A 142682-nucleotide genomic window follows, 5' to 3' on the forward strand; every position below is an offset into this window, starting at 1 on the left:
TGGCTACTTGTTACAAGAGAAGCTCTCTTCTTATGGAAATGGAGAAATGGCAAAGCTTTTTACAGCTGAGGAGCTGCAAAGAGCAACAGATAACTACAATAGGAGCAGGTTTCTTGGTCAAGGTGGTTATGGCACAGTGTACAAAGGAATGTTACTAGATGGAACCATTGTTGCAGTTAAAAAGTCAAAAGAGATTGAAAGGAACCAGATACAGACTTTTGTCAATGAAGTAGTCGTATTATCTCAGATCAACCACAGGAACATTGTAAAACTATTAGGTTGTTGTCTTGAGACAGAAACTCCAATACTAGTCTATGAATTCATTCCCAATGGAACACTGTCCCATCACATACATAGGAGAGACAATGAACCCTCCCCTTCATGGATTAGTCGCCTTAGAATTGCATGTGAGGTTGCTGGAGCAGTGGCATACATGCATTTTGCAGCATCTATTTCCATTTTCCATAGAGACATCAAACCCACCAACATACTTTTAGACAGTAACTACAGTGCCAAAGTGTCTGATTTTGGAACATCAAGATCAGTTCCACTAGATAAGACTCATTTAACCACAGCTGTTGGAGGAACTTTTGGATACATAGACCCTGAATATTTTCAGTCTAGTCAATTTTCAGATAAGAGTGATGTGTATAGTTTTGGAGTTGTGCTTGTAGAGCTCATAACTGGGAGAAAGCCAATTTCATTCTTATATGAAGATGAGGGTCAGAATTTGATTGCACAATTCATTTCTTTGATGAAGGAGAACCAAGTTTTTGAAATTTTAGATGCCAGTTTGCTTAAGGAAGCAAGGAAAGATGACATTCTTGCCATTGCAAATCTTGCAATGAGATGCTTGAGGCTGAATGGGAAGAAAAGACCAACAATGAAAGAGGTTTCAACAGAATTGGAAGCATTGAGAAAGGCACAAAGTTCATTACAGATGAACCATGATCATGAGCACACAACTAGTGACATAGTTCAAGAATGCACAGAGGAAAGCATGTCACTGCCCTTACATCTAGAGTTTACATCCTTTTAGGAAGCCATATATATTTTTTTTCAATAAGCTTTTAGGAAGTCAGATTGATGTCCGATTCTTTCATTAACTATGCTTTAGTGCTTCATTTTTACTTTTCAGCACATGTATGAAAGCGTACCCCCTTAGATAAACGACAATATTAATATTTCTCCACAAATTATCAAGCATAGTAGAGCATTGAAAATTCCTCATCAATACTTGTCTACTTCATTTTTACTTTTTTTTTTAAAAAGAAAAAATTGACCTCTCTATATAGAAGAATTTCAATTTAGTTTGTTCATACAGTTATTTTCAACTACAACCTTATATGAAATTTCAATTTAAATTACTCATAAAGGAAAGCTTCGAGCATGGGTTTGGCAAATATGTATTCCCTCCCACCAAGCATGTGGTAGCTTTGTAGATTTCCAGATTAGGCATCTGTCAAATGAAATCTGTATAGTATGTTTAATATTGTACACCACCTGTATATAGGTAGTATAAAAATGAAATTTCAAAACTGAGAAATGAGTTAGGAATTCTTAATTTTGTAAGGAAATGTCAATAAAAACTTTTGCAAAATGTCTTAACTTTGAAGTCTTCAATTTTAATATAGGTATAAATGTATTTTCCATTCCTAATAAATATCTGATTTTTGCATTTGTTCCATAATAAATTTTTGTTGTAAGTTAAGTACTTAATAAAATAATAATTTTATTTTTTATTTTAGATACTTATTTTTAATTTATGATAAATTAGCTAATTTTTTATTTATTTGTTGATAAAAAAAATTATTTATTATTAATTGAGACTAAAACAAAATTCATTAATTTATTATAGAACAATCACAAAATTCACCAATTTATAAAGGATTAAAACAAAATATTAAGGACCAAAAATAAAAATATTGTTTCATTAGAAAATCAACATAAAAATCAAATATTTATTAAGGATAAAAATATATTTAAGTCTTTAATATATATATATATAAAAGAGCAACAGTGAAAAACAATCACAAAAATCAAATATTTATTATAGATTAAAAAAATATCAAAGGTTTAATATATATACGAAGAGTAGCAGCTAACAAGGGATCAAGGCATAGTTTGAACTTTCATTTTTGGACAACTGCCTTAAGCTAAATTCAATAGCAGCTAACAAGGGATCAAGGCATAGTTTGAACTTTCATTTTTGGACAACTGCCTTAAGCTAAATTCAATCTTAATTTCATGTTGAGATGAAATAAGTGTTGGTTGCGAAGAGTCCAAAACAAGTGGACAATCAGCATCCAATGAACTAATTATTAAGAAACAATTTAAGGAGCCTTACATGATAAATCAAACTTTTAAAACCTTACGTTATATTTATATTAAAAAAAAGCCTTAGGTTATATTGGTCTTTTTCTTTATATATATATATATATATACTCTTTAATTACTTTGTCAACTCCCTTTTAATAAGGAAATTTTTTTCCTATGTCTAACTCACTTTTTACCTTTGGAAGCAAAAACGAACTCACTCTTGAATCCTAACAATACGATATTTTGATTACATGGTACTCATCTAGTTGTATCTTCTGATTAGGTATGCAGAATATGATATTCAGTCAAAGGAGCTTATTAAACTCTCAGATGATTTTTCAAATGGATGACCAAGGCAAGTATTCCAATTGAAATGCAAGGTGTTCAGGATCAACAAAACTTTGCTACTCAAAGTGTCTGACTACTTCCTTTAGAGGGATCAATACACGATGCTCAATTCAAATAGTTTAATCGTATTTCCACCGTTAAAAAACTAATAACAAAGTCTTTCATAAAATAAAAGAAAAAAAACGGTGTACAGAATGCATTAGATCATAAACCTCACCACCAAATTCAATTGCGACTCATCTATTCATTCTATTGTTTTGTCTTCTCTAGAGACAGGTTCATGGAGTTCCACTACCTTTACATTCTCTGCACAATCCTGTTCTTACATATGTTTCCTCAATCACTTAACTGACAACAAGTATACCTCAACAGCACTGTCTATGACTGCTCTGAGAACCCTTCTGCACCAAAAGGATACCTTTGCAATGGCCTTCAAAAGTCATGCACTTCATTCCTAGTTTTCAGGTTCAAATCTCCCCATGACAACCCTGTAAGCCTTGCCTACCTTCTTGGCTCTGAAGCATCTACCATAGCCTCAATCAACAAGATCTCAAGAGATGACAAGATTCCTTCCAATAAGTCAATCATTGTTCCTGTATTCTGTTCATGTTCAGGAAACATCTACCAGCATAACACACCTTACTCTGCCACCAAGAATGACACCTACTTCAAGTTGGTCACAGAAACTTACCTAGGCCTCACCACATGTCAGGCACTGATGGGTCAGAATTACTATGCCTCTGATGGCATTAGAGTTGGTTCTGAGCTCACAGTTCCAGTAGTATGTGCTTGTCCCACTGAAAATCAGACAGAAAGAGGGATCACTTCCTTGCTGGTTTACTCAGTGAAAAATGGTGACACTATTAAGTCCATTGGAGAGGTTTATGGTGTTGATGAACAAAGTATGCTAGAGGCCAATGGGTTGCCAGTGCCAACAAGCACAGAGAACAGCATAATCATCTATGCCCTAACTCCTATCTTAGTTCCTCTCAGAGGCAAGAGTTGCAAAGAGGACCCGGATAGTTTCTATTGTACTTGTTCCCAGGGAATGCTTGCGGTTGTGGATTTAACCTTCACGGGATTCCACTGTAATGAATCTGAGGGTAATAATTTTCCTGCCAAATTGGTTGCTTCTTTAGGTATTTTTATCTGAACCCTATATAGAATCAAATATAGTTTTGTTGCAATTTTGGTGTTTATCATGGCCGTAGCTGATGCCACCTAATAAGATAATAAGGCAGTGTTTTTGTTGCGTCACCTTAGTTAAGTTTATACATAATGTAATAGACTAGACAACAAGATAAGTGATGACACATTGCCAAGAAATTTTTTCACTTTGATAGAGCAAATATACAGATGTTTCTGGCTAGTTACTGCATCCAACTGAATTTGAAAAATTTGTCCTTGTTTGTATATTTGCAGGTGTTGGCATAGGTGCAGGCTTTCTGTGTTTGTTTCTTTTGGGGTACAAGTTATATCAATACATACAGAAGAAGAGAAAAAGCAACCGTAAGGAAAAGCTATTCAGGCAAAATGATGGCTACTTGTTACAAGAGAAGCTCTCATTTTATGGAAATAGAGAAATGGCCAAGCTTTTCACAGCTGAGGAGCTGCAAAGAGCAACAGATAACTACAACAGGAGTAGGTTTCTTGGTCAGGGTGGTCAGGGCACAGTGTACAAAGGAATGTTACTAGATGGAACCATAGTTGCAGTGAAAAGGTCAAAAAAGATTGAAAGGAACCAAATAGAGACTTTTGTCAATGAAGTGGTGATTCTATCCCAGATCAACCACAGGAACATTGTCAAATTATTAGGTTGTTGTCTTGAGACAGAAGCTCCAATAATAATCTATGAATTCATTCCCAATAGAACATTTTCTCACCATATCCATGGGAGACAAAATGAGCCCTCCCTTCTATGGGACAGTCGCCTTAGAATCGCTTGAGGTTTCTGGAGCAGTGGCATATATGCATTTTGCAGCTTCTATTCCCATTTTCCATAGAGACATCAAACCCACCAACATACTTTTAGACAGTAACTACAGTGCTAAAGTGTCTGATTTTGGAACATCAAGATCAGTTCCACTAGATAAGACTCATTTAACCACAGATGTTGGAGGAACTTTTGGGTACATAGACCCTGAATATTTTCAGTCTGGTCAATTTTCAGATAAAAGTGATGTGTATAGTTTTGGAGTTGTGCTTGTAGAGCTCATAACTGGTAGAAAGCCTATTTCATTCTTATATAAACATGAGGGTCAGAATCTGATTGCAGAGTTTATCTCTTCCGTGAGGCAGAACCAAGTTTATGAAATTTTAGATGCCAGGGTACTTAAGGAAGGAAGGAAAGATGACATTCTTGCCGCTGCAAATCTTGCAATGAGATGCTTGAGACTTAATGGGAAGAAAAGACCAACAGTGAAAGAGGTTTCAGCATAATTAGAAGCATTGAGAAAGCCACAAAGTTCATTACAGATGAACCATGATCATGAGCACACAACTAGTGACATAGTTCAAGAGTGCACAGAGGAAAGCATGTCACTGTCCCTACATCTAGAGTCCACATCCTTTTAGGAAGCCATGTATATATATATATATATAGCGTTTTAGGAAGCCAGATTGAGACCCGATTCTTTTTTAACTAAGCTTTAGTGTTTCATTTTTACTTGTCAGCACATGTATGAAAGTGTATCCCCTTAGATAGATGACAATATTTATACTTCTCCACAAGAATATTAGTTTAAACTTTGAAATACTCAAGCTTACTTGAGAATTGAAAAATTGGTAATCATATATGTCAACTTTGTTGTTGGCTCGTTGAAGTGGCCTCTTGGAATGGGTTAAGTTTTATTTTTGTCCCTCTTTTTAACAGTATTTTATTTTTTAATTTGATCTTCTGTGTAGAAGAATTTCAATTTTATTCTTGCTCATACGATAGAAAAATACAGTAATGAAATCTTAATATTAAAAATATATGCTTATAAAAATTCAAACTTAGTGTCAATTTATCACTTGTTTCCTTTTATACACATATATGTATGTGTTTGCCCAGAAAACAGAAAACCGGAATAGGAGAGAAGTCATTAAAAGGAGTCTAATTCAGTTAGTTAAATCAATTCTTATGGATTAAAACAAATCAGCAATCAATTCTTTTTTTGGTTAAATCAAGAGATTAGCAACTTAATTACTCTAGTACGACTAAAACAAAGTATATTAAAAAAAATGTCAATTCCTTCATTCACGTGCTCCCATGCTGGTGCTGCCCTGTGTATAACTAGTATTGGTTATAAAAATGGCATCCGGACCCAGTATTCCAGGTGGATTAGAAGATTAGTTATATTTCTTTATTAGAACAACTAACATAGACAAATAGAACTGGAAATTGTGACACCTTCTAATGCGATATACATATTTATATAATAAAATATATGAAAATATAGAATTACTTAAAATAATTTTATTTAATAAATGTAAAGGAGTTCACATAAGTAAAAGATTTACATTCGCATTAATCATCAAATTAAAAACTTATCAATTAAGGGTATAAAACATTTCTGGCTCAAAACAAAGTCGTTCATGAAAAAACTCAAGTTAAATAACAAAATAAAATAAAGTAAAATGACATGGTTGAAATATCGTGCAATTAAAACAGAAATTCATACTCCAATGTCACACCCTATTAGAACATTGCATCCTGACGTCCTCCAGCACGAGGTTCCTTAAAGCAATTCACCTAATTATCTACTCCCACAAACACAAAGATTGAGATCATCACAGAATCCAAACACACAACATATAGGGAGTGAGCTATCACATTCCTAAACAGGTAGAGATAAACGAAGACACATATATAGAATATAAGTATAACAAGCTCAACTTAACATAATTCATATCATTTTACTACTCATTGCGTAACATCACTTGTCCCAAGGATTTAATCACCAAATCACATTTCACACCTTCACATTAATTATGTGTTCAGAATATCAAATCTCAAGTACAACACAATATCTCACACTCATACAATTCATTACCCATTATCACGTAGCAAGTCGCAATGATCATTACACATGTGTTATGCAAGAGATATACTAAGACTCAATCCTATATGCAATGTAGTATCATATCAATGAAAAACTCGTTAGGCGCCTAGGAGTACATGACAAGATAGATCATACACTGGTAAGTCAGGTCACTCTCACTAGGTAAAATCATAAGAATATCAGTTAGGGTCACGTTGTTTTGTGAGAATGCTCTAACCATGTGGGATTGACACAGACTTAAAGGAATACACAAATCGGATGTATTTATCCCTAAGTTGTCATTGAAAAACAAATCTACTGGTCTCAATTATATAAAAACAAATTATCATACGTAAATATTTATATAGTAACTAAAGGTGTCATTGAAAATACCTTTCCAAACTAACATATAATATGATATTATTAACATGAGTTCATCTCAAATATTTTTAAAAAACATATATATGTATATATAAATGAAAAATAAATGTACATGAATTCATATATATTATCTAAGCATACACCACAAAATCTACTAGTCCGACAGCGATAATAGCGTCTCTAATGATTTTCTCAGATTCCTCAAGTTTTTCTTCAGGTTGTTCGGCTAGAGTTTCCAAGTATTAGAGAGAATGAGAAAGGATTTGAGCCTTCATTTTACTATCTGTGAGTGATGTGCATTTATCTCTCTACAACAATTATTTTATAAATCCCAACAGTGAGAATAAGCAAAAATGAGCCACAAGGGTGGTGTCCAAACCTTACGACGATCCAATGGTTAAAGAATCCAAGATCGTAGTTTTAATGGGACGGATTTGGATGTATGAGAAAAAAAAAGGATTTTGGGAGAGAAATAAGGAAAAACAAATTTGAGATGAAGAAAGAGCGTAGAGACATATTGTAAAATGTAACAACGGACCTAATATGTCTCCATTTGGAGTTAGGAAACTCTTACATTGTTATTTATTATATTTTTTATTTTATAAAAAATGAACTCTATTTTATTGTTTATCAAATGAATAAATAAAACATTTTTTTTAATTTTCTAAAAACACGTATTTATTTTATTTACCTTAAAAATATTATTTTAATTAATAAAATTATTTTTCCTTATTTATTTAATTACAAAAAATTCATTATTTTTCTTAAATTCTATTTATTTTAAAATAAAATAAATTTTTAATTTATTTTACGAGAACTGAGGTGCTACAATTGAGACACTGGGTTGCTTAGTCACTGGTCGAATCAGTGAGTCAATAGTTGAACCACACAAATCAATATAAGTATATGTATTATTTGTATTATAAGTTTAATAATTAATCATAAAATTTGATAGTAAGTTGATTGATAAGCCAAAGGCTATAGTCACTGGTCGAATCAGTGAGTCAATAATTGAACCACACAAATCAATATAAGTATATGTATTAATTATATTATAAGTTTAATAATTAATCACAAAATTTGATAGTAAGTTGATTGATAAGCCAGAAGCTATGAGCAAGTTAGGAAATCAGTTAGAAGAATAAGATGTTGGTAGGTTAGTAGTGAGTAACATCCACTTATAGGAGAATATCTTGTCAACAATAGTGTTTTCTGTTATTTGTTGTCTGGACCTTTGTCATTTTGCACCTAGAGTATACTATATATGTAACCTTCGAGTATGATGAATGATATCAAATATGAATTTCAAAGCAATATCAGTAGCTTAGTATAGGAGTTCACCTTGTTCTCAAATACAAGGCCCTCACCTACCTTTGGTCCGTAACATTGATCCATTAAATAAATTTTAGGTCCTTAGTTCAATTTTTTAGTGCATCACGTTTTTTTGTATTTTTACTAAACTTTGCCTTTTGTAAGAAAAAAATTAATATTGGTCTAATCGGTTCACTAATTCAACCAAAACCATTGAATCGAAGTGTTACACCGGGATTAAATCAGGACAACTACATGACCGGCCGATTTGATGATCAACCCAACTCGACTAGACCTTTGATTCATGATCAAACTGGTTGGATCAGTCCAAATTTTAAAACATAACTTATATGAATTTCAATTCCTAGAGTAATCTATAACTCTTTCCTATTCACTTATCACTAAAAAAATAAAACCACAATGGTTATGCTCGGGAAGACATTTCAACTAGCTTTTAGTTTTGTTTTACTAGTTGAAATATTTGTTTGATTGTTCAATAACCAAGTTTTTTCTAGTAGATTTTTGATAACTTATAATGTTTTTTAAAATGTTATTTGAAGTGGTGTTTTTTAAAACATTAGTTTGTATCTTTTTATATTTTCTTCCAACTTTATCCTTAATATATATTTATCGAATTTCCTAATTATCCTTTTTAAATAAATCATGATTTTATTATTTTTTTTATGATTTTATAGTTTTCAGTTAATTTAAAAACTAATTATATCAAATATTTATAATTTAATAAATTATTTTTTTTTACTTTTAACTACTAACTAACTTTTCAACTAATTTTAGCCTCACATAACCAATATCTCATAGTTCATCTAACATTCCTAATGAATCTTAATTCCATACCATTCAACAATGCCAATATCATTATTCATTACACTATGAAAATGTTAGTATCATTAAAAATGTAACTTATTGTCAAGACTCAAAAATGGAATAAGTACACCGATCAAAATTTAAATGTTGTAAAAGACTTCTTATTTATAATATCAAAAGTCATCTTACAAAAAAAAAAAAGAAGCCAATCTCACAGTAATGTTTACATGATTAGTATAATAAAAAATTTACAAATAATAAATTACACTTCAAAATAAAAAAGAGAGGGTGACATTTATTATAAGAACCTCAAGGCAACAATACTTAAGGCTAACTTGAATAATTTTCCTCATAAATACTACTAAGAAAATATAATAAGAAATAAAATTATGCATAAGTTAATCTTTAATAATTTTTTCATATTAATTTATTTAAAAATTAATTTTTAACTTATACATAAATTAATTTTAGTTTATGAAAAAACTTATTTTATTTTATTCTCTTATAATTTTTTATAGAATTGTTTATCCAAAAAATCTCTTATTAGATATCAATTTCACTCGAATATTCTTACTCTCTTTCTTAATTTTAATAAATTATCATTAAATAATATTTTAAATCACAATATTTATTAGGGGAAAAGATTAAAATAAATGTTTCAATATTCCATTAAAAACCAAAAATATCAATTAATATGAATTTATTTTAATAATAAAATATCGTCAATCAAATTAGAAACAAAAAATAATGCTTCCTCTGTTTCTTTATAATTATTATCTGATTGAAGAAATTTTGTTCTTATTTATCTGTCTTTTACAAAGTTTAACATCACATTAATTATTCATTAACAATTATATCCTTATTTATCTCTTTATCTTTAGTTAATTTACACATGTATTTATTGTAAAATGAAGAAAAAAAATAGAAAACTTCACACATATTTCATTAGAATCAAGAAAAATTATTATATTTATTGATTTCTACATAATAAAATTAAAAAAATAAAAAGAAAAGGTAATAATTATTTAAAAGCTATATTTATAATTTTTTTTGGTTCATATATAATACAAATATATGATTTTTTTTATAATAACCGTATATAAATATTATTAAGCTCTTAAAAAAAACAGGAAAATGAATCAAACAACACTAGAAAAAAACGGATGTTGTATTGATAAAAATCTAAAAATCTTTTCTTCTCGTTAGAGAAAAAAAAAAAAAAAAGAGTTTTTGAAGCAAAGACGCAAGGTAGTTAGTTTGGTCGACACATGCATGCATGCCGGCGACAAGTGACAAGCATCCGAAGCGGTTTTGTGGAGCAGTTATCATCATAATAATTCACACACAAACAAAGAAGAACTAATAAAACGACGTGCCTTATTACCGTTTCCCTCCACCACCTTCCACGTGTCACCACCTTCATCTTTTCTGACGCCTTCTCCTTTCCCTTTCCCCAAAAAATTCAAAATCAAAATAAAAGAAAAAAAGGCAAAAGCATCTGAAAAACTATATACCTTCCTTCCGCAGCATCGCCATCAACCAAACTATTTTTTTTCTTTTTCCATATCCTTCCAAACAAACAAACCCTTACACACATCATTCGTTCTCCGATGGCCAAAGCGAACACTCACCTCCGCCGCGCTTCCTCTTCCTCCAGTGACATCTCAGTCTACTTGGACGCCGACAACACTTCCGTTCCCGCCGCTTCTTCCGGTAACCCCTTCCTCCTTCGTTCATTTCATTCATTTCTCCAGATCGCGTGTTATTACATGATGCAATTGAAAATGTGGAATGATGATGATAGTGTAGAATAAGAATGAGAAAATAAATAAAAATAATTCATGTGGTTATGTGGATTGGTTTCGTGTTTGGATTGTTCTTACGCAGGGCCTATTGACAGGAATCCATCCTCCTCTATGTTGTCGTTGTCGCCGTCGCGGAATGCCGAGGCTGCGCCGGTTGCTCAACCGGCCGATCAGGTTAACGGTAAGAATGCTGCTGTTGCTAAAGTTGATAGGAGCAAGGGAAGCAGTGCATTGGCGCTTGCCAAGTTCCTTGACGAGAAAGTTCCCTTCAAGAAAAAGGTTTCGCCAAAATCTTTGACTTGTAAATTAAAAATTCTTCGCGCAATTGAAAACTCGCACTAAGAATGTTGTTGTTGGAAAGTTAGATTTATGCATCTATTAAGTTGTACAGTGGTATGCTGAAGTGTAATTTTATGTGGGGGGGGGGGGGGGGGGTTGTTTTTAGTCCTTGTAAGAAATTTCTTTGAGCTTTTTATTCTTGCAATGTTTGCAGTCACTTATTTTGGTTACCAGCACAACTTGTCATTAAAAGTTTGCGTTATACTGTCATCCTGAGGACCAGACTATGTGATGATGAATTTTGTTGTATTCTTAAAAATTTACGTGATTTGAATGAATGTTCCTTGATGAGAAAGTTACCTTCAAGAAAAAGGTTTGACTAGATCACTGTGTTGCATTCTTAAAATTTACGTGATTTTTTTTTTCAGTTGAAATTTTGTTGTTGGGAAGTTAGCTTCATGCATCAATTTAATTGGAGGGTCTTAACAGTTGCATGCTGGAGTGTAGTTTCGTGTTAAATGAGGTCTCAATTGTACATATCCGTATTCATGCATTCATACATCCATTAATAGGTTGCTGAGTAAGCCAACAATTATTCTGCATGCCTTGCATCTCCTGATGCTACTTCGAATGATTGACTTTAAAATATTTAATTTAATGTTCCTAAATTCTCTGCATGCGTTTTTTTTAATCCTCGGAAACTGTTTGCAAATGTGGTAGATGCGATGGATAAAACGGGCTTCCATACTTAAGGATGATGGTACAGTTGAAATTAAAGTATCAGGAGAAGGAAGTAATATTGAGCATGATGTTAAATGCGATGAATCTCATGATGAATTTTGCGATGCAATACACAGTCAGGATATTCAGCCTATTGAACCACTTCAAATCGTAATGCTTATAGTTGGCACACGGGGAGATGTCCAACCATTTGTTGCCATGGGGAAGCGTCTTCAGGTTTTTTGCATTCCTGGTTTCTGTAGTATTAGTTATACACAATGTTATAGGAGTAGTATATAATAGAATATGAAAATACTTGGTGTATAGTTTTATTGTAGACTCTCTATCGAGGATAGAAGAATGTGTTGCATATCATTACTTTTTTTGAGCTTTTGGAAATAATTAGGGTTTGAAATGTTTAATTTTACACTGGCAACATTTCAGAATAATAGAAATTAGGTTATTAGTTCTTTGTGCTGAGGTTATATATTCAAGATTTTAAATTGTGGGTAGGCTTGCAGTGGTGCAGAGTGATACAGAGTGATGCAGTCTGCAATTTTAAACCTAGCTTAGATTAATGGCAGGTGCTTTTCAGAAACCTTTAAAACCATGATATTTTGGACACCTTTTATCAGTCTTGATCAATCCCTGGACTAAAATTTGGGATAAATAAGAATTTGAGAACTGTTGGATGAACCCCTTATTATTATTTGTTTACAAAATAGTTTTGCACCAAAAAAATATTTTTGTAATTTTCTACTTGTAATGCTGAGACCCTGCTTTGTCTTGCTTAATTGCTTTCAAAAGCCTGGGAACATCACTGATATCCTCTAAGAAGGTGTAGTTCAGGTTTTGTGTAGCAATTGAGCTTACAGTAGATTTACAGTTTACCTCAGATAGATATGCATGTGATATCCTTACCTCTCTCTCTTAAGTTATCCAAGTTGAAACTATTGTAGTCTGTTGTAGTTCAAAAGGAAATGGCAGTTTTGTGCCATTGAGAGACACTTGAATAGGATGAAATTTTTATAGTTTCACAACTTGTACACAGAACATATGATATTCCAAATGTATTGACAATAACCCTTTCATATGGCTTCCCGTGTATCCACCCCACAGGAATCATAGCTGATCTTAGAGCTACATTCATTTATTTTGGCTATGATTGAAACTGTCAGCCCCTTCTATGTTTCATTGTGGATCACAAACTCTGTTTCTAATTAGCTTAGTGCTTTATCAAACTTTTACTTTCTAAAATCTTGATATTTCTTTATTTTTTTAATCATTTTCATTCTCTCCTCCTTTATAAGCATAGTTTTTTCAACTTAACTGCTTAAAGTCAATTTTAATCCTATGTAATGCAACCTAATTGAAGCTGGTATCTTTTGTAGGAAGATGGCCACAGGGTTAGGCTAGCTACTCATAAGAACTTTGAAGATTTTGTCATGAATGCAGGCTTGGAGTTTTACCCTTTGGGTGGAGATCCCAAAGTTCTCGCTGGTTGTAAGTGTTTCTTGTCTTATCCAAAATATGATCTTTCTAGATCCAAGTTGTTTTAATGGTTTAGAGGTGTTAAGTAATGACATCACCTTGTAATGACCAGTGACCACTGAAACTATCTTTTCTTAGTAGCTTGACCCAACAGTCTAACTTGAGCTGCAGATAGTAGGACTCGATTTGTAGTTTTCTTTATAATTCAACACAAACATAATTAATTAGATGAAATATACAGTCCACCTTAGCCAGTGAGCTAGGTCTCATGACACCCCATCCCTCCTTAAAAAGAATGTCATTTATGCTGTAGATATTTGTAAAAGAGGCATTCCCAAAAACTTTATTTAAAAAAAAATTAAGATATCTATAGCTTGAATAGAAGGTAAATGGAAGAATTAATATAGAATCAAGAAATGAGATTTACTCTTCGGAATGAATGATACAGTTTTGCACATATGCAGGTGAGGGGATGTTTGTGCCAGTTTTCAAATATAAATATTTGTAGTCTTTTGATGAATAGTGTTTCTTCTCTGTTCATGCTTTCAAATTATTTATATACATGATTTCATCAGATATGGTCAAGAATAAAGGCTTCTTGCCATCAGGACCTTCAGAAATACATACACAAAGAAATCAAATCAAGGATATTATTAATACTTTGCTCAAGGCATGCAATAGTCGTTACCCAGAGTCTAATGCCCCATTTAAAGCAGAAGCAATAATTGCCAATCCTCCAGCATATGGTTAGATTTTACTTAAATTTAGTTTTCCTTTAAATTTCATCATGTTATGCCTCATAATAACTATAAATAACATTGAAAGAGAAGTCTTTTTTCATTGTAATGAGAATTTAATTCAAATATTTTATCAAGTAATAAGAGATTGCATAGTAACAAAAAGTTCAACATCAAACTTGATGTCCCATAAAATTTTAGGATTTGTATCCTCTGAAGTGCTTGGTAAGTACAGAATAGTAATATCACAATTCATTATAATTGTGCCTGTATTTTATCTGTTAATCCTCCAATAGCTACTAATTCAACATTTCATAGACTAAAAGTACACCATGCACTTTAGAGGATCACAATCTAAAGTTTAAATTATGTTTGTCATTAGAAATCAAGAATCAATGAGAAAGAGAAAATAAGAGAAAGCTTAAGAGAAAATTGGAAAACTTTTTTTTTTTCTGAAACTATCAACTGAAGGAACTAACTAAATCATACAGGTTCTGTTACATTTACTCTGACTGCTTAACAGATAAGGACAATTAAGACTGACAGATAAGCATATTGGAACTATTACCCTAACATTTTCTAATTGTAGTCTGGGTAGACCCTAGGAAAAAATAAATATAGAAGCATATCTGGAAATTTTCTTTTCCTTTTCTAGTGTGGTTTGGCAGCTTGTGATACTGATGAACATCTTACAAGGAAACCTCTCTAGAGTGACTTTTTAGTTGGTGTTAGTTTCCCACATTAGGGTCTTGTGAGACCATAAAGAGCAAGGTTTCTGGAGCTCTATGTTGATTGAGTTTGAAAGTATTAAATTTAAAGAGTGGACCAAGTCAAAGGCATAGGGTGCAAGAGTGTATTGGCAGCAGCAATTTCCAGGATTTATTGATTTGTTATTGTAGGGAACTGTGATGGCTAAACAGCTAGATTAGCTATGGTTTTGAGGATTACATCATTTCATTATGATACTGAAAAGGGTATACTAGTTCAGCAAAGAAATGGGAAATAAACTTATGGGACACTTTATAGTGGCTGTGAAAAGTAACTCATGTCAGAGAGGGGAAGAACAATATCCTAGTTTTCTCAAGCTGACATGCATGATGAAACACATTTTAGACTGAACAAGAATTTCCTCCTTTAAGTTACTAAGTCCCAAACATGGAAACTACTAATAGAAAATAGAAATAAAGTTAGCTGAAGAGGAATAGAAATGACGAGTCTAGCAAACTATCTGAGAGATTATTTGCAGCTATTATGTATTACTAAGAAATATTTTTTATGTTCTTTTAACCTACATAAACTTATGCAGGGCATACTCATGTTGCAGAATATCTAAAGGTTCCACTTCACATATTCTTCACAATGCCATGGACGTAAGTCTTGTTTCATGACATGGGCTAATCCTGCCCTTAATTATCTATATTTCTGTTGAGTTTTGTCCTATGGGTATCAAGCCTTGACTTGGGAATTAGTATAGTTCTCAGTATTGCATAAAGAACAGATAAGTAGATAAGTTATAGGATTTTTTTATACTTCGATTTTGCATGATGATGTTTTACTATATTTGCAGGCCTACTAGTGAATTTCCTCATCCTCTTTCCCGTGTTAAGCAACCAATTGGCTACAGAGTGAGTTCTACGGTCTCTGTTAATCTGAAATTAGCCAATCTGTTAAGGGGAATGCTAGCGACACTCTCTATGATTGGCTGAAATTAATTGGAAATCACCAATTTTGGTGGGTTCCACTACTAAATCAAGAGAGAGAGAGAGTCATTAAATGCGAAATATGACCCACCAAAATTCATGATTTCCAATTAAGAGTGTTAGAAAGAGTGTAGCTAGCATTTCTCATCTATTAATTTCCCTTAAGATGCCTAAGTTTCGTTTTGCTTTGTGTTTTGAGTCTTTCAGCTCTCATATCAAATAGTTGATGCTTTAATCTGGCTTGGAATACGAGACTTGATAAATGAGTTTAGGAAGAAAGAGCTGAAGCTAAAGCCTATTACTTATCTAAGTGGATCTTACACTCACCCTTTTGATGTGCCCCATGGTTATATATGGAGCCCTCACTTAGTCCCTAAACCAAAAGGTTAGATGTGTATTTATAGTGTGCTCTCACATTGTAGTCCTCTCTTTTCTATTATTGATATACCTCTATAGTTGTATGCAATTGTTGTTACAGTATGTAGTTTTGATGCATACTCTTACATAATCATTATCGTCTCTCATCAGCATCTCTTTCCTTTCCAGTTTTTGCTCTCTCTTTCTGACCTGGGTTTTCCTGGACTTGAGCTGTTTCTTGAAGGATATTGTGACAATCTAATTGTGTTTTACTTGATCTGCAGACTGGGGACCTAAGATTGATGTGGTTGGATTTTGTTTCCTTGACCTTGCTTCAAATTATGTACCACCAAAATCGCTAGTAGATTGGCTTGAAGAGGGAGAAAAACCTATTTATGTTGGATTTGGTAGCCTTGTGAGTTTCTGCATTCATGTGTTTAGCTCATCTGATTACCCTTTGATGAATCTGCCGAATACACTATCTAAATATAACTTTTCAAGTAGCATTTGCTAGTAGTGTGTGTGTATATATGTTTGTGTGTGTGTGTGACTCAGTGGTTTGTTCCACACTTGGGCATTGAATCAAATGTGCCTTACCTTTTGATATTTAGTTCTGTTTTGAAAGTTGTCAATGAGAAGGGAAGTTAAGAGATCATATTTTTTTAGTTGTTCCAGGGAGTGCCCATAACTTCATATTAGTTGTTCCAAACTAAGTCCACTTAAGAAGAAAGACATTTTGAATGACAAGATTGTATACATTGAAAAACAAAAATAGAAAAGGCATGCTCTAGAAGTGAAAATAAAGGCTCTTCCATTTCCTGTATATGCCAAAGCAGAGAAATGAAACTGTGAAGAAACAAACCTCTATTTTTACTGAGCTATAATTCTGCATTTGATTGTATTAATAATCAAAATAGATGTATGCCATTATTAAACACTGCAACCTCTATTCTAATGTAATTTTTTGGTTGGAGTTTTGAACAGCCTTTACAACAACCAGAGAAAATGACGCAAATTATAATTCACGCTCTGGAAGAAACAGGGCAGAGAGGTGTCATCAACAAAGGCTGGGGTGGTCTTGGGTCTTGTGAGTCATAATTTCTACTTCAAACATGCCATTGGTATGCTATTTTTGCTGCTTTGATTTTGAAACATGTAGTAACTTCTGTTTCTCAGTGGCAGAACAAAATAAATCTGTGTATTTATTGGACAACTGTCCGCATGATTGGCTGTTTCCCCGATGCACTGCAGTGGTACCTTCTAAATTTTTCTCAGTAGAAGTACTATTTTTTTTTATTTAAATTGAATTCTGCTTGAAAGTTGCAAATCTCAGGTACATCACGGGGGTGCTGGAACAACTGCCGCTGGTCTTAGAGCTGAAGTAATGTATCGTGTAATATGAAATTTTGAAACTTCATTGTTATATGCATCTCACAATAAGATCATCTCTATTCTGCATTTTTGTAGTGCCCTACAACTATTGTACCTTTCTTTGGGGACCAGCCATTTTGGGGAGATCGGGTACGTGCTAGAGGAGTAGGTCCTGCACCCATCCCGGTGGATGAGTTTTCATTTGATAGGCTGGTTGATGCCATACACTTTATGCTGAAACCAGAGGTAATATTTAACTGTGACTACTGATCAGAGCAGTTAGTATTACGATTTATGAATGTAGCATATAAAATGTGTTCCGTTTATACATTTTAAAAAAATCTAATACCATCATTAAATGATAATATGCACATCATTATACGTTTTACTTGGCGATTGTTAATAGTTTATGCTTATCAAACATTTGTTTATTTACTGGTTTGATATACCGATTTATATATTGCTATGCGAAGTGACATATTTTGGAGACAGCCAAGTAAAAAACCAATTAATCTTTGCCCCCTGAAATACAGTATGGAGTCTGTGACTATTGACTGAAAGTGGTCTTTTTCACAACTTCGGTTTCCGTTTGTTTTTTGTTATCATGGTAATAGGTGATGTGCATTCATTGTCAACGTTTTTTCATTGCCCTCCAGGAAGTCTATTCGTTTGTTTTGTACTCTTGCTGATTGGAAGTCTTTTCTTTTGTCTTGTACTCTTGTTGATACATCGTTTCGGGCTTTTATATGCAGGTGAAAAAGCGTGCAGTTGAACTTGCTAATGCCATGAAAAATGAAAATGGGGTGCTAGGAGCGGTTAAAGCCTTCTATAAACATTATCCGGCCGAGTTCAAGCGATTAGCCTCCACAGCCGAACCCAAATCAGTTCATAAATATTTCTCTATACGAGGATGCTTTGGTTGCTCTAAATCTTCTGGATATAAATAGCTTTTTTCATGCATCGACCATAACAAAATGCATACAAAAAACCTGTCTTCATACAGCATACTCGTCCATGTAACCATGTCCGTTCTTCAATCTAATTCTGATGTATCAGCAATTGTGAAAAGTAAATTGCCCCGGTGATTTTGTTGAGTTTGAGCTTCACCAGAAGCATTTATGAAGGTTCCGGTATAGTCCAATTTACTGTCAAGATCTTGCTACTTTACTTTTTTCTTTTAGTGTAAGGTTTGCATGATATACCCCTCAACATTAACGAGTGTTTTTTAGAATATAACTAATCATTTTCTCTGCAATATTTCATGGACAAGAAGTTTGCAAACTTGTTGGATTATTTGTGTACTGGCCTTTTTCAAGTATTATATTCAAACTACTGTGAAATATCCAAACTCTTATCACCTGTTGCAAAAGTTAACATCAAAATATTATCCTTTGATGAACAAGAAACCGTTTTACTAATAATTTCAAGAAAATAGCACAATTAATGCTACCCCTATTTGTAGATAATAATTTTTTTTTTAACTAGATAAAAAGTTATTTATGATGAAAATGATTTATAATTGTTACTTTGTTCATAGTAACGTGGTCTAATTAGAATTTACATAAATGCAATTATATTAACGTGGTCTAATTAGAATCTACATAAATGCAATTATATTAATGTTTAATTATTTATATAAATTTTTAAAATAATCGTATCGTTGTATTAGATACATATCGGATACACATAGTATCTGTGGATATTCAAATAATGACTCCCCCCGAATCCAAATGTTTTACTAAACTAACGTGCATACTACAATTTTTTAGTAGCTATTTCATTAAAAGTGGGCAGAAAATCAATTTTTTTTTGTTCAACCTCTTGTCAAATTTATTTTAGGTTGTATTTATAAATTTATAATTTGTGTATTCCACCCTTTTTAATAAGAATTGTAAAGGCGTGAAGGATTTGAAGTTTTGCCCTCTTCCTTGCAAAGGAGCTGGGTTTGGGGGATTGTTGGGGATATCAAGCCTCACCATACTACAAATTTCACTCAAGCAGCTAAAAGAATATAAAGAATACTACTTTTTCCCCCCTTGCACTCATTGTATGGTTTATGATTTGTTATACAGCAGCAATTAGGACTGAGCCTGAGCCTGGTAAACTTCGCCTTTCTGACTTACTTCATCTTGATCAGAAAGGCTTATGGATGGATCCACTTCCAAAGTTGACATCTGTAATGAGGGCACAATAGGAGGTTTTATTCTGTGAGTTACAGTCATCTTCAACCCTTGTGTTGTATGAATTGTAGCTCCAGTAGTCATCTCAACCTATGAGAAACAATGATTCAGTCATATCCTAGAAACATCATGGCAAGCCAAGGGCCAACCGATAAATGGGGATGTGTAGTTCATTCTAGAATCATGCTTGATCACCGTTAACCTAAAACTTTATGAAGAAATGTTCAAGCAATCTTTAAGAACATCGTTCTGCAACTTCAAGGTTTTGCCAAAAAATTTAAAATATCCTCGGACTTCATCAAAGCTTGAAAATATAACGACAAAGTACCAAACTTACCGGTGGAGCTCCAACTGCTATTTGAAAGTTGAATCGTCTAACAAGCATTGCGAGTGCTACCACAGTCTTTACAATAAGCATCATATATAGAAGCATACAAACATAAATAATCATTAGTATGAGCAATAGCATTTGCTCACTTAAGTCTCGAGAAAACTGAATCCACTAATGATTTTAAGATTCTCCAACTAGATCCTTGGCAAATAGCATATAACCAAAAAACTTAACAACATAGCAATGAGCATTACCTCGTAGGAAGCAAACAAATCACCTACACATTTCCGTGGTCCGCCACCAAACGGAAGATATCTGAAAGAAAGAATAACAGTATTACTTGCTTGTAAATTACATTATAGCAAAGATAAACTCTTGCCTAATGTAAGACATCATCCTCCTTAACATCAGAGGATAGAAATCATACAAATAGATTAATTCTAAATAACATACTTGAAGTTTTGATTTGTCTCATTAGGACTTGGTCCATCTAATGCCCATCTTTCAGGTTCGAATTTATCAGCATCATCCCACAGTTTTGGACTGCGATGTAGGTTCCAGACAGATATAAAGATATCTTCATTTCTGCAAATAATTAATGATACAAAAATCACCATGGATCAGAAAGGAAGATGTATTGAGAGGAAACAATTATATTATATCTCTTAAGGTTTCCCTAAATTACACTGACATCTTCATCAGAAAAGTTTGTCTTTGGTTTTTCACCTGTAGAGAATCCTGTGTAGCTTAATACTTATGTGGCTTAATTTTAAAAGAGTTTAGCTATAAAGATTCAAAATAGGGAGGTCTGTTTTTCCTCAAGTGATTTAATCAAACCTTTAGGAGGTTAGTGTAATTACTCTATAACCAGGAGCTATGAGTTCACAGTTATGGTTAGTGCTAAAAGAAACTTGAAGATGAAACAAAAAAGAATAAGACTTTTTAAAAAAGACAAAAATTGGCAAAACTATTAACCAGCTAATCAAGACCAAATATTTATTGTAATTACCTCTTTATAGGGTACTCTCCAAGAACATCATCCTCAAGAGAGCGGCGAATTAACACAGGTGGTTGTGGGTAAAGCCTCAATGACTAACAATTGAATATATTTATAAAAGTCAATTACTAGCTACAGAATAACGAGATGAAACATCATGAGAAGTGTGCCATCATTATACCTCATTGATCACTCGGGTTGTATATTTGAGTTTCTTCATGTCTTCTATAGTTGGATATTGATCTCCAAGTACAGAGTCAACCTATGAAAATCATGTATTATTAATATGATAATTGATACTAGGTTGAAAGTTAAGGGGCTGTTAGGTTTGAAAAAATGTTTGTGTTTGCACTTTTAATTACAAAAATGCACCCTATTTTCAGTTTGTTTTCTGTTTCCAAAGATTGAATAGGAATCAGTAAAACAATTTTTTATTGTTATTACTGTTTTCTACACAAATCTTTGAAAACAAACAACACAGTGAAAACAAGTGATATTACCATAATTAAAAGTGAAAATAGAAATCACTTTCTCAAATGAAACGATCCCTAAAAATCTCATGAAACCTCTTCTTGGAGCTTGGACATGACTCTTGGCTCCTGCAGGGAACAAAAAGGAGAAGAAAAATATTCTTGTATTAGTCATTACTGCATTATAAATTAATTCTTCACTTAACTGACTACAAACAAATCATTTTTAAGTGTATACATCTCAATCCGGGGTTGATGAGAAGAAATAACTGCAATGTTCTATCGAACCTGCATTATTTACCAAATTTTTCCCACTTGGTTGAGTAAAACTTTTGCAATGAAAAAAAAAAGGATAATATATTGCGATTCCATATAAAGCAACAGTCAGCCCAACAAGGGATGAGGTGAACAGCTTATTTATTGGGAAAAATCCAAGTCCCACATCAGATATAGATAGTGTCAAGATAAAGTATATAAGTGAAAGGCAACCTTCATCCCATGAGCTAGCTTTTAGGGTTGAGTTAGGCTAAACCCACATTCTAAGATGGTATCAGAACCTATCTTAGATTCATTAAACGAGGTCACCCATCATGAACCTTAAGCACGAATTATTACCTTGGATAGAAGATAAAAGGTCCAAGTTAAAACAGCAGCTGATGTTTCATGTCCAGCAATGAGCATGGTCATTAAGTCATCACGAAGTTGCTTACTTGACACCTACAAAGAGTCATTATTTCATATTTTGCTCTCACATCCAGTTTTTTTTTATCAAGTAAAATAATTTGAGACACAGTTAACATACATCATCTCCTGACGCCAACAAGAAGTGTAGAATACTTGGATCTTGCTCATTCATGTACTCCTCATGAAACTGTAACTCTTCTTCATCCACCATTCTCTGAAAATGATAATGGAAAAATATAAGAAACAAAGACTTATGAATCACAGAACTGTATTTTGATGTAAGACTGGCAATGGCAGCTGAAAATTTATCATATTATAAAATTGGTATTTATTTAACTAACATGGATATCAAAGCATGAATCTTATATTTCCAATGTTTAAAAGAAAATCACCAAAAAACTACTGTATGGCTACATACATAAGAGATACAATCTTTGCTGTGCAGAAGTATGTACATATTCTGGGTAAACTACCAAAGATTCCAATCCATGCTCTAAATATCTAACCATAGAAGTTTTCCTAATCTAACTCGTGAACAGAAATGGAAGCAAGAATACTCAGATGTCAAGTGCTTCAATTTGGATGAAACTTAAATGATGAAAATGGAAGAACAAGCATGTGATTCATTTGTAATGATGGTCATCTTAATCACCAAGTGGTTCCTTGGAATTTGACTTGTGCTAACAGTTTAGGAATCAGGCTCTAGTACCAAAGTTTAGAATAGAAGATAGTGCCAAAGATCGTGAAAAAGATTTCATATTCATGATGAACATAAATTATAATCATAAGAGGTGCAAGAATGTAGACAGCATATCAATATTTACAAGTGCCTTTCTGCAGTGGCATCACATATTGCATACCATCTTATGTGAACCTATTTTGAGAATGCAAGCTTGTGTAACACTAATGACAACATTACCTTGCATATTGCTATCAGATCATCAAGCGTATCATTGATTAATTTGAGAGCTGCATTAACCTTCCTTAGACGTGGTGATACGTCTTTCCATATTGGGATCTCCCAGACTGGAATTGGAGCAACACTTCGATCTTCTGCTTCTCTCAGTACAGTATAAACAGCCTGATATAATTAAATTAAGTGCAACAATATGAAGCTTGTATACACATAACTTCCTTGGCATGAGCAAATTGTAAACTGGAACCGTGAACATAGTACAATACAGAAGGATAAGGGAATATTCCAAAAGCTATACCTCAACTATACCAGTGTCATTTGATAAACTATCAAAATCATAATTGAATACTGCCTTGCCAATGATGTCCAAGGTCAATCGAGAGAAAAGTGATTCCATCTCAACATCTTCTCCATCAGATGCAGCAGCATCTAGCTTCTGGCAGAGCCGATCTGCAGCTTGTCCAAAAAGGCCAATCATAGCTGCTACATACTACAATCACAATCAGGAAATGAAATTAAAATCAAGATAGAGAAGTTATAGCAACCATTTAAGAAAAAGTGAGAATGATGTAAGCAGTAACAAACATCTCTCAACACCATAAAATGAATATATATATATATATATATATATATATATATATATATATATATGATGCTCTATGCATATCATGTCATACATGACATTCTGATGGAGATGAATATTGATTATGGGATCTATGTTTTCTCATTAAATAGCAACACTAACTAGCTTCTAAAATTTCCAAGCAACTATCAAATAACGCAATTGTGCCTAGTTTAATAAGTATTTCCTGGTGGAGATTCCCATTCTCACCTACATATTTTAGCAATTGTTTCTCCAACTTAAGAAGGGAACCCTTTAAATAATGACCTTAGCAGCCAAGAAATCTATCTAGGATATTATTCAAAGTGACTATAAATAAGTCAGTCCAAGAACACTAGAATACCTTCTGGTGCAATGCTGGGACTATAGCACGACGTCTAACTCGCCATATTTCACCATCAGCTGGGATAAGCCCTTTCCCCATTACAAAGTCTAGGATCTCAGCCAAGATACCCTGCACATAAAGTACTAAGAATAACATGCAGGTATGTATGAAAGAAGGGAGAGAACAGAAAAGCAATTGTACAGCAGCAGTCATTGCTGATTGTTGAGTTGATTACCTTTGAATAAGCCTTTGAATTCTCTCTCAATATGTGTTTTGCAATAGAGGGATCTGATACTATTAGAAAGGACTGTAAGACAACCAAGAGAAAAACTCAGTTATCCCCTATACAGTGCCCTTTTGTTCATTGATAAAGTTCAGATTTAAGGGAATTTCTCCCTTTTCCAATGCCATGGCAAACCATAATGGGATTACAAATCACCTACCATTGGGGAACTCCTGAAAACTTAAACCCAAGTCATGCAAATATCATAAAAGTAAGGTCAAGCAAGTATGTCAAACCCCATTGGTATCCCACAAGGTTTTGAAAAAGGGTCCACGACTGCAATTTCGACCTCAACATCAAGGTTCATGGGGTCTCCGAAACCACAAAGTGACTGCAATTGTGGTCACATCGACCCCATTTGTCTGCAATTTCCCTCAATATCAAGGAACATGATAAAATGACGCCCGCAATTTAAAACCTTGTTATCCCACATAAAGCATTGTTTGCAAAGAGAAATAAACTACATTTCAGCTAAAAGAAAAAAGAAAAACAGAACTAACCTTTGGTCCAAAGGTCAACCTAAAAATCCCACCATATGTGAGGTAAAGTTCATACAAGGGAATGAAGAAGGCCACACTTCGAACAGCTTTGATTGACCCTTTTGCCTCAGGAATTTTCGGGTGCTCGCCACCCCCTTCAAACCAACCAAACAAAAATTCCAGAACTTCATTGGGCACCCCCACCTTTGCCAAGCCCTCCATTATTGAAAGTAAACTAGATCAAACCCAACAGAAAAAGAGAACATATAAATAAACAAAAACCACTCTTTGACTAAACCCAATTTAAATTATACACCGCACTATAGTTAGACCGAAATTGAAGACGCATGGGGATGTTAACAACTACCCCATTATTGTATTAACACAAAAAAAAAAGGAAAATTCCGATGGAAAAATGAAAATTTTGAAACTTTAAAGGTTTTTTTTATGCATACCCAGATTTCTGCTTCACGGTGAATTCCCCAGAGGCAATCTTAGCAGACAATGCAGCTCGTCGTTTCTCTTCGAGAATGCGCTCCACTTGTTTTACATCTTCCTCATCCACCGAATTTGGGTCTCTGCCATTTGAAGATGAACATGTAATCACAGAGGAACAAGACCCTCTTTGTGTTGTTATGGAACATGGAAAACAAGAAGAAGAAGAAGAAGAAGAAGAAGTGTTGGTGAGTTTGAGTCCGTTTATGCAAATCTGTTTGGCATGGAAGCGTTGAGTGGAGATTGAAAGAGGAGGAGGGACACGAAGAAGAGCAACGTGGGAAGCCATGGATGGCACAAAAAAAAAGTGTTGCTGTTGTTGTCGCTGAATGAAAAAGTGGGAAACGGATAAGTGTAGCCGTGTAAGCGGTTAATGCACACAGCACAATACTTGGTACTGTGTAGTGTGTAGTGTGTACCGTGTGTAAGCTTCTCAGTGGAATCTTGAGTAACCAACGGTGAACAAGTTGGTTAGATGCTGTTTCTGGACTATTGTTTTGTTCTTTATCCCTTTTTTTTTTCCCGTCTATAACTATGGTTTTGTTCGTATTAGAGTAAGCCACGTTCTTTCTGTTTGGGGGTGTACAATCCACGTTTTTTTGGGTCGAAATGAGTAACGTTTGTATGGTCCAACAAATCTACTTGTATATAGTCAATTTTATATTATAAATTATAGAATATACTTTTTTTCCCTCTACAATATATGCCGAATATGAATCATTCACAATGGATTTGTGCTAATGCTAAGTTGATAACCGAAATAATGTATTGTATCATTCAAGTATAGTGTTGGATGAGCTAGAGTCATTGTATCAATACCTAGATATATTGTTGAATAAGCAAAGGTCTTTACATTTTTTTGGATGAATATAGGTAAAAAAAAAAAAGCTAGCTCCTAAGTGAAAATTTGGATTCCAGTTGAAATAGTAGAGTTTAGTTAAACTCAACTTTATAAACTTAATTTTAATTAAAAATAAGTTTAATATAACTTAATTTATGTTTGAAACTTTCTATGTTCAACAAAAAAGTAAGGAATAACTTCAAACTCAACCTTCATTTTGATGATATTCATGTTTAACTTAAATGCAAAAATGATTTGTCAAACTTATATGCACAACTTTCTATGAAGAGTGAATTTTAATTTAGTTTTCAAACATTAAATCAAACACACTTTAAGTGTTGGATCAAATTTATTATTTGAAATATTGGTAAGTTGACAAGTTAGTCAATGAAAGTAGTGGATATTATATTCCTACAAGAGACTAATGAGTTGGATAGACAGTTAAGGAGATAGATATGAGAGGTTCTAACCTTTGGTATAAAAGGAAAAGTTAGAAGAAAAATGGTTTGTAATTTTATGGACAAGGATCATAATTAAAGTGATGGATGTAAAATTTTCAAATAATCAATTTGTTTTTATGTCAGAGAAGATCTACAAATACATTTTATCTTTTACAAAGGTTGATAGAAAAAACAAAACGACTTACATATAATTTTTATTGACTTAGAAAAAATTTATGATCAGGTGCTAAAAGAAATATTGTTAAAAAACTTTAGAAAAAAAAAAGCTGTTTGCGTGACTTATATATAGGTTATATTATGGTCTTTTTCTATAAATTTCATGCGTCTATTGAGCTACACTCACTGCATATGAAAATACTATAATTTTGAATTAATAACAAGAAATCAATAATATATAATTATAAATAATTCAGTTTAGGAATTTCTCACCCTTTAATAAGAGAAATCATCAACTTGATAGAATATGAAAGAGAAGACAAAGAATAAAAAGTTAAGAAAATTACATTTTTGTCAATAGTGGTGAAAATAACATTTTTGTCATTAAAATAGAAAATAAAGAAGGAAAAAGAACAAATCTTTGCAAATAAAATAACATCTTTCCAATTAAAAATGAAAATAAAATTAATATTTTCTCTAACCATATAATTTCTTAATGTTTTTTTAAATACTAATTATAAAAATTTAGCATCCCTATTTAAATATTTTCCTAAAAACTTCAAAACATTATCTATCAAGCATTGCCTGAAAGGGCTTTGCAGAGTATATGGATTAAAATTGAATCTTATTATGACTTAAATATGTTTTATTCCCTTAAATTTAGATAATTATTTTGTCTTTAAAAAATAATATTTTTATAGTTCCTCAAATTTTTTAAAAAGCTACTTTTAGTCTTTTTTTCAATGTGTTTATAGTTTACACAATTTTTAACTGCCAAAATTTATTTTCTAATTCTTTTTAAAATGATTTTTGAAAATTTAAACCGTCAAAATATTTTACTCGTATGATATAGTGGCCATTTTTTACATATTTTGTTGGTTTTAAATAAGAAAAAAAATAGATGTAGAATTATCACTATTTTAAATTTTAACAAATCATTTTTAAGGAATTTTATTTTTAAAAAAAATATTTTTGATGGTGACAAATTGTGATATCATTAATAAAAAAAAATGAGAAGGACAAAAAACATCTTTTCAAAAATTTAAAAGATTAATAAAAATAAATTCTTTTTTAAAAGACTTAAAAAACAATTACCAGAATTTAAAAGAATAAAAATATATTTAAATTTTTTATTAACAATAAAGTGGATGTACACTATATTCCTCCCCGTTCTCATGACTCTAATGGATTGCCTTAAGAGGGATTAGTCCCTGTGAAGGTGACATGATCGATTATTGATTCTTGATCCCTATTGCTTTTCATTTTTGGATTCTTCCCTTTGATGGCGTGTAGTATTGGTAATTTGGTATATAGTTTTTCTTGGGGCCCTTTACCCTCTCATATGCACCAAAATGAAACATAATCCATTATTTTTATGACATTAATTTCTTTTTATGTATTATCAGTGTTAAATTTTTATACTAGACTAAAAATTATATGATAAATATGACTTTGACAGTATTTCATTAAGTTGCAGTAATTATTGTTATTTAACAAATTTATTATATATAACGATTTGTGATCGATGATAATATTAAAATTATTTATAGTGCAAGTCTATATTTACTTAATATTCCACTGTCGTTATAGCTTGTTCATTTTTAAAGATTTTCTGTATTTTTCCATGGTCTTTACCGCATTACCATTGAGTTATCATCACTTTCAGTTTCACTGACATATCATGACTATGATATCATAAATATTAATTCAGCTATTTGAGAGTTTTTATTAGTATTTTTTAAAAATGTGAGTTTTTATTATGATAATTAATTAATGTGAGTTTTTATTGTCATAATTAATTTAACTTCTCTTTTTATCTATCAATTAATCTACCATTCACTCGAAAATAGAATCTATTAAAGATTCAATTTTTTCAACAACACGACCGTCGTATAACGTTGAGATGTTGTGATGTTTCCAGATTCGACAACGTATATACTTTCACGAGGTGTCTCACTCTTAAAAAGGAAAAATAAAAACAAAATGAAAGAAGACAACGATTGTTTTGGTAGTTTTCTGCATAAAACACGTAAGTTTTAAATTTCTTTACCACACGTTTTTTTCTTTAATTTCCATTTTTTTATATGGTAGAAAGTTTGATTGGTTCAAACGAACTTCTTAATTAAAAAAAAATTGTTGAGAAGTCAGTTTTTGGAAAAATCGACTATTCAAAGTTATATTTTTATTTTATTTTATTTTTCATGCATAATTAAGACTGTGTGTTCATATATGTATAAGCATTCACGAATTATAGCTAATCCAACCTAGCTAGCCTAAATGCTTTGGTTTGAAACTTTGAGTTGTTTTGGTATAACCCAAACCAATCAAATCAAATTTGTTAATATGACAATTTTTATTTTAATTTATTATATATGTTTCTTATATAACATTTTAAAATAAAGCTGGTTGATTCGGTCGATTGCAGAATTTATTGTATTTTATTTATTGGCTTTATGTGCTACGTTGATATCAAGAAGCATTTTTTTTAAACAATAAGCATAGTCCAAATAGTCGAAGTATATTATTCAAGTGTACAATGTTTATTTGTCCATCCAAAGAACAAATATCAAAATGCATATTCTAATAAAAAAATGAGTTAAAAAAAAGAAAAAAAAGAAGTCTTATACAATTATTTGAGTTTATGGAGAACCTTGATTATTATGGTTATATTCAGGGAGTAACATTTTTTCCAATTTTATCCCCACAAAAATTTATTAAAATGGTAAGGAAAAATCACAATTTTTTTAAAAAAATTTAAAACTTTGTTTCCAGAGACCTAACCCAACTTGTTATTGATCAAGCTGGTTCGATTTGAATTTAATAGAAAAATTAAATAAAATTAACTCAATTCAATCCAAATTATTTTGATTAGTTCAGATAATAAATTTTAATTTTATTAAATTCAACTCAAGTTGGGTTGTGAATACTAAATACCCATAAGACTAACAACTTATTTCATTTTTTTCTTTATCAATTGATTGGGTTTTAGCAAATAAAGAAATTATACATTGATTTAACAAGTTAGGTCTATACAAAGTTTGATTAAAAACAATTAATTCAATTACATTTTAGTCAAAAATATATTTAAAAAAAAATTGGATCTAAAAATTCACAATCATCCTAAATAATCCTTAAGATTTTTGAATTTTTTATCTACAAGTTATACACTATCTATACTATTTTTAGTGATAAAGTAGTAATAGTAATCAACTCATTCAAACAAATGCATGTTTAGCAGTGAAAAAAATAATTAATATTACATTAACAAGTTAAAATGACAAATATTTTTAAATTTATTTTTTTCTTACATAATAATTATCATAAGATAGAGGGAGTAAAAGATAGAGCAAAGTTAGCAGATAATTTTTTATATGAAAAAAATAATTTAAACACCTAAAAGAATAAACCAAATTGAACAAATTAAAAGTTTGGATAAATATTAACATGAAAATAAATTAGAGAATAAAGCAAATTAAAAAAGTTAGAGTAGTAAATTACATGAACCCAAGGATTTTTTTTACTTGTTACATTTTGTATATTTCGTTTTGTAACTCTAGAAAAAAAAATTCCCTAATTTGTTGTTTCATATAACATCGAGCACCCTTCTCATTCTCACGCAATTTATCTTTTCTGCAGATTCTTTCAATTTATCATTTTCAACATCTTTGATTCTAACTTAAATTTTACTTTTAAAATAGAAATTATCAATAAATAAAAATAATAATGTATCACAATATAAATTATTTATTATAAATCTAAAATATAATTTATTTTTTGAAAAATTATTTATTTATATTATAGATTTAATAAATCCTATGATCTAGCATATATGCTTATAGGGCAATATTGTTATATTATTTTATAATATAATATTTTATATTTTAATTAAAAATGATTTTAAATTTATACGTTATTAGAGGTAATAAACTTTCATATGTCAAAACCAAATATTATTAAATTTAATTAATTAATTATTGAAATTTCACTTTTAAGATTAAGAAATAGCTTAAAATAAAGTAATTTTTTAAGAACAAATATTGTTACTCTAATTTACTTTAACGAATAGACATTTTTCAACAGAGACAACAAGAGAATGAAAGGCTTAAATATTTATTGATAATTGAAACAAAATGAGTTTTTGTTTCAAACTAATCAATGGCACATGGGAAGAGACATATCGATCGATCCTCTCCATATTTGATGCCATGCATAACAAAATGAAATTAGTATAAAAAGAAAAAAGAAAAAAAAAGTGCTTAAATGGTAACCATGAAATATGATGGAGACATTAAATCAGTTCTTTGAGTTCATGTTCTTCTTCACTGCCTCTGCATTATCTTTGACGTATTCAGCTGATTCTTTAGTCTTTCCTACCACATTATCTTTGGCGTGTTCAGCTGATTCTTTAGTCTTTCCTACCACGGTATTGGCTTTGTTCTTACTGAATTCCCATGCCTCTTGCATTGTCTGCTTTGCTTTACCAGCCATATTTTGAGCACTTGCTGACATCTGACCAGCCACCTCATTTGTCTTGTTAGCCACCTGTTTGAATGTTAAAGATCAATTAGGGTTTAAAAAAAATAGTGTATATATATGAATTAATTTTTTAGTATAAGTGTGAAATATTTAACAAATTAAGTTTTAATATTATAGTGTATTCTTTCTTTCAATTTGGCTTTATTTATTTCAACAATGTCATTAGTGTGAAATATTCACCAAACTTTTTTATCTAGATCACAAATATCTCCCACTTAAGGTAATCACATGTTTAAGCTAGATAAAACTATTATGATCCACAAAATTTTTTCCTTCAAGTATTTAATACAACTAGATACTCAAAACTCAATCGTGAGACTTATGATTAAGTTAAAATAATTAAATGTCAGACAACCTACATATTTGGTGATAGTATTTATCAATTTTATCAAGAGTAATATTTGTTAAAATATCTTACTGATGATTTTTATTGAGATTTATCTTTTTAATTATTTTTTTTCATACACAATTAAACTTGTGACCTTAAAATATTTGAGTCCAATTTCAGTCTAATCAATAACTGATTGGTTAGACATTGGTTGATTTTATGAGTTGGCTACCCTCATGCATTGATACTGTCACTAGCTAGTAATATTACATGTTCCGCTGTGGTGTAAGCCTTGTCTTGCGCTTCGTTCAAACTGTTATTGACTGTTTCACTAGCTCCTTGTGTGGTGCCTTCAGCGGTTGCTGGTCCTTCTCTTGGAACCTACAAATGAAGATAGTAGAATTGGTAAAGCAAAAGATTTTGGAAAGAATATTAATATATAAACTGGAAAATATAATAATTAGACTATAAGCCATATTCAACTTTCTTTTTCCATTTTCCTCAAATTATAATTAATCACACACACATATTATTACATATATATAAACACAAATTTGAATTATTTACTTGGATAGTTCTAGGTGTAGCAGCTGCGAAAACCCTAGGATTCCAGACACGAGTCCTAGCAATTGCTGCTCCAGCATGGCCAAACTTTGGGAGGGATGTGACTAGGGTGAAGCTTGCCATTGTCTTAATGTGTCTTGAAATTAGTTTCTAATTTCTTTTCTCTGTTAGGGAATCGTATGAGGTGTTGTTGTATTGTAAATCATTATGAATATGTATATATAGTGCTCCTCAGCGGTTTGTTCGGGTGACAAGAGTAATTCATGCCCACTAGTGGTAGAAAAAAGATACTCATGATCAATGGTCTTATAAAGACCCAGTCTTATAGGACAGTTAATTAGCTACTTGTAAGGAAAATGCATACCAAAAAGGCAAACTTTTTTCTTCTACTTCTTGTCTTGAAAATAAAAATAATTAAAATCAATGAGTACGCATATATTTTTGTATGGTGTGACCGATATAATATAATCATGGTTATCAAATTAAGTTAACTTCTTAATTCTTACGATTTTATGAGTTTATTACTTATTCCTGTGAGTTGACTTCTATGTTAACTCTCTTTTTAGTATATTTTGGATAGACTAAATAAATTTTAAGTAAATTCGATAAACTCTTGAATTTATTACTACTGAGTTAAGAAGTCAATAAGTTAAGAAAATTATACCAAAATGTTTGAGTTATTTAGTGTGTTGGTTCGGAATCAAAAAACTCTCACATCCAATAGCATCAAACTTTTTTCTCTAATAACATCAAATTCTCCTTGATGGAAATGCTCTACTACTACCATAATATCTGCAAGTTATTATTTAATAGTGATGCATTATTAGACTTAGTTATTTAAGTATTGTAAAATTTATTATTAACTATTTTGTTTTATTATTGAAATGTTTAATTAGTATAGTATTTATAAATATTGTTATTATTTTTATATGTAGTGAACTCTTATAAGTCTACGAATTTAATCTGAGTCAAATTTATGAAACTCTTTTGAATTTACGTAAACTCTCGAATTTGATAAACTTAAATATAATAATTAGTGGCGCCCAATAAAAATTTTCAAAGACATTAATTCAGCATATATATAATTCAGCATAAACGAAAACCTCAAAAGTTTGGAGCACTCTCAAACACAAATCTCTACAATAACCAAAGAGGTGAAGAAGGCTTGTACAATTTTCTCAATTGCACAGATACTTTATAAAAGTAGGGGAAGAAGAGAAATTAAGCTTTTATCAACATCAACATGGCACATGTATTTAAAAATACTTATCATGCAGATAGCAAATACATATCTATACCTAATCAAAGGATATTCTAAAAAAGATACAAATATTTAAATTTGACAAAAAAGACTTTTGCGACTCCAAATAAGTTTTCTAAGGAATTGAAAGAAAAATCTTAAAATTTAGAGAGGTTGTGACAATTCTTGCACATTTCCAGAATGCATCAGAGACTGCAATATTGTGGACATACTACCAACATAAAAGCTGAGTTCTTAGCTATCTGAAATGGGGTATTCATCACGCTTGGAACAAATTAAAGGCTTTCACAATGAGAGACTCTCTAATTCTTTTCACCCATTTGCTGCTAGCATTGCATCTATATATTTAAGTCCTTGCTTTCTAGCTACCAGTGGGATGCCCTTATATTCACACTCTCAGGGAAGCGAATTTTTGTGCCCAAAAACTATCCAAGATGCATGGTTGCATCTTCTGTCCTACTGAGGTTGTTTTTTTGTTTAGAAGCAGATGCCATTGGCACTGTCTTCCAGAGGTTGCAATTTGCTTCTTTTTATTTTCATCAATGATAAAAAGAAAAAAGAAAAAAAGAATGCAAATGCAAGAAATGAGTGAAGAAGTAAAGCAAGTTTCAACTTTTGTAACCTAATAGTTAATTTATGAGGAAGAGAGAGATATATTCCTTCTTCTTGGCATTGTACCGGTGCTAGAGAAAAAGAAGATCAAACAGAAATTACACTTTTCTTTTTCACTGTATTGATTTCAGATATGTACATCTTATTAAATACTAGTACTTTTTAAGTATGATTAGACATTAATATTTTGCTTCCTATATTTTTATTTTTTTGCAACAATATGAATAAAGTATTATACAAACTTAATAAATACAATTTATTTTGCATTTAACAAATGTTGCAACATTTTTTTTTCTGCCTTTGAAACAATACATGACCAACTTTTATTTTTCACATAATTATTGTTTTATAATGATTGTACTTTGGTTTAATTTCTATTATGAGAAGATATATGCATTATATATAAAATAATGGGTCAAAATTAAAATTTTCTTCCTCTATGTTTAATTTAGATTTAAATGTTTTTTTTATACTTTTTCTTCCATTCAATTTAGTCCTTTGCATTATTATTATCATTACAACATTTTAATTTTGAATTAGAATTTTCTTTCTCCATACTTTCCCCGCTTTACCATCAAACTATTATTCAAAATTCTGAAATTGACCAGCTCGAAACCTCTGTAGCCAGTTGTAATACGCGCTTGTTGTAATATGCTCCTTTGCAGCCAACTCATCCGTAACTTTATTATTCATTTTAGACACCTAATAATTATAGTAAAGACATCATTACCTACCATTTTTTTTTTTGGATACTTACCAGTTAATTCTCTTAATAACTTCATTCTCCCACCATCAATCATCATTATCTTGAACTCGTATCCACGTCATCTAAATTAACAAAAGTTAAAAGATAGAGCAAAGTTAGCAGATAATGTTTGATATGAAAAAAAATAATTTGACTAAACTACAATAATTTTGGTCTCTTTTGTTTTTTATCTGTAATTTTTGTCTTCATAATTTTTTCATATTTTATTTTCCACATTTTAAAAAATATGTAATTTTAATTCAATCATCAATTATATATACATATATTTATTTTTTTATATTTTAATTGATTTAAAATTATTTTTTAATGATACCTTAAATAATTTATTAGATCTAGGATACAATTTAAAAAATAAACATATACAAATTTAATGGTTGAACCAAATGGATTTTTTAAATTGTGAGATTAAAGTTGGGAACAAAATCACGATAAAAAATTAAAAGGGACTAAAATTGTTATTTAACCAAAAAGTTAGACACGTACAGAATTAAATTGAATTGAAAAAAATTTAGGAAAAATATTGACATGAAGAATCAAAGTGGAAACGAAATAGACTTAGAAGATTCAAATTGTAATTTTATCTGATGAAATGTTTTGTATCCTTTTTATGTATTATAAGGTTATTTTCTAATTGATAATTAAAGAGTGATCTTTCAAAGTGTAAAGACTAAGAAAAATATTATCTCATCCAATATTTTTTTTACTTAATTACACATTTTACATCTTTAATTTCACAATTTTATGCATTTTACTTGTAAGGGATTTTTTTTTTCTTGTGTACACCCTTGGGGTTATTACCACAACTTGTGCCTAGAATGTCCTCTTGAATTTCCAACTTTCCATTACCAATTAACCTCTTCACCACGCTTCACAGTCTTCAACAGAATGCTGGAGAACATCCACATGTGATCATTGGCAAGTCATATTAGGGTTGTCCAGGGAAGTCCATGAGTTGCTAACTATATTAGACGGATTTCAAGAACGACGAAAGATCCAAAGAGCAACCCATATTAGGTCATTGTTGTTGCTTGATTAGGCGATTTTGTGACGATTAGGAAGAGTAGTAATTATAGTTTGAACATGTGTAGGTGCATAAGTCTTTGGTACTTGAATATTGTTCTCTTGGGGAGATCTTTTAGCTTTGTAGATAGCTTACTTCTCATACCTTTTTCTTAGGTAGATACTTTTCTTAAAGCCATCATATACATTATTTACTGATAATTTTTCTGTTTTCATTGTGGCCCCTTAATCCTTTCTCTTGTAATCAAATCGATGAAGTCTCCATATGAGGCATCAACCTAACACAAGGAGTCTCCAATGTACCTAAGAAGTACGAACATAGTTTGGATAAGTTTAAATTATGGTGTGATTCGACTTAATTGCGTCACCAGTACACTCCACCTTCTGCGAATTTTCCTATTAAAGCTTCCACATTTCTTTTCTGCATTAAATTAATTCTTTAAGTGTTCCCAAATTGGAGCCACATCTATGTTGAACCAATATTTACCCATGTCTATTAGGGCATTCTAACATTAATTCTCAGAATGATCAAAGTGAATGCACCGTTTCAGAGCAAGTCCTATCAATCTCTCCTCAAAGAGGTTGATAAGGAAGGTAATACTAAGAGGCATGAGACACTCAAATAAAGCAAATAGATACTAAAATGAGAGAAATTCACACATTATGTATGTATAAGACTACATTAATGAAATGATTAGCATTACACGTAACAAAAAGATGTATTTTCTTTTATGTATCACAACATTAGAATTTCAAAGTTAAAGTTAAATATATTTGACTTGAGGAAGTTTTGGAAGGAGTAATCTCTTTCGAAGTTTTCTAATTAAGTAGTGAGTGAGGAAAAAATGCATTGAGAAGACTTTTTTTTTTCTTTGAAAGGCTAAACTGTGATTTTTATAAACAACTTTCTTTTCACACAAGATGTGTCAAAGGAACACATTAATTTGTGGAGAACATCGTCAATCCTAAGAACGAACCAATGTTACAATGAACCTCTAATTTTTTTACCATATCGCCTTCTATACACAGTAGGTCTTCAAATGCTGGAGCAGATTCATGATCCCATCAAACCTATTAAAGTTCGGGACCTTAAAATACTTAAGAGAATATAGTTGCCCCAATGGGGAACAACTCTTCCATTTTGATGAGTGATCCATAAACACTCATGATATACTTTGCATGGCCTTTAATCTTATCTTGTTATTAGCCATATATATAATAAGCTATATATTATGCATGCACTTTAATGTAATTATCACGATTTTGAGTGATCCATTGTAAGCATCCACACGTTAATATATATATATATATATATATATATATATATATATATATATATATATATATAACATGTCCATTTGGTCATAACCATCTGCAGTAAAGAATTGTCGAGGCAATGCAAATTATATATATGCTGAATTTCTTGGAATCCAGATGAGAATGATCATTGAAGAGCCTCAGTCAGGTAGCTCGCTTTATCCAACTGGTCAAGTCAATAGAAACCCTTCCATCCAACTGGTCAAGTCAATAGAAACCCTTCCCAAACCATGGTAAGTGGAATTTCGATCTCAATTGGAACTTGAATGTGGACACATTTCGACATTTTCATATATATATATATATATATATATATATATATATATATATATATATATATGTGTGTGTGTGTGTTTTGTTTATATATATATTTATTTTTTATTATAAGTATAATATCTTAAAATACACACTGATGTAATTTGCTAATACACTTGTATTAAAAAATAAGACTGTGTCCCTTAACAAATGTTTGTAAAATTTATTAACTTATTATATATATATATATATATATATATATATATATATATATATATATATATATACGATTTTGTACAAAATGAATATATCATTAATGTAAGCCAATAAGAAATTTAGGATACATCATATGCAATGTAAAAATTACTTTTGGACCCTCATTTGAGGTTGTTCCTTAGGCATTGTAACCAATCATGGTAAGTTTTTTATTCTTTTATCTGACATATATATATGCTTGAGAATTTTGTTGTGTATTATATTGTCAGAATGTGGACTATGAGTGCAAGGCAATAATTGCTTGATTTGTGTGCTTATATGTATTTATTAATGTCACCAGGTAATGGCGAGAAGTTGGGTTCAGATTGATCACATACAATGACTTCACCTCGGCAGGGAAGTTCTATTCATATATATTTTAAGTCATGAAAAATTAGACAATTATGAGAAATTTCCAAGAATTCATAAGCTTTTCAAATTACACTTAGTAGTTAATAATTTTGGACTTCGTACTCTAATGTGTGTTCAACGATTACCTTCGGTTTTAAAATTTGTAGACCGATTTCATGGCTAGCTTTGCTTTGATTATTGAATCTATTGGGAACCCTGGGCATCATTTGATTAAATTGATTAATCAAGCTGATTAATCAAGCACTTTTTCCATAATTTTTTTATTGAATGAAAGTTTATTCGTAAACATGATTGTGCATCATATGAAATAAGATAGAAGAGGTTTTTTCCGTCTATGATTATAAATATCTATTATGGAAAATATTCTAATTTTATTTGGAAATATTTATAACTCAAGCATTAGTTATTAAATGCATAGTGAAATAAGTTATCATATTTCCATTATCCTAATGATAATAGTTAAATAATCAACAATGAAAAAGTTTTAATTGAAATCATGATGGATGTAAATTTGATTTCTAAAATTAAATGATACATTTTCTAAAAAAATCTGTTAATTTTTTATTTCTTAACTATTGCATTAAGGGACAACGATTAGAAGAAAAAAAAATACAGTTGTAAGGTTATGATTGACTCAATTTTTTTTACTTAAAAATTACTTTGAAGTTTAAAATAAAAGCTTTAATAATAAAGTAGAACCTATTTGAAGTTAAATGTCCTTTTGTTGATATAGATATGCACCGTGGCCTCATGTAAATAAAAAAAACCCATTGACCTGATTGATCTAAGTCAAGTCTCTTAATTATGAATGACAAATATTACACGGAGATATGTACGGATACACATGCCCCCCTTCACCCTACTTTTTTTTTATGAAATTGATTTTGGTAGAAGTAGAAATTATTCCTCCTTGCTTCAACTCTATCATGATTTTTATGCATCATAATTCTACCATGATTTTGAAAATAATTCAAACATACAAAAATGAATTGAAATCAAAATTGACTCACATCACCATGATTTTGGAAACTATTCAAACACACACTCAAACATCTCATACCTCGTCTTCAAACATCTCACTTTCTTTACTACAAGCATTGCATTGTTCTTCCTTGTCCTCCATGGTCTTCTCCATGTGAATTTTCATGCCATCATTATTTCTTCGATAACAACATTTTTTTTTTACATGTCACAAATTTAACGAAAATAAATTTTTGTTATATATCTTGTCAATTGTTAACAAGATTGTTGTGTAACCAAGGGAATAAATACCAAGAAGATCTACACCAACGGATCATGAGCAATCACATATGTGAACTTGACACCACAATTTAACCTAAAACCTTAAGACTCAAGATTATGGATTTTCTCTTCATTTATATGACGCTAAACTTTTTTATTTCTACTCGATATGAGATTTCACCTCACACTTATACTTCAATAATCTCCCCTCAAGTGTCAGTCTCTTCCACATAGTAGTCTTTTTCTCGAGCTAAATTCATTTTATTCCACAAGTATCCAATAATGGCTCTTAGAGCTTAATTGTGCCTACCTCAGCTCGTCTAGCATTGTCGCTAACATATTCTAGTATCTTGTACCATCGCAACACCTACGAGACCCGCTGCTTGGCCTCCATGTATGGATCACCCATCAAGGAGACTTTCAATACAAGGGATCTTCATACCCATGGATTCGTTGTCACCACCATCTTACTCATTTAAGCCATCATCAAGGCTTCTAACATAAACACAACAGTCATACTCACATCGCATGTAACCAATCCGAAGAATGTAGGAATCAAACCATTTATACCATTCTTTGGAGACTATTTCAATCCATACAAAAACTTCTTCAACTTACAAACCAACCAACTCAGTCCACCTTTACTGAACCCCTCTAGCTGCTTCATGTAAATTTCTTCCTGTAGATCACCATGAAGAAAGATTATCTTCACATTCATCTGCTCCAAGTGCATGTCACGACAGGCTACCAAGGCTAACATCGTCTTGATAAAGGTGTCTCACGACTAGGGAGAAAACCTCATCATAATCAATCTCCTTCTATTGTCCATATCCCTTTGCTACTAAGCGAGCCTTGAACTTTTCCCTTCCTTTTTAATAATACTGGAGGTTTCCTCTTGTAAACCCATTTGCATCCTACGACTCTCTTGCACATAGAAAGCTCAACTAGCTCCCATGTCTAATTTTTCTAAAGACTTCATCTCCTCCACCATAACACCCATCCATTTGTCTTTCTTCAAGCTATTCATAGCCTCTTGAAAGGTATAAAGATCTACAACACTAGTCAAAAGTGCAAAAGCTGTCAATTTAGTCAATTCTTCAAACCAATATCAGACAACGGGTTTAATGGTGTGATGATCTCTATCATTGACAAGATTGTACTTCTGATGTTGTCCACCTAGACCCAGATCTAGGCTCAGGTCTGGGTGTCGCCTCAGGTCTTGGACTGCATGCTTTTACGCTCTCAAGAATCACCAACAGGTGCTCTAGGTCCACCTAAATCCCCATGGAGTTAGGGGAAGCTCCATCAGATATTGGCATAGTTGTATCAACTATCTTTGGCAACATGGATTGTTCATCAAACACTGCATCCTTGTTGATCACAATCTTCTTAGAAACCGGATACCAAAACTTGAACCCTTTCACACCTTTGGAATAACCTACGAAAATACACTTGTTTGACTTTGGGTCGAGTTTAGATCTCATCACTAGAAATATGCACAAAAGCATAACACCCAAATATTTTCAAATCATAAAAATCAACAGGGTTACCTGTCCAAACTTCCCCTACAACTTTCTCATCTAATGATGCTCGTGGTGATTGATTGAGTAGGTAGCATGCCATATTCACTGCTGAGAATGTTTCCTACAGTCTATTGTGCTTTCATCACAGTCAACGCCCCTTTACACACTCTGAGGGTATCCTTATCTCCATTACTTCTGCAACTAAAACCATTAGCATGTAAGGTACCAAGTGAGATCAAATTTTTCCTTAATTTAGGGATATGTCAAACATCACACGACGTTCTCACTCCACCATCATCCATAGCAATATGTAATTGTCTCATTACCAGACGTTTTGTTGTTACCCATACAGTCACTGTCAAAATTGTCGGACCTGTATGTAGTGAACCACTCCCTGTTGGGAGTCATATGGTAATAATATCTAGAATCAAGAATCCATGCATCTGTCAACTGACTACATGAACCAGAGAGAACATCTCTCTCATTGTAGTAGACATCTCCTTTAGTGTAGTAGTCTAAATCATCAGTCTCTGCCACATTTGCTAAGCGAGACGTTCTTTAACCAGATTTCTTCAACTCTAGGCAATCCTTTTTGAAATGCCCCTTCTAGTTGCATTTGTAGCACTCCATTGTTTTCTTGTGTTCTTTGGACTTGGACTTCTTCCTCTGTTTATCACCAAAACTCTTGTCTTGTGTCCTTTCACATTCATGCTTCCCCTTCACATACAAACCATCGCCTTGCAAACTCTCCACTGCATTTTGTCTCCGTTTAGAGTGAGACATAAGTGCAGCCTATATTAACTTCAGACTGATTGAGTCTTTCTCGTATGTTAAGGTTGTCACCAAATGTTCATAAGAAGAAAGCAAAGAACACAACAGAATACATGTTTTATCCTCATCCTCAAACTTTACATCCGGCCTTGCTAGTCATTGTTAATCTGATTGAAGGCATTCACATGTTGTTGGAGATCTGAACCCTTTTGCATCTTCAACTAATTTACGTTTCAAATACAATTTGTTCGTCAATGATTTCGACATATATTGACTCTCCAATTTCTTCTATACCTCCCCCGGAGACATCAACTTCATCACGTGATAGAGAACTTCATCTGCCAAACATAAGCGTATGGTTGTTGTAGCCTTCTTTTGCAACTCCTCCAAATTCAAAGCCTCCATATTATTAGGCTTTGATTTGTGCAACGCCTTTAGAAGACCTTGTTGAGCCTAATCCTTAACTCGCTTTTACCACAATCCAAAATTTCCAGTTTCATCGAACTTTCCCACTTCGAATTTGGCCTTAGAGTTAAGCGCCATCTGATACCAATTGTTAGCAATAGCAACCAGAATTCTAAAAGGTATAAGAGAAATCACACATATACACAAATACAAGAGATTTAACGAGGTTTGAGAAGTATGCCTATGTCCTCGGGAGCAAAGCAACTATTTCTATTTCTTATTCATAAACAATAAGATTACATCACAATATATAATATTACACATTGTGGACTTTACCCACACCCCAACCCACTTTATAACCCAACAACGGGTGGCCTTTATGCTTTACTCTATCATTTTGTTCAGCCCATAAAATATGAGTCATGTACAACAATCTCCACCTTGGCGAATATTTAGTCTCGTGGAAGATAAATAATAAATCCACCTTGGTCTCCTAGGTTGGAGGTCCTGTCATGTCTAGCACTTGGCAACATTCAACAAATCCAAGCAATGCTTGAACTTGTCAGTTGTGATCGCCTTGGTTAACATATCAGCTGCATTATCTAAAGTGTGAACCTTCCTGAACAAAATCTGACCAGATGTCATCAACTCCTTGATCTTGTGGAACCTCACATCAATATGCTTAGTTTTAGCATAATACACCTGATTTTTTGTCAAGTCAAAAGCACTCTGGCTATCACAATGCAACTGAACTCCACCTTGCTTGATGCCCAACTCCTTCACTAGCCCTACTAACCACAGCTTCCTTGCTAGCCTCTGCTACCGCCATATGCTCTGTTTCAATTGCTGACATTGCCACACAAGATTAAATAATGGATTTCCAACAAATAGACCCACTTACAAGAGACTGTCATCCAGATCACCAGCATGGTCAAAATCCACATATCCTACAACTGAAAGATCACCTTGCTGACTACCAAATATAATATCATGACCTGTTCCCTTTAGTACCTCAAGATCCAGACTTCACTTACAGCATGTGTCAAATCCGGTCTAGTATGCATCATAACATACATCAAGCAATCAACAGCATTAGCATAGGGAACCTTTGACATGTACTCCAACTCAACATCTATCTTCAAACATTGATCTATAGAAAGCTTAAAATGTTTTGCCAATGGAGTACTCACAGGCTTCGCATTGTTCATGTTGAACTTGTCTAGCACCTTCTCAACATAACCTTGTTGTGAGAGCCATAACCGTTTGGATTTCTTTTTCAAGTGAATCTCCATCCCTTGAATTTTCTTGGGGACCCAAGTCCTTCATGTCAAACTCTTTGTTCAACAATGATTTCAACTCATTCACATCACACAAATGGTTACCAACAATCAATATATCATCAACATATAGTAACGAAAAAATAAAAGGTTGAGCACCAGGCAAGACCCATAAACTAGAGTCTTAAAGTTTTGGATTAAAATGTGATATCATTTCACTTCTATAGTTGTTCATGACCCATTGATGTAAATCTCTCAAATATTTATCCCCCTCAATTTCTCAAAAATTGGTATGAAAGTCGATACTTCGACTTGGTGACCGACTCAGACGAGTAAAATGGTAGTGAAAGATCCATGGACATGAAAAGTCTTCCTCATGAGTGAGCTCATGCATGAAGACCAAGCAACAAATCTTGCAAGTGTTGTGGCGGTGCAAAGTACCAAAGTATGTTGGCAGCAATGGTCAAATGAATCAGGATAGCCACGATTAAATTCTAAAGGTCATCATTGGATACTCGCTCAAGGAAGAGACTATCATGTGGAAGAGACTCACACTTGAATGAGATATTATTAAGGTACAAGTGTGACACAAAGTCCTACATCAGAGCACTATATAAGTGAAAAGAAAACTCATAAACTTGAGCTTTAAGATTTTAGGTTAAGATATGGTGTCAAATGCACTTATATGGTTGTTCATGACTCATTGGTCTAAATCCCCCCGATATTTACCCCCTCAATTTTCCAACATTGATATCAGAGTCGATAGTTCGACTTGGTGACTGACTCAGACAAATAAGATGGTGGCAGTAGATCCTTGGCCAGGGAATTCTTTGTATCGGAAGTTTTCCTAACGGTGGATCCAAACAACTTGTTCTGTGAGTGGAGCGGTGATGCAAGTATCTAGAGCATGTGGATAATGGCCACCATGAAAATACTCATGAATAAAAATGATTTCTGCTTGAGGAAGAGGCTACCATGTAAAAAAGACTCACACTTGTGAGGAAGATTGTTGGAGTGCAAGTGTGAAGTAAAATCTCATATCGTGTAAGAATGAGAAGGTTGAGAATCATATAAGTAAGAACAAGACCCATAAACCTAAACCTTAAGGTTTTGAATTAAAGGGTAGTGTCATATTCACTTATATGATTGCTCATGATTCATAGGTGTAAATATCTCCGATTTATCCTCCTCGGTTACACAACAAAGATACACGGTAAAAAAATGAAGGTGGAAAGATCAAACAAGAGTGTGAATATCATATCACCTAAAAAAAATTTAAGAGTTAGACCGAAACTATAGCAACCCAATTATATATTGTGTCATGTTAAGCACCCAGTCAATTATAACTTATATTGCATGAAATGTAACTTAACCTAAAGCCATTCATGGTTTTTACGCATGGCCTATTATTATCCACAATTACTTAGAACATCGAGACAAATTATTGTTGGGTTGCTATAGTTTCTTTTGCATGGCCTAAATCCAAATTCTAAAATGGTATAACTCAAACCTTATCTGACCACTAGTTATCAGGTGGTTATTGATGTTCAGTTTTGCAACTTACACTCAAAAATTCCTATGCTTGACATGAGGGAAAAGGATTAGAGATCTCACATGGACTAGTGATATAGTCAAGATAATATATATAAATAGAAGACAATCCTCATCCTATGAACTAACTTTTGGATTGAGTTAGAATCGAACCCAAATTCTATGATGACAATAGAGAATAAATGAAAATCAAGTTACTGGTCTCCAAATATGATATTGGTTTGCAGAAGCAATTCCAATCATGTTCTAAAAATTGTTTCCTTGTCATTTGTGATTGAATCTGTTTGTAAACATCAAAGCATGTGTTCTCTCTTTTTAGAGAAGTTATAAAGAAACAAAGATAAATAGCAGAGTCGGACTTCTGTTCAAAGACCAATTATTGACAAAGCAAGACAAAGCATTTATTCAATTGTCACAAAGCCAATAAGTACTCATTTTATTCAGCCTTTAGTCTAACTGTGTCAGGTAAAATGTAAGCTTAGTTCACTACAAACTGAAAAAAAAGGCAGATATAAATTAGTTAAATAAAATAAAGAAATATAGAAGCCAATAAGGCAATAACCTCCACTCCTACGAGAGTCCTCAAGTTCGGGAGCTTCAAACAGATCTAACTGACTTCCAGAGCTTGACCCACTCTTCCATGGCTTCAGCAGCCGCCGAAAACATAGGATCAACCTTCCCCAGTTGCTCCTTCACTGTTTTGGCCATCTCGACCACGCAATCCTCTGCTGTAGTTGCTGATTGAGGTAACCTTAATGACTGAAAGAAAGGAACAACATCCTCCATCAATTTCACCCCTTCCCATTCTTTCTTCAAGCTTTGTATCGCATCACCCCTTTCTGTTCTCCAAACATAAGGTAACCCACTTTTCACACCAAGACCTAGGTGATCACATATAACTTTCACACACATTCCACACCATATATCTTCCATAGTTTCCCACCTCAATTTCCCTTCCCCTGCAAGCCTCAAAGCTGGGACTAATGCTGGACCAACAACTTCACGGTTAAAGGCAATGTTGATTCCACTCACAGGCACCATGGCTCTCGAAGGAACAGTCACAACTGCATCAACATATCGCAAATTCCTCTGTCCAGGCTTGAGAGCTTGTGTTGGAGCATCAAGGTCGGCCAGATTGAGCCATAACCCACATGACAGAGCACAATCAACCCCACTTCGCAGGCTGAATGGGTACCCGCGAACAAAATCTGCACCCTTACAGAATGGATCATACAGAGTATTAAAGAAGAAAGGGGTGGCAGGAGTCTGAAGGTTCACAATATGCTGAGCCACAGCATCCACCAGTATCCCTAAATTATCTTTTGCAGGAACACAATCATCATCAATGCAGACAACATACTTTTTCCGTGAAATTAGGAAGCCAAAATATCTACAAGAGTAGCCAGAGAAGCGAACAGAAGTGGAAGAACCCACCACTCGCTCAATCTCAGACTTTGTATACACATCCACACTGAACCCTTCAGGAATTCGGAGTTCCTCCTTGAGATCAGGATCTTTTATTATTATCAGGTGAAAACGGGAGAAAATTGGCTTCCATTCATTCATAAAAGTTGTAAGATCAGAGTGCAGTGCACCAATCACAATGTCCACTTCATTTTCGTTGATAACTGCTTGAGACATCTTGCAAGGTACAGAATACAGACTATCCCACAAACTAATAGTCTGGTTTTGCCTCAGAACACCCTGCACATAGATATTCAAAGGTCAGAAAACAAACCTTTGCCACTACAGGAACAGCTACTGTAAGGTATTAGATAAAATCTTAAAATAACTCACTGGTAGGAAGCACAGGGGTCAAAATATGTTGGATATTGAGTGCCTGAACAAATGAGAGGACTTCATCCTTACCAGTTGCTATAAAAAGTCTCAGAACTTTCTCAGTCAGCTTCCCAGCCTTCAATATTCTCTGTCCATGAAAATTAAGTAATGCAATGAGGATGCTGAACGATAGTGAGAATAAAATAAAACTTCAGGGTAGAACGCAAGAACCATCACTCATAATAATATATAGACGACAAAAGGATTGAAACCAGATCCATAATATTTGACATTCCCATCCCCAATTAATTATGAAACACGTGTCTCAAATTCCACAAAAAAACTTGTGAAAAAGCCTCACTCGTTTGATGCAGTTAAGAAGTAAGAACCAAATCAACATTTACAGCAACAGGGATAAACAATTTTCAAGATTCGATATCCCAAACAAGAAAGCAGAAAGTAAAAGAAAATCTGATTCTAGGAAATCCTCAACCAACCCTCCTCCCCAAAAAAGACCAAACAACATAACTATATCAATTCAATCTTGTACCAGTGAGAATTGAGATTTGTTTCATAATTTTGCTTAGCATGAGTCCTCGGGATTTTCAAGAAGTACAAAACTTATATGCAATTCCTTATGTACTTTCGGTATTGTTCTCTAATCAGAATTGGAATCTCACCTCAACAATTCATGTAGCAATGCTTTCTATAAACCAACAGCATAGGGCGATAAAATGAAACTAAGATTTTGATAGGAGAACATTGCTTAAAGAACTACATCTAAGTTTCTTTTTTTTTCTTTCCTTTCAAAAAATGATAAGAAAACAAAGGCAAAAGAGTTTGCAGCTGCAGAACCTTTCAATGATACGAGTGCAACAACATAAATTTACGAGCAAGCCTTGATTTTTAAGGGAGATCTAGAGAAGAGATGTTAATAAAAGCAAAAGGGCATGTCGCAATCAATCAGAAGAATCAAGAAGAAAAAGAAGGTATGCAAGTACAACCTTAGTTAACTACTAAGTACAAGAGAGAAAAAAAAAAAAGAGAAGTAGTGGTACTCGTACCAAAAAGAGGTCGAGGAGGATGTGATCAGGGATATGGGAGAGATCGGAGATGTCGGGGAGATTAAGGACGGCAGAGTCAATGGTGAGAGACAAGAGCGATGGCGGAGTTTTTGTTCTCATTCATTCACCTCACTCATCCCTAAACAATAATAATAAAGAAGCTAAAGGCTACTATTGCGCCCCCTCTCTCTCGCTGATTAAAGAATTGGTCCCAACAACACAACACAAGGGGAAGGAAGAAGGGGCACCAGATCCTTGAATCTCTCTCTTGTAACAAGAAGAAGAGAGAAAACACGAAACTGATAATAACAAAAAGAAAAAGAAAAAAGTTACGCCTGCTTCGGCTTTTCTCTTCACACGCTTCTCTCTCACGTGCCATGTGCCGTATGCCAATAATACCACACTCCGGCTTGGGCCTGCTTTTCAAACTCGGACTCTAGACAAGGAGCCATTTTTATTTATTTACGGAGTTGTTGTGATTTGAGAAATTCATACGTACTTCAATTTCTGGCTTAATACTCAATTTACTTGTCAAGTTTCATTAAAATGCTCAGATGGATCCTTATATTTTTAAAAACTTTAATTAGGTCCTCAAGTTTTTAAAGTTGCATCAATATTACCCTTTTTGCCAATTTTGACGGACGTCATTAACAATTTCTCTATCTCCATCAACCTCTCATTCTCCAGCGAGATTTCAAACGTAGCACCACCCAAACGTCTTCACCAAAATAGTGCACCTCAATCCTTCACCATTGTCATTGACCTGATGCTCCTGCGTGCAAGAGTCGCTTCTTATTGAAATTGGGTCATGTTGACCTGCGGAGGAGATTCAACGATATGTCCATTTTGCGACCACGAGAAGATAAAGTTATGGGTGTGTTTTGTTTGTCTAGTGATGGGGAGCAAAATCCCTCGATTAATTTTTGAATACGTTGAGTAAAGAGGGAGAAATCAAAAGAAAATCAAAGAGGATATGTTACATTTGGCACGACAAGTGCCCCTAATTGAAACTTTAAAAAATATGAGAACTCAATTAAATACCTTAATAAAATTTAAGAGTCAAATTGAATACTAAGCCTTCACTAGTCAATATTATTGTATCTGTCGATTGATGATTAGTTATTAGTTTCTATTAAAAAATTTGACTGACAACTTTTAGTGAAAATTTTTCTTTTAATTATATTTTTTCATTCATAAATTCCAAAAAATAAAATAAAGTTATATAGTTAATATAATGATGACTAAGTAAATAAATGAACAACAATATCTAGCCAAAATATAAATTAAATAATGTACCTCAAGAAGTAGAGGCCATTAGATTCAAGAGTGATATAGAATAGATATAGAAAGTATAAAAAGAAATTTAGAAAAATTAAGTTTAGATAAATCATCTATTAACAATTTGGAAAAAAAATAATTCTTAAGTAAATAAAATAATACTTCTAATAATTTTTCTCTTTATTAATTTACTTTACTTTTCCTTGACATGTAAATTCATATGAACTAACCAAAAGATTGACGTAGTTGTGTAAATCTTATTATGTTCACATGTGGAGAACGATTTATTAGGAGAATTCGATTTCAATTGTAGGTAAAATTTTCTTGAACCAACGATAGTTATGCACCTAGCGAGATTAATCTTTGATCCAATGAATTAGAGACAAGGGTGAACCCAAACTTGGATGACAAGGGGGCTAATCATAAAAAATAAAATTTATCTAACAAATATATATAATTGATTTGTACACAAAATATTCATAAATTGATATTTCAAAATGTTAATTACATTAATAATCTATCAAAACACGAAACATTTATCTTGCATGTCATAAAAATCATCTATAATTGAATTCAGAGATGGATCAAAGGTGAGTAATATAAAAAAAATTAAAATATTAATAAAGGAAAATATATAAGAAAAATAAGTTAATCCTTGTTGTCACTATTCCAACCTCACCACCACTATTATCACCCTCACTGTCATCACCATCATTTCATCGACACCACCACTCTTATCTCACTACCTCTACCATTATTCCATAGTAAAGGGAGATAAGATAAAAAACAATTGATTTATTTTATGTATATTTAATTTGTAGCATCTTTTTAAAAACTAAAAATAAAGAATAAATTGAAACTCAAAACTGAAATTGATTTTTATTTTTAAAAATTTTGAAATTCAAAACGAGAAACCACCCCGAGCAGGACCTAAAATTTTATCAAATATTTGGAACGGTTTTATGCACCACAATAGTTTAGTTATTCAATAAATATTCATTTCAATCCTTGAAAGTGTCAAGCATTATCACTTCAGTTCCTAAAAGATAGAAAAATAATTTTTCGCCTTTCAATGTGTAAAAAGTGTGATAAAATGATCTTACCATTAACTCTCACGGGTTCTCCTAAGTGGCATTTTTGGTCTAAATTGTCATGAGAAATGTACATGTGTGTTTCTTAGTGAGTGGAATGAGTAAGATGGACTTATTTGTTAGCCAAAAGTCAATGAACTATTTTGTCACCTATGGAGATTTCTTCTATTTTTTCCTTCCCCCATTTTTTTACCATTGCAATCCTAGCTTCCCTCCCAATTTGTTTTTGAACACAATTCATGTTCTTCGCCTAGATGCTAGAAAATGATTTTCGTTGACCTGTAGATTGACCCACATGCTACAACCATTTTTTGCGACTAGATGGAGAACGAATGAAGGGGAAAACCCATAACCAAATTTGCCAAAGGTTTGATTAAAAAAAAGGAAAATAAAATGTAAAGGACAAACTACATTTGCACAACAATATGCTAGATCACTTTTTTTGGCAAATTCTCTTTCATTTTTGAACGAAAATCAAGTTCTAGTGTTGGACTTGCTTGAAATTGGTTTATCTTCAAAAACCCTCTATTGGTTTCAAAATCGTTGACCAATGAGCGAGCAATCAGGAGAAAATAAAAAAGGAACATGTTTGGTTTACACAACAATTTTGCGAAAGATTGTTTTTGCAATTACTCAAGTTTAAGCATGGGTTTTGCTCGAAATTGATTGATCTACAAGAGCACTCAATCAATTTTGCGAAAAAAGAATTCAATGGAGCAAAATCAAACGTAAAAGGAGAAAAATCCTTTTTAACCTTGTATGTTGAGAGTACTAAGTCAGTGTGTCAAAGGTACAATGGGCAAGTCACTTATTGATATGGTTGACCCAATATATATATAGAAAAAATTAAAATATATAATACACCTAACAAAATATGATCAATTCATATTTTTACTCTAAAATTAATTTCATTGTCACGATCAAACTATAAATATTATATAATCATTTATTACTATAAATAATTTTGTAGGTATTATTATTAAATAACTACAAAAATTTTTATTTTCCAAGACTGAATACAAAAGTTATTAGATGATCATAAATAAGTTTAGTGAAAATATATAAAACACATAAATATTACATCATATCATGATCAACATGGTAATAATTAGTTATTATATATTGTTATCAAAATAAAATAAATAATATTAAAAGAGCATATTATATGTCATGTAATAATTAGCTATTAACAATTTAACATATTATAGAAACTGAAAAATAACTTCTTGATCAAGCCAATTTGGTCCGGATGATCGGGTTTCATCAAACCTAATCAAATCGAACTGGATCACTTGCATTTCCTATATTGCATCTTAATCGAACTACCCTAAACATCAGGTTCGATCCAATTGGTCGGACTAGTCCAATTTTAATAACTATGGTCACAAGCTTTCATGACCTCTTTGACATCACATTGTACCTTGTGAACCATCCAAATGGAGGCATGTGATTTGCTACATAGATTTACTCATTCCTATTTGTCCATAACGCAATAAGTGCAACTCCAAATATAAGACACAATTCAGGCTCTAGAGGCTTAGGACTGGCTTAAGGCCCAAGCAGCCCAAACAAGGGCTTTAGGCCCCCATAAAAAAAGGCCCCAAATTTTTTTTAGTACTAATATATTTCAAAAAAAATATCGTAAAATTATATTTGAAAATAAATTTTAATTAAAATATTATAAGTAACTGTTAATCTTTTTATTGGTACCGTAAGTAATGAACAACAACTCTTCACCAATATCATAACTTTGTTTAGAAAAAAGAGATTAAATAGTTAATAGCTAAAGAAATCCAAAAAATTAATTTTAAATAAAACAATGATAATTTTAATAAACTATTTTATGAGTAAATAAAAGACTTCATTCTTAAATTTGTTTTCGGTCTCTCAAGTCCTAGAGACCTCATCCCTGTAGAGGCTCATTTGCTTGCAAATTATTAGTGAGTTGTTAATGCAAATTTTCATTAAAGAAATATTGGTGGATTTCGTTCTCCACCAAAGTGTACCAAATCTCTTTGGAATTCATTCTATTAGGGAACCTAAGAGGTTGGATCACTCGAGTGTCATGTTTATTACTTATTTGCACTTACTAATTTGTAAATAAGCAATTATAGGCCGGATTCAAAGAAAAAATGTTGTACCTATCAAAACTTTTTAAGCAATTATATGTATTCGTATATATCTACACACATTTTCAAGCTAAAGACTTTTGATAGACAAATCTTGTTGGGAAATCAACTCCTTGATACCACTGTTGGGTAATCAACGCTTCCACAAATAAAATTACTCACACCCTGAAACCAATTCAAAAAGTATTTTACTATCACAAAAATGATTACAAGATTGTAACTCACCCCAAATAGTGTATTACTCTACAAACCTGAATACCCCACTCAATAGTTACAAGAAATGATAACACTCTTACACAAAAATACTTTTCTCCCAACAAAGTCACTTTATTTCACAATCTATTTTCACACACACACTCTCTTTATGTGTTGTGTTTCTCCACTAATTCTCTATTCTATTTATAGTGAAAATTGTCACTCACTATAATAAACAAGTTCTCTAGGAAGTTGAAACAAAAACAACTTCCAATGTATCCATTCAATTAAATTTCATCTAGTAAAATACAATCTTCCACTTTGCATTTAAGTCACCTAAATTTTAGTGATAAAAATTCAATTCCCAATGTACATGCATCTTATCTTTTAGCTTAAACTTTACAAATGTCTAGACATGTCATTATTTGTATTCTTCGCTTATTAGTAAGATCTATCTAAACAAAATATTTGCAATATTTATCGAATTTCTCACATATGTTCCTAGCCTCCTAGGTAACCACATAGAGTGCACAAAATAGCTAAAAAGGGCTTGAATATTTGCTCTGGAAAGGAGGAGATAACCTGCCATAGAAAGGTGTCATGCTTAACCACTACTAATAATATTTTTGGATCAGATTCAATTTTTCCATAATCAATTCCAAAAAAAATTGAAAGTCAAAACAATAAAATAGTTATTTTCACTTTTTCAATTTTTCACCATCATTTTAGTTCCAGAATCAATTCTGATAGTTATCCAACTATATTATAAGTCTTTTGGAAGTCTTTTCAATGTTGCTACTAAAAGTGTTTCATTCTACTGTCTTGTTGAATTAAAATAACTCCAACAAGATGATTGCAAACATTCCACTTAACATTTTTAGAAAAACAAGACTTTGGTTTTTAAGGGATCAACTTAGTGGCCAAAACTCAAGCAAGACAAATTTAGACATGTTTTAATTATCTCCACTTGTTGCATGTTAGCTTCGACAAAAAGAATACAAACGAGGATGACAAATTTTGGGGCTACCTTTAGACAAGCTAAGTCTTCATCTTCCATACGCTTAACTGCCAATTGAATAACTTGTACTATTAAGGTTATATATCTTTGACAACTTATTTGATTGACAAAGGTTAGAAGCTAAGTAGTAAAATTCTTAAATTTTGGCACATGCCTCTACCCCCATTGGATTGGAGTTCAAGAACATACTTGTTTTTTTTTTTTTTTTACTGATTGGGGAGTAACGAAGAATGTTTTTCTTATCATTTTAGACAATTCATCCATTCATTATGCAAGAACATTTGAAAAATCAACTAACATTACAAAATCGGTTTATTTCATAATCTTTTTTTATTTCTTTTTGTGCTTCTTAATAATATATTATGAATGATAGTTTTTGAAAATTCAGAAAAAGATAGTTTTTGAAATATTAATAAATAAGTAAATCAAATTAATTAATTTTTAATATTCAAAGTTTAATATTTTTAGTTATTTTAATAAAAATGTCTATAACTTATTAGTAAAATATAATCCTGCTACATTTTTTAAAATGATTTTTTTGAATTAAATATATTTTCAGTCTTTGTAAATTTAAAAATATTCACTTTTTATTTTTTACAAATAGATTAAGTTCTTTTGTTTTCTCATTTTTAGAAATGTTTTAGGTGTAATTTTTATTTCACAAAAAGTCACCTTCTTTTGGTTTCTTATTTATGAAAATATGGACAAACATGACATAGTTTTGTAAGAGAAACACCAATAATACACTTTCAATATATTCTTTTGAATTCAATTGTTGTTATTTACTAAAATTTATCAGAATTTACAAAAATTGTGACTTTTGATTTCTTATTTAATGAGTTTCATTAATAATTTAATAGTTTTTAAAATAAATTTTAACTAATAAAAAATTTAAAATAACCGTAATAAAAATATACATTGTTAACACTTCTCACTTTATTATGATTTTTTTTTTAAGACTAAAAATAAACAATACCTCATTTGTATGACTAAAAACATGCTTAATTTATTTTAATATTTTTCTGAAGTGTATATATTTTAAAAAAGAACAAATATAGAAAGGGAAAAAATAATACAGTGAAAAAATTAAATATTATCTTAAGAATTAAAATTTTAAAAACATTGATAATTCAATTAAACTGTTAACATTTTTTCCGTACTTTCTCCGAATTCAATTTTCAAGCAAGCCAAGCTACACTTCGGCCCTCGTACGGTGCTTCCTTCCGTTTCCGCCGCCGATGGCGACTGCGGCGGCGCTCTTTTCTCGCCTCCGCCGCGCGCGGCCGTCCTCCTCCCTCTCCCTCCTCTCTCCTCCACGTGTCCTCTCCTCTCCTCTCCCTCCTCCGCTTCCCGCTCCCGCATCACCTCACTCTCCAACCCTCGCCTTTCTCGACGCGTTCCGCTCACGCGCTTTCTCCTCTCACATTTCCGACAATCGAGAACCGGAGCTGAACTCGTTCGGTGTCGACTCACCGCTTAACTCGGAGCTTCTGAAAGTGATTGCTGATACTAGTGGCGGCGGCGAAGACGACGCCGTTTTTCCCGTTCGCGCCGCGATTTCGATGCTCGAGTCGTTTCACGATCTTTCTGGATTTCCGTGGTAAGCTAATAGGTCTACTCTTAGGTCTACTCTTTCTTGCTGCTAATGCTACTAATTACTATAACGCTTGTTTATCAGTTCAATTTTTCGATTCCGAACCGAACGTTCGTGTTAATCCAGTAATTGAATTTCAGGTGGTTAACTATAATTTCATCTACTTTGGCTCTCAGAATTGTTGTTCTTTGTCCTCTGATTTTATCACTTCACAAGCTTAAAACCATTGGAGAGTTTTTTCCTAAATGTGAGTATCATGTGCTTTACTCGATTTAGTTCATAGCATCTCTTTCGGTAGTATGTTTTATTTGGATTGTGTTACTAATATTCAATTTTAATTGGAAGCAAAATTTAATAACTTAATGAATTGGTTCCGCTAGGTTGATTCATTTGAATCTGGTTTGCAAGTTATGATGCAGCTGCTGCTGATTATTATCGCTTTTTAAATATATTTTTTTCTTGTATAATGCTGTTTGTGTTTCAAATGTTTATTTAGGATTAGGTTATGAGTACTTTGTTAGTGCTGATTATTCTCATTGAATTGTTGTTCACTTGTTAGCTTGGTATAAGTTACAGTCATGTAACATTATTTTCCAATCTGGCTTAGGTTGCTGTTATTTAATTGTGTTTTTTCCTCACTTCTGTTGCATTGGATCGTGTTTCAACCTAGCTTTCAGTACCACTGTGTGCAAATGTTGTGTAATAGAAATATAGATTAGATTGTGTTTTTGAGCATGCATGCACACAAGCCTCTTTGTTTCGGCATCATTTCGTTTTTTGTGTATATGACTATTCTTTATCTTTAAAGCGTTTTTTGTTCCTTTTTTTGTGATTAGAAAATGGGACTGGATACTTCCTTTTCACCTTACCCCATACAAGAAATCTTTTTTCTTTTGTTCCATTTCTAGTTCATCTACTTAAATTGTTATTGATATTTTTCAATTCTTAAAGTGCCTCCTCCATTCCCACCGCCTTTCTCAGGAAAGAGTTATATTCGTCAGTTTCTATTCTTCCAGAAGAAGAGAAAAGCAATTGGATGTCCCTCTTATGTGTGGCCGCTGGTACCATTCATTGTACAGGTGAGATATCTAGTTCTTCATGGGAAACATTGCTGATGAATCCTACGGCAATGTATTTTCCTTCTTCTTCTTCCCAAATTATCTTTACTAATAACATCACAGCCAAAAGCAACCTCCAAGCTAAGCTGTTGTTGTGATGAGGATGAAAGAAATTTCCAGGTTATGTGATGTAGTGTCAGTAGAAATGCAATGTTTGCTAATTAAAGAATGTCTAAAATCTGAAAAAGAAAAGACAACAGCAACTCCTCCTGAACAGAATATATAGTAAAACTTCGTACCCCATTCCCCGGAGGCTCTTCGCTATGCGAAGGTATGGGGGAGGGATATTGTACGCAGCCTTACCCTTGCATATGCAAAGAGGTTGTTTCCGGATTCGAACCCATGACCAACAAGTCACCAAGGCACAACTTTACCGCTGCACCAGGGCTCGCCCTCAAAATATGGGGGAGGGATGTTGTACACAGCCTTACCCTTGCATATGCAAAGAGGCTGTTTCCGGATTCGAACCCATGACCAACAAGTCACCAAGGCACAACTTTACCGCTGCACCAGGGCTCGCCCTCTCAATTGAAATTTTTTTTGTTGATGACTTACGACAGAGATTATGTTGCTGCATTGCCATTTTAAAAAAGTTATGGAATATGGAGTGATATGGCCATTAGGGTGCTGCTAGTTATTGCTTACTATTTCTAAAGACTGTGCAATACCTTATGATGTACCTTTACAACTTAAACCAAAGAAAATTAGTAACTGAATTCAAGCATTCCAACAAAACTTTTGATGGTTCTTTTGTTATATTTGAGCCTGTCTTCACCTTCCTAAATATTAGAGGGAGCATCCATGAGCTGGTTGGAAGCTGAAACCTCTGTCAAAGAGGTTCATTTGATCTGAAAGAAATTATGTTTCGTAATTAGAGGAGTGCTAGAAACACACTCTCCAACACATTCTTTCAAACACACTCCCTCTAGTTGGGTAAAATTTATTGTAAACAATAAAATCAGGAGAGAATCATTAAATATAATGTGGGACCCCGGCCCACAATTTTGTCATTTTCAATAAATTTCAACCAATAAGAGTGTGTTCCTAACATTTCTCTTCATAATTAATGTCTTGACTGAATTGCTTATCTATTAGCTTTTATTTTGTGGTAAGTAAATAAAAAATCTTAGGTGGAGGGGATAAAGTTGCCCCATTCCATGGTCATGCCATGCCAAACTTGAGCAGAAGCTTACAGATGACCTACCAATAAACTACCACTAGGAGCCCCGGACCATTACTGGGATGCATTTTTATCTTACTTGTTGAGCCTACTCTCATTGGCAACTGTTAATTGACTATTGTATCCAAGGAAATTATTTTCCTTTCATTTCACTCAATTAGGGTTTATTACGATGGAACAGAGAACAAAAAGGGTACGGGAACAGATGGAAAGAGAAAAACTCATAGATAAGGTAGCAGCAGGGGTGGTCAACCACTTCAAGTCTGAAATGGAAACATTGTGGGGCTGACCATCAAAGTGGAGTATGAAAACATAATATTGTCAAAAAGATTCAATGGTGAAGAGACAATCTTAAAACTGTCTTCTGCTCCAGCCTAGTGCACCAAATAATTGCATAAACTTCACACTGTTACTAAATTTTGGCCTCCTTTCTGTTAGTGTTAACGGAGTTCAGAACATTATAGCAAGGGTGAGAACACAGCAGAAGCAATGACAGACACAGGGGAGAACACACTAAGCAAGAAGGCAACAACAACAGGGGTGCAATTAGAAAGCAGGAACAAAAGAGCAATTACAAGGCCCACATACCTTAAAGATTTCGTGTGATGCAAGCTGGGGCACCAAATCGGATAGAGTGATGCTGGTAGTATAGCAGGGAGACAAGCACAACAAATTCCTGATATTCTCTGTACACAAAAGGACAAATTCTGTTAGTGAGAAAATCAGTATAAATAATACTATGTAATAATTCAGCATCATCAATGAAATATCAGCTTTTCTCTCTACTTACCTTTTCCCTTGGAGGTCCCTGGTTCCTCGAAAAACAGTGCTCACAATTCTTCTATCAATTTGTCATTTGGAATGTTGATGTTGTAAAGAAAGTTGTAGAAACTAATTTGATTTTTGATAATCAGGAATCAGGATAAGCCAGATAAGGAAGAAAAAAGTAATATGGTCATAATGCTGCTTCACAAAAGTTTCATCATAATTTTGACTTTTGGTCTATTATTTTTCTCCAGGTTCCGTGCTTTTTCTTGTGGATGATTAGCATAAGGAAGATGTCACTGGATGGTCACCCTGGTTTTGATTGTGTAATGCACTAACTTAATAAAATGCTGTTTGGACATTGTGTATGTGCTTTATGTATCTTCATATTTTGTGAGCATAATTTTCATAATTACGTTTTAATATCAATTCAATGTTTTCAATATGCCTAAAACCTCATAATTTCAACAGTAGTCTTGAGTGTTGACAGGTACAAGCGTCATATGCATACAGACACTCACTGTTGCTGAAGATTTAAACTTGTTAAATATGTCGCAGGGCGGTGCTTTATGGTTCCAGAATTTAACAGAACTCTCTCATGGTTATTCAGGGTTCATCTTCCCTTTTCTGATTGCTGGTTTGCACTACGTCACTGTTCAGGTAATGGAGTACTGAATCATATACATGAGGGATATAACCTTAAAAATATAGTGCTACTTATCTTTTGTTGTCTTACCCCCATATTCATGTTCACGTGCATTAAAGTCATTCTTATGAAGGCGATTTTTTTTTTTAAATGAATCGGAGTCTGTCATTCTGTTGTGGCAGCAACCCTCTTCATAAGGGTTGGATGTAGTTGAGCCAAGCCAAGTGTTTAACAAGATATTTTAGCCTAGTTGATATAATAAAGGTAGAATTGCCAAAACCAAAATAGCTGGCAAAGTTGATGGATCCAAAAGCAATTGGTTAACGGCAAGTGATTAATCAAGTCGTAATCTGATATCTATTATTGGTCTACTGGCTCTATTATTCTGCCTATAATAAGGAATCAAACTTCGTATTAGTTTTTATCTCATACATTAAACAAGCTACATTGCTTGGCTTAATGGTGCTATCAATACATAATGTTTTCTATTTTCACTTTTAATTACAAAAAAGGCTACCATGTTTTCATTTTATTGTTTATCTCATACATTAAACAAGCTACATTGCTTGGTTTAATGGTGCTATCAATACATAATGTTTTCTATTTTCACTTTTAATTACAAAAAAGGCCACCATGTTTTCATTTTATTGTCTTCACTGTTTTCTGTAAAACTTTTGTAAAATGAAAACAAGGTGACAACTTTGTAATTAAAAGTGAAACGGATAATGGAAACAGAAAACATTTTTTAAAACTAAACAGTTCTTAATATTTCATGTGCTATAAATGGCCAGATCATAGTTTGATGTATAGTTGGATGGATTTCCTGCTTTTGTTTGGGATTTGTTTAGCTTATGCTATTGTACCTTAATTCTCTTTTTCATTTTGCAAGGGGCAAGGACTAGCCAGTCATAGAATGTGTACTAATTCGTATTTATTGATTTATCAGATATCCTTTAGGAAACCTTTGGTTGCAGAAACACGGGATATTTTTGACTTATTAGCCAAAGTGAGTATAACTTCTTCAGTACTTCTAATCTATTACTATTGTATTGCTCTTGGGCAAAACTGGAGTTTATGCTTGATTTTGTAGTTATACATTTTCTGTGATATGAATCTACTAATTTCATTTTACTGTTTCAGAATGTTGTTTATATGTTGTGATATAAGGGAATTTATTCTATTCATCAATTTAGAATACAGTAGTTCTACCATTAAGTGAGAGATGCCTTTGTTGCTGCAGTTTTATAAGCAATACTTGGACTTTCTAACGATACCTATAGCTATCACGGGTTTTTGCATTCCTCAGGTAACTTTAGTCCTTACATGTTTTGTGTTGTTAGTATGTTAATGTTGGATAACATTTTTTTCCTCTTACTATGGCATTTTTATACTGGTTGAAACTTGAGATTTTGGTCAAAGTGCACTTTCTCTTTAAACTCTCTTTTCAGTTGATAGGTGACATCTTTTATGATGTATTCTGACAATTTACAATTCTAGACCATACAAAAGAGATGGTTATTCATGGATTCAAAGACTTCGGTTCTAATAAAAAAAATAGGAGTCACTACATATTTTTATGAATAAAATTGCACTTTGGAACTATCTTCTTTCTAAATGACCTGACATGCTGACACGCAAGAAATCTGTAGACACTGAGGTGTGGTTGAAGAAGATTAAGGAGACCTAGGGCTTTATTTTTTTAATATAAGCTACAATTTCTTTACAATCTATCAGATACTATTGCCATTTCTTCTAGTTAATCTGAATATCTGATTAGCGAAACAACTTGAATCAGCTCAACTATATTAGTAAATAGAGTTAACTTTCAGCAACATTTAAGTCTAGTGGTGCATTATCATATTTTGAAACCAAAGGTGCAGGTTGTGGTCACAGTTTCTGAACTCACATTTGTAGGTTAATTTCCCTGGTCAAAGAAAAGGGGGAACTTTCAGTTATAATTTTTTCTAATAATGTTCTACAAGATTAGTATATTGTCACTTCACTACTACATTCCCTATTGCATGTCCCATTATTCAATCCAACTGTATTTTATGGTAAACATATTCCATCTCTTCTTGTCATGAAGGTTGTAGTAATATTATACTCTAATATACTCTTTCAGGGCAGCCAGCTCTATTGGGTTACCAATAGTTCATTAACCCTCATTCAGGTAAGTAGGAAAACCTTGTGCATTTTTAGGTTATTTTAGTTTGGACCATATTGTACTATAACTCTTAAAGTTGATCCAACAAACAATAAACTTTGCAGCAAATAACCCTTAGACATCCTGCTGTCCTTGCAAAGTTGGGGTTACTAGACAATAGTCAAAAGGGAGCTTCTGAGCAAATTGCTGCTTCTAAAACAGCTCCTTCACCAGGGTTACAAGATAATATTCCAACAGCAGCTACCAAGGAAACTGTTTCGCCTGAAAAAAATCCTCTGGATTCACCTGAAAAGTGGCATAGAATACCTATAGAGGAGATGTCCCCTAAAGAACTGGTTACTGTGAGTGAATAAGAACATTAGAATATATGACGTGTGATATATCATTAAAATCAAATTGGCTCTTAGAATGTGATTAATTAATGGTTTGATTGTTTACAGCTTGCAGTCCCATTTTTAAACAGTGATGATAAAGAAAGTGCAATTCCTTTACTAAAGTAAGTTGTCCTTTTTAGTTTGTTCAGAGTGAGGGAGAAAAATTGGAAAGGAGACGCTTTGCTATATTTTTAAGCTTTATCTCTGGTTGATGGTACATTACATTTAATTCCATCTACAGACTAGCCCTTGATAAGGACCCTGACTATGTACGAGCTTTAGTTTTGATGGGACGGGTTCTATTGCTGAAACATGTAAATGATGAAGCTAATGAGTACTTTGAGCGTGCAATATCAAAAGTATGAATCATACTTGCAAAAATGTTGTTTTTGATTTGTTTTGCTGGTTTATCTATGTCAAGTATTTGCAGTTGTCTGTGAATTATGATCTGTTGCATTGCTCTTTTTCATTTGTTTCTATCAGAAAATTCTTGTCTTATTTCACTTGGTTTGTGCTGTCAACCCCTAATTATTTTCTGATTTTTTCATTAGCTTTCTCTTGCTGGACATTCAGCTGATGCGGAAGAAGTTGATCTTTTGATTCTTTCATCCCAGTGGGCTGGAATTGCCTGCGAACGGCAGGTGAAACACATTGTTCTCTGAGAAAACTTTTGTCAACAGGTTTTTGGATATATGGTTAAAGAAGGCTTGAATATGCATTTGACAGAGGGAATCTTTAGATACCTTGTGAGTCGAATGCATGTCTTGCATGGCCAAACCTGATACATTATCTTGTTACCTGAAAGATAATTGCACCTCTTTTCCTAACGGCAGGCAATATGAATGACAATTTTAGAAGTTGTAGATGTTCAATAGGATTTGCTATGATTTTCATTTTCTTCAATTTGCCGTATGGCAGGGAAAGAGGGCCGAAGGACGGGCACACTTTGAAAGAGTAGCAAATATGCAGGAGCCAGAAGATCCTACTAGCAAAGGCTATTATTTTGATGGGTTACTGTTGCTTGCCAGGTACAATTTATTAGCTAAATTTAGGGACTGCCTGAATAAGCTTCTTTAAAAGTACTTCTAAGAGAAGAAAGTAAGAAGAAAATAATGATATGAGTTTTTTATAAGTCAAAATGAACTCTCCATTAGCTAATTTGTAGAAGTTTTCTCATATAACTTCTTTAAAAGATGAGAAGACATATACAAATTAGTTAATGGTTAACAAATGGAAAGCTCATTTTAGTTTATGGAAAAACTTGTTTCATTATTTTTTTCTTATTTTTTTCTCCTTGAAGAGCTTCTAGAGAAACTTATCCAAACAGGTTCTTAGTGTTGAAATTCCCCCTTCAAACACAGCTATTTCTATCTTGCTCATTGGATTGGATTGGTTGGATATGCAGCACTCTATTTGATGCAGGTCAAAAGGCCGAAGCTGCGAAGTACCTACGTCTTGTTGTTGCTTATAAACCTGGTTATAAAAAATTCTTGGAACAGTGTGAAAAAGATGATGATTTTACAAGTGATCTTGCCCGTAGTAGGAGAGACCTCTAATTTCAAATTTTACTTCGGATGTGTGTATTTATTAAATGTCAAAACAATAAAGTTTTGCCTATAATTTGGCATGTTTGGTTTACAATTTTGAATTAATGTTTTGATTACTCTTCAGCTCAGATTTCAGCAATATTTTATAGAAGATTGTTTCATTATTGAAAGAACAATACATCATTAGTCCTAATCCTTATAATTTTATAATTTTAGTCCTTGAATTTAAACATTAGCGTGTTGACTAAATAAAACAGTAAATACTCTTATAACTTCATCAAATATAATACTACTAGATTTGCTAAGTTCATCAATTTGATAGAACATGTTTAAATTTAAGGCATTAATTTTAATCCAATGTGTTATATACAACCAACAAATTAGATAATGATTTTTAAAGTGATTGTTTACGATTTTTAATAATATAATAACATAATGAGAAGTATTAACAACATTCTTCCTAAAACACTCCTAATAACTTTTTATTCTTGATTAAAATTTGTTGGTAGACGTTATAATTTTATGAGTAGAATAAAACTGTGATTTTTAATAAATTTTAATTAAGTGTGCTAGAGAGTTTATTACTAATTTATGGTATGGTTGATCGACAATATAAATATCTTACACTACTAATTTATGGTATGATTGAGCAAATAAAAAAAAATATATATATTCAAAAGAGGAAAAATGAAAAATAAAATAAAATAATTGACATATCTAATAAAATTGAGGAAGAAGGAATGCATGGAGCACGATATTGAGATTGAAAGAGCCAGGAAGGAAACTCTTTATTAAGATTTTGTTTCATTGTGAAAGAAAGAATAAGTGGTTAGAAAAGAGCAAGCAAAGATGACAAAAATTAGTTGGATTAGTTGGGTTGGCTCAAACTCACCCGTTAAAATGTAGGGTTTAAATTTAAAATTTTGAGCTTGAATTAAATGTGAGTATTTTTAGTCCATTCAGTTATAGCTCAGTGCAGACTTAGCCTTGCAAAATCTTGTAAACATTGGGATTCATTTTAGAGTGTTGTTAGGTGCACTCAACATTAAACATTGAGATTCATTTTAGAGTGTTGTTAGGTGCACTCAACATTATTGTTGATGCACACAACACTAACCACGAAAAGACAGAAATATCCCTTACGGATCAAATTGATCCGTAAGTTAATTTTTAAGACTTACGGATCAACTTGATCCGTAAGTCTTTTACGGATCAACTTGATCCATAAGGAGAGAAATTAGTAGGGGCAGTTTTGTCATTTTCAAAGAATGCTGGGTGCATCTAGCAACACTTTTCATTTTAGAGTTTTGAATTGAATTTAGACTTTTTTTGGCCCGCTTGCTATAGCTCGCAATCCCCATTAGTCTAACTCAATATGTGAGGTAACTCGTTTTCCACTAGTAAGAACAAGTGAGATTGACTTTTTATATATGTGTCGTTAAGTGATAAATGAGAAATTCATGAAAAATTAGAATCATTATCATGTAATAATACACTTTAAATGATCCCTCTAGAAGAATCGTATTATAATAATCTATATTTTTCTAGTTACTTCTTTCTCTCATACAAATCTATTTACGAATCCTTCAAGCTAAAGCCAATAATGCTCTTCATTACTAAAGTGCAGCAATAATTTATGACTTTCGTTCATCACTAATTAGTGAATATGTATAATGTTTGATTGTAGTAAAAGTTAGTTTTATTAGATAACGTGTTAGAGGAGTTTATTTTTGTGTTCCTTTCAAAAGGAATATCTGAGCAAAATAAACAACAAAAAAATTAAGTTAAGTCACAACTAAAAAATAGAAGATAAAATTGATAAAATTAGTCAATATTTATGTGAATAGTAATAAAAAATGGATTTTTAAATTTGATAGTTTCAAAATGAAATTTGCAAATAGACAATTACTATTTTTTTAAAAGATTATATTAGCACCCTATAACTTAAAGATAAATAAAGTTGTATCTTCTATACATGTGCTTCCTAAAAAATAAGCTATAATTTTCATGATTGCTTATATATTCTTACGTATTTTTTAAAACTTAGATAAGGTGTATTAACCGCTATAACTTTGATTTTTTTTAAATACATTCAAATATATAATTTTTTAATATATTCTTTCTTAAAACAAGTGTGTATTAAATTAACAAGCCTCTTTTAAAATATATAGACTACAAAACTTATACATATCAATTTAAATTTCGTTTTATCTTGCAAAATGAAAATTAAAATTTTTATGCATAATATAAATCTTTATCATAATATATATTATATTTTTATTATATATTTTAATATATATATTCTGCTTTGTATTGAATTCTTGTATTGTTATTGTATTTTATTAGAATACAATGATATATTTATTATTATTATTTTTTGACAGAATAATATCTTTTTATTATTATTATTATCATTAGTATTACAATAATAATACGTGTCACTTTCCTATAATTTATAAATCGTGGTAAGCGGCGGCTAATAAACACATAGAGCATGATATTCCCATTGCATATACCAAAAACTAGTGGAGAGGAGACATGTGTTCCGGAACAAACAATGATTGCTTTGAAGAAAAATACAAAAATAAGAAGAATTTATAAATATTTTTAAAATTAAGTGTTAATTTTTTTATATTATCAATTAATTAAAAATGATAGTAACCAATATAATTTTTATAATAATTATAATAAAATGAATAAATTTATTATATACTAATATTTTTAGACTGTACATTGCACTAAATAAATATTTATTTTATATAATATCATTCAATTAAAACTAATTCTCGATTATAGCTTTACAAAGCTTTAAAGAATTTAAATTAAAGATTAACATAAAATTCTGAGGCAAAATTCTAATTCAAACGTGAGAATAACATTAAAAGTTGTCGAAAAGTTACATCAAACTTTTATAAAACAAAAAGGAATTAATGGTATGTGGATATTGATATTAATATTAAAATTTTATATGATCATAATACATAAAAATATTATTTTATGTTTTTTAACTTTTATTTTGATCTTTTGACTTTTTTATACCTACAACAAAAATAGGTCTTGGTTTTGAGATTAATCATGAGCAAAACAATTGAGTATTTGTTTATTTTAATTATAAACAATTCTTAATAAATATTTTCATACAAAATTTTATTAAGTGGTTGGACATAAGTTATTAACATGCTTATGTTAATATTGAATGTTCGGATATACAAAAATAATTTATTTATTACATTTTACTTTTCAGTCGTACTTTTGAATTAATCAAGAATCTATTTTTTTTTATGAATCAGAATGTTAAAAAAATATAAAATTCAATATATTTATAATGTTACTTTGAACTAAAAAAAAATCATTATTCAACGGGAAAGTTCTTCTTCTTCTTCCCTACCAAACGTAGCAAAATTTTTTTGGGGTACATAGCATTAATGTAATCGCGTCCCTCTTATTTCCTTTTCAGAAAGATAGATACTACAAAAATACAAAATTTTAACTCATCCTTAAAATTAAAACCACAAACGAATACAAAGCACACATGATTACCACAGCAAGAACAACAAAACCACGTTACAAAACAAAACCCAGCTAAAAAGCATCCAACTCAATCATCAAAATAATCAATTCTTTTCTTCTCTCTTCAGTTCTCTCTTCCCTCAGCACAAACATCCCATAGCCACTGCTTAACCACGAAGAAACCAAGACAACAAAACACACTTTCCCCCCTGTTCTGCTCTGTTCTGTCCTGTTCTTTCCACGCTGTTCTTCACCGTTTCAACAAAAACATGATCCACCCCATTTCATGTTTCCTCTTCCTACCCTCAAATTCTCCATAAAGTTCATCTCTTTTCAATCCATTCTCAACTGGGTCACTCACAATTCCAAAGGGTGTCACATCGTTAGATCTCAAATTCTTCAGCTCCAATGGCGTCGTGCCCCGCGAATTCCTTCAACTTCAACACCACCCTCTGCGCGTGCACCCCCGGTCACGTGCTACAGCACGTGAGGAACACGTGCGTGCTCTACGAGGGGAATTCCACAATCCTCACCGATTCTGGCGTTGACTACTACGCGCTGAGCTTCCCCGAGACGCTCTTCGCGTTCGACACCATCAAGAAGTTCACGCAGTCGCAGGCGGTGTTCTTGGAAGTCACGCTCGTGATGCTTCTCTCGTGGCTTCTGTTCTGCGTGTTTCTGAGGTGCACGAAGCTGGGTGATGGGAGGAATGTTTGGTTCAAGATCAGGTGGTGGATCAGTAGGTTGGATATTTGCTTTGCCACAAGGCACTGGCTGGTTAGTTTTTTTGGCTTTTTTATATATATATACGGAGTATCCACTAGCTTTGCCGTGACTAATCTTCATAGTAGCCACCTTTAGTGGGGTTCTTCCCTCACAATAAGGTTTTTCAATCCGCAAGGCTTGAATCAGATGCCTTACTTAAGAAGAAGTCCAATACCACTCGGGCCAATGACTTATGTTTTGTTTAGTTGTGTTTTTTTTGGTTTCGTGAATTGTGGTGAAGGTTTAGCTTCACAAATCAATTTCATCTCTGAGTTTGTCTTTTTATTCAAGGATAAAATTTAAATGTAGTTGTTTAGATATTTTTGGTGTTGTTTTCTAATATACCGGCATTTAATGCAATTCTTAATTAAAATTGGGTCCTCGATTTCTTAGGCATCCAAAATTTAACGAAATTTGCTCTCACTTAATTGTTGTTGTGTAACTAATATGGAAAACATTTCACATATTAGAATATTCTTAAAAAACAATATAGAATTCTAATATATTGAAACACGTAAATACTAATATGGATTTTATTAGAATTTTGCAGTATTTATGTGTAATGTTTTTCATGTCATTGATCAGTTTATTTGTCAACCTGTCAATTAAAGAGATGATTGATGTCAGTAAATTCTGTTAAATTTTAGATGTCAAACTAATGGTGGATCCAATTTTAACATCTGGTAAAAGTTAGGGACTAAAATCCTTAGTTAGAAGTATGGGACCGAAATTTCACAAATGTAAAATGAGACCAAAATTGTATTTCAGCCTAAAGTATGCCAAATTTAAATGTGGATTAGTGAGGTGAATCTCTAATGCTGATTGAATGACAACCTCAAAATCACATATGTTTTAGCCATTTTTAAATATCATTTATTGTGTATAAAGAAGGTCTGTTATGTTATGGTTAAGTATAACCTTGATTGGTGTCATGATGAACAGAACAGATAAAGAAAATTGAGTCCTTTGCCTTGCCTGATATTTTTCTTAATTATGCATGTTTGTTATGGTTGAAAACTTGAAATTTGGTTGGATTTACGTTTTCTTCTAAGTTGCCTGCATGGCAAAAATGCTTTGGTTTGATTCATGTGTAGGACTAACAATGTTTGGTTCAACACTCAACAGTTATGATTGCTTGTGGCTGTTCCTGAAGAATCAGCATTGCAACATAGGCATGCTCTCACAGTCATCTGATTGTTATCTGTTGTTTTAGTGCCATAAGCTATTATCCTTCTCATGCCATTTTGTTCTACTCATCAGAGACACTTAAAACAATTGGCATATACTTATTGACTTATGAAAAATGCTTGATTGGTTCCATTTTTTTTCCCTTGTAGGATGATCAGAAAGTGGTCACTAAACGCAAAACAGAACTTGGTGGAGCTTTCTCCATGGCAAGTTGGATACTATTTATTGGTTTATTTGCCGTGTAAGTCTCCTTTGCCTTATGTCGCCTTATTGTTAGGATATTTAATGAAGATCTTTTATTTTTGTCTTATTTCCCCGTTTCTCTGTGTCATGTATCTTTGGTTTGACTCAACCTTTCACCAGGTTGCTGTACCAGATCATATCAAAGAGATCAATTGAGGTGCACAATGTCAGAGCAACAAATGGACCGGAGTTAGCCTCTTTTATCAATGACATGGAGTTCAATATAACAACTGTATCTAGTATGAGCTGTGCAAATCTACGTAATCTGGGTAATATAGTTACGGGGAATCCTGGCTTCATTGACCAAAGAGTTGTTCCTCTCTCGACTTTAGCAAACTACTCTTGTTACAACTCAAGCATGGGACCAACTATAGCACTCAAGTGTAAAAACTGCAAGGTCATCTATGATCACATGTACATTTCATGGCAGTTTGTTGATCTCCCCAATAGTCCTGCCATTGCTGTTGGTTTTGAGTTTAGACTCACTTCAATGGATATTGCTAAGAAACATGTGAGTTTCGTTAGTGGAACACTAAAGAATGGGAGTGATTTTGATGATAGCCCGGTTACATTCAGAGGGAATCAATCGAATATTGTGAAATTCAATTTGTTCCCTCGAATATATCATAATTTACATGAGCTAAAGCTCATACAGCCTTTATTTCACGAGTTCATCCCAGGTTCAGTTTTGCGTGATACTAATGAGCTTCGAGCATCCCTTGAAAGTTCTACTGATGGACTAGTCAACACTACATTGTTTATCAATTTTCTCTCTGATTATGTTGTGGAAATTGATAAACAGAATATTTTGGGTCCTGGTAAGTATTTTTTGTGCATGTTGTATATACAAGCTATCTGTATACAATTATTGTAGAAAGTTATATTTAGTTAGTTCTAGACTTTCTTTCTCTTCCTCTTTGCAGTACTCAAGTTGCCTTTTTGTCATGTAATATTGTTGTTTTCTTCATAACTTCATTGTGAGCTACCTTCTTCCATTCCTTAGTGTCATAGTGTCATTTGTTGTCCTTCTAACTTCATCCATTCACAAACTAGACACTATCAGCCAGCTTCTTCACCGTCAAGTTTAACCATTGGATCCTTAAATATCTAATTCCTTTCATTCTATATCTCAATTTCTAAAATGAGAATAACCTATATCTACAATCTGAATTGTTAAATTATCAATTTGTTAAACTAATAAGTTCTATGATTTGTACAGGTCTAGGCCTAATCAATAATCATATCTTTGCTAACCCATTTATGGCAACATCTGTTGTTGCTTCATACTATTTGTAATTCCATCCTTTTTTGTTTTCATTTGCAGTGAGCTTCCTTGCGGACCTTGGTGGCTTGTATTGTATTAGCATAGGCATCTTTTTCTACCTGTTGATACAGGTATACTTCCTTCATACAGACTGTATGCTGTACAGTGGTTTAGGTTAGGAGTCTAGTAGGACTTGATCTTTTTATGTAGTAGAGCTAGGCTGTGACCCAGGATTATATATTCAAGTATTCAACAACATAACGTCAGTATTGGAAACTACCAGTTCTTGATATACATTAGTGCTTGTAATTTTTAATTCATTGGTATGTATGGTTGTTAGAATTGCACATTTCTGTGCAATTCAGCAATACTGTGATTTGAATCATGTGATGACTTGCAAACAACTTTGAACCATGTAGTCATGCATGAATTAGTGTGATTCTGTACCACCGATATGAGTCATATTTTTTTTTGTCTGATTTTCTTTCACCAATTCTCATAAAAAATAAATTGAAAAGTCAAATAAACTTAAATTGTTGGATGAAAAAGGAACTGGAGTTCTACAAAGTGTATTCTATTTGATTATTCCATTTCTTTGTTTCATTCTTCTGAAACAGTGACTTCACACAGCTAATTACTCACTCTATGCTTCCTATTTGGTTCTTTTGTCGCTTTGTTTTCATTCTCCTAAAAAAAAGCTTCACATGGTCAACTCACTTTATGTACACCTTATTTGACTGTATCATTGCTTTGTGTTTGCTCTGACTTATGACATATAGCTTAAATTTTGTACCGAGACTTCATGCTTAAGTTGTTCTGATTCTTAGTTTAAAATTATTACATTGAGAACATAGTTATTTTGTGCCTGCCTATTTGCTAGAAGAAGAGATGCAATGCATATTCTAATTAGAGAGCATAGTTATTTTCTTCTTATGTGAATTTTTTTTTGTAGGAGTTTACTTTTTGCAATTCACATTATTTTCTTGTAAGACTGCACATTCTATATATATATTTCTAGCAATGAATCATTGATATTTGATCGTTATGGATTCTAATTGCCTGTAGCCTGATTAAATCATAGCTTCTTCATAGTTATATTCCATATTGTCCTAACCTATTGAATTACAGTGCGAGTATAGGATAAAGAAGCTCAGAAATGAAGATAGCATTATGCGCAGAATTAGAAATCGGCGTAAAGCTCAAGAACATTGGGACAAAGTAATTTATTTGCCAACTTATTCAAACATCTTTTATATTTCACATTAATTTCCTTTAGCTCAATTTTATCTTTCTTCACCGTTGAGTTGTATTACTGATATTTCCTCTTTTAATCAGCTGAGGAAATATGTAATGTACACCTACGGCTGTCCTACAATAGACAACAACTACAATAGCACTGGAAAGGAAACAGATTGTGGTGGATGTATGTTGCATTCAGTTCGTGGTAGTGGTTCATCACGTAAACGAAGGCTGAAAAGCAGAAAAGATTCTATAAGTTTGTACCAGAAACCTAGCTTACCTGATAACAAGGTAAAGCTTTTCATTATTGATCTCGCCTGCATTTGGGAAGTTTAACACCATTGTTATTGGTGAGTGTCTAAAAGTCCACTTTCCAGAAGTGATCAAGTGAACCTGGATTGTGTTTTTCCCGTTTCCTCTCTTATTTCTATTTAGAATAAATGACCAGTTGCTGCACTTTTGACTCTACATTTGGCAAACCAATACAATCTTCCTACCATTTAAGACATGTTGGCTAATTGAAAGATTTTACCTGCCAAAAATATTATATCTTGGCCTCTTTGTGGCTGCCAAAGTAATTAGTTGCCATAAATAACTGCTTGCAATATGTCCACGGTAAAGTCTAGGAACCATCTAGGTCCATGAATGGCTTGAAGGTAGCACATTTCTTGATATCTTATAAATATTTAGTTGTTTTACCTTTTGTTTTGTCCTTTTGTTGGGTTGCACTAAGATTATGGGGTATCCCTCTCTTCCTTGTTTCTTTTTGCTGTTACTCCCAAGCCCTAAGGACTATAGTGGCTAGAGTACTATACTAGTTGCTTTATGTAATATATTTATGTAGGGAATGTAACATATGTAAGGATTGCTTACCATGAGATGAGAGGAGTTAATCTTTCTCGTTGCCCTTGGATTTTAGTAATCAAGATTGGACCTTTTAAAAAGTCACATTGCTGTTTAAAATGTCATAAATTATGGTTTAGATTCAGACTAATGTACTGTTTTCACTAGTATCCAATTGTCAAATTATGTTCCTCTTATCTCATCTCATGACAAGACTCCTCTCATTTCACGTGTCATCTATGTATGTAGTTAACATTATTGTCTTGTAGCTAGTTTTTCTATTAAAAAAATGGTTGGACCTAAGCATTTTTAAATATCTTTCATTGTTTTGTATTCCAGTCAGCGAGCTGCAGGCCGCTTGGATCCACAAATGATTCCAAATTGAATTCTGAGAATATGGCAAAGCAGCAGAATGCTGTTTCATGCTTGGATTCCCCTCAGTCTCAGCCTCAAGAATCTTCTATTATTGATGATAAATTCATTCCTCCTCCACCTTCACTAGGTACAAATTAATTTGAGTTCATACCAGCTTACTGATTAATAATTATTAGTATACTTTTACATGATATATTGACCACCATACTTATTAGATGATACATGATACCCTTAAAAGGTCTACTTGTTAGTTGTTAGCGAATACATGACAACATGACATACTTAACGGAACATCGTTTTTTTTTTGTTACTTTGCTAAGCTTCAAAAATTGAAACCAAGTCTTAGATCCACTTTCTCACCATCATAAATGTCTTCCATGGCTATGCGCGGCTAAGTGCTGCATCCGTTGTTTATGAAGCTCGTTTCTACATTGTTTGAATAACTGCTACTTAATGATTTAGCATAACTTCTTGATTTTCTAAGTTGTGAAAATTGTTTGTTAGTGCTTTTGCTACTTCTCATATGCATTAACTTGTATGCAAATGCAATGCAGAAATTAAGGGTGGCTCTGAAATGGACTTGTCCGATATTCAGAAGAATCTAAAAAATTTGTACGAGTATAATGTCATGCTAAGGGACAAATTATTAGCTGCACAATCACTGCTCAATTCTTCCTCAACTAGGCACACTTCTTCAGTAAACTCTTCAGTAAATAACAAGGAAACTTAGGTATCTTTGCAAACAGGAGCCTTTATCAGTGCACCTTACTCAGATTGTTCCATGGTTTTTACAAGCATGGATGTTCCACAATGGAAGTTGATTCTTGATTGAAAACTGACCAAACGGAACAAAAGATTGGGAAATCTTTGCAAAATACAAATTCAAGAATGTGCTGGATGGACCTCTCTACTACTCCTGGCCAGATATTCCTTCCTACATTTAAAGCTGCTAAGTGTGGACTAAGCATTGTGATCCACATTTGTGTGAGAAAAGGGATTTTGGTTCTTTCATGTTGATTTTCGGTGACAATATTCATTTCACATAACCTTGTACAGCCATTGATTTGTTTTGTGCACACTGCACAGTAGAGTAGCATCCAACGTGTTCTTACAGGCATTACTGTTGTGAATGAATAGTCCTTCAGAACGTAATCTCTCTCTCTCTCTCTCTCTCTCTCTAGAGATGACAAAAAAATTCATACACATGGATACTTATAGGTAAAACTCGTTAGGGTTAGACTTGGATATCTTAATAGGAACTTGTGAGTAAAAATTATTTTCATATTAATGGAGTGGGGTCGGGTAATAAGGTACCTGTGCTCATACTTAAATGCTTCTAATTATATATAAAATAAAGTTTGAAATTAAAATACAAAAACTAAAACATGTTTCAAAATTTGTTTTGAAAATTGAGGCATCAGAGATTATTTAAGTATAAATATGTTTTAAAATTATTTATGTATTACTTGTTTTTGAAATTTTTATAGTTTAACAAATATTTCATATAATTTGTAGATACTCGATGAATATTCATGTGAGTATCATGATGAGTATGAAATGGATTTTCATCCCATGAAGTGATTGGAGATATTACTCACTCATTCTATACTATTGCCATCCCTAGATACAACCTGTGGCATCCAAAAAGAATGTTCCCTTTACTGGTTTGGAATAGACAGATAGTCACAGCTGTTTGTAGGGTCATCAAAGATTCAAAATGACATTGAGATTTGAGTGATAATAACGTTTATTTCAATGACATAGGGGCTTGGGTGGGTATATTTTAATTCCTATGTTGTCAGCATTAGCTTCTAAATTGGGCATGACTCTTCCTCCTTGGTTATTAGTGGAAGCATTTTGCTTCACTTGTGTTTGTACTTTCCCCCTTATATTTTACAAGTAAATGATGAAATCATAGAAGCATCTCTGCATTTAGTCCTTGGTGTTTTGTCAAGAGTGACGCTGCATCCTTGGTTCATAAGTTTGGAAAATAACGTCTTGACTGTAGTGATTTTGAGCATAAGTAATGTTATGTCAGCCCTTTCAATGATCGTGACACTTGTACCCTTTCTACTTGACTACACTTAACCTACACCTAACCTACCAACCATAATTCAGGTTAAGAATTTTAAAATCAATGAATAAAAACACCCGATCTGACCATATATGATCCAGTTGACATGAGCAAGCTCATTTATAAGAAGAAAAAAAGATGATTTATCAACCAATTAGTATGGACATGACCTAAAACCAGAATAAATATTAATATTTGAAGAAAACGAATACATTTAAAAAAAATGAAAGGCAATTTTTCAATGAAAAATACTAACAAAAACACTCTTTCCTTTGGATAAAATTCATCTAGATCCAACTAAATATATGACTTTTTTTTCCAAGATCATGAGTGTTCTACATGGGAGATATTCCATTTCGAGCTAGATAAGATTATTATAAGCGGCAAAACTCTCCTTCTAAGTATTTAACACAACTGCATATTCAAGCCTCGAACTTGAGACATTTGGTCAAGATGTAACAAACTCACATTAGTTGATTCCCATGCTTGGTGGTAAATATGACTTTTATTTCCAAATTAGCGCATAAATTTTGTTAGAGAATGCTCAACTAACATTGCGCACTCATAAAGGGTATAATTGTGACTTATCTGTTTTGTACTCAAATACCGGGATATTTGTATTGCAGTAATCATAATAGGCAATTGTGGACACAAAATGCATCATACAATTTATTTGGTCCATTGTCACTGAGCCACAGTATAACTTTAGGGGGAAGATTACAAAGTACAAACTTGGGAAGTCCTCTCATTCCTTCCATAGCTTCAGGACAACATTGCCTTCTCCAACAGCTCCTGCAATTCCCCCTTCTGATATGCATCTGTAGCCACACAAAAAGTGAGAGGAGGGCAAGTATTTTCAAGAAATCTAGTGATGGCAATGATATGGTATTACGATCTAATGTAAAAAAGATAAACCTGATAACTGATTCTGATGCAGTCAATTATAACAGCAATGTAAACAGATGAAAGATGGGGTACCTATTTGAAAGGAACATTTTTTCCCAGCTATTACAAATTGATTGCTAGGAAGGAATTAAGGTACATATATGTAAAAATAATCTAATAAATAAAGATTAATGTGCAGTGTACTCTAGCATTTTGTAGGTATCATTTTGGCAATAGCTGTTTATAAAATAGTGTCTCTGTTATCGAATAATACAATCTTTCATCATGTTACATTTAAATCAATCAGGTCAGCTCTGGCATTTTTATTTTTTATTTAAATAAACCAATCAAAATGACTCTTTCTTTTTAGGTTCAAGCTAGTGAACTTTCAATCTCCAAAGAATGAGAAGGAAGTTGTAGTGTAGGCTAATCCAAAAAAAAAATATTGGACAAAACTTAGATGCAATTTATCATGTGTTTTTGGACTTGTTCTCCTATCAGAATTTAGTTTTATCTTTGTAACCTATGTTAACCTTTAATGTAAACCTGAATTACGCAGATTTTTTAGGTGAAACTCCAACTTTGAGTGGAGAACAACACCAAAAACACCTAAGGAACTGCATCTAAGCTTTGTCCAATAATGTTTCCATAAGTTTTAAGATGTTAATTACTAGTAGCAACTTGGTCTTCATATTTCCTAGGTCAAATGTAAAATGCAAAGCTTTAACTTGTCTATATTGGTTCTCTTATTTATAACTACTAATTTAGTATCCCTGCTGGTCATTATTAGAGATATAAAATAAACTATTGACATGTCTTCATCTAACAGTTTAAACTTTTGCAAATTGCATAAGCTGGTTCATGACAATCATGTTTAAATGATTCAATTATTAAGGCAAATAAAATTATAAGCATCAGAAAAACAAGGTAATGACGAAGGCAAAATTAACTAAGTATAGAAATCAAAAGCCTAAGACACATATTACATACCAACAGTGATATCACAGCCACCAAAAAACTCTCCTTCTATGTAGACTTGAGGAAAGGTAGGCCAACTGGAGTACTCTTTCAGCCCTTGGCGCAACAAGTCATTTTCAAGCACATTTATGGTTTCAAAAGGCACATTTAGAGACTTCAATATTTGCACCACTGTGTTTGAGAATCCACACTGTGGAAAGTCTTTAGTTCCCTTCATAAACACAACTACTTTATTTGAAGCAATAACTTGATCCAAGGTAGACTTCAATTGAGGAGTCAACGCTGAAACAAACCAAAACCCGAAGTTATAATTTTTGCTTCTGAAATCTTAAGAGTCTCTTTTATTCCCTTTTCACCTTTTGATTTTAAAAATCGTTTTTTTTAAACAATTTAACATTACTCAGCGTCAGCACTCTATTTTTCATCCTAATGTGAGAAGGCTCCTCGCTATGCGAATGTATGGGGGAACCCATAACCAACTAGTCAGCAAGGCGCAACCTCACCACTGCACTAGGACTTGCCCTCCAAAATCTATTTAGTTAGAAAATTGTTTCCAAAACCAGTGTTTTAAAAACAAAAAAAACAGAAACAGCTGAAAGTTGTTTCCTCATTTTCTTATTCTGGTTTCATCTTGTTTAACCTCTCCCTCAATTCCACACTATCATCTGTGTCTTGCACCACCCTCCCCCAGCTATCTGAACAACCTACTTGCATATTAAAAACTAAAAACAGTTTTTGAAAATAGAAATCAAACACATGCAAAGTGTTTTTGTTGTTGTTTTCGGATCAGGATTGGAGTTTCACCTCATTGCCAATTAGTGCAAACTTTTAGTAAGCAAATTAATCAGATAAAACTTCAATTCTGTTTGAAAAACAGATATAGTAAAAAATAGTGAAGTAACTGCATCTTGTAAAAAAAATTGATACCGGGAACATAATCTATTATCATTATTATTTTGATAATAAAGGGGGTACTTAATTGATTAAATTGAAGGTATTCCCCAAAAGGGGTGGGGCTGAATTGTGAAAAGTTGAAGCATGCAATTCATATGGGAACCATAAAGATTAAAACTTTAGCGTGTTTAAATGAAAACCCATGAAAGAAAAAAGAGGGGTAGCAGTAGTACCAGAGGAGCAGCGAATGGTTGTGGAAGCGCGTTTGAGTTTGGGTTGGAAGTGGAGGTTGTGGGTCAGAACAAGAGGAGAAGAGGGTCGAAGAGACAGTGTTGAGAATGTTACTGTTACTCCTCCAACGTGGGAATGGAACGATGATGCTGCTCTTGATTGCAACGGCAACTGCAAAGTCATAGGCTTAGCGCAGTAACACCACGACATGTTTGTTTCCGCTGCTTCGAAACAGAGAACAACACACTTTGCTCCAGATATCTTAAACTCCTTCACTTCCACTGATCCCTTTTTGTCTCAATAACATACCGTCTCAATAAATAATTATAATAAGTTTACGACAAAAAGGGTAATGAACTTAATTTTATACTTTGTTTCAATCATAAATCTCTTTTTATGATAACGATTATTTTCTTTTTATCATACTAATTATAATTTGAAATCAAATAACAATATAAAATTTTATCCTGTTAATCCATCATTATTTTACTCTAAATTTATGTGTATTATAAGTTTTTTATTCAGATAATAATTTATTTTGAGTAAAAAAATAATTATTTTAAATTTTATATTATTATATTTTTTTATTAATTGTGTAAAATTTTGTATATGGACAGTATATAAAAACTAATTTCCAATAAAGCTGTGTTATAAATAAGGTCATGAAATTATTGCACATTTATTTTTTACCAAGATATGTTACTTTATCACAAAAAAAGTTGGCTTCTAAAACTTGTGTTTTTTTTAAGTTAAAAAAACTCCACTGCAATACCACCGAAATTGTTATTACAGAAAAGTATGCTGGGGTATTTTAAAATTTAAGTATAAATGTAACATAAAAATTAGTATAAATTAACCCATTAGGGTTGGTATATTGATATGGTAAAAAAAGAAGGTCGATATATTGATAGAGATTTTGATAAGGACTTAATTAACGATTTTTAATCGTGAATTCAGAAAAGAAAGAATAAAATAAGATATTCATCTTATTCACCAAGGTGAAAAGTTAATCTTGTTACATGAGGATCGATTAAATAGGGTGTAGGAAGTAGGAACCACATCATTTTATGCGTCTTACATGACTTTCACCAAATAATAGAAGTGGATTTAGAAAGTATGTCAAAGTGTATTGTTAATATTCCTCATGATATATATTCAGTATTGCCTTGGTCCAAAGGGGTGCACCATGTCTCTAAAGTTATGAGTATACTCACCTAGTTCATTTTCACTCCTATAAGCACAGCTAAGAAGATAAATATGTATTGTTGTGAGGGTAAAAAATAAGAAGTCACTTCTACAAGTTCAATAGCTTGGCATGAATGGAATGTAAAATTATGAGTTTGTTATTTCCCCTTTCTACCAATAAAAATAAATTGGTTTAGTTAAGAAACAGAATCAAATAAAATAAGCTATCTATCTTCATTTGTTGAGATGTCAATCCCCATCAATGGCAGTTTTTCACACAGTGAATTGACATTCTGGAAATGTACCCCTCTGATGCCAACTTCAATTGCTGCCTCCACATTTTTTTGCCTGGGACATTAACCAATTCAAATAAATCCCAACTCTTTAATCCACCACACATTTTATTTACATAAATTATTTATTTTGTGATTTTGTCACACAAACACTGAAAGAGCGTCACTTCTTTCTTAAGAATCATTAAAAGAAAAGATTTAAATACATTTTTCGATCCTATAAATGTGATTTCATTTAGTTTTGATGTTCTTAAAAAAAATTTATTATTGTTAGTTCTCATGTATTTTTTTTATTTTTAAAAATGATCCTTATCATCACCTAGAGGTGACATGACATGCATCTAACCATGTCACGATAAACATTATTTTGAGATGACATGTGATGTTGCATGATTAGGTTATAATTGTATCACACCATGGCTACATGGTGATAGAGACCATTTAAAAATATTTTAAAATTTATGAGGGCCAAAACCAAAAAAAATAATTTAGAAGACTAAAACCACATAGAATCACATTAAAAACATATTTTATCCTCCGAAAAATCATTGTCACAAAAGATTAAAATCAAAAAATTAGATTGTGAGAGGGAGGAAAAAGAAATAATCTGCCGGGATCACAAATGTCTGCTTCTTGAGAGAGAGAAATTGATATTGGATGTCAAGATGCTAGAACATAAAACACATACACATGCATATAGACCTATATATGAATGTAGCACAGATAAATGATATGATACTGTGGTTTCATCCTGATAATTGACCTAGTGTATAATGAGAGTAGGAACCTGTCATCTACGAAAATACAATTTGTTGGATCAACTTTAAGATGCCTGACAACTTCCTTATAGAATTCAGTATCAGGCTTCCTCTTACCTGAAACACATTGTAAATGAGTCTATATTATATAAGTTTAGCATAGCTGGATAGGTTGAATGCATGGTTTAGCCCTCACTAACAAACAATAAAGGATAAAAAGGAAAAAGTAGAGAATCGTGAATTTGTTTTGTCCCACTAATCTAGACATTATCAAATGAAAAAGATGATCAATACAAGAGGCATAAAAATAGAGAAAGGGAGAGAGATTATGTATTATACCAAAAGCCCACGAACAAAACGTCCACGACAAATATTTTGATAGTTTTAACTTGTCTTCAATCAACTGGTACCTACAATACAAAACATTCAGTAGGATGCCATGAAAAGAAAAACACAAATCACAATAGAAAAATAACTGTCTTACCATATAGGATAATTTGTAAAAGCATGCATCTCATAGTTATTTAGCTTTAAGGAAAGAAGCAACTGTTCGATGCCTTCTATGTATGAATATCCACTTCTCATACAAGTTTTAAGGCCTGTCCGTAAATTGGAAACACACATGCAAATCAGTAGCTTTATCAAAATCAACGGGGGCTTGGAGCACAAGAATGATAGGTTTGGCCTACTTTAGGAGTGTTCTTATTGAATTTCAACAACTGTTACAACTTCCAGGATAAACATTAACTGTTACAACTTCCAGAAGGACCAGAACATTTTTTATAGCAAAAGTAACAAAAAAGCTAACACGTTCTGGAGTGTATATAATGCTCTAGACGTCAAAGAAGAACCGTTGCCGATTTTCAGCTCATCTGAATCAGATTGATCTTTAACTAAAATCTCAAAATATGCAAGTTCTAATTGAAGAAAAGAGAGAAAGAGATAGATTTTTAATGTATTAAAATTAAACGAAAATATACATTTATGATAAAGTTATGTCTGTTTAATTCAACACAAACTTGATCAACCTCTACTAGCAACAAAATCTTAGACCAACCAACCTTCTAAATCAAAATCCCTTCCATCCTTAAAAAATTTTCTTGCTAGCTCCATCTGGAAGAAAATGAGACAGATATTAATAAGAAAACAGTTGTTGAAAGCAGAGACTGTCAAACCATTCTATGATTCTAAGAGATTAGAAAGTATGAATAAAGTCCAGAGCAATACAAGCAATGTGGTTGGTTGGATGAAAATGGGGGATTTTTTTATTTTTAATTTTAATTTTAGAGCAAAGTGACCTTTGTCTCCCTTTCTCTTGAACCAAACCAACACAAGTGAAACCTCTCCTTCCCTCATCTCCGCTCCTCTCCATTAAAACCCCTCACCTCCTTTGAATCATACACAATACTAATAGAAAATTCAAAATGACCCTTTACCCAAATATGGCTGCATAACATGTTGAGTAGAAGATATGCATATAAGACATATGACAGAAAGCTTGGTAAATCTCTCAAACACCCCATGTGCAATTCAATTTCTGCAAAAAGCTTTGACCTTTACACATACCAAGAAAGAGGGTCCATACATTGCAGCAGTGAATTATCAAAGTTGTTTTTTTTACCTCATCAATGAGACCCTTTTCAAACTCAATCCAAGCAGTGGGGTGCTTGCAATCTATGAGCTCCTTCAGAGACATTCCGAAGAAGGCAGGGACATCTTGGTAAAAAGGGTCACGAACAAGGGTGTCCATGATATCAAACAGCAGAATTGGAAGCTTCCTTTCGTTGGTGGTGGTGTTGTTGGTCAATGCCATGCTAGTGATTGAATATGAAAGTGAATGTTTCAATCTGAATTTGAGACACAAATGTCTGGTGGGTCTTGTTTGGAACAAAAAACAGATTGAGATTGAGGGTACTCCAACTCCTCCCATTAACACCATTTTCGTATCTCACTGTAACTCATTGCATCATGTTGCTTTCACTTCCTTTGTTCTCTTCAATATTCCCTCTGGTTTTCTAGGCCATAATAAACCATTTAGTTGTGTTTTAATATTTTATTAATAAATTTCGTTTATTTTAATAATTGTTTTCTTGTTTGTTTGTTTCGTTAAGTTGTCATGTGCACGATGGATGGTGGTCGTTCAATAATGGACGGACCATACCATCATTGGGCATATTTGAATTTTCTATTAGTTTTTTTAATGACTCATGAAATTTTATTTGTAGTCCTTTTTTTATTTTCGCATCTCTTCCATTTTTTTTTTACAAAATACTTTTCTTTAAACTAATTTTGTATTTAATTCCCGTTTTTGGAATGTATTTAATGTATTCCTAAATTAATTTCTGGAATATTAAACAGATTTCAAAAATAATTTCGAAAAAATTACAAATTTCTAAAACTATTTTGCAAAAATACAATTGACTGGTTTACAACAACACAATTGCAGTTAAAGAAATGCAACTGCTGGAACAGCAAGCTGATGGCCTGATAGTTCTTACCAAATGTAAGGTGAATGTTTATAAAACTGATTTTGAAATGAAATAATGTATATTTAAATATTTTTATTTTATAAACAAGCTTCTAAAAAAACTTAGTCTCAACACATTTAAGTTAATTTTTAGTTTTTTTATTACCGAAAAACATATTTAAATGATCGGTATCTAGACTTTTTTAATAGCTTTTAACGTTTTTTGAAACCCTAACTGCTCATTTCTAATTTTTTATATTTTCTTTTATTTTTATTCTTAATATATTTATTCAATTTTTTAGTTACATCTTTTAAATAAATCATGATTTTTTTTTATTTTACATTTTTAATTATTTCAGCAACTTAATTTTATCAAATACTTATAATTTAATAAATTAATTTTTCAGCTTTTAACTAACTTTCTAACAAACTTTTTAATTAATTTTATCAAACATAATAATTTTTTATTTAATACAAAAGTTACTTAATTACTTCAATTCAAAATTAACTCTAAACTTAAAAAGTTAAAATCAATTCTTTAATATAAAATCAAATATTTACTTAAAATCACATTAGTCCATAGTATTTCAATATAATTTTAAATAATCCAATGTGAATCCAAATATGCACTTACTATGTTTCGTTTTTAATCTATTTCCGACTCGCATGAAATTTGGCGCTTGTCGTCTTGTCACATTGAAAAAAGAGACATGACATTTGCAAGGCATGCATGCAAGTGCACAAAATTTGAACCGTAAATAGTAAGTTTAAGTAGATCCAGTCCTAAAAAACTTCCCTGCATATGATCAAACTAATTATATTACATCTAATTGTTAATTGTTCGTCAAATAAGAAGGTTAAAACACCCAAAAATATAGCAGATATACCACAGCCTTGTTGCCTTACAACAATTCAGAAGATGCTGCCCCAAAGATTTCCCTTCAAGTAAAATTCTTGACATACAAAAGAATAGTATTACAAATCAATTTTGTCAACAAAATCACAAATGTAATTCATATATCATAGAGACGGGTCTTGTATTTTAACATGATCACTGCCACCATAAGAAAAGGGCAACTAGCACTAAGATTAACTCTTTCACTGTTCCTTTGGTTCCTTGGAAATTTGGATTACATGCCTTATGATGTCCGGTTTATCCGCTGAGCACCTAATTTTGGAGCAGCAGGTTTGGCTCCCCTACCTCTGCCAGTCGATAAGGGTTTGGCCTTGGTCGTGGGTGCTGGAGCAGCAATGGCAGCCCAAGGATCATCATCATCAGTTTGAGCTGATTTCAAATTTAAAGGTCTTGCAGTTTTTGGAGCAGGAGCAGCTATAGATCCCCACAAATCATCATCCTCATCCTTGTTCAATTTTGGTGTACTTTTTGATAGCAAATTCGAGGCTAAAAATAATAATAATTAAAAAAAGTAATTAATGCAATTCATGTATTTAGGCAAATGAATATACATAAGAATTTTCCTGGAAATTGCAAAACTTTCATGTACAGATCACAAGCTGCAGAAAATAGCAGTAACATCTCTTAAACACTCTGTATTTTCTTCAGTAATACTATCTACACAAATGACAAAAGATCACATTGCATTTCTTAGTGAGATCAGTAATTTAACAAAAATGCCAACCCAACATTTAGTCTGCAAACCTGAATTAGGAATTCATACATTCACATCAATCCCTTTGTGGATCTTGTCCTTATTTATAGGCATAAAACATGCAACAGTTTTTCCACTTCTGGTACTTGTCATTATTTATCAGGCATAAAACAAGCAAAAACAAATTTTCAAGGCATTCTGTTCAGGTTTGGCATAACCATAGATGTAACTTTCAATAAGACACTGAAAATTATTAATACTGATAGTACTAGTAACTTGCAGTAATCGAAATTCATACCAAAATACTAACAGACAAATAAAACATACCTTGTTTTGTATGTGAAATAGGTTGAGAAACAGGCCGCCTTTGAGCTGCTTGAATGTTTGCAAGAGCTGGCTTTGACTCTTCAAGTGGTTCCAGATCATCCCACCCATCCCTGTCACTTCCATGCTCCTCATCAATTCCATTCTCAAGTTCCCCCCAGCCATCCGTTGATGTAGGAGACGTAGGCACAGGGTGTTCAGCCAAATCTGAGGTAGAGTTTACACGGGCTGGTGCTGTTGATGGCGTCTCTATACCTAATTACCGCCAAAAATTAAATGAAATAAACATGGGTAATTGTTGAAAACACACTCATGAAAATAAATAAGGCATCTTCAACATATCAGATATAGAAGCAGAGTTCTAGAAAAAAAAGGATATGAAGATTATGGGCGATATAATATCGTTAGTTGTATCTTCCCCCATGTTTTTCCATTTTTGTTCCTTTCTTTCTCTTCATTCAATAGTTAAAATAAAATTACATTAATACAAAATCATATCTGCTGAATCCTTAAAGAAAAACGTGACATCAACTTAGTCACTCAAACATGAAAAGTGACAGGACTGTAAAAACACTGTTTATTCATCCATTGATGGAGGGACTGATTGATGTCACTTTCCTAAGAAAAGGAACTAATTCATGTTACTCTCAATAATTTAGGGACTAAATTAATGTCAACTTTCTTTGGAGGACCAAATAAAAACTTCACTTTCTACGCTTGATAGAACAAATTAAACTAAATTTTCTTGGAAAGAGCAAAATTATGTCACTTGTATCATAAAGGGTTTACTTTTTCTACAAGCTCTTTGTTAATGAAACTAGAGAAATTGACAGATACACCACACTGTCAATTTCATTGTTTCCTATGTTCTGTTATAGTTTCACAGTTAGGATTAGGCATACCTGCGGTGCCATTAGAAGATGTTGAAGTAATTGCAGTTGAACTTGCAGAAGCAACTGGAGCATGATCAGAAGGTTTACCCTTCAAGGTCAAAGAACTCATAGCCCACCTGAATGGTGACAAGGGTTAAATCAGTACCAATTTCTTGATGAAAATGCATATATTGTGAGAGGGTAATTGATGAGAACCAATAATAACTATCATGAGCAATCATGTATTATTAGATGCAAGTGTAATAATAATGTCATGTTAGCAGTTATGGGAATAAGTTAGAAACAGTAATGTATTGTTAGAAAATGTGATAGATAATAACTTTTCCTGCATTAACAGTTCGGTATTAGAATTAGAAACTATCTTGATGAAAGTTATCATAGAAATGACTGATGACAGTTATGCACAAGGGTATATTTGATAGTAGGGTACAGCAAGTGTATCGCTGCATTGGGTGTGATTTCTGTCACTTTTTTTCTGGTGCTATCAGTAATATGCCTCATGAAATTGGTAGATCTACATCTACTAATATTGGGTCTCTACAAATTCAACTAGTTTTTATATCATGAATTTGCAATCAATTCATATGCTTTCCAGAATATAGACAATCTCTAGTGTTTTAACTTTTAATATCATTGTTGAATTATGAAGTTCTAGATACTGAGGAAAGGAATTGAGAGAAGATAGACTTCAAATAATATTTTCTTCATATAGTGATGTGCTACAGTTAGATGATAAACATGAAACATTAACACTTATTTATACTAATACTAGACCTTAATTTTACAAAACAACCAACTTCCTAAAGATAAGATAAAATCCCTAAGGATCCTCGAAAGATAAGATGAACTAAGATGTGCTGTGATAACATATTCTAAGATAAAATCAAGATACTCTTGGATATTTTTCATATATATTCTAACAATCATATCATAAATATTTGTATACAAATATGAATGTACACATGCATGTGTATACCATCAGTAAGAAGTTAAATGCAAGCTTTTAACCACCATCCGTGATCCTCCCCATTTATCATATTATATGTGGCCACTAAATTAAGAGTTTAAAAATAGATTATAAAAAAACATATTAATTAAACTCTTTATAGTAAAAATATAAACAAGAATCAGCTATTATTATGTATGTGCATTTTCAACTGGCACTGATATTAAAGAAAGAGGGTTAACATACATGTGTGTTTGGGTTAAGTTACTTTGGCTTTCAATTTATTGATGCAAAATACTTGAGAGGTTTTTTACATAAAAGCTATTTTCGAATGAAAAATAAGCTACTCTAGACATACTAACACAGTGCAATCTAACATCAGAAGTTCATCTTAACTCTCTCTCCATTGCTTAACATTTGAATTTTCAATCACACACAGTTTGGACTGACTTACCCAAGCAAACTAGCATTTCCGGGAACAGATGAGCTTCCCACACCTGCAACACCAGTGGTATCTGCTGCATTTGTCTTCAACAGAAAATAGAAGAACACCAGCATCACATTAGATGATCATCTTCAAAATACACTATTGGTCTAGATAATGATTTTTTCTCAACATGAGAGTTTCCTTCTAATAGAAGATTGATAGAGTTCTGAACCAAGATGTGGGCCTGGACCATGATGTGGGCTTGGATTCAAAGTCCAAAGGTTGGAAGGTGTATGTCCGTAAGAAAAAGGCAATTAGAAATGGTGAGGAATAAGGGGATGCTGAGCTGTCAAGTTGGTTAGTAGTGGCAGGAAGGGACATAGGGAAAGAAGGGAATGATGGGGGGGAGATATTTTGGGTTTGTTGTTAGAGAAAATACTATTTTCTCTTAGGAGCTTACACTCTGGACCTCGTAAGGAGCTTAGGCTTTTTTTTCCTTGGTTCCTAAATTCTAATACAGTATTTCTTCATTATTCATTCATTGATATCTATCAAAGACATTTTTAATTAAAAATTTAACAAAGGATATCAGTAGTGGGGGATAAACGTATTATCAGAGGTGAAGTGTAAGCGATAGACATGAATTGATTAAAAAAGTTAGAAGTAACACGAGCACACACATATAAATTCAGCCTGCACACCTAATTTCTTCTAAAAGATATACATTACACACTGGATGATTTAGGAATCATGATAACTATAAGAATAATAGCCAAAAACAATTTCAGGATACCTTTTCATAATGTTGCTTTGCTATCTGCAAAAACTGATCAACAGCTTGAAATGCCTTAGTTCTAACATCACTGTTTAAACCATGACAAGAACAACATGCAATCATTGTCTCAATAAATGACCAAATAACCAACAGTACAATATAAAAATGATCTCTATTTGGAATATAAAGGCAAGAAACAACAAAGCATCACATAGCACAAGCATAAGTATAAGTATAAGTATAAATATAAATATACATACAAAAGAAGATCCACCACGTGCATATCAATATATAATAGGGGGAAAAGGTAATAAAGCAGCAGTGACTTTACAATACAAAAAAGATGAATCAATCCCCTAAAAATACTAATTAATGGGGTAAATTAAGTCGCTGAAATATTCCTCATCTTCACATGGTAAAGGAATTACAAGGAATACAAGCTCATAGTGAGATATAACCTGTCAGGATCAATTGTGAGCACAACAACATTAGGAAGAATCCGGGTTGCAACTTCAGTGATGTCATAGTAGGAACTGGTGGCGCATAAAGCCATAATGCCTGAAAGATAAAAATTCAAAATTATGTGAAAAGAATGTTGGAAGAAAAGTGTAACAATGAAGAAGAGTTATAGATACATGTGTATGATTCTGATACCTGCTCCTCTAGCAGGTGGAAAAGTATCACGTAATGCACGGACTGTAAATGCATTAATCAAAACTCTTTTTCTTGTCTGCAAAATAGCTTCCACGTTAATTCACCAAAGAAAAATATCCTAACATTATTAAATAAAACACAGCACACGGTTTGAATTTCAGAGCACATTTGGAACATACTCCTTCGTTTAAGTAACTTCCAATATTGCCTAATAATATGGTAGTATTTGTTCTAATTGCTGGCTCTTCATCAACCTACAAAAAAATACAAATGGTATACATTTTATATATGGAAAACCATGAAGGCATGAACATAAAGAAGCAAATAATAGAAATAAAAATGCAGATTTTTTTCCTAAATAAAATGCTTGCATACCAATCAAAGTTGGCAGTCAGGTTATCAGTAAATTTTGAGAGATAAGAGATGTGAAGCACATATGCTTCAAAAAAGGAGCTGTGTCCTAATCAATACATTACAAAATTTTAATAGGACACTTCAAAATTTTCTGTGTCACTATATTGGTCTCTCACGTCCAAGATTCTTAGAAACAGTCTAAAACATTTTTTTTAAAAAAAGGGTTTACAAAAGAATTGGTTGAGGCAGTACCTGCAACTTTGACAGATACTTCAATAATGACCCTGACATTGTCCTTTGAGACAACTGCAATTATGAAACAAACCACATTTTAACAAACAATTGTGCAGTGAAGTTTCACCAAATAAATAGACTATAAAATTTGGGAAAGGAGAGTGGAAAAAAACAAAGAAAAGGAACAGTTCAGGAAGCAAGCTCTAAAAAGTACATGATACTTTAAGAGTCAATTAGAATTTGATGACCATTTAGTATTACAAATACCAATCTAATGTAAACTATGCATCTCATTGAAGTGCATTAAACATCCTTTATGTAAACCCAATCTTACAATTAGCATAATTGAGCATCTTAGAAAACATTATTAAAAATGCATATTGAAAGAGGTGGTAAGATAAACCAAAGAGCAATAAAAGATCTGTGCTATTTCCCCAGCTCTGAAAAAACTTAGACCTCTGTCTTATTAAAGACAATAACTTACTGAACACAGATAATGTTACAAGTGCCATCCCTTGCCTCAAACAAATATTTCTTCTATGTAAGTTTCCCAATAATCAGGTCAAACATGCTATACAAACACAATTAGCTATAAATGTTATATGTATCTGACATTCCAATAACACCAGTAACACTTTTAAATTTTAAAAAGAAACCAGGGCAAAAGCAAAATCCATTTATATCAATATATAACAGACATACCTTTGGAGCCAGAATTAACATAGACTTAAGAGTCAGTTCCCTGAGAAAAGCAGATGTATCGGAGAACCCAGTAGCAACATGAGGGTAAACCTAAGAATTTCAAAGTATCCACATTGTCAACATGAATGTTTGTATATATTGTACAAAAAGGAATTGTCAAGAACAAAAAAAAAAGTAGAGAAATTGAATGCATACTTGTTCATCAACAGCTTGCGCTGATAAAGACTCTCCATATTGATCAATATGTTGAAGAAGGGCAACTCGTATAGCTCGATCATTGGAGGCAAAGAGTTTTACAATTGTTGGAAGTACCTAGATATGAATATTGAAATCCAATAAAAGAATGGGACTGAATCCTAATTAAAAAGAGTAAAATGGCAATAAAAGTATGCACTGTATGAAAGGGAAAAGAAAATCATTGGCATGAAAGTATGAAATTATAACTTACCTTGACATTAAACTCCTCAGCTGAAAGCCAGGAACCCATTTTCAACAATGCAGTCAAAGCTGAGGCAGCAGCTGAACCAAATTCAAGGGCAGAAGCTAATAAAGGAAGTAACTGTGAAAATAAAAAAACATAAGAATCGTAAAAAAATTGGATAACAAAGGTTGATCCATTTATAGTTTATAATTAGAAATTCAACAGAAATATACCTTCTTCAACACTATCTGGCGAGGAAGTTGCTCAGCTAAATTTGGAAGCTTGCGGAAGAAGGTGTCTCTCTCTACACTATCTTTCAAACTGAGAATTTCCATGAAATGTATCGTGTCTACCAACTTATTTTGAAAATATTCTGCATATCCATTATCGAAAAACTCAAACTATAAAAAGGATATGATTGCAGAAAATTATATCAAAAGCACAAACTATGAAAATCATCAAAACAAGAAAAGCAAATGTTTAGATAAAATGAGTTACATAGAATACTAAAGCAAATTTTCTTTCTTGTTTACTGGTGATCATGAAGCAGAAAAATCCCCATCTATATTATATCAAGGAGCACTCACCGCTGTTTTCTATAAGCTTTGATGTATTTAATCTACGAGAGGGCATGGAACTCAATAGTCGTTGGTAATCTGGAAGCAGAGACTGTGACAAAAAAAAAAGTAACATATAAAGATGAAAAATGATTTTTTCAAAAGAATAAAACATAAAAGCAATCAGCAAACTAAAATGTCGTTAATTTCTATCTATGAAGTCATAAAATAAAATAAATAGAAAAGAAAAGTTGCTGACCTTCGGAATGGAACCAATGTTGCGTAACTCCTCTGTTTTGCCCAACCTCAATCCAGAGAATACCTCATAGATTAGGCAACCTATAAAATTATGATTTTTAAATATGTTAGAGAGGTATACATAGAAAGGAAAAGACAAAAAATATTCAGTAAACCTACAACATCTGTCCAAGTTGACATAATTTAAACTAAAACTACTCACTGTCCCAGAGAAAAGGTAGCCAAGTTCTTCTAACACACGAAGAAATTCTTAGAGAAGTTTCATGAGAAAGAAAAGTTTACATTAGTAAATATAGCATTGGGGAACACATCCAAATTTTCAGGTTCGCATGAACGAGATTATCAGCAAGACAACAACAATTATGCAAATGTAGATGTAAAATATTTCTATTTCTTTCCTTGATTACTGAATTGGCATTATGATCCCTTCTCAACAAAATGTGCAAGTAGAAACACCCCCAAGCCTGGGCCAAGGAGGAATTCTACTAATTGCATCTGCACTACGCAAACAACAAAACCAGGGAGTGATCGGCAAATTTATAAAACCAGATATATACTATAAAGACAGAGTGGGGCCTGGTTTTAGTCATAGATTGTTTGGTTATTAAATAAATGCTGAAAAAACAGTTTTTATCTGAGCTAAATATTAGATAAAACTGGTCTGATCCAACACTCTTTGTTTCCCTATTTCTAGTCCATATTTTCCAAATTATCTCTTCTCCATTTCATATTCCCTTTCTCTATCCTTCAGCAGGATTTAAGGATGGTTATCGGGTAAGATATAGTTATAGGTACCAACAATTCTCCAATGCCTGATTATTGGTCCCTATAACTTTTTCCAGATAAACATGCTTACTTTAATGACTTTAGAGAATCACAAACTTTGACATTTATATAAATAAATTTAATATTAAAATTAGTTTTGAAGTAGTTTGAACCACATTATGCCTGATCAAGAACTGGATTATTTTCACATGACCTTGTATAACCAGTACCATCTTGTCCCATTTTAAACGAGTTTTAAAAAATGCAAAACACCCCCTAGTTTAATTTCACAAACTAGAAAACAAATTTATTTAATATTCTCAGTGGAACTACCCAATTCTAAATGAAAACAAATTTTAAAATATATGTTGTGGTCATGTGACTAAATTTGCAAGAGGAGCTGAAATTTTAACATAAGCTAGAAAAAAGACACAAAAATAACAGATTGTTCCTGTGTTCTATTGCACCATATAAACCTAATTTGCTATCACTGTGAACTATCATCAAAAGGAACAGAAAACAACATACCCATGCCCCAAGAATCTATGGCCCATGGAGGAGACTTCTTAATTGCATCCCAGTCTGATTTTGCCAACTCCATTGGTTTGTATTGTGATCCAACAAGCCATGCATATTGCTGAACAGGAAGCATGAAAACTTGTGAGGACAATTTTGGTTTTCCTATTCCATATCCTTTATTTTAAAATTAACTTAGCCCAGATCAAATCATTACAAGGGAGCGTCTATAATAACAAATTTTTCATAAATCTAATTAAAGTCTTATTACGTTAGAGATGGCCAAAATTTGAGAACAAGTTTTAGTTGACAGACTCGAGTCGGTCAAAGTTAGCATGCCATGGCCTTTTAATCTCACACCAAGAAACTTCCACCCTCTAAAGTAAAGTAATTATTTCACTTACTGTAAATTCGAATAGCAATGCCAAAACAAACAAGACAATATTTTGCAAACAAACACATAAATTTACCAGCATTTGGCCAGAAGACATTTCACTGCTCCCATCAAACTCTGATAGAACATCAAAAGCATGAAGCTTCCAGTCCAAAGTTGGTGTCACAACGACACTAGCCATGCAAACGTTGCCATGAACCTGCAACAGATAAAACTTGTCAAGATATATTTAAAAAATAATAATAATACAAAATAAAAACAATAAAAAAGCTCATAAATACTCACAAGTTTACAATCATTATTCAAGAAGCTCACAGCTTTAGCTATTTGATGAAGACCCAAAGCATAATATTCATCCCTACATAGCCCAAACAAACAAGTGACTACCACTGATTACTCAACTCATGGGCCAATTGATACTTCAAAGTCACTCATACAAGGAAACATAAAAGGATGTCATGTGCAATTTTAGAACCTTATGCATGATATTAACAACTCAATTGATACATGAAAGTCACTAATATGAGGGGGAAAAGAAAGACACAAGTAAATAGTGATAATGTAAATAGTTTACATTGTCATCCAATCACAATTGTAATGTATAATAAGTTTGTTGACTTTTACAATAGCTAACTTTTTTTTTAAATGTACAATAACTAACTTAAAGTCACATCTACCTTATATTCTGATTGGTTGCTAGTGTAAAAAAATTTACATCGACGGTGGATAGTAATTGAACTCAAAAGACACTACATGTTTAGAACTCCATGCATAACACTACACGTTTAAATCACCAATAATGCAATTGATACCTTTGTGTACCTTCAAGCCCTAACTCCTTGATCTTCTCAGATAGTGGCATCACAGGCTCGGTCACAATATATATTGTAACCTTAGGAGAACCTGCATCATACGTCTCAATCTCAGTGCTGTGAAGAAACGACAAGATATTCGGATGCCTGACCTGAAAAAACAGTAACACCACAGCACAATCAATACAACACAATCCACAAAATACAAATCCAAACCAAAATAAATAGATAATCTGAAAATCAAGAATAGGAAAGTAACACACAGTTCGAAGACGCTTGACACCATTGCGTGCAGCAGCTAAGTGACCATCCTGAGCATTGGAGCCGGAGAGTGAGAACACCGAGACAGGAGAACCGTCATCCTGAGACAGTGACGTGGCAGTGTTATATATATAGGAATAATGACATATGTACACCTAATTGACACTCTTCATTTTTTTTTTATGACAGGCAGAAAGTCCAAAAACCCTACAGGGGAACAGAGCGCAAGAACGAAACACCCCTAGCCTCTTTGGCTATAATCCTCCGAAGCAAGGGAAGACCAGACTGAAGCCAAGTCAAAACAAAAGTTCCTTGATGACCAAGGTTAGCTAAAAAATGCACACTGCGATTGGCTTCCTTCCCTATACACATGAGAAAGAGAAGGATTCCAGTCTATTAACAGTCTAAAAGTTCCTTGATTGACACCTCTTCATTTCACTGTGCTTCTCTTGTTGTCACATCATATTACCTATTAATTCCATACTTATCTCTTTCTTTCTAAAGGTGTAGATTAGATTTACACAGTGTATACACCTAATTCACACTCTCCGTCAAACTCACATCATATTGCTTATCACATAGTTACTTGTATCTCTTTCTCTATCCAGGTGTTGATGAATCAATTATGAATATAGAGTGGGGAATTGTGGTGGAGTGAGAGTACCTTGGAGGTGCCGCGAGAATGAGTCCAAGAGCCCCAAGCAGAAGGGTAAGATTCAGCGATGGTGTAAGGGAGATCCTTGACGCCGGTGCCAGATCCGCCAACGACCTCTTTCAGGAATTTGAACATGCTGAATCGGAATCGTAATCGGAGAGTGAGTGCGGTGGTGGTGGTGGCGGTGGTGGTGGAGGTGGAGAGGAGAGGGCGTTAACTACCGACGCTGGATGAATCTGATCCGGTGTTTCGCGGTCTAGTGGTGGTGCACAGGCGACACACACACACCTCTTTTGTATTGTCAACCAGACTTCAAAATAAAATGGCACGTGATAACAAGTGTCCTAAGAGATGTTTAATTTTTTTAAAAAAAATAGGACGTAGCATTAATATTTTTGTAATCTTTGTGTACTTATGGTTGTATGAACAAAGTCGATTTTTTATGCTTAAAATTGTATTTGACAACATGTTATAATGGATTATGAGGTGTTGTAATATGTTAAATTATTTTTGGTTATGTTTTAAGATCTGTGAAATAGGATAATTGGTTATTATTAAGGTATTGGATTTTAAGATTCATAGAATATTTTTTAGAAAAAATAACTTGGCTCTAAAATAATCTAGTATTGGTAGAATTAATCTATTATAAGTTCATAGCCTATTTTTTTTTATTCTAATTACTTTTTTAATATATATTGTGATAATATATAAATTTGTAAAAAAAAATTCTTGAATGCCTTAATTGCTTTAATTTATGACATACACATAAATTTCTTCAATTACTTAAATATAATTATGAATTTTGATTTTTCAAATGAAATATGAATATTATCACAAACTTTAACTCAAATTACTTATTGGACTAATTTATGATACATGTCATACTTAAAGTTTTTTTATCTCTTAATATATTATGTAGGATTAAATTCAAATTCTTTCTCACAAACTTAATTACTTTGTTGTTATCAATTAAGTTAAACTCATTACATTGTTGATTACCTTTTTTTTTTATATATATATATAAAACAATTAAGACTTATCATATTATTTAAATTCATTTTTCGGACAAAACAATCAAGTTATCACAATAGTTGATAGAATGCCTGAATTTTGTTGTAATTTTTTATTATCTTTGTTTGATTCATATGGATTAAAAAAATAATTAACTTATGGTTAATATGTTACATATGTACCAATAAAATATATTAGATATGTAAAAAAAAATGTAATGCAATAATGCGTGTGGAAGTTGGGAGTGAGAGCGACAAACCTTGATGATAGCTTCCCAATCCAAATCCAAATCCAAATCCAGGGCAAGCCTTAACTCCGATTGATAATTGGCTACAATTAAGAGAGAAAGCAACAGAATAAGGTCTCCCCCAACACCAACCTTCCACGAAACTCACTCTTTTTCTTCTTCTCAAAATCACCGGCCATTACCATTTGACCATTATCATCATCATCATCATTACACCTTTGAAACTCTATAAACCCCATATGAATCACATGCTTTCCACCTCATAACATAAAATAACCCCACTTATATAATTCATTCTTCTCCCTTGTTTTTTCTTTCTTCATTCCCCATTACCATGGTTTCCCTTTCCACCACCCCTTTTCTTCCCTTCACTGCAAAAAATGCTTCTACTAGAATCCCTCCTCCCACATCATTCTCTTACAGCAAGCAACGTAGTAACAGGGATCCCAGGAAGGTTGTCTGCGCCTGCATCGCTCCTCCTCAAAACTTCAAGAGCCAGGACTCTTCCGCCATTCATTTCAATGTAAATGTCTTTAATTTGATTCATTCCTGTTGTTGCATTGCAAGTTCCTTCTTTTTTGCTTCAATGATCACGTGTTGTGTCCTTTTCTGTTGTTGGGGTTGGTGTTAAGTGAGTTCGGATTCCTGGGTAATCAGAAAGTTTTGTTTTTGTTTTTCTTCTTCTGGGTGGCTGACATCAAGGTTGTTGCTAGGGTTCGTCCAAATCAGAGCAATTGAGCACTGCGCGGGATCATGAGGATGATTCTGATGTTCTTATTGAGTGTAGAGACGTGTACAAGTCTTTTGGGGAAAAGAAAATCTTAAATGGTGTCAGCTTCAAGGTAAGGATTATGTACTTGACTATGACTCTCTTTTGGATAAACCTCTCAATAAGAATTGAGCTTCTCTCATAACTTAAAACCAATTTATACACTTAACTCTTATAGAAGCTCTTTCATCTAACTTATACAAAAGCTGAAAGTGCATAAGTTGATTCTAACTTATGAGAAAAGCCAAATTCATTTTACCCTTTTTCTTTTTCTTTGGCGTTTTGGTTTGCCCTTTTCATTGTTTTTTGTGGAGTGTGTTATCTAGCATGAAATGATGAAGTAATGAATGCTTACAACAAACAACCAAGCCTGGTCCATCGTGGTGAGGTTTGCCCAATGAAACAAACAACTTTGTTGAGCTCTATTAGAAACCTTTTTTTTTTTTTTACAAATTCATTTAGGCAAAAAGGTGTGTTAAATGTAAACTAGTTGTAAGTGGGGGGAGGTCTTGCAGATTCAGAACTTGCTAAATCTTTTTGCTGTTTTTTCTTTCTTCTTTTTGACATAATGAATAGATCAAGCATGGTGAAGCTGTTGGAATAATTGGTCCCTCTGGGACTGGCAAATCTACAGTTTTGAAGATTATTGCAGGACTTCTTGCTCCGGACAAGGTAAACATATGAGGGCATGTTTGGATTTCTGTTGGGATGGTTTCAAAAGTATGCTTGAGAGTAAAATCAGTTTGGGTTATGTTTGGTTACCCCCTAAAAGTATGTTTGAGAGTAAAAAAAGCTTCTGGAAACTGAGTTTTGGAGAAGCAAGACTAGGGATACTTTTGGAAACTAGTTTGCAAAGTTAAGTTTAACTCAAACTTAAGTTTGCAAACTTTAATCCAAACATGCACTGATTTGGGATTTTGGGTATGTGATTTTAATTTCGAACAACTGAGTTCACTTCTTGAATGTTGTTGTTGTCAAATTGACAGGGGGAAGTTTATATTCGAGGTAAAAAGAGAGTTGGTTTAGTAAGCGATGATGACATATCTGGTCTTCGGATTGGATTGGTAAGTTTCAGAGTAATATGCAATATGCTAATTCTTAGGTTACGTTTTAATTGTAATTTTATTTTATTTTTATCTGTAAACAGGTTTTCCAAAGTGCTGCACTCTTTGATTCTTTGACTGTTCGTGAAAATGTTGGTTTTCTCTTGTAAGATGCAAGCTTAACTTTGCCTTTGAAACTTAAGTTCCTTTTTGACATTGTTGTTTAAAGGGTGATTTAATTGATTTGATTAAATTGATTTTATTCTTCTAAGATTCTTTTATTTTTTTGTTTCTGACCTGGTTAATTGTTTAGGTATGAACACTCAAGCATGTCTGAGGATCAGATATCAGAGCTTGTCACGGAAACCTTGGCTGCAGTTGGATTGAAGGTATGCACATGATTCAAAACCATTAACATTAGGCAGCAGATACTGCATTAAAGGGTAGCAGTAATAGTATACATTTTCTTTCTGCAATTTAGAAAATTGCTTCATACCCGTACTGCTATTCACACTCTGCTTCCTTCCATTCTAGTTGCATAGCCATTATGTTTTCCACACAGACTAACTCCTCACCCCCCCCCCCCCCTCTCCCCCCTTTTTTCAGGGAGTTGAGGATCGGTTGCCTTCTGAGTTATCAGGTGGGATGAAAAAGCGAGTTGCTTTAGCTCGATCTATTATTTGTGACACTACAAAGGAATCAATAGAGCCAGAGGTGTGTTAAGCTTCCAACCCTCCCTCTGATTAACAGCTACTCAATGCCGTTTCTAAGTAGCTATTAATTAATGTTTGAAATTCTTACTACCAGATACTCAGATAGGAGTGTCTTAGAACTTGAATTTTGACTATTTTGTTGGGTCTGTATGCTTCAAGCATAAGTGGGTCATTAGTTTCAACTTTCAAGCTGTGATGCCCAGGAGGGGGGCGGGTATCACTAGGCACTCCTAGTCTCCTAGGCTAGACCACATGGGAAATGAGTAAAGTGGAGAAGAGGGATTTGGATTGTGACAACCTTGCCTACATAGCAAGGAGGATAGGAAAGGGAAATGATTAGAAGTAGAGTAAAGGGAGAGAAAGGCAGGGCCAAGAACATCCAGTCATTCAGTAGTTTGGGGACCTTTGAGCCAGGGTGTGCAGACCCTTGAAGTTATGCAATTCTCTATCTTGTTTTATTATTTTGTGGCTGATTCTGATTGGTCATATTGCACCTAGATCTTCCTCTTCGACATCTCTAAATGCTGACACCTTGGTTCTGTATGTTGTCAGTATGCTAGGCATGGATCCCCTTCCTGACTCTTTTTTTCCTCTACAAACTAAATTCCCTCAACCACTTGTAGTTAGTTTTGGCCAGGAGACAATCTTTTGCATCTATTGCACTTGATACTATTTCCTAATCTTGTATGTTCAAAATTTTAGTATTAGTTCATCTGTGCCAATCATTACATCAAAGGAGAAACCAAGATAAATAGTGATAACCTTACACTGAGTTTCATATGAAGACTTTCCACTTTGTGTTAGTTACTAAAAAAATATTATCGTGGATGGCTTAAGTTATATGTACTGTAACACAAAACTTTCCAACTATGAAGATGCTTTTTGAAATCTCATGATATAACTTTTACTGTTATTCAATCAAAACCCTCCCCTTATCTCTTTTCTGTTTATAAAATAAACATTTTGTACTTCTGTATAGGTGCTCTTGTATGACGAACCAACTGCTGGACTTGATCCCATTGCATCTACTGTTGTTGAAGATCTGATTCGCTCTGTGCACATAAAAGGACAAGATGCACGTGGAAAACCTGGGAATATTTCATCTTATGTGGTTGTTACTCACCAACATAGTACCATTAAAAGAGCCATTGATAGGTAAGAATATTTTCATAATGATTGCATGTCTTCCTGTCCCCTGAAGCCTCTTAATTTGCCCAGAATTCATGTGTCCTGATATGCAAAGTTACTTCATAAATACAGATTGTTGTTTCTACACAAGGGAAAGATTGTTTGGGAAGGAATGACTCATGAATTTACAACTTCAACTAATCCAATTGTCCAGCAGGTTAGTTGTTTTGCTTTGTAAGGGTTAACAATGAGCTGTTTCTGAATTCTTTAATTGTGGGACCTCAATTTCCTTATGGATGATATTTAAATATACCATTTAGAGAGAGGCTCATAAAAGAAAAGACTACTTTTCTCCTCTTCAAACTTCAGATCTATTGTCCATGAGAGAAAGGTCCCTGGTTCACATTTTTTCAGGATCTTGTTTCTTACATAAGTCTTGCCTTGATTGGCTTTGTTGCCTCCTTTTCTTTTATTTTTATATTTGTGAGGGAGGCTAGTATTTTTCAGTTGAAGATCCTTTCTTTCCATGTTGTCCAAAGTTTTCAATCACTTTTCAGGAGTCACCAATCTTATTTATATGATCTTACATTAATAGAAGTGTGAGCACAATCTGAAACGGAAAATGAGAAATCCTTTCTGGTCATACAGACAGAAACTATAGAATATGCAAATTGCTCGTTCGATTAAGATACCATGGAACTAAGTAGATGGAAAAGAATTTGTGCTCAAGCCAAATTGTTGTGTTTAGAGTTGAAAACGATGGATAAAGTGGATGACCAGAAACCGCTATTGAGTGGCTGATGGCTGTGAATGCTTATGAAAGTGTACCGATAAAAATAATAGCTAACTGATGTTAGACTCTCGGTCATTTGATTCCCTCAAAGTAAATTGGACATGATGACAGTGTGTAACTTAGTCTGTGTTTGTGGGAAGCAGGTCACTCGGTCTTGTGCAGGATTGTCGTACCGTAGGGGGTGTTCATTAGACCCGGGAACCAACCTGATCCAATTATATTGGATTGGGTTTTTCAGTGTTCAAGTCGAAACCGACCCGATCCAATTAAACAGGTCGGGTAATGGATTTTATTTTTTTAGTCCAACCTGATCCAATCCATACCATATAATTAAATTTATTATATATAATTAATTATCAAATACAAAACACATTAATTTTTACCTCACATTGTTTATTAAATTATTAAATTAAACCTCATTATTTTTTTCTTTTTTAAGTTGTTTTTATGTGTCTTGATTTTGTTTGTTTTCTCATTCTAATACAATGCTTTATTTTTATATAAAATAAAATATTGTATTAGCATTTAAATTATTAATTCTATTAGTAAAATATTATCACAATTTGATCTCTTTTGAATGCATTTAGTTATTATATACTTACCAAATTTTAGGCAAAAAAAAAATTATTGTTCTAAAAAAATATTTTTTTTACAAAATAATTTTTTTTTCTTCAAATATTCAGACTGGATTAACCAAATTAACCCATTTATGATCAGGTTAGGCATGCAAAAAAATTGCAGAATCCTGACCCAACCCATAAAATTTTTATTGGTTTGTGTAACGGGTAGAGTCAAACCCAAGCCAACCCAACCCGAGAACACCATACCATTGAGTTGTGCCAGATAGTGTGGGATGGTTGAACTAAACTGAACTTCCTTCAATTATAACGCTTCTCCATGTCCTTTTATTGTTTATCACATAATGCAATCATCTCTAAACTATTATGTTTATAACTGTTACTGTTATTTTTTGTTTTGCTGTGGCAGTTTGCATCTGGGAGCCTTGATGGTCCTATCAGATATTAGAACAGTACTGCAATTTTAAACTAGATAACATATGGATTATGGCTGGTCTTGGCTACTTCCATGGAGTGTGCAGATAAGAATTAGCAAAAAATTGTCTGCAACAAGGATTAACGGTCTTGTCAGGATTTTGGTATTAAATTCCAATTTGACTTTTACAGAATTGGCCGTCTGCATTGGATTAGAAAGCCGGCAAGGACAGCTTTTTTTTCTTTTTTTTCGTTTTTAAGTTAGAGGACAGCTTATTGTTACTGATGACTTGATTCATTGGCAATAGAAGGTGCATATTGCCTGCACACCATATATGTTAGAAGAGATTGGTGTAACCCCATGTATTAAATATTTGTTTTATGCGGAAACTTGAAATGAAGTATTAAATAATTCTTCTATCTTTCGTGTAATACTTTTATTTTCATTAACTAATTTTAGTTTTACTTTCTTAACGAATGTCTCATAACACTCTTAACATTCTCCAAAATATAATTACACTGTTCGAGTTTGTAATGATAAAAGAGGCTTGGTAGACTGGATAATTTTTCTAATTTTTCGTTGAGCATGTTTGGCATTTGATAACAAAGCTAAGCTGTTCAATTAACCTCTTTTCTGTTGTCAATGAAAAGGTTTCGTGAGAATATCATTTAAAATCACAGCACTATGATGAAGGTGTGAAGATAGTAATACAAATACAAATCTTAGACTTATGAGAACCTACTCCCCACTTACAGGGAAAACTTGGTTCCCCACCTCAAGAAAGAACTAGGTTAATCAAGAATTATACAAGTTCTCTTCACGTAAACATGCTTGCAAATCTGCAATTTGATGCCCAAGATCAAAATTTCACCATAACTAGACCAGATATCAGACATGTTCCCTACTGACCCTTCGCCCACCACTGATTATGAATAATACATGTGATGATGCATTCTAAACTTGATGCAACCAAATTCCAGCAAAAGAGAACAACCATCAGAATGATGAGGGACTCGTCTTTACTCGGATCAAATTTTCATCATAATCATCCATTCTTTTCTTGGCTGAATGATGCCAGGCTAGTCTTCACTCAGATAGATAAAGCCAGTGTTGAGTGTTCTTTAAACCTTGTGTTACTCATGTCATGGCATTTTGATCCTGTAAATCTGAGACACTTGATCAGGAATCACAAGAAAACACTTGTGAAGTTGATGGCCGGATAGTATTCCTAGTCACATAAGTGTATGTTTTACTTGAAACTGAGAACACAGGTACCAAATTACAAAATGGAATTTACAGGAGATTTGTAACTGTCACAAGCATCAAATCAAACTTTTGTTTGGAGAATGTAATTTCTTGCCCGGGCAGAACAGAAGAGAACCACAACACCAAAATCAAAACTAACAAAGGCACTGATAAAGAAAATCCCCACAGAAATTGGGCCATCCATCCTATCTTCACTGAAAGAACTTCCTTGCGCAGATTGAGTCCTTCCATCATCACATACTCCACTGGAAGTTTCCATGCACAGATCTGGATTTCCAGCAAATGCACCGGGAAATCTCCCATACCCTTGCTTCTGGGGAACATATCCAGAAAAACAGTTGTAGGAAAGATTCAAAATGGACAGATCTTGAAGGCTAGAAATGTTTCCTGGGATATGTCCAGACAAGGAATTATGTGACAAATCCAAGGCTTTCAAACTATGCATTTTCTGCAACCCCGGAAGCTGTCCGTAAAGAAAGTTGCATGACAAGTTCAGATATTCTAGGCCAGCTAGACCAAATAAGCCCCTTGGAATTTCCCCATGAAGCGAATTGCTGGATAGATCAATTCCAACCATTGAGGAAAGATCATAAGTGAAACTGAGCTGATTGCTATCAGAAACAACCGCCGAAACTCTCAGTTGAACCTTTCTTGCTGCAACCAATGGCTCTTTAACAGTGACATTCCTGGTGTTAAATATTAAGCTACCCTTAAAATTAATATCAGGTATGAAGCCAGTAAACTTGTTATGCGAGAAATCCATCATTTCTATTGCGTTAAATGTGAACAACCAACTAGGCAGATTTCCACTGAACTTGTTCTGAGCAAGAGACAAATACCTGAGGTTTGTCCATTTGGTTATTGCATCATTCAAGGATCCAGAAAGCTCATTGGAACTAAAATCTACAATCTCCAGAGATTTGCATCCAGCCAGAGTGAGTGGGATAGCCCCGGAAAACCTGTTGTTGCTTATATCCAGAATCCTCAAGATATCCAACGCATCAAACTCCGGTTGAATTACACCAGAAAGATTGTTGTTAGTAAGTATTAGAGCATACAGCTGAAAGCACCCAACAATACTGAATGGAATGGTTCCAGACAAAGAGTTGTGTGAGAGATCAATGACCTGCAGATAAGTCAAATTTCCAATTCTAGCAGGAATTTCTCCAGAGAGAAGATTGTGAGAGAGAAACAAGGCCTGCAAGCTTTTCAACTCAGTGATTTTCACAGGAATTTCACCAGAGAACTGATTGTGAGAAAGGTCAAGAAGAACAAGGCCAAGTTTCTCAGTTGTCTCAGCAATTTTACAAGGAATAGGACCAGACAAAGCATTATTACTCAAGTCCAAAACAAGAAGTTTCTCCGAGAACACAAGCCTAGGATATATTCTATACTTCAAGTGGTTCCCTGACAGGTTCAAATGAGTCAAAGCTTGAAAAGAAGCAATACAAGCAGGTAGTCCCCCCACAATAGAATTGTTAGATAAATTCAACACAGTTAGAGACTGAACTGAAGCTGCAAAGCAAGGCAAAGTACCAGCAAACTGATTGGAAGCAAGATTGAGCAAAACCAAAGGCTGTTGAAAATTGACCAAGTTACCAGACAAGAGGTTGTTCTCAAGGTCCAAATACTTGAGGGACTTCAGGTAAAGCAAGCTCTCCGGTATGCCACCACTGAATGAACAGAAACCAAGATGTAACCTTTCCAGATTTGCAGAGAAGTTACCAATCCAAGCAGGCAGTGGACCCCCCAAATCAGGGTTCCCACTCAAAACAAGCTCAGTGAGGTGCCTAAGCCTCATGAAAGAGTCTGGTATTCCCCCATGAAGCCTGTTGTGGCTGAGATCAATGGCTCTTAGGTTAAGCAAGTTGCCAAAACATTCAGGAAGAGGGGATGTGAAGTTGTTGTGGGACAACCCCAACTTGTTCAGATATGAAAGGTAGCACAAACTGGGGTGGATTTTGCCTGAAAGGTTCATACTGGTTAGGTTGATGGAAAGCACCCTCCCAGTTCTGTTGTCACAGGTGATTCCACTCCATGAAGTGCAGTTGGAGCCCACCCAGCTGGGCAAACTCTGGTTGGGGTTTGGCAGAGATGACCTGAACATTGAAAGTGAGATTCTGTCTTGTGGGTGAACATCAATTGAGTGAGAAGGAGTTGCAAAAAGAAGAATCACACAGAGAAGTGTGAGGGGTGTGGTGTGTCCCATCACCATGAGAGTAAAGGTGCAATTTTTAGGAAGGGGGAGAGGAGTTTGAAGCAAAAGAGGAACTGGGTGGGCATGGATTTTGGAGATTAGAATGAAAACATGATGAAATGGACATAAGAGAAGGGAAAGAGGAACAAGATCTTCCACATTGGTCTTGGGTTGGTTGTATCACGCTGATAAAGTGAGAGAGCAACAGGGGAAAAAGAGGGTTTAGGTTAGATCAAAAAAATAAAGTGGCTTTGTTGTGTTGTGCTTGGTTTGCTTTGCTTCCTCCTCTTTCTCTCTATACTGCATTACACTTTATCCTTTTTCAAGTTTCTCTTTTTAAAAAAAATAATTTTAAAATAAGTATTTTTTTTAAAAAGAAAAAAATATTTTTTAAGGAAAAAGAATTTACACAAATATACTAAACAAATATAAAATTACTTATTTTATTAAAATAAACATTTATTTTAATAAATAAATTTAAACAAACTGACACCTAATTTATATCAAACTCAAGTCAGGTTAGTTTTTTTTAAAAAAATAAAAATAAATCATATCTAAGTTTTAATAAAAGTCTATTTGATTAAAAAATTAGGTTTTAAGTTATTTAAAAAGTGTTTTAAACCTAATAGATCAACCTATTTAAATAAATATAAATTATAATATTTTGTAATATTAAAATTATTGTAATGTATCAAAATAATACATTATTTACTTTTTTAAAATATTATGAGTGTTGATCCACGATTAAAAAAAAATTATTGAGTGCGAAATTTATGTTTTAATTAGAGGACTTATTACAAAATTATATTTTTAACTAAGTTATCTTGAAGTTGATAAACTTACATCATAATGACATGTTAAATTTCACTTATAAAACTTAGTTCATCTATTTTCACCTATCTTGTGCTTTGAATAAAGAAATTTTTTTTTTTTATAGATTATAGTTTGTTTACATGGAATTTTCTCAACGATTTATAAATTTATTGTCCAATATAAAAAAATAGACTTATATAAAAACTTTCATATGAAATAGGTCTTTAAATAAACTAATAGGTTAAGCTAAACTTTCAAATAAATCAAGTATAATCTACAAATAAAGTCTATCACATGTAACGAGTTAAGCTTAGATCTTAAATATTTTAAACAGACTATATTTTTCATCTTTTTGGTTAGTTTTATCAAATATAATCTAAAATTAAAAAACATAAGAAGATGTATCATATTTGTGGTAAGAGAACAAAGTTCATAACTTCACAAAGAGAAGAGTATTCAAAACAAGAGTGAATGTAAGAAAAAAATTACCAAATAATTTATAATTATTTTTTTATAACTAATCACTATATCGTGAGTTCGATTCCAAGGCGAAATTGTTTATTTTTTAAAAAAACCAAAATAAATGAAAACAGGAAATCTTTAGAAGATAAAAAGCTAAACTGACTTATTGTGGGATGGAACCAACAACCAGCTATATTATTATTAATGAAAGAGTTAACCACTACACCATAAAAATAATTTGTTATAAATTTATATCATGTTTAACATTACCCATTAAAAGGCTATGCTTTGGTCATCCCCTACCTTGAGTTGGGTCATTCTCATCCGGTTGCAACCCATTTAAAGACCCAACGATTTTGTGTCATTTCCAACCCGAACAGAAAATTTCAGATCACAAAAATTACAGAAAAATGATTTCTAATTGGTTTACAATTTTAGTAAGAATTAAAATCCTCTCAAATATATATATAATTGGTTTACAAATATATATATTACTTTCTCTGATGAAGCTAGAATGGTGAAGTGACAACGGAGATATACCACAAACACACATAGATCAGAGTACGAATGGGGTCGAACATTCTGGACTCAGGAGGAAGAATGATCCCACGTTTTTAAGTTGCATTCATTTTGTCAAGAGAGAGAGAAAATATGGTGTAATTTTCAAAAGCCACAAGTTAAATACTACTCCATCCCATAATCCCATACTAATTATATGATGTTTTTCATAAATTTATTTGTCTTGATTTATAAGATTTTTTTAATTTTTAATACATTAATTATTTTATTCTTAATTATTTTTTTAAAACATTAATAAAAAATTAAGTGGATAGAAAAATAAAAAATATAAATAATTGATATATTTAATATAATTAATTAAATTAATATTTTTTTAACAGACATAGATTAGTTAAAATGATGTTATAACCAGAGAGAAGAAATACTATTAAAAAGAAAAGTTGGTATACAGTATGTTATCCATATGTTACACTCTTAAAGATCTTCTTGTCTTGTTGTTATATCTAAGGGTCCTAAATTTTTTTGCATGGTACAAGACCTAGTAAACTCATGCACGCTCCAACGCGTGCGCTATAATCTTATCATCTTCACTTTCTCTCTGTCTCACGTTTTTTTTAAGAAGCAAGAATAGTGTTTTATATGTATACTTTTACATTGTAATTCAATTCATTCATTTTTTAAAAGTAAACCCCAACAATCCCTCATCCCTGTTGTTGTGGTATCACTGTTACATGTAGCAATCATTCCTAACTAAGCCTAGAAAATTTCAATATTCCATCATTCAACTCAAAGTTATCACAACTTTGCAAACCGAATCCCAATTGAATTGACAACATTTTCCAACACCAACCTCGTAGTCATAGCCACCACACCACCACCCAACATTAAACAGCCACACATTCATCCAAACCTCTTTCCTCAACTTGTTGCTATTAACTACATATATCATTGGTGATCTCGCATAAACTTCATAGACACTGCTTCTGAAGTCATTATTAATCTGTTAATTAACGTCATTAATTAAAGGTGACCTATTGAACTATAACCTGAAGAATTTATATTTAAAACTTATCCCTTCTCCTCTTTTTTCTTTATCACTAAATCAATTTTATATTTTTAAGAAAGGGAGACAAATAACATAATTTCAAAGATTGGAAATTTAAGATAAACTTGTAGTCGTTACACGGTTTGTATTATTCTCTAATGAAAATTGGAGTTTTATTTGAGTAATTTGCATAATAAAGTTTTACATTTAAAACTTATATATATATCATTGAAATGAAACTTTAACTCTAATAAAAAAATAACACCCAAAATAATGTATCTAAGTTTTGTCCGTATGTACTATGTTATATGAAAAAAATTATGTAATATAAAGGATATTTTATATTAGTAATCTATTTTTCTTATTTTTCTTCCGTTTCTTTAAATTCAAACAAGCATTGTTTTTAATTTATTTCTCCTTTTTTCTCATTTACCTATTTTCATTCTTTGTTTATCCTCTCTTATTAAATAAATTAACTTATATATAGGTCTATAGAATTGAAATCAAAGATGAGTATGACAAGAAAAGAAAAACGTATTAAACTAAACAAATTAATTAAGGTGAAAAGATTCTCTATATGATGCAGCTCACCATACACATGACACATGACACATGACACATGACACATCCCCTGTGCCTTTCTCTTTTTTATTTGATAAATTGAACCTCCTTTTAGTGTGTGTCTGGTGTCCCATTCATTCTCAGGTCCCAACCGCATCAAGCGTCGCTGATCCATCTTCTTCTGTCGTTGCATCTCTTGCTGTCCCCGAAAGGACGTACCTTATCCAAATCTCTACATATCATATCTTCCCCAAAAGCTACGCCCTCTCTCTCTCTGATCTGATTCAATTGAATGGGCCTTAACCTTTTCGTTCTCCCTCCATGGCAATGGCTAACTCTTTCTCTGCCGTGATCCTCCACCGCCCTCCCATCACCGCCCTCGATCTTCTCCTCATCTTCCTCCATACCCTCTTATAGCTCTCACCCGACAAAGCAAAAAAAGCAAACTTTTTTTTTTCTTTCTGTTTTCGGTTTTTTTTTTAAGGATACAAAAAGCAGAACAAAAATCGATTTTGATTGTGGTTCCGGATACCCTTTTGGATTCCGATGGCGTCGGTGTTCGTGTACCACGTGGTGGGCGATCTGACGGTGGGGAAGCCGGAGCTGGCGGAGTTTCACGAGAGTGAGACGGTGGAGTCTGCGATTAGGGCGATTGGGGAGTCCCCTGAAGGGAGCATACCCATTTGGAAGAAGAGATCTCAATTGGGGATTGAGAACAGTGACATGAGACAGCAGAGGTTTGTTGGTATTCTTAGTTCCTTTGACATAGTTGCGTTTTTGGCTAAGAGTCGGTGTCTGGAGGATCAGGACAAGGCCTTGAAGACTCCTGTTTCCGAGGTTGTTGTTCATAACAATTCGCTGCTCAGGGTTGTTGACCCTGCAACAAGGTATATGATTTTATTATTGAATTTACTTAGGATGCACTTGTGTAAATTCGATTGTCATCCAATTACAGATTGTCATATGATAAGTCGGTTGATTTTTATTATAGAGTAAATAGTGTATGCACTGACAGTGACAGTTTTTACAATCAGAAATCGTCTGTGTATGGAAGTTTTGTTGACTTTTGCAATGACTACTTTAACAATCATACCTAGTATGTTTTCTGATTGATTGGTTAACACTGCATAGAAATTAAACTCATAATAGTATCTATTTTAAAACTCGTGTTTAGAGGGATTTCTGATCAGTTTGACTTTGTAAAAATGTTTATTGTCGCCGTCTATGAAATTTAAACTCTTGCTTATATTAACTAAACTATGCTTTAGCAAGAATAGTTTGTATGGGACCTATAAACCTCTCCTTGATGTGCTTGTTGGTGTGATTTGAAATTGTAGTTTTTTAGTGATCTGTGCCAAGTGGTAGGGGAACTTGACTGTGCTTTAACTGGTGTGGTGTGTGCTATTACGAGTTTGTGGATTGGTTTATTTAGTAGCAGTGGCACTCAATGTTAAGTGCATGATCTGGCCATGCTGATGATAAGAATGTCATGCTACGTGGGTGGTTTGTGTTTGTTTTAGAGAGAAAGATTGTGATTTATGTTGCTATCGAAGATGAGATGTCTAGGAAATGATTGGTGCAAAATCACTGTCATTTAGGCATCTGGGGTTAGAGGATTGCACCATCAGCATCTTTGTTCCCCGATGGCATACGATTCCATTCAGTTACAAGCTACTTCCCAAAATGTGAGGGAATTTGGCATTCCCTAGTAAATTACTTGATTACTTGAGTTTTTATGTCAAGCAATGGGATATTAGATGCCCTTGTATCATATGCTTTGGTATCTTATACTCTCATATCAAAGGCATCTAGGAATGGAGGATGCCTGGATTAAATGCCATATATATCCTTAGTTCGTTCCTGTCATCCTGAGTTCCATATTGCTTCTTTCGTTAATGTGTATGGCTTTCATCTATTCATTACAGAAGGAACATACAAAGATTACCAGATATTTGAATTCATGAAAATAATGCTTTTTTTTTTGCTAGTTACCAAATGCATTAAGGGGATAGGGGTGGGCATCTGATGTATGCCAGTCATCCCCTTCTCCTTGTTTAATTGTGATTATCTATTATTTCAATTTTATGTGATAATTGTGGTGGCCTAAATATGTGATTATCCATTATTCTTTTTTTAAGAATAAAGGTGAAACATTTTATCTTGTAAAAAATGTGTGATGTATCATTGTATTTATTAGAAACTGGGAAAAGATAAAATGAGATAATTGAAACCTTTAAAGTGTGTATCTACTTTTAATATGTGATCAATATTCTTCCTTGTTACAATAAACGCAAACAGAAAATAGGTTATCAGGTGTTTGTCAACCTTAAAAGACCTGATAACTAAATATGGTGAAGCTGGTTTTAAAATTTGTATTTGGTAATCACATAAAATTTGCCAAATAGATATTGTCTGATTAGTTTGAGTTTAAACAAGTTCAGAACAACTTTAATAAAAAGTTGGTTTTAAGCTAGCCAGGTTATATCTGAATCAAAAGTTTCCTTATGTCCTTCCTCCATTCTATGTTTTCATTTTTCAGAAATTCAAAATAGTCATTGAAATTTAATAACATTAGTTGATATCAAAGTATGTCAAAACCAAACTTAGGCAAACAATATATATCTTAAAGCTAGTTTTAATTTATAATTTGATAACTAGTCTTAATTTGAACAGTCCTGAACCAGTTCTCTAATTTGACAAACACACCCTTAATATCTAACTTCACTTCCTCTCATCAAGGTTGATAGATGCGCTGGACATGATGAAACAAGGTGTGAAGCGTCTGCTTGTTCCAAAGAGCATAGCATGGAAGGGCATGAGCAAGCGATTCTCAGTTATCTACTACGGCAAGTGGCTCAAGAATAGTGAATCTCCTGGCAACAGCAGCAACAATCTACCACTTAGCATGAATCGGAGCCCCTCAACTTCCGTTACTCCTATCCCTGATAAGTACTGTTGTCTCTCTAGAGAAGATGTGCTCCGTTTCATCATCGGTTGTCTTGGCGCATTGGCTCCCCTTCCTCTCACTTCCATTGCTGCTCTTGAAGCAATTAATTCAAACTACAACTATATTGAATCTTCTACTCCAGCCATTGAAGCCACTCAAAAGCTTCCTCAAGATCCAAGTGCTGTTGCTGTAATTGAAAGCGCATCAGATGGTCAGTGCAAGATCATTGGAGAAATTTCTGCATGTAAGTTATGGAAATGTGATTACTTATCCGCAGCATGGGCTTTAGCGAATCTCTCCGCAGGACAGTTTGTTATGGGAGTTGAAGATAATGTCACCCCAAGGTCACTGCCTGAGTTTAGTTTAGATTCACCATCTGGAGACATTGATTTAGTTAATAGTGGGGGTTCAAGGAAACCAAGGAAATTTAGTAGCAGGAGTGTCGGGTTCTTCAGCAATTCTGCGAGCCATAACTTTAGTTCTAGAAGCATGTATAGGGGTAGGAGTGCACCCCTGACATGTAAAATTACTAGTTCATTGGCTGCAGTATTGGCTCAGATGCTATCTCACAGGGCAACTCATGTCTGGGTGACCGAGGACGAGAACGATGAAGTTTTGGTCGGTGTGGTCGGATATGCTGATATTTTAGCTGCTGTAACCAAACCACCTACAACCTTCATTCCTGCTAATAGATCTACAGAGGGGTTTGGAAATGAAATTCAGTGTTGAATGTTTTGCTTCAACTTTTTCAATTAGTACTCTTAGCAGTTTGTCTCTTTGGTGCTCAATCATCTCACAGTACATTAAGATGAAAAACGAGTTTGGATTGTTGGTTTGTACAAGATTGTGTTAATTTATAATAGTAATAATAAAAATGAGTAATGTTTTCATGAAGTGAATAGTAATAACAAGTTTGGATTGTTGGTTTGTACAAGATTGTGTTGATCGTGGCATTGTATCAATAACAACTTAAACTTAGTGTATGTTTGGATAATCGTTTGGATAATCGTTGTATCATTTTTTAAAGTACATTAAGAATAAAAGATACAAAGAGTATCATTTTATGAAAAAAAAAATTAACACTCAAAAGTACGTTTAGAATCATAATCTAAACATGCACTTTATTTTGAGCTTAGATGAAAACATGACCCAAACAAACCTCAATTGGTCTGAAGTTCATTTAAACTGACATATCTCTTCAAGAAGCTCAAGCAGTTGCAGTTTTGTCCAACCATTAAGTGATAAAGGTGTATAGGAGTTAGTTTATTGAGTAGAACATTACCTCCTTTCTTTTGATGTTTAAGATTATTGCTAGAAAAATATTTTTATTTAATATTTTAATCTTTGATACTTGTACTATTAATAGTGAATATTTAAAAAAAATGCATTAATTAGACTTTATAATTCTAAAACATTAATTATTTTGAAAAAAAAAATTAAAACACTAAAACATCAAAAGATTTGAAAAGGAGGTAGTATTAAATTAGAATCTTGTTTTGTCACTTTAATTAACTCTACGAATCAACTAATCGGAGTTTAAAGTAGCTTCTTGAGAGTTTTACAATGAATAAATTTATAGGAGTTAACAGGGCGGTTCTGAATCTGTTAAAAAAGAAAGAGCGGTACAGAAAAAAATTATTTTTTCGTTATATTGGAATAGATTTTGAATTGAACTTTAAAACCCAATTTAATATTATCCAAATCAAATTTCTGTGCTTATATATGATTTTTTCATTTATGGAATTAGTAGACCATGTCTCGTACTTGTATACGTATATATTTATAAAATTATAATGTCTTATTCTTTAAACTATATGAATTTTTTTAATTAAATTGGATTAGGTTTTGCATTTAACTTTAAAACCCAATTTGAACTTATCCAAATCAAATGTGTGTGCTTATAATTATATATGACTTTTTCTATTTATGGAGTTAGTAGATCATGTCTCATACTTGTATTAAGTATATATTTATGAAATTTTAATTAATAATTTGCTTTTGTCTTATTCGTTAAACTATGTGATTTTTTTATTAAATTGAATTAGATTTTGAATTTAACTTTTAAAACCAATTTAATCTTATTCAAATCAAATTGTGTGCTTATATATGTTTTTTTATTATTTATTTATGGAATTAGTAGATCATGTCTCGACATGTCTCATACTCGTATAAGTATATATTCATGAATTTATGATAATTTGTTTTTTGTCTTATTCTTTAAATTATATGATAATATTTTAATATACTTATAAGATGATTAGTTTTGAATTAATTTGACATTTATCCTCATTCCTTATTTTTCTTTGTTATATAATTTTTTTTGTTATATCAAAAATAAATTTTAGTAAATAGTATATAAAGATCAAAGAAGGTAAATTATAATTTATTTATGATTCTTCACAAAAAAAAAATGATAAATCCATAAACTTTTTTATCAGTTAATTATGACTGTTTAAGATTAGATTAGGTTTTATTTAAAAACAAATTGAATGGATGATGAAAGGAAGAACATTGGCTCCTTAATAGTCTTGTCGGGCTGCCGATCTCATTTAAAACATTTGCGATTTCATACTAAATAGCTTTTCTCTTGAAAATCAGTTTAATTAATTTATTTTGCAAACACCACTACGAGTTAAAACGCAGGGAATCAACCATTACAATTATGAAGAGTCAATGGCTGGACTATAGGCAATGCTTTCCTGCAGATCTATCATTGAAAAAATAGGTAAGATAAATGGTTGGGCTAATAAATTGATGATTACACTTGTTTGAAGTAGCTAGGTAATATTAGTCGTTAATAAAAAAATAATAATGAAAATTTTAACATATTTAATGTTTGTATTATTAATATTAATTATTGACCTTTTACTAATAATTAATATTACACTGCTCTTTAAAATGAGCAACTCACTTTAAATTACATAAATATACTATTGAGTGTAAATCAATTAATCCAAGATTGCTATAATTTAAATGATGATTTCAAATTTGAGTGCTTAATATATAATTATATTAAATATTTAAAGGAAAAATCTTAATTTTTAGAATAATTTTATTGGACTCGCATAAAGTAAACTAATTTTAAAAATTATGAGAAATATAACATATTTTCGCATATATTTCCTAATTTTTAAAGATTATGTATTTCCTAATTTTCACATATCGGACTCACATATTTCTTAATTTTAAATATTACGTATTTCACAAATTTGAGTCCTTAATTTTTAAAAGAAAACTGTCTCTACTAAAAAAATACTTGTGATTTTTACTGAATAAATCCCATTATTTAAATTGATAGGAAATAAACTATGTTGCTAATAATATGACTAAGTAGGCGACGTAACAAGTAAAAAAAAAAAAAAGATTTGTCTACAATTATGACAAAGGTAATATATAAAAATATAGCATTGCCTTTAGTGTGCTGGTTATGTCTTGTCAGAAACATAAAATATTGATGATTGCAAAATTTGTGGCTACATGTTGTTATTGGCTTCTTGTGTGACGTTACCTTAGTGATTTTGGGTTCCACATTAAGACAACTATTTTTTATTTTAGTTTTAATTTTCTGCGATCGATTTTAAAATAATGGTCAACCACCTAGCGTGATTGAATTGTATGGAAACTTTTAAAAAGTCGACCTAATCTTTGAACGATCCAATGTGTGGTCAAAACTGTACCAATCATTCATGCAAATGGCCCCATGTCATATTGGTGTCAATACTGATAGTGGCAGGAGAAAAAAAAAACATTTTACTCAGTCCGTCCTAAAATAATTGTGGTGGTAGACAAATAAAAAAAATCTTTACATACATTCTAATTAAATTCTTTTAAATTTAGTCTTATTCTCAGAACTTACAAAATAAAATTGGAAGTACTTTACTAATATATGTTTTAATATATAGTGTATTTTCCTAATTTATTGAAAATGAATACACGTTGATTGGTAATTTATAATAACAATGGAAGGTTAGAAAAGAAGAAAATTTGAGAAAATATAAATGAAAGAAAGTAGAAAAAAAATCCTAAGGAAAATGAAAAGGTATTCTATGTATTGTTCAAGTATTTTTTATACCTATATTGGAATATTATAAAAGTAATAGAAGGTTTATTCAATTGATAAAATATTATTTATAATAAAAATTAAATTAAAAATAAAAAACAAACATTTCAAACTTTTGGTTTTAATAAAATCTGATTCATTGACGGTTTGCAAATGTTTTATTATGTTATTTAGTTTATAAAAAAATGTATTAATTAAACTATATCATACCTATACATTGACAGTCTCAATATTTCAAATACTCTCGTTAACCATTTTTATTTCTCTCTTTTCATATTACATCATATCATTTATATTATATTTATATTTTTCTCTTTTTTTTCTCTCTCACCAGATGTCTAATATCATTGGGTGTCAAAATATAATTTTCCAAATAAAAAAATGTCATTAAGCTCTTGTTCTATTATGATTGTCATGAGGCAAGAGGTATATTCGCAAGTGCATTCTAATTTCTAGACTTTTCTTCTTGTCTTTTCTAATTGAAAAATGGTATTTGTGTAACAAATCTTACAATAAAAAAAGAGAAATTAAAGAAAGAAAAATGTGAGGAAGAAAAAACTTTGAAATATATACATGATATGATAGAGAGATAAAGAAAGAAAAGTGAGAGAGAAAAAAACAAATATATACATATATAATATGATTGAGAGATAAATATATAAGATAATATTGTATAAATTATTATAAAAATTATTATGCATGTAGGATATCTGTTTCGAATTTCTACTTTTGGTGATGGAGATGATAGCTAGGCATCTTAGAGGTTGATGCTAACAGTAGGGCCCTCAGAAAAAAAGGAATATAAAACTATATGCGCATCCATCTATACATAACAGCTTATACTTAAAGATAGTTAATTTATAACATTATATCAAAATTTCAACAACCACATATTTCTGATTCAAATAACTCTCGTGTATATAAGAGGTACGAATTAAATAATAAATATAAGTGAAGAATGTAAAATAAGTTTATTCTCTTCTATAATTGCTCGCCATAAATTCATTATATATTTTCGTGTTCTTAAATAAAAAATTCTTACTCTATATCATTAAACGGAGAAATATTTGCATTAGAAATACTAGAGTAAACAAGTTATATATTGGCACATTATTAACTAATTAATATGACTACTGTGTTATAGTTAATTGATAATTAACATTAGTAATAATGTATCAGTTATTTATTAATAATATATGCACTTAGTTTATACGAAGAGCATATAGTTATGTACCATAATTTTTGTTAAGAAACAACAACAAAAAAATTGTGTTTTAGTGGATGAATAATAAGTTAAAAAAGGAAAGAAAAATGGACAAAAATCACGCTACGTGTTTTTCGTACAGTTTTTTTTTTCTTTCAAAATATTATGTATTTTCCTATGCAAATTTTTCCAATTAAACGTATAGTCTCACTTTTAGCATTAAAAAATATATAGCCAAATAGTTGAAGTGGCATAACATGCTTGAGCAATGGCTCTCCGCACTTTCAACGCGACGGAGAAAGCAAGTTCAAAATTATACCCTCCGCACTAAAAACTAAAGAAAGAAGAAAATTTTCTGGACATCATTCGATACTAAAACAAGAATATTCAAGAGATTAGATGCCAAACAAAATGTAACACACACACATATATCGATTTCACTTTTTTAAGAAAAATATTTCCTGGACACTCATATATATAATCTGTGTCTGAAAAGAAAAATAAAAGAGAGAAACAATAAATGTAATATATAATGATATGATAAAAAAAATTAAGAGTGTAAGTGTCCAAAAAATATATTATTTTTTAAGTTATATCAAATTCATGGTAGATTTACTCATCCGTGATTGATTTATGTTCGTATATATACTAATTTTTCTTAAGTAAGGTGGCATTTGATCTGAAAGTGAGATGAAGTTTAGGCCATACATGAAATATAATAGAATGGTTAGATATATAAAAAGTTTTTGAAAGTCGCCTGATTGTCAGTAAACTTTGGTTTGTCATATATATATAGATAGATGGAGGAGAATGATAGGACTAGAAGAACAAATTTAGGTCGTAATTAATACAATGATGTTGGGAACTGAAAGGTAGGACAGAAGATAGGTTAAGTCTAATTAACTAGACTTTATTACATGTATTCATCATGTTGGTTAGAATGTATTTTTTAAAATTAAAAATTAAAAATATTTTTTTTGTTTTGATAATAAGTATAAAATTATTTTAAAATTGAGTTAAAATCAATTCAGTTTTATTTTTATCAAATACTTTATTTTAAAAATTATATTTAAACACTAAAAATTTGCAATCACCCAAAAACGAGACCTTTAAGTATTTAGTTTGTGGGTTGTTGTCACTTCTGTATTGCTCAACATATTTATCTTTATCTAAGATGAGATTCTTTACTTACACTTTGGATGAAAGAAAAGTAATTATAGAAGAAAGAAAATACGAATAATGATGAATTTTCTTTGTTTGATTGATGAGAAATAAGAAGAGAAAAAAATTAACTTACATAAACAAAAATTTAAATATTTTTTGTTCCTTTTTCTCTCAATTCAATTTTTTTTTCTTTCCCATATTCTTTCATTCGTCCCAACGGAGGTTATACTCTTTGGTCTTTATTTTAATTATTTGAAATAAATAGCTTAGTTTGTGGTATATCAAAAATAAATTTAATTTCTAAAAGTATAAATTCTATCAATTTTTATTATATATATTTTGCTTGAAACGTTAGCGTGTGTACCAAATATATACAAGGCGACCACCAATAGTATAAACAAGTATCTCTCTTTTATACCAATTCATCTCCCACGTACATGCAGATCGCATGTTGGGATTATTGGCTGATATTGTTTTTCGGTGCAGTATGATCTGATATTTTGTCCTATTTGAATTTTTTTTATCAATAAAAATCTATTAAGAAGTTTATAATACCTTAACATAATCTCTCTAATTGTTTTATGTGAATCTAAACTAACAACTGTTTGCTTATGGTATATTTAGTTTAAAAAATAAAGGGGACACATAAAAGAAAGCAAGAGAAAGATAAAAAAAATCAACAATGAGATGATTTTGAAAGTTATTTGAAAAAAAATGAGAAGAATTTTTTTAAAAAATATGTGTAAAATATAACAAATATTCTTAAAGCTAAAATATTATTTTAATCCATTATATTTTGTGTTTTTTTGGTTTTAATTTTTTGTTTTAAAATTCCTATTTTGATCTTTTATGTTTGCGACATTACTCAAATTGACAAAAAAAAAAAATTAAAAGATAAAAGATCAATACAGAAATTTTAAAAAATAAAAGAGCAAAGCAAGAAAACGAGAAAATCTAGTAGACCAAAATGATATTTTAGCCTATTTCTAATAATAACAAAAAAGTAGAGTGTGTAAAGATAAAGAGACTTAGTCTTTTAATTATAAAAGTTTTTTATTCCTCCTAATTTGAAATGTTAGAAAATATAAGGCTATTTGTGACAAAACTAGTTCAAAGTTTAAAAATTAATTAGTAGTTAAAAGTTAAAAAGTTAATTTATTTAATTATAAGTATTTAATAAAATTAACTACTAAAATACTTGAAAAATATATAATAACAAAAATAATAAAGTTATGTTTTGTTTAAAAAGGATAATCAAAGAAATTGGGATTAATATATTGATGATAAAAATAAAATAAAATTAGAAATTAATATTTTAAAAATACTATTTTAAGTAACATTTTAAAAATCACTAAAAATTATTAAAAATAATTTTTTTATTGAATAGTTAAACCAAACTTTTCAACTAATACATAAAAAATAAAAGTTAACTGAAATATCTTGACAAATATAACCCTTTTCCATTTTAATAAATACTAAATAACAAAAAAAAAAACTAACACATGGATTGGTTCAAGTGGGTTTAGGCTTAAATTTCTTAAGCAATAATGTTTTGTAGATAAAAATATCATTATTGGAAGAAAAAATTTCATGAAAGTTAGTCAATTTTTTTTTGACAAAAAATTAATGATTGACAAAATAGATTAATATTTCACATCAATAGCATAATTATCTAAAAAATTATAAAGATTATTTTTCTTTCTTTCCTTTTCATTCTTTCCACTTTCCTACAATCCAAACATACCATCATTCATCCTGATTCTGAAAATGTAAAACAGTTGAATTATGAAAAATTTAACTCGACTACAATTTGGGTTTAATTTTTTTCGAATATTAAAATGCGCCATTGGACCAAGGTTCTTCTTGTATAGTGCCGAACTGCACAATTTTTTTTAATGTTCTGAGACATGGAAACAAACACATGGGAAGGAAGAAGATAACGTACGTCTAGCATAATTTGGGGTGTAAATTAATTTATGAATATGTTGGACGTGTAATAGAATCAAATTGATGATATGGAAAATACAGAGAGAGAGGAGAAAGTAAGATCACGTACGTCTAAGATGTTAACCATTCACACTCCTTGCTTCACATATTTGTTGAAGGAAGGAATAGAACTTTAGTCAAGCTGAGGCATGTGTGGACAAAACATGAAATCTAAATTTTCTTGTTTGAATAGTCTGCATCTAAGATGATTTCGTAACTTTTTTCATATACATATATGTGTGTGTGTCCTTGAAACCTATAACATATGGCGGAACTAACTTCGAGCAAACGATCTTTATTATATGCAAAGTTTAAAGTGATCATATATAAAAACCACTTTCTTATTAGATACATCCTGTATTATATTCAGGTAATGTGTGATGAGAATCAGTGATTGATGACCAAAGCACAACACACCAACAATCAACTTTTATTTACAAAGTTTCTCTGACTAAAGGTCGAGATTGGTATTGGTTGGTGTTGTCACCTTCTAACTGCAAAAAATAATATCAGTGACAGTATCATTCGCAAACAGGGAATTTAGGATGCTTGCATTATTGAAATCCCACTTTGTGTTGTGCTAAGAATAACATATATGCAACATGCCAATAATTAATGAAATCCCAAAAACTATTATCAAAGGTGAATGAAGTAGTGGCAAGCTACATTCTTTATTCTGTATGTCAAAAATTGCTGACCACAAACAAAACAACAAGGCGAAAGCAACCACACATTGGTATGCACTGAGCTAGCTAGTTACTCTCATGTCAGCCTTCAGGCATCCATATATATGAATGGAATCCAATTCTGAGAGCACGCCCTCCAACCCATGTCTGTATTTCGTGGTTTTGAAAAAGTTATACAACTGAAACTGTGGCCGCAACGCTGAAGATTTTTACCTCACGGCAAATGCATAGCAACAACAACTATTGTTGGGAATCTATATTGGCTAATGATATAGCCAAATTAAAGTGCATAATTAGAAGATAATTTTCACTTTACAAGTTGATTATAAGATGATATCAAATGTATTCTAAAAATAATTGTTGGGCTTATCAGATCACTTGCTATCATACCATCTTACAAACTTTACACTTGACATGTGTAGTGATATCACATTCATGTTGTATGACCATGTTGTATGTGCAGATTATAGATGAAAAAAAAGGCGAACTAGAGCTCGAGAATCTCACCTATTGAACTTTAGAGACAGTAGCCAGCTTAACTTTCACATCAACGAGGTCATTTCTAATAACATTTGAACTCACCACTTCTAGGTTACAAGAAAGTAACCTTGCTGTTATTGCATAAAAACTTACCTAGCTTCATAAGTTGTCGATAAAATCAATTAAAAGAAAATAACAAAATGATGTTATCACTGGAATAAAGATCATTTGTTTATCTCTCCTGTCCTTTCCATTTAGTGTATGAATATTAATATTTATATATTTTTAATGACTTCACTCGAAGAATAACATTATGATTTGTTTATTCACATGCATTTTGTCCTTTCTTGTAAGTGTATGCATATAAATACCTTAGATCGATTAATGTTTCACTTAAAATGCATTTTGCTTACAGCTAGCTAGCAAGCTGGACTGAAACCAAAAACAGAAAAACCAAAGTGCATGTTATTTCAATATTCATAATTTTTCTCGACAAGTTGAGGGTTTTTAGATCACACATACACACAAAGAAAAGAAAAAATGATAGGGTGGGAAGATGTATACAAAGTAGTGGTAGCAGTGGTGCCACTCTATTTTGCTCTATTATTAGGGTATGGTTCACTGAAGTGGTGGAACATCTTCACCAAGGAGCAATGTGAAGCAATAAACAAGCTAGTTTGTTACTTCACATTGCCACTCTTCATCTTCGAGTTCACTGCTCACATCGACCCTTTCAAGATGAACTTCTCGTTCATAGCAGCAGACACCATATCGAAGTTCATCATCATGGTGGTACTTGCCCTCTGGGCCAAGTGCACTCCTAAATGCACCTTTTGCTGGTCCATAATCAGCTTCTCTTTGTGCAATCTCACCAACGCTGTTGTTGTTGGGGTTCCAATGGTGAAGCCCATGTATGGAGCCCTAGGTGTGGACCTTGTGGTTCAGTCCTCGGTTCTTCAGGCCACCATATGGCTCCCTTTGCTTCTCTTTGTGATGGAGTTTTGGAGAACGGGAATTGAGGGCACCACCACCACCACCGTAAAACCAAGATCAAAAACAATGATCAATAAGAATGAAGGTGGAGGAGGGAAAGATGTGGAGGCTGTTGACGTGAAAGAAGAGTTGATGTTGGAAGAGAGTGTTACTAGTAGGCTTCCTTTTTGCAAGGTGATGAAGCTTGTGTGGCGCAAACTTGCAACAAACCCTAACTCCTATGGCTGTGTGATTGGCATTTCCTGGGCTTTCATATCCAACAGGTATACTTGTTTCATAGTGTATATTAATCAGCATACACTCACTTTCTTTGCCATCTCATTTTTACTTCATTTCTTTCTATCTCTTCTATTATATCATTTATCTACCCCCACCTCCTCAAACGGGATATATACAATCACAACTTTTCCATAATTACACGGACAAAATTCTAAATATATATTCATTTTCTCTCATTTAGTTTTCGTCAATTTTTTTTTATTTCTATTTCTTTCTTCATTTTCCTATCGCATCATTTATTAAATTTATCGATTTGTTACTATATCTTTTCTCTACCTCTATCATTTTTTCATCTATACACCTATATACATTATTGCTCTTTCACAAGATTTTAAATATCGGTCACCATTACAATATGCTTTTGTCCTGTTTATTGATACCACAACAAATCACAAATAAATACGGTTCTAATTCCAATCGCGAATAATAAAAAAGTTTTAATGTTATGGTCCAAATTAGGACAGTAGATTATTTTTTAAAATCCTTCTCTTTCACAAACAATTTTATATCGAATAGGATATAATTTTGACCATCGTCATACAATCAAAATAAATAATCAATATTAGGATTAAGTAAATCTATTTTAACTATTCTAGTTATACATGGTGAAAATTATTTCTTTCAGTTCTAAGCGATCACATGCTTCCCCTAGAGAGTAGACACAATACACGTATGTACGCACATTTAATTAATTATATAATGCATGTTTCATTCATGCACATTGGCCACTTGAAATTTTATTTATATATATATATATATATATATATATATATATATATATATATATATCAAACGATCTTTATGTGATGTACTGTGATACGATGTGTGTACATATATATATAGGTGGAATTTGGAGATGCCAAGTATGTTAGAAGGGTCTATACAGATAATGTCAAAGGCCGGGACGGGCACTGCCATGTTTAGTATGGGTGAGTGAGTTATTTATAATGGACATGATCACTTCTTGAATCTTAATTGTCATATCACTCTTCATATTCTTAATTGATCAGGGTACGTACTAATTAGACTGTTCATTTTTTCATTTTCCATTTTCTTTCTGTGCAAACGAAGACTAACCCAAGTGTGCATACATATATGCAGGTATTTTCATGGCACTTCAGGAGAAGTTGATTGCTTGTGGACCAAGCATGACCTTAATCGGTTTGGTTTTAAAGTTCATTGCGGGCCCTGCGGCTACGGCTATTGGTGCCATTGCTGTAGGATTGCGTGGTGACGTTTTGCGAGTCGTCATCATTCAGGTAATTAATTTCATTCATCGATCAAACACATACTGTATATGTTTTCATTACAAAATTCATGCACTATTTTTATATTGGTTTACCTTATGGAAATCATTTTTTTTAACATCCCTACTAGTAATTAATTGTTGACTTGTCTATTTTATATGTGTGTGTTTTAATTGGTAGGAGAATTTCTAGCCACATGTCATGTTTTGGTAACTTTTCACAATGCAACAACTTTTTAGAAATTAAAATACTTGATATTGATTTGTGACTGTGACCACTGACTACGTACAAAAACATTCTCGAAAGATTAGTGAATGGTGATTAATATTCTTATATATATGAAAAGAGGTGGTGGATGAGGGAATATGGAGCAAGTGTTGCACACACTATATATGTACCGTAAGAGAACATGTCATTTCTTTAATATCTTGTTTTTATAAGAGCATTAACGTAACGCATGTAAACGAAATTAGCTAAATAAATCAATTACTTGTTAAAGTTTTGATTGCATTATGCTTAAACATTTCAGAATAAAAATAGAAAACTAATATACATAGAGAAGAAAAGTTAATTCATTTATGAAAAAACAAAAGCAAAAGAAAAGGATGTTAATTCCATTAATTAATTTATTTCATTCTATATCTGGTGCAGGCTGCTGTGCCACAGTCCATCACATCCTTCATTTTTGCTAAAGAATACGGATTGCATCCGGAGGTTCTCAGCACTGCGTAAGTTTCGTTCTTCTGTGATGATAATGTACAGAAAAAAAATTTTGGTGGGGTCTAAGTAAAAGGTTCAAAACTAAAAAATCAGAAAAAAAAATTCATTAAATGTGAATAACCAATAAAAAGTGTGTATTCAAAAGAATATATATTTAAGAATGTGTTTCCAACATTTTTCTTAATAAAATTCCTAATTTCTTGATAAAATAAGCACCCGCTTAACATATAGGTATATGCTTAATTTAGTTCCTTGTAAACTTTAATGTGAAGTCCTTTGAACCATTCCATAAATATATAGTTAAAGTAATGCCACTGGATTATCTAATGACTTGCAAGAAAATCTGATTAAGAGGAAATATCGTTTTCCTTCCACCACATAATAAATAATAACAACATATGCTTCTTTATTATAGTTCTTTATATTGGGTGTGTGTATATATTTGCACAATTGCACTAAGTATGTAATTATTAATAATATATATTGTTTGCAACCATTATCTATAGTTCATCATCCTAACATTTTTTTTTTTAATTTTCTGGTTATATATCAGGGTGATCTTTGGTATGATTGTTTCACTTCCCGTCTTAGTTGCCTACTACGCAATATTGGAGTTTGTACATTGAACAAGAGATGTTTATATATATATTATGGGTCCAAAAGGCTAGGGATAATTCAAACTATTTGCTTTTCTTCTTTAGTAGTTAAACTGATTCTGTAGCTACCCAATTGTACCAATGATGCCTGTGCGTGTTATAATTTGTAATTTAGTCTGATTTTGATCCCTATTAACTGGCAATCAGTTATATCTCATGGAATGTTAAAAAAATTACTACTACATATGTGATATGATTAACAATATATTTTTTACACTTAATAAAAATGTTATTAAACTTTTTTGACAATATTTAAAAAATATCGTTAAATATAAATAAATATTACTAATATGAATAAAAATAGTGATATGAATTATACACAATATTTCATAAAATATCACTAAAATATATTAGTAACATTTATTCATATTTAATCATTTTTTAAATGTTACTAAAAGTTTTTAATAATATTTTTACTAAGTGTTAGACAAAAAAAATGTTATTAAAGATCATATATGTAATAGTGAACTTGAAATCATCCATGTTTTGATGTGTAGATGACCTATTATTATCTACAATCAATTTCTTAGCTCACATATATTATTCTCTCTCTCTCTCTCTCACATATGTCTACATGGATATAGAATTCATAATTGCACTCATGGATGTGTTAAAGTTCAAGTGTGAATATAAAATCTCACATTGGAATACTATTTAGTCTTTGATCCATTTTAACTTTTTTGTGATAGAATTCATGACAGAATATTTAGCCTCATGCTTGTATTTCAACACTTTTTATCTCAAGTGTAAGTCTCTTCCACATGGTAGTTTTTCCCTCAAGTGAAAGTCTGTCGCTTGTAAAACAAGCGGGAGATTTAACCAATGGATCATGAATAACCATATAAGTGAGTTTCATATCACACATTAACTCAAAACTTTAAGATTCAGGTTCAAGGATCTTATCCATACTTTTATGGTGTTTAACCTTCTCATTTTTATCCGATGTGGAACTTCATTTTACATTTATACTCCAATAAATGTGAAAACATTTGCTTAAGTAGCCTTTAACCGATGAATAACATCATGATCATTATGAAGTCCTTGACATAAGCACACATATTATGTTGCACATGTTAATGTGTCATAGTGTGAATAAAGAGTAAACAAAGTACGATTAACAAAAACCATAATCTTTGATTTCAGTGGTACCTTGGCAAACCAACATCATGGGATTTGTTTTAACCCATAAAGTGATTTGTGCAACTTATGCTCCATGTCTAGAGATTACCATGCAAGAAAGTATTGTGCACACATCCATTTGTTTTAGCTCTCATCCCTTGGTTGTTACTGTCGTAGGTTTGTAGGGAAAATGAGCAATGCTCATCATATCTTGGAGGGCATAAACGTATATGTTCAAGATTCAATTCATCATATTATTAATTTTGATAAAGAATTATTATTATTTATTGTTTTATTAAATAAAATAAATTTGACAAGTCCTTGATTAAAATTAGAGACTTGTTATCATGATAATAAAAAACAAGTCTTTTGTAATTTTAATCTAAATTTTTTTTTATCATAGGATTATTGTGAAATGGAATAACAATAATCCAGATAGATCAATATATATGTGATAGTTTTTTTGGATAAAGATTAATAGATCTCGTTTATTAAATTGTATCTATAGATGATGCACATGAGAATGTCATCTTTGAAATGACTCAATTGAGAATTCGTAATGGTTAACATTACCTTAAACTATCAATAGGAAATTCTCAAAAAATAAAAAATAAAATATATATATATATATATATATATATAATAGTTTCCTCTAACATGAGATTATCATAGTAATTAACAAGTTATTTATTTAATAATACTAAACACTTGATTCCTTAGGATACTAGTTGAATGGACATTGGATATGATTAAATACTTGTAGAATTAATGATTAATCAAAAAGAAATTCATTAACTCTTGGTAATGATTTTGAGCTTTATGATAGAATTAAGACCTTAGTTAGGACAATTTAATGAAAGAAGAAAAAAGTTTCATATGTCATTCATTAGAGTTTGATAGTAATACTATACATGCTAACCTTGATAGTAATACAATTCAAAAGAGTTTCATATGTCATTCATTAAGATCTTGGTTAACTTATTAGACTTTGATAGTAATACTATAATCTAAAGTTAATTTTGAACCGTAAATGATGGAAGAAAATATTACATCATTCTTCTATTGATTCTTGAAGGTAAATAATGTTACTTGATGTTATATGAACATTAAGAAGTATTGTTAGAAATCCATCTTAATTAATAAATTAATTGTGATTAATTTTTTATCGATTTAGTATTAAACCTACAAAATCACACACAAACGAGTGCTTCAATCTTTGCATAAGAAAATAATTTATTTCATAATTAAATTAGAGAATTTAATTTAATCAAATAAATATTTTAGTGGAATATTATTATATTCTTTGCTAGCACCGAAAATATGATTAATATAAATAAAAGTATATTTTTTTATAAATATGGAAGTTGTCAACAAAATAAGAATAATATTTTATTATTACATATCAGGATCAAATCATGTGATTAGTTACTATAATTAATAGGAAGTTTCTTAATATAAAGAAATATGAAATTATTTTAATTCAAATATTTCTTTTTTGAAAAAGTTCAAATACATATTTATTTAACATTAAATAAAAACATATGTCTGAGAGCAAATGATACTAGACACAAACTAGAAAAGTTCAAATGAAAAATAAAAAGAGGTTTGTTCTTTAGAATTTCACTCATTAAAGAGTTGATAATAAAGTCTTCATACTATTGAAGAAATTTTTTATATTACATTAGGCATGTTGTAAACACCTTTTTTTTATCCTTCATATCTTTTGGGACAAATTTGTCTATACATATAGTCCACACCTTTGAGAGGGTGATTTTCACTCGTAGAGCAATTATTTCATTGTGTTTAATGTATCTTTTTTTATAACCATCATAATTAAGATTTTTGGCTTTCCAATGATCTTGAGATATTTTTATAAGTTTAATTCTTTGGACTTAGTGAGAAGCACACATTTAAAACTTTATTACATTAATAAATATTTTTAAAAAATGGTTTATAGAAAATATTATATATATATATATATATTATAATGAATATTAATATAAAAATTTGAATTTTTATTAATTAATTTAAATTTATATAAATAATCATTCTTCAAAAAATTTTTTATTGAATTAAATTTAAAATATATTATCCAAACTCAATTGATTTATTTCAATATTATATTATCTTTTCTCTAAAATATTTAATTTTATCATAATTTTAAAAAAAAACTTTAAAATTTAATTTAACTCTATATTATGTTATTTTTTTATATTTTAAAAATAGAAACAAGATAGGTGTTAGTGATGCACCGTTGTTTTGATTATTGTTTCTTCTACCTTATTCTAATAAAACGAAACCAAAGTTAATACATACCTCATTTATTTTTACCCTTTTTTGTTCATTCTCTCTTCTCTCATTGATTGTGAAGCTTTCTAGCTATCATCATAACCAAATAAAGTTTTGGACTTATGAGCTTGAAAAAAAGTCTTTAAACACTCAAAATCAATTGGCATCTTGAGAGAGATAGAGATAGAAGAAAAATAAAGAAAAATATTGATATAATAAATGATGAAATATGATAAAAAGTGAGATACAAAGAAATAAGATTGTTGATGAAATGTTTAATATTTGGGGATCTTAAAATATAAGAGGTCAACCTATGAGTTTTGTCTTTTTCTTGCATTTTTGTCGGCTATAGATTTTAGGCTACAACTTTTGCATTATGCTTCAATAGTGATTTTTATTTGTTTATCTAAAAATTTAGGAGCTAAACAATTATTGAATATATTGTAACCTTGAAAATCATTAAAATATTATGATATTTCTGAGTTTTGGAAATTGACCTAAATATAATAAGTTGGAAGTTGTTTGATCAATAAAATTCAAAATAATTTAAACTAATTTAAAAAAATATTAATTTATCTCTTATTATTCTATTCAACGTTTAAATTTATTTTTTAAAAATAATAAAATATATTACTTCCCTACACATCATTTGTCCCGTACATTGCACTTGCGGGATACATGTGTTAGCTGGTCTAACAAATAAAACTAGGTGCACTAATTTCTCCATAGTTGGGCCATGATAAGAATCTCTGCTAGACTGTGAATATTTTGACCCAACCCAACAAAATAAATAAAAAAGGGGATTGCTATGACTGTGAACATTTTCTTGTTTAATTTAGGGCACATGAGAGTCATGTCAAGAAAATATATACACATTACACACACGCATCCTATTCATAACTTCGCACGTCTGTATCCATAACCCATATTGATGGTTGAAGAAAATAAATTAGACACTATAAAGTATTGTAAATTATTATTCACATGGACGAAGACAACGTGAGCCAGCTTATAGTTTTATGACTATTTGATGAATCATTCAATGTGACTTTATTATTATAGTAAATAAATAACATAGCTTGAGCTAATGCGTTTTTCCTTCTTTTTTTAATCATGGTATTGACTTTACAGAAATTTGTAATCGTTTTTTTTTTTTTAAATTTCTGAAAGCAACTCGGAGTGAAAGGAAAAGAAAAGGAAAAACTAAGAAAAACTTGCTTTGGTACTTCTTTCATGCGCTAACTATCTTAGCAATAACAATTTCGGGGTATCAGTTTCTGTAGGATGAATTTGAGTATTCTTTTTACAATTTTCATAACGTTTAAATATATTTTTAGTTTTTATAATTTAGTAGTTTTTACTTTTCATTCTTATAATTTTTTTTTTTTAGTCCATACAAATTATATTTATTTATTTATTTCTTAAAATATTACATAGAACACTTTTTTTTTACTATTTAAAGGATCATCTAAAACATTTAAAAATAAAAAAAGATAATTTATAAGAACTAAAATCAATTATTAATTTTGTAAAGATAAAAAGTAAGAAATCATTAAACTGGACTAAAAAAATATTTAAACATTTTCATAATAATTGTGCCATTCTATCATGAAGAATTAATGAATAGGATTGCTGCTCTTCTGAACGGAAACACTAAAGGAGAAAATTAAACGAAATTTATTATGACGTGCATTCATATATTATTTTAATTCTTAAAAGAGTAATTGACAAAGCAACCAAAAATGGTTATATATATAAAAAAAAAACAAGTTATAAAAAAACCAAAAAAATGAAAAGTAATTAATAAGAAAAAGATATTTATTTATTTTTAATTGACTCACCTTCCAGTTAAAAAAACTTCTAACCAAATTGGTCACAGGTTTGAGTTCAATTTGTCTCCTCAAGCTGAGGTAAGTAAAGTTTTTCATACCTTCTTGGATTTGTAGTCACCCTCTTCTCATATATATATATATATATATATATATATATATATATATATATATACACACATTACCAAGTTGTTTCAAGAATAATTCTACTGCACAATATTTTTTTCCTGCAATTGTAGTAACGACATTTTTACTATTGGAACTCAACAAATCTTTGTATTTGGTGGTCAGTAGGCTAAATTACTCGATATCCAGATAATCTTGTAAGAATAATTAAGATAGTATCAAAATTATATCTTTTTTTATAATAAAGATAACCTCTAAATCCAAAAAGGATTTATCACATGAGAGGAAAGATAATATAAAATTATATATTTTTTTAATTATGTTATCTTACCGTAAAAATTGATATTATAGATTTAATTTCACCTTTATAAAAGAGGATATCAAGAATAATTAAGATAGGATCAAAATTATATCTTTTATAATAAAGATAATCCTTAAATTCAAAAAAGATTTATCACATCCTTAAATTCAAAAAAGATTTATCACATGAGAGAAAAGATAATATAAAATTATATATTTTTCTAATTATGCTATCTTACAGTAAAAATTGATATTATAGATCTAATTTCGCCTCTATAAAAGAGGATATCAAGATTTCAATAAGCCAACTTTACTCTAATTTATTTTAGATATTGGTTATTACTAGCATCAAAGTGTCTTTGCTTAGGAGGAGCTCACATGAGAATACACAGGCAGAAGATTCTGCCAAATTCAATAAGAATATAATTTAAATTTAAAATATTTGAATTATTTGAATGATATAAATTATTTTGAATTTATAATTAACAACTTAAATTATAATATAACGTTTTTTTATGGACCACATGAATGAGTTGTGTATGATCATTTAATACAAGGTTATTTTTAGCTATTGGTAAAAAACAGGTATGTTGAATTTGGGCATTATTTATTCGCGTTTAAGTTTTACCAAAATCGAGAAAAAATACTTATTTACTGTATTAATTACATTAACTATATATTTATTATATACATTTATGTGTTTAATTAATCAAATTTTATTTTCTTTTTTTAATTGCTTATACTGTAATCATTTTGTATAACAAAGACGATAAGAAAATATTGCCATCTACTTCAATTTGTTTATCATGCATATTGAATTGATTTTTTTTTTTGTTAATGTTGATTGCTTATTTGATTTATTATACTATTAATGATTAAATCGTGTAGAAAATAATTATGCATAATAAATGCCAAAAAAAAAACAGATGGAATAAATGAGGATTCAAACTTTTTTTTTATTGAATGAGGATTCAAACTTAAAATTTTTATATATTCACATTATAATATAGGGATGGATTTTCATTATTGACAAAAAAATTATTGCCAAAGTTATAAATTATAACATAAGTTTTATTATGATAAAATTCCATAGAATAAATATTAGTTAACCTTTTAGTATAAAGGGGGTTGATAATAAAGGATTAGGGGTTGATTTTAGACCTCTCACATGCATTTCCCTTGTAACTATAGTTTTAAAATTTTGATATGGATTGAACCAATAAAACTTTTGAGTAATGATGTGATTAGTTTAACCAATTAATTAATTTATAGTTGAAGTACGATTAAATCATAATTAAACCAAATAATGTTCAAATCAAAATCATAATACTCCAATCCATATAAAAAATTATGGATAATAATAATGAACCTCTCTCTCTCTTTTTCTCTTTTTTTTTATTACATCTCTCTCTATTTCTCTAATTTTTTTTCAAGTTATATTAGTCAATCAAAAGTATATTACACGAAAAGAAAACCAAGTCAACTAATCAATCATTTAGTCAATCAAAAGTATATTACACGAAAAGAAAACCAAGTCAATTAACCAATCATGGATGATTTTTTTAGGAGAAATATTTCATAATCATAACCTAAAAAATTCCAAAAATATTTGCCTTTTTGTAAGGTTCAAGGGAAATTAATCACATGTGTTAATGTTATGTTATTACGCCACATCACATCATACATGCCAGTGATGCAATCGCCAGTTACGGTGGTCTACGCTAACACACAATGAAGAAACAGATTCCATTGGATTCGCAGAAAAGAAGAAAACTATGACAAAAACATTTTACTTTGGCGCGTCAGAAAAAAAAAAAATTGTGTTACATTAAAAGTCACAACAACAACCTTAATTTTTCAAAATAACACCCACACCATACAAGATCATCGTGCAAAGCAAACCCATTTCGTGTTTCTTATCTTTCTTTATCTCTTTCTTATCAACTAACTATATCATTATCCACTAAACAAAAGGTAACTTATCCTTATGATTAATTGATCATGATTATGATCATGATCGTCTCTGCCACTGATAAACTTGTTTTACTTGGATTTGATTTCGATTTTTCATTGTTTTTGGTCAACAGATTATACACAAAACAAAACTGAAGGCTGTGCTTTGCTCTGCTTCTGAATGAAGAAAATGAAGACACATAGTCGTGTAGGCTACTTTTTCCTTCAATCATATATTATTATTATTGCAATAGAATCAATTTTTGTTTGCATTCGTGTTGTTTGATGTTTATCTTTGCTGTTTTTTCTCTGGTACTGTTTCATTTGTTTTGTTTTGGTATAGTCGTCTCCAAGTTCTTCTTCTTCTTTTTAATTTGTTTAGCAGAACTATGAATTGTGTATGTGGCCCTTACAATGCAGGGTTGTAGAGGTTGAAATATTAAAATGTTATCATAGTTTTTAATTTATTATTACTTTTTCATCTAACCTTTTTTCCCTCTTATCTAGTACCAGGACAATTTGGATTCTGATTCAAAGAGTAAGAGATTATGCTTCTGTGGAATCGTTCCAGCGGTTTCTTTACTTTGTGTTGTCTTGCTTTTCTCGACTTTATTCTTTGCACAACGCTACAACGAGGTATATAAATAAATCCTTACCTTAGGATTAAACAGTGAAATAGTTTTCATGCAGTGTTGTTTCAAAATTACTATTTCATCTGCCAGTTGAATTTGGTTGACCTGGTTGACTTTTTTTCACCATAAATGTAAATTTGGTTTCATTCCATGGATCCTTTGGGGATGGATGCTTGTTGATCAAATACCAAATTGAATTTGACTTTGACTTTGATTAAATAGGGATTCAGATTCCTCCAAAATTTGAACATGAAGTATGATAGTTTTGGTTTTGTACTGCAGAAACTATTAAGGTGGAAAATGAACATCAAGAAATTGAAAAATGACAATTGCAAGGTTCATTCTCTTTCTCAGCATGTAAATTAGAAAGTATTTGAGTCATTGATAGTCTACTGTTTGGGATGTTCATCTTAGATGCTTATATTTGCTTATTTTGCTTAGTAGAACCAGTGCAGGACTGGTGGAAGTCATGCATTACCTGAAGGCATAATCTCCAACACTTCTGATTTGGAAATGCGGCATTTGTGGGATCTTCCTATGACTAAGACAATAGAGGTGAGTTTCAGTCATTCATGTTTTATCAGGAGAAAATTTGCAATTGCTTACATATTCTGATTTTGTGAGCCTAAGCCTACCATTAACCTCTACAATTTCTACACTCTATATAGATATTTTAGTGTAAAGTTATTGACATAGGCTAAGTAGTCTCTTCAATTGAGTTCAGCCTCAGTTTGCATTCTCTTTTATGCTATTCTTCTCCTAGTTATTTTTCTTTCCTCTTGTGGTTATGTTTTGACTTGGACACATTTGAACAGAATAAGGAAAATGCATCAACCAATTTGTTTGCAATGGCAGTTGGGATAAAGCAGAAAGATCTTGTGAACAAATTGGTCAAAAAGGTAATTTCAAGGGGTGCTCTGTATAAATTGTTCATTACCAATGTTCTAGTTTGATAAGTGATGACTCTTTCAACCCCAACTTGCAGTTTCTATCAAGCAATTTCGTTGTAATGCTCTTCCACTACGATGGTATTGTTGACGAATGGAATGACTTTGAATGGAATAATCATGTCATTCATGTGGCTGTAGCCAATCAAAGTAAATGGTAGGGGACCTCACATTTCATTACCATCAATAATATATAAAAAAATAATTAAGTTATCCTAAAATCCTGTATTCTTGGACACATTATTCTTGACTAGGTGGTTTGCAAAGCGTTTCTTACACCCTGACATAGTTGCAGAATATGGTTATATTTTCCTATGGGATGAGGATCTTGGAGTTGAACACTTCCACCCTGATAGGTATGTTCAATTTATTCTGTAAGCATATAAATGAAGCAAGTACACACTAAATTTGATTATAGCGAATTAAGTAGTTCAAAACTAGCAGTTATAACTTCTAAATAATTGAAAAAGTTCATACATTAGTACAACATCTTTAGGACTAGTGGCTGATATTTTATACTTGAATGATTTTAGGTATGTTTCTATTATAAAAAGTGAAGGACTGGAAATATCACAACCAGCACTTGATAGTAACAAATCAGAGGTACATCATCAGATTACTGCACGTGGGAGGAGGTCGAATGTGCACAGGTTCTACTGTTTATCCTTTTTTCTGTTGTCGACAATGATTTTGTTTGTATTATAAGAAACATAATTTTTTTTGTCTCATCACAGTAACTACAGTTAACTAAAGAACACAGATAGTTTCACCTTTATGAAGGATAGCTGGTTCCCATTATCTCATTAGTTAGACCATGGGTTACCATCAACACTATGCACTCTGCAACATGTACTTCTTCGTTTTGTTTTTTTTGTTATAAAGGCAGTTAATAGTTTAGTTACTTAGTGTCTCTCTTTGATTTGAATTTTGGTGGAATTGATTTTGATAAAATTCGCTTTAATTTCATCTATAGTTTTACATTAATTAGAATGCGTGTCACGGTGTAAGAAATTGGTTTTGCTTGTAAAAAGAACAGGTACTCACATAATCTAAATGGAGGCCATGAGTTCAAATTTCCTCAACCTTCGCTAATGAACTTCAATTGATAAATCATATTAAATTAGTTTTGAAGCAGATATTTGTGTCAATATTGAGTATGCTTTTGGTCATTGTGTTCGAGCAGAAGGATTTACAAAACTGGTGGTAGTGGCAAACGTTGTGATGAAAGTAGCACTGCTCCTCCTTGCACAGGGTAAATTGTTTTTGTAAATTCTAATTTAATGTGGATTCCCTTTATACTACTATAGTTTAAGAAAGCTTCACCAATTGTTTCAGGTGGGTTGAAATGATGGCTCCTGTTTTCTCAAGAGCTGCTTGGCGTTGCGTTTGGTATATGATCCAGGTGCACCATTCTCTCATTTGAATGTTACTGCTGAAGCATTACTATTAGATTACTTTATTTATTCATCATTTGTGGTTTACTTTATTTTACAGAATGACTTGATCCATGCATGGGGTCTAGATATGCAGCTAGGCTACTGTGCTCAGGCATGTTAAAAGCTCCTTAATTTTTGGTTCAGTTTGATGAGTTATTCCAATTCTACTTGTTGAATATTCCCCTGGTGGCATTCTCTTGTTTTCTTCTTATTATTATTTATACTTTCTAGTTTAATATGATCTTATTTATGGTTACTAGGGTGATCGAACAAAAAATGTTGGTGTTGTGGATGCTGAATACATAGTCCACTACGGTCATCCTACTCTTGGAGGCTTAGATGTGAATGAGGTAAGAAATATGGCATCTCTATTGCAGAGTTTTGCATTGTGCAAATGCTTGTACTCCTATAGTTTGCAATGATTATGATTTGTGGTATGCTTTTTATATGGAACAATTGTGCCTCTAATTCTACTGAAATTTATCTGACTTTGCAGGTTTCATCTCGGACAAAGGATCATAGAGTTGATGTAAGTCTGTCTTGTCACAATTTTTTAGCCCAAACCATTGGCACATGCTTACGTTTACTAATGTTAAAATCACAATGCATTTTTCTGCTCCAAAATCACTCATCCAGTTAGGTTCAGAATCCATTTTTGTGAATAATTCTTTTTGGATGGACTTATGCTTGGTTGTTTGATAGGAAATAAAAACATTTTTTAATTCTAGTGTTATGCATGCACATTACCCCAATGCAAATATCTGAAGATATGGAAAATGACATGTTTGGTTTTATTGAATTGAAAACCTTGATTTAGGCACTAGTCACCTTCAATGACAATCACCCTCTCTAATGTCATTATCTGCCTTTTGACAGTTAGCTCAAATGATCATTTGTTTACCTCCATAATTAAATTTCTAATTATCAGATGATAGTGAACTCTTTTATGTATATAGCATTTTTTTTATGAGGAAATTTTTATGTTATTTCTTAATTAGTTGCGAATTTTGCCATCCAATTTTTAAAAACAAAAAATGTTTAATTATAATATAGGAGACATAGTGTCAAAAATTTTAAAATTAAATGACAAAATTTGCAAAAACATAAAAAATGAGTGATAAAATGTACAGCTAAGCCTTGTATCTAAATAATTTTGTAATTAACTTGTTACTACTTACTAATATTATTTTGTATATGGTTCAGGTGAGGAGACTGTCTTACCGTGAATTACAAGTTTTTAGAAAACGATGGCAGAAGGCAGTTGAGGAGGATGATTGTTGGGTCGATCCATTTCAATAACAAATACTGATAGTCAAAATTGTGTATAGATTTTATGAAAATACACAAATATGTAAGGAGAAGCAAATTCAATTGGCAGATAAAACAAATGTTGATCATGGAGAGGGGAGTAGTTAAAAAAGCCTAGAGGAGTTTTTTTAGCATCTCAAGGGCAAGCATGACTTCATGGGGAAAAAATTCTTCTCAATTGAGTTTGGTGCATTTTTGTTTAACCTTTCATTTTTTAATAGTTTCCAAATGGAATTGTTTATTCTGTCCTTTGCTAAAAATACGAAATTTTCTCCACCTTATGCAAATTTCTATTACCCTTACTTCATATTTTATATTCGTTGTGTTTGTAAAAATAGTTTAATTAATTATTTGTTTTGAAGTTCTTATTAAATTTATTATTGTTTAATTATTAAACAAATGTTGACCATGACCTACTAATAAAAAATCCGTTAAAGCAAATAAATATTTTCTGTCTGGAAGAAGAGATCCTCACGTTTATTATCTGATAATTCTATCTTGATCAAGATTTTTTTTCCAAAAAAGATACATTTGATTGGCTCCGAGAAATAATTTTTTAAAAATGATAAATGAGAAAATCTAATAGCAAAATCTTTTTTCATTTTTTTCCATAGATGTGATGTGAATTCCATGCTCATCGTCAACAAGGCTCTGCTATGTAGTGGAAATTCTTACTGCAAATGTTTCTTTCACACTAAGGTCAACTATCAATCCCTCCTAAAGTCTCGGCTACAATTCTCTGGTATCAAATTATTGAATCAAAGTCCGTGAATGGTCATTATTTCATTTATTCACAATTAAGACTAAAAACACATAACATGGCATACAATCAATAATACATGGCAAGGGAAACATTTAAGATTCGTGTGGTACATGAAATCAATATTGTAGTTTAAACCTTTTAATTCTAATTCCAATTGTCAGAATTCAAATTACTTCAACTTGATGATTTACATGTTTGACTTGTACAAAAAAAAAGTGAAATTACCTTCCATGTTGAATTCTAATTTTAATTTGAGATTACTAACCCAAAGTAATCATAGATGAAATCATGTTATACTTAAGTAAGAAAATGATACGCAAGAGGCAAAAATAATGATAATGGTAATGGTAGAGATGAAGTGATGAGGATAATAATTGATGATTAGGTTTAGATTTAGCATAATGGTGTAAGGTCTCGTTATATTTACATGAGAGAAACAATCTATTTAGCTGGAGAATCTATATTCAATTTCTTTATAGTCCAAATTCTTTTTGGGCTAACAACAATTATATACTGCAAGCGTGATTAATCTTAATCTTTAATCCAATGGATTAGAGAACACCCGTAGTCTCTAACATAAAAAAAACAAAAAATTATGAATTATGTTTCAAATTGTAGAAGTAAGATTGGCCATGGGCATATGGACCAATTTGACAGTATAAACTCAGTCCATGATGAATTACCAAAACAAAAGACCAATCATATTGAATTAAGTAATTAATCACGAATCATGTTTATGTGAAAAGGACATTTTTGAAAGAAAAAAAAAATTAAAGAACGCGTGGGTAATATAAATAGCAAATTTGATAGTGTTAATAGTTGCTCCCAAATTAGTAACCCAGTTTCGCTCACATGTTAGCGAGCTAGCCCAATTGATTAATAAATATATTAATTTTTTTTAAAGTTAGGGGAATATAATAAATATTAAAATGAACTAAAATAACATTTAAAAAAAAAAGAACTGGCCCCTTAATTTAGTCATTTTCCCACAATTAACCTCTAATTTAAATGACCCAACCCAAAAACCCAACCTTTTAACCGACCCATATTTTTAATAACCTTGACTTGCATAACATGTCAACCAACAAACTTACCCTTTATTTATGTATCAGAAAGACATACTCTTTATTTGTTTGGACAGAATAGGAGTAGAAGAAAATAGGAAAGAGAGAGATAAGTAAGAGTATTTAATTTTTACTGTTTGATTGAGAAAATAAATAAAAAGAAAGTTTATTTTGTGAATCCTACAAAAAGTACTTTTTTATTTTTTTCTAAGGAAATAAAAAACAGTTCTCTCCCCCAAATTGGTATGAAATGGGGAAATGATCACTCTTTCATTTTTTCCAATTTCTTAAAAAAAATTTACAACATAATTTTTTTTAAAATAATAAATAATTATATTAGTGAAGTAAAGAATTAAATTTTTAATTAAGATAAAAATATTTTTCATATAATTTATTTATTTATTTATTTCTATTCTCTTTTTCCTTCATCCAAAAAAAATCTACTTTCATTCCTATTTCTATTCATTCAAATAACACAATTTTTCCACTACTTTTATTCTTCATAAGTAATTAATAATTGCCTAAGATACTTAATTTATGAATGAATTTAGAGACAATTTTCTTACTTTTCTTCTTATTTGCAGTCTTGTTAAACTCAATTCAATCTAGTTTTATAAAGTTTTTATCTTTTTAGTTAGTTGTCTTATTTTGTAGTTATCTTAGTTTTTCTAATTCAATCCCTTTTTGTAGAAATGGAGGTTGAAGTTGAAAAGCAAATTTGGAGCAAAAGCTTGAAGTGTGCAAGGAAATGTGCTAAAGACAATTGTTAAGCCAGAATTTCAGGTTAAGCTAAATTTCATATAGAAAGCAAAAGATTCAAGTCTAACTAAGCAAGAGTTATGTTGTGTTCATTTGAGATTTATGTACTCTGGCTAAGCCAAATTTTATGGCTAAGCAAAAATTGTTGCCAAAAATGAAAAGTTTTCTTATGTATTTAAAGTGGATGTCTGTATAAAGGATGTCTCTTCATTTTTCTTTTGTCTAGAGGCATGAAGTTCTCACTATTCTTTTGGAGAGAAGTTCTTCCCTTGGGTCCTCTTCTCCATTTCTCTTCCATCCTTTCATGTATTTTGGAGCTACTCATGGCTATGAGTAGCTAAGTTCCTCCATTGTTGAGGATAAATGTAACCTTACTCAAAATCTCTTGTATCTCTTGGAATATATATATATATATATATATTAAGTTGTTTGTGTTCAATGGTTGTTGTGAAATGGTCAACCATGACATGATTGTTGTTGGAAAATGTCTTCATTGTCTAAAGTTGAAACAAAATACCCAATGAACTTGGTGTTTAGAAATGAAATTTAGTTCATTGATTATCTTATGTCACTAAACTTAAAGTTAATTATTTTCTTAAGTTATGGAGGGGATCAAGACCTAATAAAGGAACTAAGACCCTTTTCATCTAAGAAATTAGAGCTAAGAAACATTTATTGACTAAAGAGAAATGCTAAATTTAGTGAAGTCTAACCTCGACAATATCTTTTCATCTAATGGATTAGAGCTTAGAAGGCATTTATTGTTTAATCTTCTATTTTCAGCTTTATTTTTATTATAAAACCACAAAAAGATCATTTTAACCTTGTTTATGAACTTGTTCCGTTTTAATCTTCACAAAATCAACCACCAAAGTTAGTATTTTTATAGCTTTCTTATGATATTCATTAGCTTAAGTTGATATTTACGTGAAATTACTAACATTACGCAAATCTCTAAGGAAACTATACTTAATTTTTTCATTTTACTACTTATACGATTTAATACGCTTTTCATATACCCAACTTTAGGTAAGAGTTAGGAATTGAAAAGGATTAATTTTAATTATAATTACATGAAATTAAACCTTAACTTCTATTCCAATTCCAAAAGTTTCTAAACCTCAGGATTAAATTTCAAGAATTAATTTCAATCACAAATCTCAATTTTTTGCCTAATTTAGTGGCTCGTGTAGAAACCTATAAGAATCACTCTAGCTTGGTTGTGCTGAGCTATAGTGTCTCTACCACTTCCTTCTAGTGAAATATTTTGGACTCAACGGACAAGATTACAAGTTACAACAGCAGCTGATATATGCATTTTGTGCATTATATAATTTATCAAATTAAAGTAACCAACCCATTTAGTAGTAGTTTTTAAAAAAAAAAAATTATTCAATCAAGAAACGGCAGTAGTGCAAATTATGCTTAAAAACAAAATGCGAAAATGATAAACCTTTCAAGTCTAGAAAAGCACTAACAGGGATCAGGTCCTTTAATTCAAATCAAATATATAAAGCTTTTATGCAGCATTGAAGATATAGCAGTAAACTATCAAGCAGTTACGTGTTTTTGAACTTTCCACAAGCTAAAGAAAGCGTAATTGAAGCAAAAATAGAAATACCAATATGGCAAAGAACATATTTTGCTTGGTCACGTGCTGCAGAGTGTAACTATAATACTCATTGACTCACCAATCAACATAGATGGAACCACCAAGCTGGCTCATTTTTTTTATCCATAAGAATCAAAAACAAGTATCAAGGAATTTACAATAACTCAAGTACACTTCACGTACACTGCTCAACCAGTTGAATTAGACTCCTTTGTTAAGCTGGCTCATAATTTTCAAAAAAAAGATTGAGAAATTATGATTCGGCCACACCCCATCCTATTTGATCCTTAAAATATGCTTTCAACAGCACATGGGTTTAGCCCAGCTGAGGTCAGAAAGATTCCCAACCAATGTTCACAAGACTCAGATGCAACTCCAACAAAACCTACTGCAGCCATACTCATAATTTACCAACAATAATAATTAATATCCATGCTTTATAAACATTATAGAATTGCTGGTATTAGTATTATACCAGAAATCCTACAAATGCAGCAACAACTTAACAAAGACCAAGTCTCATAGTGTTAATGCATGGGACTAGTCAGAGCAGTGAACCAACAACTTACAAATATGCAGAAGTAGGTTTTGTGGCAAAGGCTTAATTGCCCTACTCCAACCCAACCACCACCCACCTTATTATAATACATAGGGTTGGGTACACCAATATGCATTAATATCATCACATCCATCTTCACCACCAACAATTAAGACCCATCAACACATGAGCTTTTCACCAAAATTAGCACTCCTCAGTGCCCTCTATCTAAGGTGAGTGAAAAGCTAACCCATCTGCCCCCTGTTGTCTCCCTCTAAGGGTGCCCCGTTTACCATTCTGGGACCACCCTAATTGGCAGGCATCTTCATATGTTTTATGATCCATAAGCCACCTTTTTTACTTTGCCTACAAGTTTGGCTGTAAATTTTCATGTTACATCCAACTAGTATAGTAAACATACAAATTCACAGACCAGGAATAAGCTTTTATGACTACTACCAAGATAAGAGGTTTTAATTTAAGAATTAATGATACATACACTGAGGAATAAGCTTTTATGACTACTACCAACATAGGAGGTTTTAATTTGAGAATTACTAAGTCCAAGAGTGTAAGAAAATTTTATATTGTCATCCAATCACAAACCGTAATAAGTTCATGGACTTTAATAATAACTACCTCAAAAGCCATACTAATATTTTACTGACACTGTAAGCTTGTTAAACTCTTGATTTAATGAGGTAACCAGTAAATCTAATCTGAGCCAGAGATACCATACCATGAAAGCTACTTCATGCTCCAAAAGAAAACAAATGGTTGGGAGTAGTGAAGGTAATTGCAGGACGAAGAAAGGGTGTAGTGGAAGCAGCAAAATATTACTAGCAGATACGAGAAATCAGCATTATAATATTCAATAAAAAAATCCCTCAATAGTGCAATCTGCATAAGAACATCTTATCGTTAAAATAAACAAATGAAATAATTAAAGAAGGAAATCACAAGTCGTCATAACAAAATGAGAATAAGTTGTAAAGTTGAATCATGGTCCAGGCCAAACGACAGGCTCACTGAGCACTTGCATTACTATAATCATTCAAAAAAGTGAAAAATTATCATGAACCCCAGTATCTCCACATAAAGGGACAACGTTTTCTTGATTCCCCATGTACTACATATAATTATATCATATATTGCTATTCTGACAAATCAGACAATGTGCTATATCTCCAGGCACCCCTAACAAATCCCAGTAAGCACTGCAGAAAGAAAAAATAATTCCTGGAAATAACAATCCCCAAATAATAATAATAACTAATAGTAATTAATAAACAGACTAACCAAGAGCAGATATTCTTCACTTCACTTCCCATTCACACTTGCAACATAATTAACTAAAAATAACCCTCAATTTTTTTTCAATTATTATTATAAGACTATAATAGGGGGAGAGGGGACTAAAGATGGCATCCAAAGCAATTACAGGTCTTTGGTGTGAATGAGCAAAAGCCAAAAGGTCTATGAGGAATGTTGCAATTGATGGCATAGCAACAAGGAGAGGGCAAGCACATCCCTTTTGCTCCACCACAGCAGGTGCACAAGGCACATATCTGGAAGCTTCCAAGTTTCCTTCTGCTCTCATTCATCACCATCATCATCTCCATCTTCCCAGCCTCCACCAAGGGCACCATTGGAAATGACCCATTTGCCTCCTAATCATAAAAAAAAACAATCTTTTTCAGTTTACATCACTCCCCAAGAGAAAATTCACAGGAAACATCACAGAGGGTAACAAAAAAAAGTAGCTAGATCGAAGAAACAAATTGAAAAATGAAAACTTTTGTGTGTGAGAGGGGGGGGAGGGGGTGACTCACATGGACCAAGCTTGCCTCATTGGCTAAAATGGACACAAAAATGAGAGAGATGATGAGGCCATGAGCAGGCATCATGGTTGGTTGGTTGGTTTGTTGGTCACTGACAAGTGCTTCTTACTCTCAGGTTTGTGAATGGAAAGGGGCTGGTGATAATCTTGTCTTGTGTGGACAAGCTTCAAATTGGTGTATCATAAATGTGTATTTGGTGCCTATTTATATATAAAAAATAATATAAGAGCTTTGGCTTGGTTTGATAGCCAAACTGAATAGCTGGTTTTGCAGATTTCACAAGGAAAGGGTGAAAACAAAGAAGACTAGGGAAAATGAATTATATGAGTTGGAAGTTAGAAGACAGTGCTAGGAAAGAAAGGCAAGGAAAAGAACAAGGGTTTCCTTTGAAAACAGAGGCCACAGCACAGAGTGACCCTTTTGGTTTCAAGAGGTAGTAAAGAGAACACAACAAAAACAGAGAGAGAGAGACTTTCTCTGTGAGATTTAATTAATTGAGAACATCAAGCACTCGCACTCTCTCTCCGTCTC

The 142682-nt window shown here is 32.0% G+C and overlaps 16 protein-coding genes and 1 pseudogene across 25 annotated transcripts in view; 9 read left to right on the top strand and 8 right to left on the bottom strand.

The window, feature by feature from the left end:
* Positions 1-1170, top strand: part of LOC100795455 (wall-associated receptor kinase-like 2) — a 3197-nt gene extending 2027 nt beyond the window's left edge. Inside the window, exon 2 of the mRNA XM_003551631.5 lies at positions 1-1170. This exon is cut by the window's left edge and continues 115 nt beyond it. Within this exon, the coding sequence (XP_003551679.1) occupies positions 1-1039 (1039 nt within the window). The 3' untranslated portion in view covers positions 1040-1170.
* Positions 1171-2947: 1777 nt separating this feature from the next.
* On the top strand, positions 2948-5489 carry LOC100795979 (wall-associated receptor kinase-like 1; annotated as a pseudogene).
* A 4944-nt stretch (positions 5490-10433) lies between these two features.
* Positions 10434-18935, top strand: LOC100779695 (sterol 3-beta-glucosyltransferase UGT80A2). Of its 4 annotated transcripts, none has more exons than XM_006602769.4 (14): positions 10434-10919; positions 11094-11290; positions 12011-12247; positions 13402-13513; positions 14077-14247; positions 15563-15608; positions 15806-15863; positions 16146-16323; positions 16580-16710; positions 17280-17382; positions 17472-17548; positions 17629-17676; positions 17763-17912; positions 18419-18935. In XM_006602769.4, the coding sequence occupies exons 1-14, from the start codon at positions 10817-10819 to the stop codon at positions 18611-18613; spliced, it is 1806 nt and encodes a 601-aa protein (XP_006602832.1). In that variant the 5' UTR covers positions 10434-10816; the 3' UTR covers positions 18614-18935. The 4 variants fall into 4 exon arrangements, with proteins under 4 accessions (XP_006602832.1, XP_006602833.1, XP_006602831.1 ...); XM_006602768.4 differs by having other exon boundaries at positions 10437-10919; positions 15545-15608; XM_003552380.5 differs by having other exon boundaries at positions 10438-10919; positions 11107-11290; positions 15545-15608.
* A 636-nt stretch (positions 18936-19571) lies between these two features.
* On the bottom strand, positions 19572-25942 carry CYP97C10 (protein LUTEIN DEFICIENT 5, chloroplastic). The gene is made up of 15 exons (XM_003552382.4): positions 25409-25942; positions 24975-25188; positions 24427-24498; positions 24210-24320; positions 23543-23734; positions 23248-23409; positions 22447-22542; positions 22260-22361; positions 21741-21773; positions 21356-21436; positions 21187-21269; positions 20631-20762; positions 20432-20492; positions 20184-20249; positions 19572-19936 (listed from the first exon to the last, which is right to left on the bottom strand). Exons 1-15 carry the CDS (start codon positions 25735-25737, stop codon positions 19745-19747), a joined length of 1926 nt encoding a protein of 641 aa, XP_003552430.1. The 5' UTR covers positions 25738-25942; the 3' UTR covers positions 19572-19744.
* A 5071-nt stretch (positions 25943-31013) lies between these two features.
* LOC100796501 (uncharacterized protein At4g13230) lies at positions 31014-32501 on the bottom strand. Its single transcript, XM_003551632.4, has 3 exons — positions 32338-32501; positions 32041-32151; positions 31014-31448 (listed from the first exon to the last, which is right to left on the bottom strand). Exons 1-3 carry the CDS (start codon positions 32455-32457, stop codon positions 31200-31202), a joined length of 480 nt encoding a protein of 159 aa, XP_003551680.1. The 5' UTR covers positions 32458-32501; the 3' UTR covers positions 31014-31199.
* Positions 32502-45370: 12869 nt separating this feature from the next.
* Positions 45371-47889, bottom strand: LOC100797033 (probable UDP-arabinopyranose mutase 5). The gene is made up of 3 exons (XM_006602774.3): positions 47805-47889; positions 46831-46888; positions 45371-46665 (listed from the first exon to the last, which is right to left on the bottom strand). Exon 3 carries the CDS (start codon positions 46600-46602, stop codon positions 45559-45561), a length of 1044 nt encoding a protein of 347 aa, XP_006602837.1. The 5' UTR covers positions 46603-46665; positions 46831-46888; positions 47805-47889; the 3' UTR covers positions 45371-45558.
* A 6754-nt stretch (positions 47890-54643) lies between these two features.
* Positions 54644-63026, top strand: LOC100797573 (ALBINO3-like protein 2, chloroplastic). Its single transcript, XM_006602775.4, has 14 exons — positions 54644-55115; positions 55250-55356; positions 56061-56188; positions 58427-58498; positions 58731-58832; positions 59765-59824; positions 60059-60124; positions 60941-60988; positions 61087-61323; positions 61423-61478; positions 61598-61715; positions 61908-61997; positions 62275-62384; positions 62762-63026. The coding sequence occupies exons 1-14, from the start codon at positions 54754-54756 to the stop codon at positions 62910-62912; spliced, it is 1707 nt and encodes a 568-aa protein (XP_006602838.1). The 5' UTR covers positions 54644-54753; the 3' UTR covers positions 62913-63026.
* Positions 63027-66333: 3307 nt separating this feature from the next.
* Positions 66334-73482, top strand: LOC100781305 (uncharacterized). Of its 2 annotated transcripts, XM_003552383.5 has the most exons (8): positions 66334-67190; positions 68516-68607; positions 68730-69427; positions 69934-70004; positions 71002-71091; positions 71209-71403; positions 72295-72457; positions 72885-73482. In XM_003552383.5, the coding sequence occupies exons 1-8, from the start codon at positions 66822-66824 to the stop codon at positions 73058-73060; spliced, it is 1854 nt and encodes a 617-aa protein (XP_003552431.1). In that variant the 5' UTR covers positions 66334-66821; the 3' UTR covers positions 73061-73482. The 2 variants fall into 2 exon arrangements, with proteins under 2 accessions (XP_003552431.1, XP_006602839.1); XM_006602776.4 differs by lacking the exon at positions 72885-73482 and having other exon boundaries at positions 71209-71462; positions 72295-72431.
* Positions 73483-74995: 1513 nt separating this feature from the next.
* Positions 74996-77701, bottom strand: LOC100500060 (uncharacterized). 2 transcript variants are annotated; one of them, XM_006601688.4, is made up of 4 exons: positions 77395-77701; positions 76280-76549; positions 75320-75382; positions 74996-75222 (listed from the first exon to the last, which is right to left on the bottom strand). In XM_006601688.4, exons 1-3 carry the CDS (start codon positions 77600-77602, stop codon positions 75342-75344), a joined length of 519 nt encoding a protein of 172 aa, XP_006601751.1. In that variant the 5' UTR covers positions 77603-77701; the 3' UTR covers positions 74996-75222; positions 75320-75341.
* Positions 77702-78754: 1053 nt separating this feature from the next.
* On the bottom strand, positions 78755-81628 carry LOC100527586 (uncharacterized). Of its 2 annotated transcripts, NM_001251365.2 has the most exons (6): positions 81250-81628; positions 80690-80741; positions 80113-80227; positions 79968-80038; positions 79658-79745; positions 78755-78925 (listed from the first exon to the last, which is right to left on the bottom strand). In NM_001251365.2, exons 1-6 carry the CDS (start codon positions 81565-81567, stop codon positions 78802-78804), a joined length of 768 nt encoding a protein of 255 aa, NP_001238294.1. In that variant the 5' UTR covers positions 81568-81628; the 3' UTR covers positions 78755-78801. The 2 variants fall into 2 exon arrangements, with proteins under 2 accessions (NP_001238294.1, NP_001386907.1); NM_001399978.1 differs by lacking the exon at positions 79658-79745.
* Positions 81629-83029: 1401 nt separating this feature from the next.
* Positions 83030-94976, bottom strand: LOC100782748 (N-terminal kinase-like protein). 2 transcript variants are annotated; one of them, XM_014770823.3, is made up of 22 exons: positions 94924-94976; positions 93663-93963; positions 93001-93099; positions 92738-92889; positions 92211-92283; positions 92002-92124; positions 91544-91652; positions 90252-90331; positions 90023-90104; positions 89669-89808; positions 89463-89573; positions 89210-89326; positions 89015-89104; positions 88331-88384; positions 87904-87978; positions 87725-87800; positions 87529-87628; positions 87089-87158; positions 86323-86396; positions 84932-85038; positions 84033-84284; positions 83030-83497 (listed from the first exon to the last, which is right to left on the bottom strand). In XM_014770823.3, exons 2-22 carry the CDS (start codon positions 93786-93788, stop codon positions 83235-83237), a joined length of 2373 nt encoding a protein of 790 aa, XP_014626309.1. In that variant the 5' UTR covers positions 93789-93963; positions 94924-94976; the 3' UTR covers positions 83030-83234. The 2 variants fall into 2 exon arrangements, with proteins under 2 accessions (XP_014626309.1, XP_040868077.1); XM_041012143.1 differs by lacking the exons at positions 93001-93099; positions 93663-93963; positions 94924-94976 and having other exon boundaries at positions 92748-92799.
* Positions 94969-100769, top strand: LOC100783283 (protein TRIGALACTOSYLDIACYLGLYCEROL 3, chloroplastic-like). 2 transcript variants are annotated; one of them, XM_006601732.4, is made up of 11 exons: positions 94969-95434; positions 95625-95753; positions 96257-96352; positions 96667-96744; positions 96828-96889; positions 97037-97112; positions 97330-97437; positions 98416-98591; positions 98697-98781; positions 99501-99631; positions 100345-100769. In XM_006601732.4, the coding sequence occupies exons 1-11, from the start codon at positions 95246-95248 to the stop codon at positions 100400-100402; spliced, it is 1188 nt and encodes a 395-aa protein (XP_006601795.1). In that variant the 5' UTR covers positions 94969-95245; the 3' UTR covers positions 100403-100769. The 2 variants fall into 2 exon arrangements, with proteins under 2 accessions (XP_006601795.1, NP_001242603.2); NM_001255674.2 differs by lacking the exon at positions 99501-99631 and having other exon boundaries at positions 94971-95434.
* A 245-nt stretch (positions 100770-101014) lies between these two features.
* LOC100798103 (receptor-like protein CLAVATA2) lies at positions 101015-104093 on the bottom strand. 2 transcript variants are annotated; one of them, XM_006602777.4, is made up of 2 exons: positions 102456-104093; positions 101015-102302 (listed from the first exon to the last, which is right to left on the bottom strand). In XM_006602777.4, the coding sequence occupies exons 1-2, from the start codon at positions 103829-103831 to the stop codon at positions 101678-101680; spliced, it is 2001 nt and encodes a 666-aa protein (XP_006602840.1). In that variant the 5' UTR covers positions 103832-104093; the 3' UTR covers positions 101015-101677. The 2 variants fall into 2 exon arrangements, with proteins under 2 accessions (XP_006602840.1, XP_014626310.1); XM_014770824.3 differs by having other exon boundaries at positions 101015-104093.
* A 3102-nt stretch (positions 104094-107195) lies between these two features.
* LOC100784349 (CBS domain-containing protein CBSX6) lies at positions 107196-111054 on the top strand. The gene is made up of 2 exons (XM_003552389.5): positions 107196-108100; positions 109953-111054. Exons 1-2 carry the CDS (start codon positions 107760-107762, stop codon positions 110887-110889), a joined length of 1278 nt encoding a protein of 425 aa, XP_003552437.1. The 5' UTR covers positions 107196-107759; the 3' UTR covers positions 110890-111054.
* Positions 111055-120235: 9181 nt separating this feature from the next.
* On the top strand, positions 120236-124278 carry LOC100784879 (auxin efflux carrier component). The gene is made up of 5 exons (NM_001289376.2): positions 120236-120996; positions 121856-121941; positions 122114-122271; positions 122911-122987; positions 123533-124278. Exons 1-5 carry the CDS (start codon positions 120281-120283, stop codon positions 123603-123605), a joined length of 1110 nt encoding a protein of 369 aa, NP_001276305.2. The 5' UTR covers positions 120236-120280; the 3' UTR covers positions 123606-124278.
* Positions 124279-131002: 6724 nt separating this feature from the next.
* LOC100798633 (uncharacterized) lies at positions 131003-135942 on the top strand. The gene is made up of 15 exons (XM_006602778.4): positions 131003-131272; positions 131386-131459; positions 131759-131887; positions 132166-132219; positions 132328-132438; positions 132699-132782; positions 132869-132987; positions 133085-133186; positions 133364-133480; positions 134014-134082; positions 134166-134232; positions 134325-134378; positions 134527-134616; positions 134763-134795; positions 135470-135942. The coding sequence occupies exons 2-15, from the start codon at positions 131433-131435 to the stop codon at positions 135563-135565; spliced, it is 1152 nt and encodes a 383-aa protein (XP_006602841.1). The 5' UTR covers positions 131003-131272; positions 131386-131432; the 3' UTR covers positions 135566-135942.
* A 5771-nt stretch (positions 135943-141713) lies between these two features.
* The window catches only part of LOC100306040 (uncharacterized), a 1004-nt gene continuing 35 nt past the window's right edge, over positions 141714-142682 (bottom strand). The window contains 2 exon segments of the mRNA NM_001249693.2: positions 141714-141980; positions 142143-142682. The exon segment at positions 142143-142682 is cut by the window's right edge and continues 35 nt beyond it. Of these exon segments, the coding sequence (NP_001236622.1) occupies positions 141726-141980; positions 142143-142217 (330 nt within the window). The 5' untranslated portion in view covers positions 142218-142682 and the 3' untranslated portion in view covers positions 141714-141725.

This window comes from Glycine max, chromosome 18, assembly GCF_000004515.6.
Source record: "Glycine max cultivar Williams 82 chromosome 18, Glycine_max_v4.0, whole genome shotgun sequence".
NCBI classification, from domain to species: domain Eukaryota; kingdom Viridiplantae; phylum Streptophyta; class Magnoliopsida; order Fabales; family Fabaceae; genus Glycine; species Glycine max.

What these genes read in the sequence shown, in the direction of transcription:
- LOC100779695 (XM_006602768.4), top strand. Translation starts at nt 10,817, where the DNA reads ATGGCCAAAGCGAACACTCACCTCCGCCGCGCTTCCTCTTCCTCCAGT. An exon ending in AAGTTCCCTTCAAGAAAAAG is followed by an intron (nt 11,291 to 12,010) that starts GTTTCGCCAAAA and finishes CAAATGTGGTAG; the next exon opens with ATGCGATGGATAAAACGGGC. An exon ending in CCGCTGGTCTTAGAGCTGAA is followed by an intron (nt 17,677 to 17,762) that starts GTAATGTATCGT and finishes GCATTTTTGTAG; the next exon opens with TGCCCTACAACTATTGTACC.
- CYP97C10 (XM_003552382.4), bottom strand. Translation starts at nt 25,737, where the DNA reads ATGGCTTCCCACGTTGCTCTTCTTCGTGTCCCTCCTCCTCTTTCAATC. An exon ending in TCCCAGCATTGCACCAGAAG is followed by an intron (nt 23,735 to 24,209) that starts GTATTCTAGTGT and finishes TTGTGATTGTAG; the next exon opens with TATGTAGCAGCTATGATTGG. An exon ending in TGTCCAAGCTCCAAGAAGAG is followed by an intron (nt 21,437 to 21,740) that starts GTTTCATGAGAT and finishes TGATTTTCATAG; the next exon opens with GTTGACTCTGTACTTGGAGA.
- LOC100796501 (XM_003551632.4), bottom strand. Translation starts at nt 32,457, where the DNA reads ATGGCAAGCTTCACCCTAGTCACATCCCTCCCAAAGTTTGGCCATGCT. An exon ending in CTACACCTAGAACTATCCAA is followed by an intron (nt 32,152 to 32,337) that starts GTAAATAATTCA and finishes CTTCATTTGTAG; the next exon opens with GTTCCAAGAGAAGGACCAGC. An exon ending in CTTACACCACAGCGGAACAT is followed by an intron (nt 31,449 to 32,040) that starts GTAATATTACTA and finishes ACATTCAAACAG; the next exon opens with GTGGCTAACAAGACAAATGA.
- LOC100797033 (XM_006602774.3), bottom strand. Translation starts at nt 46,602, where the DNA reads ATGTCTCAAGCAGTTATCAACGAAAATGAAGTGGACATTGTGATTGGT.
- LOC100797573 (XM_006602775.4), top strand. Translation starts at nt 54,754, where the DNA reads ATGGCGACTGCGGCGGCGCTCTTTTCTCGCCTCCGCCGCGCGCGGCCG. An exon ending in TGGTACCATTCATTGTACAG is followed by an intron (nt 56,189 to 58,426) that starts GTGAGATATCTA and finishes ATTTTTCTCCAG; the next exon opens with GTTCCGTGCTTTTTCTTGTG. An exon ending in GTTCATTAACCCTCATTCAG is followed by an intron (nt 60,989 to 61,086) that starts GTAAGTAGGAAA and finishes TAAACTTTGCAG; the next exon opens with CAAATAACCCTTAGACATCC.
- LOC100781305 (XM_003552383.5), top strand. Translation starts at nt 66,822, where the DNA reads ATGGCGTCGTGCCCCGCGAATTCCTTCAACTTCAACACCACCCTCTGC. An exon ending in TTGCCACAAGGCACTGGCTG is followed by an intron (nt 67,191 to 68,515) that starts GTTAGTTTTTTT and finishes TTTCCCTTGTAG; the next exon opens with GATGATCAGAAAGTGGTCAC. An exon ending in TTTTCTACCTGTTGATACAG is followed by an intron (nt 70,005 to 71,001) that starts GTATACTTCCTT and finishes ATTGAATTACAG; the next exon opens with TGCGAGTATAGGATAAAGAA.
- LOC100500060 (XM_006601688.4), bottom strand. Translation starts at nt 77,602, where the DNA reads ATGTCGTGGTGTTACTGCGCTAAGCCTATGACTTTGCAGTTGCCGTTG. An exon ending in AACCATTCGCTGCTCCTCTG is followed by an intron (nt 76,550 to 77,394) that starts GTACTACTGCTA and finishes GGTTTGTTTCAG; the next exon opens with CGTTGACTCCTCAATTGAAG. An exon ending in TGGCTGTGATATCACTGTTG is followed by an intron (nt 75,383 to 76,279) that starts GTATGTAATATG and finishes CCTTTCAAATAG; the next exon opens with GTACCCCATCTTTCATCTGT.
- LOC100527586 (NM_001251365.2), bottom strand. Translation starts at nt 81,567, where the DNA reads ATGGTGTTAATGGGAGGAGTTGGAGTACCCTCAATCTCAATCTGTTTT. An exon ending in TTTACAAATTATCCTATATG is followed by an intron (nt 80,039 to 80,112) that starts GTAAGACAGTTA and finishes TTTGTATTGTAG; the next exon opens with GTACCAGTTGATTGAAGACA. An exon ending in TGTATTTTCGTAGATGACAG is followed by an intron (nt 78,926 to 79,657) that starts GTTCCTACTCTC and finishes TTAATGTCCCAG; the next exon opens with GCAAAAAAATGTGGAGGCAG.
- LOC100782748 (XM_014770823.3), bottom strand. Translation starts at nt 93,788, where the DNA reads ATGTTCAAATTCCTGAAAGAGGTCGTTGGCGGATCTGGCACCGGCGTC. An exon ending in TGTTAATTCTGGCTCCAAAG is followed by an intron (nt 88,385 to 89,014) that starts GTATGTCTGTTA and finishes TCATAATTGCAG; the next exon opens with TTGTCTCAAAGGACAATGTC. An exon ending in GGAAATGCTAGTTTGCTTGG is followed by an intron (nt 85,039 to 86,322) that starts GTAAGTCAGTCC and finishes GTCACCATTCAG; the next exon opens with GTGGGCTATGAGTTCTTTGA.
- LOC100783283 (XM_006601732.4), top strand. Translation starts at nt 95,246, where the DNA reads ATGGTTTCCCTTTCCACCACCCCTTTTCTTCCCTTCACTGCAAAAAAT. An exon ending in TAAATGGTGTCAGCTTCAAG is followed by an intron (nt 95,754 to 96,256) that starts GTAAGGATTATG and finishes CATAATGAATAG; the next exon opens with ATCAAGCATGGTGAAGCTGT. An exon ending in CTAATCCAATTGTCCAGCAG is followed by an intron (nt 98,782 to 99,500) that starts GTTAGTTGTTTT and finishes TGTGGGAAGCAG; the next exon opens with GTCACTCGGTCTTGTGCAGG.
- LOC100798103 (XM_014770824.3), bottom strand. Translation starts at nt 103,831, where the DNA reads ATGGTGATGGGACACACCACACCCCTCACACTTCTCTGTGTGATTCTT.
- LOC100784349 (XM_003552389.5), top strand. Translation starts at nt 107,760, where the DNA reads ATGGCGTCGGTGTTCGTGTACCACGTGGTGGGCGATCTGACGGTGGGG. An exon ending in GTTGTTGACCCTGCAACAAG is followed by an intron (nt 108,101 to 109,952) that starts GTATATGATTTT and finishes CCTCTCATCAAG; the next exon opens with GTTGATAGATGCGCTGGACA.
- LOC100784879 (NM_001289376.2), top strand. Translation starts at nt 120,281, where the DNA reads ATGATAGGGTGGGAAGATGTATACAAAGTAGTGGTAGCAGTGGTGCCA. An exon ending in TGGGCTTTCATATCCAACAG is followed by an intron (nt 120,997 to 121,855) that starts GTATACTTGTTT and finishes ATATATATATAG; the next exon opens with GTGGAATTTGGAGATGCCAA. An exon ending in CACTGCCATGTTTAGTATGG is followed by an intron (nt 121,942 to 122,113) that starts GTGAGTGAGTTA and finishes ACATATATGCAG; the next exon opens with GTATTTTCATGGCACTTCAG.
- LOC100798633 (XM_006602778.4), top strand. Translation starts at nt 131,433, where the DNA reads ATGAAGAAAATGAAGACACATAGTCGT. An exon ending in CTATGACTAAGACAATAGAG is followed by an intron (nt 132,439 to 132,698) that starts GTGAGTTTCAGT and finishes ACATTTGAACAG; the next exon opens with AATAAGGAAAATGCATCAAC. An exon ending in GTAGCCAATCAAAGTAAATG is followed by an intron (nt 132,988 to 133,084) that starts GTAGGGGACCTC and finishes ATTCTTGACTAG; the next exon opens with GTGGTTTGCAAAGCGTTTCT.